Source organism: Ceratotherium simum, chromosome 10 (genome assembly GCF_057802395.1).
Source record: "Ceratotherium simum simum isolate JZ-2026a chromosome 10, ASM5780239v1, whole genome shotgun sequence".
Lineage (NCBI taxonomy): Eukaryota > Metazoa > Chordata > Mammalia > Perissodactyla > Rhinocerotidae > Ceratotherium > Ceratotherium simum.
Genome location: NC_141909.1, coordinates 79,095,470 through 79,239,648, shown reverse-complemented (window position 1 = coordinate 79,239,648; position 144,179 = coordinate 79,095,470). Strand labels below are relative to the sequence as shown.

Here is a 144,179-nt window from a genome sequence, read left to right as displayed (position 1 = left end):
AAGAACTCACACAACTCAACAACAAAAGAACAAACAACCCGATCAAAAAATGGGCAGAGGATATGAAGAGACATTTTTCCAATGAAGATATACAGATGGCCAACAGGCACATGAAAAAGATGTTCAATATCACTAATTATTAGGGAAATGCAAATCAAAACCACAACCAGATATCGCCTTACACCTATCAGATGGCTATAATTAACAAGACAAAAAATAACAAATGTTGGAAAGGATGTGGAGAAAAGGGAACCCTCAGACACTGCTAGTGGGAATGCAAACTGGTGCAGCCACTATGGAAAACAGTATGGAGATTTCTCAAAAAATTAAAAATAGAAGTATCATATGATCCAGCTATCCCACTGCTGGGTATTTATCCAAAGAACATGAAATCAACAATACAAAGAGATCTATGCACCCCTATGGTCATTGCAGCATTATTCACAACAGCCAAGACACGGAAGCAACACAAGTGCCCATCAACTGATGAATGGATAAAGATATGGTATATATATGTATATATATATGGTATATATATATACAGTGGAATACTACTAAGCCATAAAAAAAAGACAAAATTTTCCCATTTGCAAAAATATGGATGGACCCTGAGGGTATGATGTTAAGTGAAATAAGCCAGAGAAAGACAAACACTGTAGGATTTCACTCATATGTAGAAGATAAACAAACACATGGACAGAGAGAAAAGATTAGTGGTTACCAGATGGGAAGGGAGTTTTGAGGTGGGCGAAAGGTGTAAAGGGGCACATATGTATGCTCACGGATAAAAACTAGACTATTGGTGGTGAGCACGATGCAGTCTACACAGAAACTGAAGTATAATAACGTACACCTGAAATTACACAATGTTATAAACTAATACGACCTCAATAAAATAATTTTTTTAATAAAGGAAAAATGACCTCTACAATATCATTATGTTGTTGATAGTATGAAATAGAGTTAATATAGCCCATAATAGTAAGTAAAGCACTTTCCTACAGTTTAACTCACTCAAGCCAAGAGCTGAAATAACAAAGACAGGTGTTACTATTACGCTTACCTCAGATATGGATACTGAAGTTCAGAGAAGTCTACACTTACTGTCAGTCATTATTCTTCTGACTTTTTAAAGACCATTCTTTCCCCATTGTAGAATGACTCCTATTACACAGGACTGGGGGCAGGTTAAGTCTCTGCCCACTTAAGCAGTAACTGTAAAGCTAAATGAATTGCGCTAGGATCCTAGGTATAATAGAACCTTTTAAAATGTTCATAGCATTCAGTATATCTGGGTACCAAAAATGCTACAGTATTGCTCTGCCACGTGCAGACCTGAAAACACCAGTTCTGGGGACAGAGTTGATGAAACCATTGCAGTTTTCCCAGGCTACAGCACCTGAGTTCTCTGCAAATCATCCACCCCAGCATCCAGCACAGCTCCTGGCAAGAGTGGGTGTGCAGTCATCTCTACCGAACGCTTGTTGAAACACGTCATTTATCTCTTGCTAAACACTGATGAACGTTTGATTCATTTAAAATGTCAAACAATAGACATACAAGACTAAGCATACAAATATGTTTCTCCTATGACTAAACAAAATGTCCACAAATTTAGTAGATTTTCCCTCTTTTTAGTGATTTGCATTCCTCTGCTGAACAGAAATCCTCTCTAGGAAGCCGTGTGCATTCTTTTCAAGCTCTGGTGTGTCCCTGAAATCTTTCATCACTGTCTTTTTTTCTCTGTTTGCCTCAGTTCAATGACTCCATAATATTGCTGGTTTGATTCTTTATAAAGCTGCTTCTTGAAAGGTAAACTGCCCCTATTTACTCACAGGGCAACAAAAACTAGCAACTGGAGTTACTGGGTTGGTGTAAACTGTGAACTGCCCATGGCTTCAATGACCGTGTCTTGAGCTCCTGCCGGAGCGTGCTCATACAGACCTCATCACACCGCCGCTCTTCTCAGTGGTACCAACAACAACAGTCTCTCTTCTCTAATTCACTATTTCCCTTTTCAAACAGTTTTGAACCATTATTTTATAACCACTCTCTTATAAACTGGATCAAATACATTATTTCATGAGCCTCATCTGACATATGAGGAGTTTAGAGTGCAGGATCTCAAACAATCCTTCCTGCTCTGAAGATCAGGACCAGCAAGTAGGTGGAGGTACCTCTTAAGATCTGAAGTTGTTTCATCCAGAGAAAAAAAAAGTCAGAGGGATTACTTAATAATTATTTCCAAGGTCTGTAAGGCATGGCCTCACCCTTCATGGCAATGACACAAGATAGAAGAGGCTGAATGGGTCTAAATCAGTGGTTCTCAAAACTGAGGGTGCTTTTGCCCACCAGGGAACATTTGCAATGTCTGGAGATATTTTTCATGGTCTCGGTTGGGACTTGGGAGCAGCTACTAACCCCACGGAGGGGCGAGAGGCCAGGGGCGCTGCTGGACACCCCGAGATGCAGGGGACAGCACCCCCCACAACAAAGCATGTCAGCAGTGTGAGACTGACAAGCCCTGGTCTAGACTGTACCTAAAGGGACTGAAATTAGGTTGAAGGAATAGTTTCCTGACCACCACTTCCCAGACTCTGAACCACAGGATTAGGGGAGTTTTCTCAATCTTCTGAAGCAGAGAAAACAGACAGGGATATGCTGATGACTGTTCCCGTTCTTCTGTCACCAGGAGCTGGTGCTGTGAAATCAGATGTCTTTACTTCCTTACTGCACCCGAATGAATCCCTTCACAGGCTGCCCTTCCCTTTGACAGGATTTTGGGGAAAGCAGGCTTATGAAGAGTTTTCTGAAGACTCATCTAACTTTAGACATTTTGATCTGCATATTTTTTTCTCTTCATTTTCTGAGCTGACTTGTGTGGATTAACATTATCTTTACTCCAACTTTAAGGACTTAAAAATGACTACAGCCATTTAGAGCATATCATATGTCATTTAGGTTAATGACCACAATCACAATAAGATCTGAGGTGTGTTCTGTGTGCCCACTATGCCTTAAATTTTAAACTCCATAATAACGAAATTTAACTTGGAATTGTTTTTTATTGAGTTATAATACACGTTTTGACCTGCTCAGCCCAGCAGGAAGCCAGAAAAGAAAACCATAAATAGATTTTAAAAGCTTTCAATTCAGTGCAAACAGTAATCCATATTCAGTGTTAAACCTTGAAATCCCAGAAAGATTTGAAGGTTTTATAAGGTTTACCCACCCATTATGTTAATTTCTACCTTTTTTAGTATCTAACTTAATTGCTTTGAAAAACAATTATCACAATGACCAATTGGTTTTTTTATCAAGATTTTGCCAATATATGTAGCTTATTTCACTAATTCTCAAATATTTGCTGCCTTTTGGGGCTAACATCTTTAAAAGTATATTAATAATAAGTCTACCAGGAGGCTGTCTTAGGAGGATAAGATTTCTCTCGTGGAACTAATACATAAGACACTATGTGGTGTAGCCTTTAAAATCTAGACATCAGAGTCAGGCTGCCTGGGTTCAAATCCAGCCTGACCACTTCATTTGGGGTGGGGGGGGGTAGGGGGGCATAGCCAAGTTACTCAATCTCTCTATGTTTCAGTGTCCTTGTGTGTAAAATGGGGATAATAATAGTATCTTCTTCATAGGTATTTGTCCGAATTAAATTGGTTAAACCAGTGATTCTCAAAGTGTAGTTCCCAAACCAGCAGCAACAGCATCACCTGGGATCTTACTAGAAATGCAAGTTTCCTGGCCCCACCCAGACCCACTAAATCAGAAGCCCTCCAGGTAGTTCTGATGCATGCAAAAGTGTGAGAACCGCAGAGTTAAACCATGGAAAACAAGTAAAAGAATGCCTGAGACAACGAGCATTCAATAAATGTTAGCTGTTATTATCATCAAATCTCTGCAGACTTCTCTTTTCTAAAGTATGTTATATTCCCGTCTACTCATTTATTTTAAAACATTATTTCTGAAGCACATTTGGCATTGGTATGCTCCTGGCTTTTCGCTAAGCACAGAGTGACTCACCCAGAATCATGCTCCTCCCCGTCGCTCTTCCTTCCCGGCTCTCAGGACGACCCCATGACCCTGTGCCTCATCCTTCCTCCGTCAATCCTGTACAGACCTTGTTGCTGTGGGAGGCACTCTCTTGGCTCTTCCCAGTACCTTGATTATGGGAGAAAGGGAATGCCCCCTGATCCCAGAGAGCGCATGTGCATTTTACTGGTTTCGTTTAGGAAACATCTCTACCTTCGACGTTTGTCTCCCTGCACAACTCTGGGGCGCCATTCATACTATATTCTGTATAACCTTGCCCAGAGTGTCATCCTAAAGGGAATTTTTAGGACAAACAAGGCGAAAAGATGATGACCTAATGGCCTCGAGAACAGGATTTTTGGTGCAGTGGGGCCTCTCGGCACTTCTCCTCAAAGTCCCGGCCTTGCTCTCACGGTAGAGCTGGAAAGGCTTATTTGGGACTTGGGCACCACGTGAAAAGCACAGAAGCAATGTCATACTATAAGGACTCCTGACCAAGAAGGCCCGCTGTGAGGGGCTCCGATACCAATGGGATTCCTATCCTCACAGGTTCACAGATCAATTTAACTGGCAGAAAAAAGAACAGCAAACTTCTGTCCAAAGGGTAGAGTACAGAAAAGGGGGAGGGGAGAGAATAACTTTGCAATGGAGAAACCTGACACACACTTCCTCAGCCAGGTGACCTAGGTCAACATCAACAGTCACGAATCATGTTGATAGCACATACCCTTAATATGATATGATGAAAATGGCGCTTTATCTCTCCCAAAACCCAGAGTCTCAGTCTAATCATAGGAAAAACATCAGACATCCCAACAGAGGGACATTCTACAAAATGCCGGGTCAGTACTCCTCAAACTGTTCAGGTCATCAAAGTAAGGACAGCCTGAGAAACTGTCGCAGACCAGAGGAGACTAAAGAGCCGTGGTGACCAAATGCAAGTTGGTGTCCTGAACAGAAAAAGGGGATTAGGGAAAAAGGAAGGAAATCTGTATAAAGTATGGAATTTAATTAGTAACAATGTATCGATATTGATTCATTAATTGTGACAAATGTACCATACTTATGTAAAATGTTACTAATAGGGGAAACTGGGTGAGAGGTACATGGGAATTCTTTTTAATATCTTCACAATTTCTCTGTAATTCTCCAATGTTTCTAAGAGTTAAAGCATGTTAAAAACACAACAGCAAGCCTTGAGGAAAAGAGGGTGACAGTAGGCATACATAGCCTTCGTGTTGTGGGTCCAGCCTTATAGCCTCTATTTAAACCTTATCTGTCAGCCAATATGACTACAATTTCCTTAAGATCAGGATTTTACTATGTTTACTCCCCAGAGAGTCTTGCATACAGGATGTACTTTGTTCTTCGAGAAATTGACAGAAGGGAGAAGAGAAGAAGAAAGCAAGAGGTGTAACTTTTAAGGAAATAAATGAATTTTCCAAATTTTTTAGAAGATCCAATTGATAAAGTTGAGGTCATAAAGTACAAATTAAGGAAAATTTCTACCTGAAAAAACTGACAACACAGAAATTGTGGGGAGGAAAAGGACTGGTGTTTAATTTACTAAAAAGGGATATAGCAAAGCAATCAGGCACATTGGTTTTTAGAGGCTCTACTTCAAGATATGCATATGTGTTAAGGCCCAATAATATTGATAGACCAGTAGGTGTAAAGCCTACTAGAGCCTATCAATTCAACTAAAGCTCTGTTTGTGGTTACCTGCAGAACGCTTTCTTATCATATCCTTGGTTTATCTCACATGAGACTCTTTAAGCAAACAGTTTAATAGTCTCAATTGTCATTGCAGATGTTGCTACCTTCCTAGCCAATATTCATTCCCTCACTTTACTTGCAAAGAACCGTGATTTGTTCAGGTATCTCACAAAATGCTCAGGAAAGTGGCTCCTCCTCAGGCCCAGGGAGTTAACTGTGATTGTTCTAAGACATCATGGTAATCCCGCTCACCTTTGCCAGTGACGGCTTAAGGGTAGGGATGCTCAATTCTGGCCAACGACATGAGAGAAGTCCCTTGGGGGATTTATGGGAACAGGTCTGTTTGCTCACTATGAAGGGATGCATGGGAGGAAAGGCCCCTCCTCGGTTGGACGTTGTCCAGTCTGTATGTGCTACATGGAACCAGGCTGTTCTCCTGTGACTATGAGGGGCCAAGCCAACGTATCAAGCCACAGAGGAAAGGGGGAGAGAGTTGGGATGCTTGATAATACCACCGAGCTGCTAAGTTAACCTTTGAACTGCCCTATTTCTGTATTTCTTGTTCTGTGACAGAATACATTTTCCCCATTGGTCAAGACATTACTGGCTGGGTATTATCTTATTTGCAATCAGAATTGTCTTAACTGACAGATACTCATTCAACTGTCAATCACCCCTTCAACCCCACCGGCACCATTGTTTCATCTCTACCAAGTGGAGAATTTATTTCAGCAGGGAAAATAATTACCATATCTTTCTAGTTATGACTATTTTTTCATTGTTTAATATTTCCAAAATTGTGATACATCTTACCATCAATGCATGCATTTAATAGGAAAAGTTTTCTTTTTTCTGAAATACGTTATTGAGTTGATGGTGCAGATTACAACAGTTGTGTTTTAGACACTAAGAAATGTGGTAATAGGCTCAGCTTTATCCCAAAGAAGAGGGACAATAGAGAAAATGTCCAAAGGTTGGTAGCAATATGTTCAAATTGAGGTCAAGGGTTTTAATCTAAGTTTAGGAGCCGGAGGGTCCTCAGCAATTCTGTAATCCAATCCCTTTATATACACACACATACACACTCATGTATGTCTATTCACATGGAGACCCATATAAGAAATAGAATAGAGTCAGGCACTATAATTCCAGGATTGCAGAGCTGGAAGAGGCAAACAAGAGCAAATATAAGGCCCTCTGTTTACAGTGCAGAAGGAACAGAAATGTGAAATGAATTGATCAGAATTACACAGATCAGTGTTCTACCAAGACAACCAATCTATTTGCTTTCATTTTCTGTAAAAAGATCTTTTCTAGTGATTTTTATAAAACAGAATATCCTATCATTTCTAAGTTAAATAATCAGTAAGATGTATTTTTATTAATATATTGCAGAGAAATCATGTCATTTCAGGGCACTTATAATTATGCCCTTTTGTGTAAGATTCCAGATAGCTGTGCTGTAGTGCCCTATATTTGGAACTTAACTACTAAAGCACATAGAATAAAGTCCTAAAATAGCAAGATATTATGAACATCTATATTTCATTAACTTTGAAAATAAACACAAAACATAAGCCATTCTAGAAAATGATTATGATTGACTCAAAAATTTTATAAATCTCAGAAGAAAAAATCCTATAGTCATTAAAAAGTTCAAGTCAGTGGAGAAGAAACAAAAAAATAACCACCCTAACCAAAGCACCAGGCCGCCCTCAGATGGGTTTACAAGAAGTTGGCTAAACTTCTCAGAAACAGATAACCCCTTTAATGAACTAACTGTATTTGAAACAGGGAAAAGTAGAGAGCACTTCCATTCATTTTGTGAAGCTACTCTAACCCTTAAAAAGAATCAGATAATAACAATGTCAGAAATAAAAATTGTAAGTCAATATCCTTAGTTAACACGGATGTAAAAATTCTAAACATTAGCAAACTGAATCCAACAATGCGATATTATATTTCTCCATTGCTTAAAACCATTGTTTTTCTTTTTAGATCAACTTTATGGAAGTATAAGTTACATACAATAAAATTTATATATGTAAAATTTATATATATAAATATATATACATACTGAATATTTTCTCCCAGTCTGTGGTTACCTTTTCATTTTTTACAATCTTTTGAAGAACAAATGTTTTTAATATTGTTGTCAATATTTTATTTTATGCTTAGTGTTTTGGTGTCCTAACAAACTTTTGCTATCCCAAAGTCACAAAAACTATCTTCTATGTTTTCTTCTAGAAGTTTTATAGTTTTAAATTTATGTTTAGGTCTATGATCTATTTTGAGTTCATTTTTTGAGGTAGGGGTTGAGGTTCACTTTTTTCATTCAGAAATGGAATCCGGTTGTTCCAGTATGATTTGTTGAAAAGACAATCTTTTCCCCATTGAATTATCTTGGCACCTTTGTTGAAAACCAATTGACCATATATGTGTAGTTATATTTCTGGACTCTGTATTTGTGATAGTTAATTTTATGTGTCAACTTGACCAAGCTAAGGGATGCCCACACAGCTGGTAAAATATTTCTGGATGTGTCTGTGAGGGTGTTTCCAGAAGAGACTAAGTAAAGAAGATCACCCTCACCAATGTGGGTGGGCCTTATCCAATCTGTTGAGGGCTTGGATAGAACAAAAATGGGAAGGAAGGGAGAATTTGCTCTCTTTGTTTGAACTAGGACACCCATGTCTCCTGCCCTCCAACATCTGTGCTCCTGGTTCTCAGAATTTCAGACTCTGACCAGGACTTATGCCATTGAGCTTCGCCACCCTCCTTCTCTGACCTTTGGACTCTGGCTGGGACTTACACTATCAGCTACTCTGGTTCTCAGGACTTTGGACTCAGACTGAGTTACATCACCAGGCTTCCTGGTTCTCCAGCTTGCGGATGGCAGATCGTGGAACTTCTCGGCCTCCATAATCATGTGAGCCAATCCCTAAAATAAATCTCTTCTTATATGTATCTGTATATATCCTATTGGTCCTGTTTCTCTGAAGAACTCTGACTAATACAATATTCTACTCCATTGATTTATATCTGTTTTTATTTCAATTCCACACTGTCTTGATTCTGTTTAGTAAGTCTTGAAATCAGGTAGAATAAGTTCTCCAACTTTATCTTTCTTTTTCAAAATCGTTCTGACTATTCCAGGTTTTTTTGCATTTCAATATAATTTTAGAATCAACTTTTCAATTTCTATCAAAAACGCATTATGGAATTTTGATTGAGCTTACATTAAATCTATAGATCAATTTCAGGAGAATGATCTTTAAAAAATATTGAATCTTCTAGGAAGTTCTGACACATGCTATAACATAGATGAACCTTGAGGACATTATGCTAAATGAAATAAGATAAGCTAGTCACAAAAAGACAAATACTGTATGATCCTACTTACATGAGGTATCTAAAGGAGTCAAATTCATAAAGACAGAAAGTAGAATGGCAGTTACCAGAGGGTGGGGTGAAGAAGCATATGAGGAATTATTGTTTAATTGGTATAGAGTTTAGTTTTGCAAGATGAAAAATGTTCTGGAGATTGGTTGCACAACAATGTGAATATACTTACTACTACATAACTGCACACTTAAAAATGGTTAAGATGGTAAATTTTATGTTATGTGTTTTTTGCCACAATTAAAATTTTTAAAATACGTATTGAGTCTTCCAATCTATAAACACATTATATCTCTCTATTTGATTAGATATTCTTTCATTTCTCTCAGCAATATTTTATAGTTTTCAGTGACCAGATATTACAGCATTTTGTTAAATTTATCGTTAGATACTTTGTGGTTTTGATGCCTTTATAAATGGTATTATTTAAAGACAGTTTTACTACTTCCTTTTCAATTTATATTTCTCCCTTCCTTCCTTTCTTCCATCCTTTGTTCATTTCTTCCTTCTTTTCTTTCTTTCTTTTTTTTGGCAATGTTGAACTCAAGTAGAGAGAGCAAACATCCTTGCCTTGTTCCCAGTCTCAGAGAGAAAATATTTAGTCTTTGCCCATTAAGTGTGTTGTTAGCTCTAGGTTATTCACAGATGATCTTTACTAGATTAAGGAAGTTCCCTCCTATTCCTGGCTCACTTAGAGTATTATTATTCGTGGGTGTTGGATTTTGTCAAACACTTTTCCTTCCATGTATTGATATTATCTGGTGGTTATGTCTGGTGGTTAATATGGTGAAGTAATTTGATGATTTTTAAATGTTAAGCCATCCTTAGATTCCCAGGATAAAACCCACTTGAAATGATGCATTATCCTCTTTATATATTGATGGGTCTGATTGGCTAAAATTTTGATAAGGATTCTTTGGCTCTATGTTCGCAATATATATTTGCAAATAGTTTTCTTATAACGTCTTTTTCTGAATTTGGTATCTGGGTAATACTCACATCATAAAATTAAGACATGTTCACTTGTCCTCTATTTTCTCAATGGTTGATAGAAAGACTGTGTAGAATTCACCAGTCCAAAACTGAGTCTGGAATTTCCTTTATCAAGAGACATTCAGGGCCGGCCCTGTGGCTTGGTGGTTAAGTGCGCGCGCTGCAATGCTGGTGGCCCGGGTTTGGATCCCAGGTGCACATCGAGGCACCACTTCTCCGTCCATCCTGAGGCCGAGTCCCACATACAGCAACTAGAAGGATGTGCAGCTATGACATACAACTATCTACTGGGGCTTTGGGGGGAAAAAATAAAATAAATAAAATCTTTAAAAAAAAAAAAAAAGAGACATTCAATCACAATTTAAAATATTTAATAAATATAAGCATATTCATATTTTCTATTTCCTCTTGAATCATATTGATAATTTGTGTCTTTCAAATAATTTGTGCACTTAATCCAAGTTTTTTAATTTATTGACATAAAGTTGTTCATAATATCCCCTTATTATTCTTTTAACATCTGTATGATCTGTAGTGATGACCCATTCTCATTCCTAATATCGGTAATTTGTGTCTTTTTTTTTACCCATTCTAGCTAGAGATTTGTAAATTATATTGATATTTACAGAAAACAGCTTTTGCTTGCACTGATTTTCTCTATTGTTTGCTTGATCTCTCATGTATTAATATCTGTTCTAGTCTTTATTCTCTCCTTCTACTTACTCTGGATTTCATTTGTTCTTCTTTTTCTAGCTTTTATAAGTGTATGCTTAGATCATTAATTCTAGATCTTTCTTATTTTCTAATATAAGAATTTAAAGCTATATATTTACCTCTAAATACTACTTAAGCTGCACCCTACAAATTTTTATATATTTTATGTATTTTTATATATTGTTTTCATTGTCAATAAATTCAAAATATTTTCCAATTTCCATTGTGATTTCTTCTTTGTACCATGAGTTATTTAGTGATGTATTGTTTATTTCCAAATATTTAGTGATTTTTCAATAATCTTTTTGCTATTGATTTGTGATTTAGTTGCACTTTGGTCAGAGAAAATATTGTATAGTTTTTCTATCCTTTTAAGTTTATTGAGACTTCTTTTATGGCCCAGAACATGGTCTATTTTTGTGAATGCTCCTACATGGAATATTGAAAAGAATAGATATGTTGCAGGTGTTCAGTGTAGTGTTTTATAATTTTCAGTTAGGTAGAGTTGGTTGATAGTGTGTTCAATATCACTGATATTCTGTGTATTTGTTTTATCAATTACTGAAAGAAGAGTGTTGAATTCTCCAGATAACATTGCTGATTTTTTAATTTCTCCTATGTCCATCAGTTTTTACTTCATGTGTTTTAAAACTGTATAACTAGGTGCATACATAATTATAATTGTTAGGTCTTCTTGATGAATTGACCATTTAATCATTATGAAATATATTTTTTATCTCAGGTGACAGTTTTAGTCCTAAACACTACTTTGTCTGATATTAATATAGCCACTTTGGCTTTCTGTTTTCTGGCTAGTGTTTTTTCATGTTTTTTTTCCACCTTTTACATTTTAATATATCTGTGTTTTTGTACTTACAGAGAATTTCCTGTAGACAGCATATGGTTGGATCTAGCATTTTCATTCAGCTTGGCAATCTCTAACTCTTAATTCAATTATTTATTAAAACTGTGCTCAGGATTTAAAGGAAGACATGTACATAATCAGATGGGAAATGTAAGCTAAATATATCATTTATATTTACAAATCCTCACATTTGGGTTTAAGTCTAGCATCTCACAATCTACTTTCTAGTTAACTCCTTTGTTCTTTGCTTCTTTATTCCTCTATTCCTGCCTCCTTTTAGATTAATTTAATATTTTACACATTCTATTTTATCTCCATTATTGGCTTATTAGCTAATTATCTTTTATTAGTATTAGAATTTATTAGCAGCTCTATATTTTACAATAAGTATCTTTAACTTATCATATCTTATATTCAAATAATATTATATCTAACATGTAATGTAAGAGCCTATAACAGTATATTCCTTTCACTCCATCTCATTCTTTGTGCTACTCTTGTCATTCATTTTACTTCTATATTTTTTACAAACTCCACAATAAATTGTTATTAATTCTTCTTTAAATTCTTTTACATTTACTTATACATTTACCATTTCGGTGTTTTTCTTTCCTTTTGAAGATCCAAGTTACTGGTTCAACCTAGGGAATTTCTTTTAACATTTCTTTGATCAGCCCTGAGCTAACATCCATGCCAATCCTCCTCTTTTTTTGCTGAGGAAGACTGGCCCTGGGCTAACATCCATGTCCATTTTCCTCCACCTTCTATGGGACGCAGCCACAGCATGGCCTGACAAGTGGTGTGTCAGTGCAGGCCCGGGATCCAAACCCTGGCTGCCAGCAGTGGAACGCGTGCACTTAACCACTGCGCCTCGGGGCTGGCCCCCTAACATTTCTTATAGTACAAGCCTACTGGGGAAAAATCTTTCCAGACTTTGTTTGTCTGAAAATTACTAGTTGCCTTCATTTCTGAAAAATATTTTCACTGGCTATCTACTTCTACGTTCCCACTTTTCTTTCAACAATTTAAAGATGTCTTTTCATTGTTTTCTGGCCTTCACTGGTTCTGATGAGAAGTGTGGGACATTCTTAACTTTCTTCTTGTGTACATAATGTCTTTTTTCCCTCTGGCTGCATTTAAGATTTTCCCTTCATCATTGGTTTTCAGCAAGTTGAATATGATGTGCCTTGGTGTGTTTTTCTTCATGTTTCTTTTGCTTGGAATTTACTGAGCTTCTTGGATCTTTAGGTTTATAGTTTTCATCAAATTATGAAAATTTTTGACTATTATTTCTTCAAAAATTTTTCTGCTCTCTCCCCATTCAAACGATATGTTAAATCGTTTGATATTTTTTCATGTCACTAAAGCACTGTTCATTTTTTTTCAGTCTTTTTTTCTCTCTGTGCTTCATTTTGGATAATTTATATTGCTATGTCTTCAATTTCACTGATTTTTTTCTTCTGCAGTGTTTAATCTGCTGTTAATCCCACTCAGTGAATTTTTCTTTTTTTTTTTTTTCTTGACATTAAAAGGACAACTACTTATCCTTTCACCTTATTTGCAAGTTTTAGAGTTTAACAAACTTGAATGTCTCATAGTTGCTCATTTAATCACTTAACAAATATATTTTTTTAATTTTATTTATTTATTTTTTCCCCCAAAGCCCTAGTAGATAGTTGTATGTCATAGCTGCACATCCTTCTAGTTGCTGTATGTGGGACGCGGCCTCAGCATGGCCGGAGAAGCGGTGCATCGGTGCGCGCCCGGGATCCGAACCCGGGCCACCAGCAGCGGAGCGCGTGCACTTAACCGCTAAGCCACGGGGCCAGCCCCATGAATTTTTCTTTTCAGGTATTATATTTCTCAACTCTAGAAGTCCTTTATATATATATATATATATAGCTTACATTTCCCTTCTGATTATGTACATGTCTTTCTTTAAATCCTGAACACAGTTTTAAGCTCTTCCAGGTCTAAAGTTCTTCCAGGTCTAAAGCCAGGGTGATAGTAGGTCTCAAATCATTTATTTCCCTCCCCTCAGGAATCACAGTCCTGTGTTCCCTGGGGTCCAACATTTTCAAGCAGTTGTTTCATATATTTTGTCTACTTTTCTAGTTGTCGATGGCAGGAGGGCAAGTCCAGTGACTACAACATGATGGGAGTAGAAGTTCTTTATAAGTTTTTAACATACTATCTAGCTATATAACTTTCCTCCCCTCCCTCCTCTTTTTTCAGTTTCTCCTGTAGAATGTAAGTTCTATAAGGTTAGGGACTTTTGTCTGTTTCCTTCCTGCTGCACCTCCATTACATAAAATATTCCATAAATATTTGTTAAATTATTGAATCAATTATTTATTTTGTCTGTAATTTACAGTACTTTAGCCAAGAGAGAGTGATACTATGTTTGTTTCAGCAAATTCAAGTTTTGACATGACAGTCAATTTCCATAATCATGAGTTCACGTTTAGGGGTGTTTACCTAGTATTACATCAGTCAGCACACGAGGCACTACTAATCAGCATACTGTATGTGAAAAATGGGTTCTCATTGGTGAAATTAAAGGTATTCAGAGTATGGGGATAGGCTAACATGTTTCAGAGATATTCCTTACCCTTATAGGTCATAAGAATTCAATGAGCCACAGTCTGAACCCTTAACGATGCTATGAGGCTTAATCTTTAAACAGTCTTGACTCTAGCCATTGGTCTGGGCAAATACCTGCCTGACACCAACTATGGAATGTCGTCATGCATTTTATGCAGCATGCTAGTCAGAGCACCCAAATGGACACAGAGCTAGAATTTCATCTAGATTAGAGAACCACGTGTATGAACAGTTTTATGTCTACTTTTTAATAAATATTTGTTTAGTAAATGTTTAGTAAACTTCATACTCACTAACTGGCCAAAGTGTAAACCAAGCACTGCTTGGGGGCTGTGGAGGAAGGAGAACGCAGGGAGCACCGAGAATCAGAACAACCACTTTGGAAAGCAATTTGACAAGAGCTAGCAAATCCCTAAATTCTGCGTTTAGGGACCTCTTGAGACTCTCATATGTGTGCAGTTAGAATCATGTATAAAGATGTTCAATGGATGTCTATTGCAGGTTTTGCAATAGTGAAAAGCAAGAAGCGACCTAAACACCCATCATCAGGACAATGAGCAAACATTAAACATTATGATCTGTGAGGCAGAGATGTCTGCCCTTTTGTCCTTTCCTGATTCTCAGCACCAAGAACAATGCCTAGCTGTTAGTAGATGCTCAATAATTACTTTTCCTGTATATGAATAAGCGAATTCTAGTACGTTTACACCATGTTATATCACAAAGCAGATAAAGCAGTCTCCATGCATCAATATCAATGAATCTCAAAGAAAAATGACCTGCAGAAGAATTTGTGGAGTATAAATCCATATATGTAAACTTGCAAAGTGCACAAAACAACATTCATGTTGATGCAGATGTAGGTACTGTACACATCAAAATACACCTGGAATTCGACCACTCCTGCCCACGTCCATGCTAACCTGGCCGCCACCAGCTCTGCCTTGGGTTATGGAGGTGCCCTCCTAACTGGTCTCCCTGCTTCTGCCCGAGCCCCGCCTGGAATCTGTTCTCCACACAGTAGCCGAATGGTCCTGTTAAACATAAGTCAGGTCATGTCTCTCCTCTGCTCAAAGCCCTCCGATGGTTCCCATCTGGAAAACTCCTTACGATGGACCACAAGGGGCCGCCCCACCCCACTCCTTGCCTCTCGACTTTGTTCCTCCTGAGCCACCCCAACCTCTCCTTGCTCCTTGAACCTATGCTCCCTTGGCCTGAATGAGTCCGCTGACGTCTGTGTGCTTTGCTCCTTCTTCAGGTCTTCCTAAAATGTTATCCTGTCCCTCAGTTGTTCTCTGGTGACCTTATCCAAAATCGAACTGGCCTCTCCCAACACAACCTCCCGGTTCCAGTTTCCTGCTTTATTTCCCTCCAAAGCACATCTTCTCATCTAATGTACCATATATTTTACTTAGTATACATTGTCTGTCCCTGCACCCTTTCAAATGTCAGCTCCAGGAGACCAGGAACGTTTGTTTTATTCACTGCTGAATCCCTAGGAACTAGAAAATTGCCTGGCGCACAGTGGGCTCAGAATGAAAGATAAAGGCACAGGGGTCAGGATGAAGACCTCTTTCAGGACAGTGATTGCCTCCGGGGACAGAGAAATGTGGGTAAGATGTGGGGATGGCTCCAAATATATTTCATATTGTTTTATATTTTAATTGACAAAAAAAAATGAAGCAAATATTGCAAGCGTTAGCATTACACAAATATAAATATGATATATTTTTGTCTGTCATATTATTTTTCATACTCTTTAAATTGATGAATAATATCTATATAATAAAGTACACTAATCTTAAGTGTACAGCTGGATGACTTTTTATGTATGTAGACACCCATGTGACCACCAACTAAATTAATATTCAGAACATGTTCAGCACCCTGTAAATTTTGTGATGCTCCTTCCCAGGTTATACCACTCCTACCTCAGATAATCATTATTCTGTCTTCAATTATCAGTTAAATTTTCCTATTCTTGAAATTCATATAAATGGATTCATACAGCATATACTCTTAAATGGCTGGCTTCTTTTACTCAACATAGCATTATTGAAATTCATCCATGTTGTTGTATGTACCAGTAGTTCACTTTTTAAAAGATGTTGCAAAGTATTGCATGTAACCTTCCATGGTGGGCATTGGATTCTCTCCCCCAGTTTTTGGCCATTATGCATAAAGCATCCATAAATTTCTTGGATGTATTTATTAGTGAGTATTTGCCCTCATTTCTCTTGGGTATATCCTAAGACTGGAATTTCTGAATCTTAGGTTAGGTATATGCTTAGATTTCGTAAAAACTGCCTAATAGTTTTCTAAAGTGGTTGCACCATTAACACTAGCACCAGCAATGACTAAGTTTCAGTTGCTTCAATCTTCATGAACACTTGTGATTGTCAGTCTTTTTAAATTTTAGCCATTCTGGTGTGTGTGGTGGTATCTAATATAAGGTTTTAATTTGCATTTTTTTCCTGTGAGTAATAATGTTGAGCACCTTAATTTACTTGTTGGCCCTTTGGATATCCTCTGTGTGAAGTGCCCAATTTAAGAATTAGGCTGTTTGCCTTTGCCTTTCCTTGGTGAGAATTCTTCATCTGTTCTGGAGAGGTTTTTTTCAGGCACACACATGGCTTGATATTCATCTTCTTAACGATTTTTTTTGGTGAATAGAAATTTAAAATCTTGATGAGGTCCACCTGAATGCTTTTGGATACTTTAAACATTTTGTAATTAAAATTTTTTAATTGAAAAAAAACAAGAAAGAAAGGAGGGCCTTTCCTTTTCCCTCCTAGTTGGACAGAATGTACCGTTGAAAGGATCCTCTTTCTTTCCTTCCTTCCTTCCTTCCTTCCTTTCTCCCTTCTCTTTCCTTTTTCCCCTTTCTCCCTTCCTTCCTTCCTTCCTTCCATTTTTCTCTTCCTTTCTTTGCTGTATCTCATATTAACTTGTATCTAACGTCAGGATCAACACAGACGGTAATTTTTTACGAGGCGGGATCAGCTCCCCTAGCCGTCCCGCTCTCCCTGGCTCTCCTCCTTCACCTCTGCTCTCTCCTGTACAAGCCTCCCCGTCAGCGCCGCCCCTGCCGGCAGACGCGGGTCTCCCCTCGCGGCGACCGGAGACGGGCAGGCGTGAGGAGAGTTGGGGCGAAGGGCCCGGCCCGCAGCCCCCGCAGCCGTGTGCGCCCCTGAGGGCGGGGGAGCCGCCGCCAGCGCAGGCGGACGGCAGGAGCTGCACAGGGCTGGCGCAGGGGTCCTGAGGCTCCTGCTCCACGGAGTTTCTGAAAAGTCCGCCTGGGCGATGTGTGATAAAATGTGCTGCAGATGCGGGGCGGGCCCAGACACAGCCACATTCTGGGATTAATACTTCAGATTCTACTTGGGACTAGTTAAGAATACGCTTTGCTTCATCAGTTTCAGGCAGAGTGGTGGGAGGAAACAGAACCTCGCGTGTTTGATCGGTGGGCTGAGAAGCCTGTCGCTAGCACAGAAGGAATAGGGAGGAAATGAGCGTTATGGAGGATGAACTTAATGGGCTTCACATTTAGCCAGATTTACAATCCAAATTATTGCCCGGACAACAGAAAGAGGAGACAGAGATTAAATCGTATTTCATGAATACAGGGAAAATGTCTCCTAAGACGAAAATAATGTCTACAACCACCTATAATACCCACCACACCAGAAGACTGCAAAGCTTGGCGTTTCAATTTTGAATCTGGACCCTAACTTGTTCCCTACTGAGCCTTCATCTACATGCTTTCCGCCAACTCCCTGTTTACTCAGATTATCCAGGTAGCGTCTGTCCTGTCACCAGCTGTCAGCTTCTTTAACGTCAGGGCTATGTTTATGTCCTCTGTGTCTAACACTGTATTTTGCTTATATTAAAAAATATTAAGAATATTTCTTAAATATTCTTAAGTAACTGAACTTCTGGTCACCTAGGAAACAAAGACAAAAGTATTTTCCTAAACATTTTCATGCGAAGAAAGATTCTTAACCACTTTAAGAGCAAGGACCAATTCCTGTTGGAAAATGTTCCCTTTCCCAGGTGCAGCATATGACAATGCAGAATAAATACGCTAGGAGAGAGAAATAGATCTCTCACTCGAAAACTCTTTGAAGTATGAGTCTTTTACAACTCCTACTGTAGATGCCATCACACCAGTCTGTCCCTTTGTAGTTTCCAGTAGGAAAGTTCCTTTGGGAGTTTCTCTGTCTCTCACTCACAGACTTCAACAACTGCCTTAAGTAGCAACGTCTGCTTTGGAAAGTTGGTCGTGAGGAACTCTGGATTCTCTGGCCTCTAACAGAAGGTTTCTATTTTACTTTTTAAGATAACTCAAAGGGGCTGGTTTTAATCTACAAAGCTCTATTGGCTAGCTAAAAATTCCTTAGAGAGCTCTGCTTTCCCTTGCACACTTTTCATGGTAATTAAGTTGCTGGGCTGCGTTACTGCTAACGATGCAAAGATCTGAATTTCAGGGAATGTGAAACTTGGTCTCAAAGAAGATAGTATTCTTTTAATAATTCTCGTATTAATTTGCGTTAGCTTAGTCAAGCACAATTCTGAGTAACATCCAATCTATCCTTTTTGGATGATGAAAAATAGGACTAGGCCAGTGAAACTTTCATATGAAATTGAGAAACATCATAAAAAATAGATTTGGAGAATAATGCTAAAGAATTTATAGAGGAAAAAATAGAGATAACATATTACAAAATAAGGCATAGCTTAGAAAAGAGAATACACACTAATCTACCCGTTGAAAGAGTAGCAGAATCAAGGGGATCAAATTTGAGAAAAAGATAATTCCCAACAGAAATTACTCATTTATTTTTCAACCACTCTTTATTGGCTATCTGCTTTGCCACACCCCATGTGAGATGCTAAGAATAGCTGCCAACATGTATAAGGCATTGATCTAGTCTCTAAAGGAGCCTTAAGGGCAGGGCTGGCCCTGAGCCAAGTTATGAAATACACACTACAACATTTATCTTCAGTTTTCTTACTCCTCTTTATCCAACTTTCTCCCAGCCCCTTTCCCCTCTCTGTGTTTCATTTTCTAATTTCTAGGCACTGGAATTAAAAACTTATTCTAGGAAATATATAATGGTTAGTGTAGTTAACATCTTATTGGGAATTTAGGTCAATGTATCTTCTCCCAAGAGTATTCATATTTTAAAGCCTATCTGTTTCAATTGAAATGCTTGATTGATCCCAGCAAAGCAAATCAGCAGAAGGTAGAGACAAAGATGACGATAAAGAGCCCTTTCTGTCACTCCACGAGTAAAGCTGTCCCGCATTTTATTATTATTCTTAGGAACTTGAAAGTCTTGCTTATTTAACTGTAAGCTTGAAATAACTTTAGTTATAGTCAACAAGAAAGTCTTGAGTTGGGTCAAATACTCCAGGGATTTACATCATGGAACAGTAAAGGAATACTCTGTCTGCAATCTGCTTCTCCAGAGACTACCGTTGGACTGCTCAGAGCAATATTTGTTAACAGAAGTAAGCTGATAGAGTTGAGAAGGTCCAGAGCAAGGCACCAAAATGATCAAAGGAGTGACTTGTGCATTAAGATCAAAAGGCCTGGCAGTGTGTGGATTGGCCAAGTAATGGTGGAGAAGGGTACCCAGGTACTCGATAAGAGTCTACAAATATTTAAAAGGTGTTAACACCAAAGAAGGCAAGTCCTTGTGTTCCTTTCTTGGAGGTGACATAATGTGAAACAGTAAAGGTAAAACTAAAATAAGACCAACATACCCAGAATATCAGGAAATATTTCCAACAAATTGAGGTTTTTCGCAAAATTAGACAATGTGAAGCATTAGATCCACTATGCCCCTAGCAGAAACTAACCCTGAATAACTTCCCTTGTTTGTGAATCACTGTATCTTACCTCTATTACCCATCATTTAATACTTGCTAACCCACCTTATTCTACACGTTATCCAAATTCTCCCTTATTCTTATAGGTCCCATCAATGACATTGTACCTACTTTTTGGCAGAATATGATTTTGTAGCAAAGTCATATAGACATATACAAATAGGAAAGCATCTGAATAGCTGCCATTGCTGGATGTGTTCCATATGTAGTGTGGGGGATCAGAGTTTGCCACCCCAAAATGTGTCTATTTGGCTTGATTATTTTTGAGACCAAAAGACTCTGAAAGAAACTTTGGCCTTCCCCCTAACTGCCTAAAAGAATTTAAGATAGAAGGCCTGTCCCAAGAAGGAGCTAATACCATAAGATAAGTATAGTATAATGTAGACTAGGTGTGGTAGACAGGGAGGAACCTAACAAGGGCCTTTTAATCAAAGTCCTCTCCATCTCTCATTGTCTCTGCAAGGCATGGTCAACATTTGTTTATCAAACATTTGCTTTTCCATCTCCTTCCTCCCCTTTGAAGTCCTAAACCACTACCCCCAACATCCTCCTTTGTCCTTAGCTAAAGATGGTATTTAAAGTCGTGGCTTCTGCCATTTTGGTGAGTTACTCAGTCTTCCTGGGTTTCTGCAATGTATACATGTTATTAAACTTTGATTTTCTCCTGTTAATCTGTCTCATGTCAATTTAATTCTTAGACCAGCCAGAAGAACCCAGAGGGCAGTAAGAATAGTTCTTCCTCCCCTACAGTAGCATCTTTGTTAATCAAGGAATGCATAGTTTAGAATCACAGAATTTTAAGAACAAGAAGCAAGCTTGAGGTAACCACTCTCATAAGAGAGAGGGGTGACTTCTCCAAAATGCATAAGCCTGATGACTGAATGAAGACTAAAAGCAGACTTTTACCACGGTGGGGCCTGATGCTCATCAAATGGCAATACTTTCTTCTTTCAAAACATACGGGCCAGCCCCATGGCTTAGCAGTTAAGTGTGCGAGCTCTGCTACTGGCGGCCCGGGTTCAGATCCCGGGCGCACACTGACGCACCGCTTCTCCGGCCATGGTGAGGCCGTGTCCCACATACAGCAACTAGAAGCATGTGCAACTATGACATACAACTATCTACTGGGGCTTTGGGGAAAAGAAAGGAGAAGGATTGGCAATAGATGTTAGCTCAGAGCCGGTCTTCCTCAGCAAAAAGAGGAGGATTAGCATGGATGTTAGCTCAGGGCTGATCTCCCTCACAAAAAATAAATAAGTAAATAAATAAATAAATAAATAAATAAAAACAAAAAAATGCAATGCTCTCTGACTCTGTGTGACAATCTCAATTTAGTTTTTCTGAAAGCTATGATTAGCAAATTTCAGGAATTTTTTTCTTTGCCAGATTTCCAGATTCACACACTTTTATTATCGCTCAGAAGAGATTTATTTAAAATTGCAAATTAGTTTCGTTAACAGTACAGATCTTATCCTAACGTGAAAATGACCTTGGAGCAAGGCCTCACTGAAGATCGGCCCATCCGTTGTCTTCCGCACAGTGAGATGCCTGAGCTGAGAGGGAAGGGCTTCTCCTTACACACAAGTGAACAGCTCTGCTCAGTACAACTTCTCTGCCTAGATGGAGCTTCACATGGGGCACACCTCAGTCTGAAATAGGAAGCCCTCAAGCTGCCAAGAACCAGTTTTGCATTCTCTCCATAGTCTGGGACAATCTTAGAAAATGAAGTATTTTACTGAAAGTTGGGACTATGATTATTTCTTTTTACCTAAAAAATTCAATGGTGACAAGATGACCGTGGTGTGTGAGCTGCATCATACAGTAATAAGTGGTATGTTTCACCCCCTCAACTCACAACTCTTCGTTGACTATCTATTTGGTTCTCGGCTCTAAGCTACACTTGAGGACGACAAGGATGAGTAAGTACAACATGGTTCCTGCCTTCAAAGAGCTCAGGGCCTAATGTGCAAAGTGGAAACAGAAACCAATCTATAAGACTATGTTAGATGCTGTGATAGAGACAGTAAGTGCTGTGATGGGGTATTCAGGAGGGAGAGAAAGAGGCCCCAAACCCCAGTGAGGTTAAGGAAAGCTTCCTAAAAGAGCAACCTTTTTCAGTTGTTAAGCATCCTTCCTTTTCTATTTCTCTCTATATGTACCCAAATCTTCATATGGAGAGTTTTTAATGTGTTTATACCATACAGATTGTTATGTAACTTGCTTTAAAAAAAAAACAAAACTTGAGGCAGCCCTGATGGCTTAGCAGTTAAAGTTCAGCATGCTCCACTTCGGCAGCCCGAGTTCAGTTCCCAGGCATGGAACCACACCACTCATCTGTCAGTCGCCATGCTGTGGTGGTGACTCACACAGAAGAACCAGAAGAACTTACAACTATACACAACTATGTACTGGGGCTTTGAGTGCAAAAAAGGAGGAAGATTGGCAACAGATGTTAGCTTAGGGTGAATCCTCCCCTGCAAAAAAAAAAAAAAAAAAAAAAACTAAAAAAATATCATAGACATCCTAGACTTCCTTCCATACATATCTACTTCACTTTTTCAAATAGCTAGAAAGTATGTATTTCCATCATTTATTTAACTGTTGCTCCGTTTTTGGACAATTGGGTTGTTTCTAATTTTTACTAATTACTACTATAATCTGGATGACAACTTTTCCCTCATTTTGGTCCCATGGGAGGTGTCTGTCTGTTCTCTGGGGGTGGGGGGTGGATCAGGAGATCATCCTTACAGCTGCTGGAGTTGGCGTCCTCTGCTGGCTGGCACTGCTCTCCACGGGTGGTCCACAGCAGGAAGGCTGGTGCTTCTCAGAAAACCGTGGCGGAGAGGCCACACTCTTCCCAAAAAACGATATAATCTCACTATCTTTTTCAGATCAAATACACATTGCCCTCCAAAGGCCCTGTAAATAACACTTCACTTGAAAGACTAAGTGTCTAAGTATCCTGAAGTGTTTCAGATTCGGGGGGAGGAAGATGAGGGAGGCGGTGGTCAAGAATTGCTCATCTGCTCACCTAATCCCCTCTGTTGTTCCACAGAAGATAGGCACCGTGTCTCTGTTGAGTCCTTTGGAGGACATTCCAGGTGGATATTCCCTAAGCCTCCCCTCATCTCCCAATCCTCCTGAGCTCTGACATTAAGTCCTCCCATCCGCTGCACCCACCCCTCTCTGGGGAAAGTCAGCCCCACGTGGGCCTCAGCTGAGCTTCGGTGGAGCCTCCCTCTCTGTTACGCTCTCATCTCTAGAAAGATAGTCTAGCCCTTGTTCCATGGAAGGAGGAGGGACAGAAATGGGCATCTCTTGGTGTCTCTCCACCAGTGAAGCTGAGGCTGATTAATCTCTTAAAGAACCTGAGAAACATAATTTACCACTATCTATATGAGGCATTTATGATCAAGACTATTTCTCCTCTTATCTTACAAAATAATGACCTTGGCTGAACTATGTCAAAGGTGTAGCAACCTCTGTCCTGGCCTGATTTCTATTACCAATGTCTCCACATTAACCGAGAAGGCCTCTGCATGAGCCATCATGGCAAACAGCACCACGGGCAATCATATTTTCTCTGATCTCCAAGTTTCTCCACAGAGACCAGAGGTGAAGCTATCGTTTTACCTGCAACACAAATAATATTGAGATAGACATCCTTGTCAATCCTCCTTGCACACACATAGGGCAAGCACAGCCCTGTACAAATTTATAATCCCACCATCAGTGTATGACAAATACTGCTCTCCCCATGCATCACCAGCTCTTTCTATGTGAAGGAGAAATTTTAAGGATGAGACAGAATTAGGCAAGAGGAGAGCAAGGATAGGAGGAGAAGAGGTGATGTTAGATGAAACAGCACTGAGAAGACAGAGGAGAGTAGAAGGACAGCACATATGGAAACTGAATCCATTCATTCATGCACTCATTCACTTATTCATTCAACAAATGTTCTTTAAGTGCCTACCAAACACCAGCATTGGGTGTTCTTTGTGGTGGGCACTACTCTAGGCATTGGTATGCACTGCTAAGCAAAAATAGGGGTTCTGCTGCTGGAAGACAAAGTTCAGAGTTGCAAAGAAATCAAGTCAGAAGCTTAGTGGAGGCTGGGTGACATATAGTCTTGTAAGGAAGCTTGGTGTCCATCCTACAGATAAAGGGGAATGACGTTATGCTATGGACTGAATGTTTATGTCCCCCCAAATTCATATGTTGGAACCCTAATCTCTAATGTGATGGTATTTGGAGACGGTCTTTTGGGAGGCAATTAGTTCATGAGAGTAGAGCCCTCATAATGGGATTAGTGCCTTATAAGAAGAGAGAGAAGAAAGCTTGCTTTCTCACTCTCTCTGCCTCTCCTCCCCCAACCCCTCGACCATATGAGGACACAGAGAGAAGGTAGACAGCTAGTGGTAGCCTGATCTCAGACTTCCAGCCTCCTGAACTGTAAGAAATAAATGTGTGTTGCTAAAGCATCCAGCCTATGGTAATTTGTTACAGCAGCCTGAGCTGACTAAGACACGTAATCCAACGGGAGGTTCTAGATGATCCATATTGATGACTCTGAGGAAAATGGATTCCAGGGGCCAAGACCTAGAGGTGTGGTGAGGGAAAAATGCTCGTCTTTTCTCTCTTGGGAAGGTGATGAGCTAGTACACTTCTGAAGCAAAATCAGAGAATTTAGGGGCCGGCCTCCGTGGGGTAGCAGTTAAGTGCTCATGCTCCGCTGTGGGGGCCCAGGCTTTGCCACTTAGGATCCCAGGCGCGCACCGACACACCACTTGTCGGGCCATGCTGTGGCGGCATCCTGTATAAAGTAGAGGAAGAGGGACATGGATGTTAGCCCAGGGCCAGTCTTCCTTAGCAAAAAGAGGAGGATTGGCATGGATGTTAGCTCAAGGCTGATTTTCCTCACCAAAAAAAAAAAAAAAAAAAAAATCGCAGAATTTATCTGAATGTGAAAACTTATGCTGCACTGTCACATGTAAAGAAATTATTTAGAACTTAAAAATAGTTATCCTAAAAATATTAACATTATAAGGCATGCAAACACTGGAAACCCTTTAGTACATAAGCTAAGTGCTCTGAAGGTGACTTAATAGCTTGATATTGTTGTTAAAAACGAGGATACCCTAGTTCAGAGAAGTTAGGCGTCTCTAATCATAACACAAAATCCAGAAATCAGAGGGAAAAGAAAATGTCAAATGTTTTCATTGTGCATTGAGACACAATGGTAGATACTGGCGGAAGGGGATAGAAAATGAAATTAGAAATGAGGCTAGAAGGGAAAACATGTAAAATAAAATGAAGTAAAATACAACACAATAAAACAAAATAGAATAAAATAAAATAATAAATTAAAAGAATCTATATGCAGACAATAGTACGCCATGAGCTAAGAATAATCAATTTGATTGATTTTGTTATATGCATATGCAAACACAGACAAGTTTAAAATGCAAATAGCGATTTGTAGACAATACTGGCAACATATATAATAGATAAATTATTATTTATAATATAGAAATCATTGTTTCAAATCAAACAGAACATATTAAATAATAGAAAAAGATAGGAAATCACAATAGTGGAACTACAAACAGATAATAAATATGCAAAAACCTGCCTAACTTCACTTGTAATCTAACAATGAATGCAAATTAAAATGAAATGACATTTTTCATCTATCTAATTGACAAAAAAAAAGAATGAAAATACTGATAAAATTCAATGTAAAGCAAAAGTGAAGGCTAGAGAAAACAGTTCATTTTCATATACTGCTGGCAAGAATATTAATTGGAACAATATCTTTGAGAGTAATGTGGCATTAATATAAAACTTTAAATGCATATTATTTGACCTAGAAATCTTCTAGTAATCTTTCCTAAAGAAATATTAGCACATAATGACAAAGATATTAACTATTGGTATCATTTACAATAGCAAAATAATTGGAAACAATCTAACATCTACTAATAATAAGGAATATCACACTAGCATTCTGATATATTTAGTGTACAAAAGCAAGTGGTAAAACAATACAGCAGAGTATAGCATAGCCAGGTTTTTGTTTAATAAAATAAAATGTGTGTGTGTGTTTGTGGGTGGTGTGTGTGCACGGTGTGATGTGTGAGGTTTGGTGGTGGGTGGATGGTGTGTGTGGTGCATGCATGGTGTGTATGGCATATGTGCATGGTGTGGTGTGTGTGTGTGACGTGTGTGTACAGACACACATTTGGAAGGTCTCCCACACAGGGTTGGCAGAGTTGGCCCTGAAGGGGGAGGAGGAGTGTCCTCTACCCCCTGTGGGTCCTTCCTGGCTGGGCTACAAATTAAATTGTCATGAGACCAAATAGCAGGAGAAAATCAAACAAAATTTAATAACTTGTATACATGGGAGAAACCAGGGAAACTGAGTTTCTCAACAAATGGCAGAGGTTTTCACCTTAAATAGATTTAGAGAAAGACAAAGGAGGATGTTGGGGGTGGGAGAGGAGACAGCTATGGGGGATTACCAGAAAGCACAGCAATCAAAGGAATGAAGATTTAATTCCTCTCCTTCTGTGCTGTTAAGAGTTTTGGGAGATGAGGTCAACCCCCCTCTTCCCAGTACAGAGAGGGAGATACCTTTACAAATGGAGATTTCCCTTACAAATGTAAATTATCCACACCCAGGGTTAAATTCATTTAGGCAGTTAGTGGGGGAGGTTAAACGTCCATCAGAGAAAATAATCAAGGTAAAGAGATATATTTTAGGGTGGCCAGTTTTGATCTCCCACAGCCCTATGTCATGGGATTGGGATGGAAATGAGAAAAAAAGGAGCTCATTTTCACTGTACACACTTCAGTGTCCTTCCAGTTCTTATTACGGACTCCTGTACTGATGTTCTGATTTGTGAGTCATATTTCTCTTTTCACGCTAGAGCTTTAGAGAGGAGATGGTGCAATTTCTATTGAAATTCCAACACAAGAGACCTTTTTCTTAGGAACCTCATTTGAGGACAGTGTCTTATTTTGCAATCTCTCCCCCACTGTCAAAGACATTCCAAATAAAGAGAGGGATTGTCAGAGACATTTATTTCATACAGCTTTGCACATAGATACAATTGTGAGGTAAAGCAGCAGCGACGCATTTCCTGTATTAAGTATCACATTGAAGTAGCACTTAAGATATCAAACAGAAGGTTAAATAAATAGGAGAGGAAGAACACCCTTGGCAGAAATCAGTGTGTTAGCTATCATCTCTACTCAGTATTTGCCAGTAGTGAAAAAGGCAGTCACAAGAGAGGCAGCAATGGGAGTGGCTGAGCTACTCTCACATTCTCGAATCAAAAGAATATCTGTCTAGAAGTATGTTCCAGGAGCTGTTGACGGAGGTGACCTCTCAGAGCAGGACAAGGCTTTTGCTTCTTGCTTTAATTATTTAAATCTGTGTAATTTTTTAAAAAGAAGAATAAATTAGAATTATGGATCATTTTTTTACTTTGTTTTTCTGTAATTATCCAATTTTCTATAATAAATATATGCTGTTTTCATAATCAGAAAAAAAAAAACCTTAGTACTTGAAACTTAGCATTTTAAAAAGCAGGACTCATAAGCCTCCAGGGGGATTACTGTGGTTTAGGTTAATTTACAGAGGCTATTAATACTTAAATTGGCCAGGCTCCGTACTTGTGAAAACTAAAACAACATTTTAGAAAGATATTTAATTAGAAAACAATAGTGAAATAGTGTGAACTTCTAAAAGAACACAGCTTTAGAGCCATACATTCCTGAGGTTGATTTTTTTCTCCTGGCCTGTGAACTGGGGAAGTTGATGTGAATCTATTAAAGTACCAGGTTAAAGGGAGGTAGTTAACCAGGAACTATTGTTAATGTCTCTGCAGAATGCATATGACAACTGAGAGTTCCACTGTGTTGCCAACCTCTCTGAGACCCCAATGAGCTCTCAGATCATCAAGGCATTCGAGGGAGGGCTGGACACTTTCCTGCCTCTGATTTTAGAGCCTCTCCTGCGAGCGTCCCATGAGCACTCTGCCCCGGGGTACTTCACTTCTGATCACTCTCCTGACTTTTTCCCAGTCGGACTTCCTCCATCTTTTACTGACTGAAGTCTTTGGGAGTCACCCATGTCGTGTGCAGCCCTTTAAGATCATACCCTTAGTCTTAACACAAAAACTCCTGTTCCTTCCCAGCACCTCAAGGTTTATGCCCTTTCTCTAGGAAGCCCACACCATGCCAGGATAGCAGAAGCCAAAATGCTGCCCCCTCGCTGACCCCCACGTACACAGACAACCTCTATTGTGTTCCCAGTTATTTCTCCCTGTTTCCATGGAGACTCCTGCTCTCCACCATACCCTTAGCTTGTGCACTTGTGAAGAACCAAACATCCTTCTCTGTTTGGGGTCGTTCTGCCCCTCTGATAGCGGAGGACTCGCTCACAGTCTAGCTGTACCTGCATATGAAAGTACCTGTTTATGAAAGCTGTATATTGACATTTATACACACAATACATACTTCCTTTCTTATTTTGAAAGAATCTTATTTATAATCTTATACATTCATCTCAAGACTGGTGCATCTTTAACCCTGAATTCTAACATGAACCTGAACAAAGTATCCCCTCTGAAAACTCTTGTGATATACTTTGGACTTTTCGATTGTGTAGAACTGAACTATCCCATTAGCAATTTTTAAAAATCAAAGCTGTCCACTTTCAAGTGCTATAAAACATGTTGCTTGCCAAAATGCAAAATATCTTTTGGCTTCAACACAAGAAATGCTTAGAAAAAGCAGAATACAGCGTGCCTTTCTCTGCAAAAGAGAAACAATATTTTCTCACCTGTTTATAGTCAGAAGTGACGTTTTTTAAAGCAATATTTTAAATAGTTGAGAAATACTTTTAAATAGCATGTGTTCCATACTTTCTGCATGCCAGTACCAGTCTCATTTTGATAAGAACCCTCGGGAATAGGTACTCTTGTTATCCCCACTTTAGAGAGAAAGAGTCTGAAGTTTAAAGTAACTTATTCACGTTCAGGAATTCATGGGGAAGCACTGGAACTCAAGTCTAGGCAGCCTGATGCAGAGGCGACAAAACAGGATAGATAGCCTGGCAACAGATCCGCACAAAGTACTGTCAACTGGCTTTTTTCCACAAAGTTATAAAGGTAATTCAATAGAGAAAAGACAGCCTTTCAATAAATTGTGCTGAAGTAACTGGATGGTCACAGGCAGGAAAATGAACCTCAGTCTATACCTCACGCCTTACACAATCTTCAACTCCAAACAGATCAGAGATTTAAATGTGAAGTGTAGAGGAAAACATAGGAGAAAACCTGTGTGAACTTGGGTTTGTCAAACGGTTTTAAAATAGGACATCAAAAGCAGGATCCATTTTTAAAATCATTGCACTGGACTTTATTAGCATTAAAAATGTTTCCTCTGTGAAAGACACTGATAAGATAATGAAAAGACAAGCCACAGACCTGGAAGAAAGATTTTCAAATCACATTCTGAAAACTCAACAAGAAGAAAACAAAACACCAGTTCAAAAATAGGCAAAAGATCTGAACAGACCACCAAAAAAAGTATACAAATAGCAAACAAGCATGTGAAAAGATGCTCAACATTATTAATCATTAGGGACTTGCAAATTAAAACCGTAATGAGCTACCACTACGCACCTATCAGAATAGCTACAATTTTTAAATGGCAATACCAAGTGATAGGGATAGTGTGGAGCAGCTAGAACTCTCAAACATTGCTGGAACGAATGCAAAATGGTACAGTTACCTTGGAAAACAGTTTGGAAATTTCTTATAAAACTAAACATATCTATCATATGACTCAGAAATCCCACACAGATATCTCTCCAAGAGAAATGAAAATTTTTGTTTAAACAAGAGCTCGTACATGTGTATATTTAGCAGCTTTATTCATAGTTGCCAAAATTTGAAACAACCTAGATGGCCTTCAACTTGTGAATGGGTAAACAAACTGTGGTACATTCATTCAATGGAATACTACTCAACAATAAAAAGGAACAATTATGATATACACAACATGGATAAATCTTAAATGCATTTTGCTAAGTGAGACAAACCAGATTCAAAAGATAGCATATTGTATAATTCCATTTATGATACTGTGCAAAGGCAAAAAGACAGATCAGTGGTTTCCACGGGTTGGGGAGTGCAGGGGAGGGGTTAAGTATAAAGGGACAGTCCAACACCATTTTGGGAGCCATAAAACTGTTCTGTATGTGTTAGATACATGACTATGCGTTTGTCAGAACCTGTAGACTGTACACTATAGAGTAAATTCTCTGAATAAATTCTGTAGTTTAGTTGATAGTATTGTACCAAGATTAACATTTAATTTTGATAATTGTTCCATGGTTATGTGAGATGTTCATATATGTAGAAGCTGGGTATAGGATATATGCGAACTCTGTACTACTTTTGCAATTCCTCTGTAAATCCAAAATTGTCTCAAAAATTTCAAAGGTGGGGCCGGCCCGGTGGCGCAAGTGGTTAAGTGCGCGCGCTCCGCTGCGCCGGCCCGGGGTTCGCTGGTTCAGATCCCGGGCGCGCACCGACGCACTGCTTGGCGAGCCATGCTGTGGCGGCGTCCCATATAAAGTGGAGGAAGATGGGCACAGATGTTAGCCCAGGGCCGTCTTCCTCAGCAAAAAAAAGAGGAGGATTGGCGGATGTTAGCACAGGGCTGATCTCCTCACAAAAAAAAAAAAAAAATTTCAAAGGTAATTTTATAATAAACTGAATACATTGTGCTGAATAACATTTCTCATACAATTAAGTTCTCTTTTATTTTCTAATGGACATATTAGAGGGAAAAACTAATCTGGCATTAGAAATTTTGTTTAAAAAATGTACTACAAACTGTATTTCTAAACGTTCTCTTAACCTTTTCTCACAGTCTGAAAGTGAATGATTCTCCACCTACTCCACCACTTTACTTTGCAATTCAGTTCCATTTAGCAGGATTACTCTGTTACATATTTCTTTCCCAAAATAAATTTTGTCTTTTCCTGATTTTAGTCAGGAATTATAACTATTTTGTGTGTTTTATGACCCCAATTATGTGCTAGACGCTCTTACAATTTCATAAATGGTTGCACCATTAAATATCTTGCCTATAGATCAGTATTTCTTAAAGCAGACTTTTAAAGGCAGGGCTGTCTCTAACATTGTACTTCCCGCTGAAGCCAAAATCTCGCTCTCTCTCTTTTTCTTTTTTTTTTTTTTTTTGGTGGTGCTATTCAGAAGATTTTCCTTGGTGTCTCTTTCTGTATTTTTTCACCATTCCATTAACAGTTTTGTTAGTATTGTTAAACTCTACTAGAACCAAGATTAATAATTAGTCTGGTGTATTAATCAGCATAAGTTCTGAACAGGCAGAAAAGGAAATGGAAAACATTTAATTAATTATAAAATATAAGTTGGATGGCTTATCTGAAGGCCAACCTGGGCTCAGAAAAGTATTGGAGGACGGTGTGGCAGATAAGAATGATTTTGGAATCTCTTAAAGTTGGAGAACAAAAGGAATCATGGCTGCAGCTGGATGGTTTGAGGCAACTTCATTGTGAATAAAGCACACTTCTGATCCCTGATTGTGGATGTGTATGTATGTATCCACTGAATTAATTTGCTGTTTTATCAGAATCAGAACCACAGCATTGCAGATAGTTTTACCAGACTCACTATTGATGGGTCACTACTTTGGAGCCTCTTGAATTTGACAGATTATTTAGATCACTAGCTGCTCTATTGTCTTGTAATTATGAAAGAATATTTCTCATTTCCAGTTTTACATGAGGGACATTTAAGAATTGAAGCTAACAGTGCTACAGCACCCAATGTAAAATAAATATAAGGCTTTAAAAGTTAACTACTAGTATCAGTAAAAATTAACTTTATTGCTCTGAGAATAGAGAACACACAATCTTTAAATTAGACCCATATATGGTTAAGGTCACAAAGAAAATCACAATAAATTTTAAAAAATTGAAATAATGTAATTCACAGTATCTGATCATACATTTTTAATACAAAGAGAATCAAAATGAGTATTAATTACTTGTAAATGATAAAATTCTTTTTTAAACCATACATGGTTCAAAGAAAAAATCAAAACCAAAATTATTGAATATTTAGATAATGGTGATTATTAAAACACTATAGACTTAAAGGACTTCTGGTTTTACCTCCTACATGTAAAGAGCTTGAAGTTACCACTCCCATTCTGACAACAACAAAAAAAAAACTGAAAAAGCTGAAAATCAATGACTTTTCAAGATTCATCAGAGAAGTAAGGTCACGGGGCAAACTGCCACCCCAAATCTGGAGAGAGAGGCAAATATAGAGAATCAAAACAGATCTGCTGACTTGAAGCAGAAGCCACAGGAGCCAGTAATGGGCAGGAACACTCAAATGATAATTTTGATTAATTCCTGGAAGCTGAGTGTAGACTCGTGTGAAACTCCTGGGGGCTCAGTCTTAGGGAACCAGCACACTGTCTTAGAGTTTACCCCCAAGAACTCTACCAGGTTCTCACAGTGATGATCAGAGAAAAGCCCCTTGTGCTTTAAGCAGAGGGAAGGGAAAAGTAACAATTTTTAAACATGGTCAGAATGTCCTCCACAGCAAAAGCCTGCCTGCCAGGCAAACTACTTCACCAGAGACTTCTCTGACCTGAGAGAAGAGCAACAAGTCTGCTCCAGCCCCTCTAGCATTCCCGTCTCGCATAAAAGGATTCTTTGATGTTCACAACCCAAGGACTCAATTCCACTAAAAAAACTGAGATTTAATCATAAGATCATAGAAAGCTTTCCCCGCCAAAACCTTACCACCACATCCAAAGGGCTTCAGTAAAATAACACTAGATTACGTAGAGAGAACTACAAGACACAGAGTCTATTTAAGAAGAAGTCCTTAGGGAAACTCCAAGACAACAGGGGAGAAAAACAAAACAAGGACATTAGAGAAAACTGAAACCTCAGACCTACAGCTACAGCAAACACTAAACACAGCCTAGATCCTAGCCAGTTAACATAACACTAACCTAATGTCACATAAGAGATTAACCTCACACTAAAAATCTAATTACTTCATACATCATGTCCTGCTTTCGACAAAAAATTACAAGGCATACTAAAAGGCCTGACAAACACGGTCAGAAGAGACACAACAAGCATCAGAACCAGACTCAGCTATGATGAAGATTTTAGAATCATCACATAGGAAATTTAAAATCACTATGATTCATATATTAAGAGCTCTGACAGAAAAAGTAGACAACAAGCAAAAACAGACGGGTAATGTAAGCAGAGAGATGCAAACTCCAAGAAAGAATCAACAAGAAATGCTAGAAATCAAAAACACTGTAAAAAAGATGAAGAATGCCTTTGATGGGCTCATCAATAGACTGGACACAGTGAAGGAAAGAATCAGTGAACTTGGAGAAATATCAATAGAAACTTCCCAAATTAAAATTCAAAGAGACAAAAAGGATGAAAAAATATCTGTGGAACAATTACAAAAAGTCATGTACAAGTAATGGAAATACTAGTAGGAGAAGAAAGGCAGAAAGGAGCAGAAATGTCAGAGAACAACCAGGATAAACACCAAAAAATCTACATCTGGACATATCATATTTAAACTGCCGAAAACCAAAGACAGAGAAAATCTTGAAAGAAGTTTGAAGAAAAAAAAAGAAACACTACCTATTGAGAAACAAGGATAAAAATTACATCAGACTTCTCAGAAGACACCATGGTACAATTAAAGTGGGAAAGTAAATAAAGCCAATAAACAACAGTAGGAGGGAGCTGTCACAGAAGCTGGAACCAGGAAAATTGTGTAACCTGAGGGCTAAGGAAGGAGAGACTTCTACGAGGTAAAGGATGGCCAATCTGAAGAGTTCTAAACAGGGATAAAATATAATCAATTTTGCTTTTAGAAACTGAACTATATGGAAGAAAAGCTTGAGGTAGAAAAGTCAGCTGGAAGCTATCATAATACTCTAAGAGAAAGGGAAATGACCTCAACCAAGCAATAGAAGTGGAGATGTGAAGATTAAAAAAAGAGACTTTTAAGGAGTCACTTGGGCAAGAACTGATGGAGGCTGGATATGAAGAGTGGAGAAGGCAAGGGTCAAGGCTGATTTTGAGGTTTCTATCTTGATGAATAGTGGTGCTGTTAACTGAGAGGAGGAATGGCAGAGAAGCTGGTTTGAAATTTGGGGGAAGGTAATGAGTTTTGTTTGACACTCAGGTGGAGATGTCCTGAATGATTCTAGAACTCAGAAGGGAGATTTGAGCTGGAGTTATAACTGAGAGTGGGAAGAACACAGGTTATAGGTTAAACCATGAGAGAGACTGAGATTGCCTTAGGAAGAGCACATGAGTATGTGAGAAAAGTGTCTAGGACAGAAAACTGACTGTGTGACAAAAGTGAAGCCAATAGGTAGTCCTAAATAAAAATTTTACTAACTACCTTCATAGAAGGTAACCAGCAAAGTTACAGTGAAGCAGTTAAGTTCAGATTAAGCATTTGGCTTAGGATGTGTGAAATTTATTAATAATATATAAACTGAGGTGGGAGGAGAAGAAAGAACGTGGACTTAAGAGTGTTCCAGAGTTGGATTCAAATCCTGGTCCTCCAGTTACACGTTGTGGGACTTTGCACAGAGTAGGTGCTTAGTAATGCTAACTCTCCCCATCTCTCACTCTCTCATCCTTCTCTTGCTGTCTTCCCTCTCTCCCTTCCTTCCCTATTGTGAGTTTGATTATTTGCACTGAAGTTTCCTTTGGCTTTATAAAATACCCAATTGAAATACAAGGATTTGTTTATTCTGTTGATAAAGAATGATATATCAGAGGTTGTAACCATAATTTAATATAACCGTCCTGATATCCAGGTAAGCAGTACTCATTTGAGAACATGAGTTGAACAGGTTCTGTTCCTAACATGGGTCACCTACACACAACGGAATAACTCGAAAGGCAGGGTGGGGCGTGTGTGTGTGTGTGTGTGTGTGTGTGTGTATGGAGAGGGATGAAGAGAGAGAGAAGAAAAACGAAATCATGAAAGCAAAAAGACAGTAGAGTAAAATATTTAAAGTGTTGAAATAAAAGAAATCCATTACCCTAGAATTCTGTATCTGGCAAAAATTATGCTTCAAAAGTAAAGAAATGAAGACTTTCTCAGACAAAAACTGAAAGAATTTGTTGCCAGTAGAGCTACCTTGCAAGAAATATTCAAAGAAGTTCTTCAGAGAAAAGAAAAATGATATAGATCAAAACCTTAGATCTACACAAAGGAAAAGTGAGTCAATGAAGGTAAAATAAAATTTTTAATTTTTCTTATTCTTAATTGATCTAATAGGTAACTGTTAGCTCAAGTAATAATAGCAGCAGTGTGTTGGGTGATTATAGCATATGGATAAGTGAGATAAATAACAACAGTGTTACAAGAGGCAGGAGAGAGGAATTGGGAATGTTCAGTTGTAAGATACCTGTACTACTGTACTATCCCTGAAGCAGTGTAGTGTTGTACTATAACTATGAAAGGGGATTTAGATTAGTTTTTAGTGGTTGCCTTAGAGTTTGCAGTATACGTATATAACTAATGAACAGATTGGGAAGGAAGAAATTAAATTTTCTTTGTTCACAGATGACATGATTGTCTACATAGAAAATCCCAAAGAATTGACCAAAAAACTCCTGGAATTAATAACTGATAACAGCAAAGATGCAGAATATAAGGTTAATATACAAAAGTCAGTTGCTTTCCTATATACGAGCATTGAACAATTGAATTTGAAATTATAAACACAATATAATTTTTATTAATACCCCCCAAAAAACCCTAAAATACTTAGTTATAAATCTTTAAACAAATATACAAGATATATACGAGGAAAACTACCAAACTGATGAAAAAAATCAAAAAAGATCTAAATAAATGGAGAGATATTCCATGTCCTTGGATAGAAGACTCACTATTGCTAAGATGTCAGTTTTTCCCAATGTGATCTATAGGGTCAATGCAATCTCAATCAAAATTCCAGCAAGTTATTTGTCGGCAAACTGATTCTAAAGTTTATATGGAGAGGCAAAAGACCCAGAACAGCCAACACAATACTGAAGAACAACCAGAAAGTCAAGAGGACTGATAATCTGACTTCAAGATTTACTATAAAGCTACAGTAATCAGACAATGTGATATTAGTAAAAGACTAGAAAAATAGATCAATGGAACAGACTAAAGAGCCCAGAAATAGACCCACACAAATATAGTTAACTGATCTTTGATAAAGGAACAAAGACAATTCAATGGATAAAGGATAGTCTTTTCAACAAATGGTGCTGGGACAACTGGACATCCACATGCAAAAATAAATAAATAAGTCCAGACACAGAACTTACACCTTTCACAAAAATTCACTCAAAATAGATCATAGAGCTAAATATAAAACACAAAACTACAAAACTCCAGAAGACAACATAGGAGAGAACCTAGCTGACCTTGGGTTTGGCAATGAGTTTTATAATTTTATTTATTTATTTATTTTCCCCCCAAAGCCCCACTAGATAGTTGTATGTCATAGCTGCACATTCTTCTAGTTGCTGTATGTGGGACGCGGCCTCAGCATGGCTAGAGAAGCAGCCCATCGATGCACACCCAGGATCCGAACCTGGGCCGCCAGCATTGGAGCGCAAGCACCTAACCGCTAGGCTACAGGGCCGGCCCTGGCAATGAGTTTTAGATACAACACCAAAAATACAATCCATGAAAGAAAAAATTGATGTTGGACTTTATTAAAATTAAAAACGTCTGCTCTGCAAAGACACCGTTAAGAGAATGAAAAGATAAGCCACAAAATGGGAGAAAGTATTTGCGAAACAGATAACTGATATAGGACTTGTATCCAAAAGATACAAAGAACTCTTAAAACTCAATAAGGAAACATACTACTCAATTAAAAATGTGCAAAAGATCTGAACAGGTGCCTCACCGGAGAAGACATACAGATGGCAAATAAGCATATGAAAAGATGTTCAACATCATATGTCATTAGGGAATTGCAAATTACAATAAGATACAACTACACATCTATTAGAATGGCTAAAATCCAAAAAAACTGACAATACCAAATGCTGACAAAGATGTGGAGCAATAGGAACTCTCACTCATTGCTAGTGGGAATGCAAAATAATACAGTCACTTTGGAAGGCAGTTTGGCAATTTCTTAAAAAGCTAACCATAGTCTTACTACACAATCTAGCCATCATGCTCCTAGGTATCTGTTTGCTCAATTGAATTTAAAACTTATGTTCACACAAAAATCTGCACAAGGATGTTTATAGCAGCTTTATTCATAATTGCCAAAACTTGGAAGACACCAAGGTGTCCTTCTATAGGTAAATAGAAGACAAACTATAGTACATCCAAACAATGGAATACTATTCAGTGCTAAAAAGAAGTGAGCTATCAAGCCATGAAAAGACATAGGGGAAACTTAAATGCATATTACTAAGTGAAAGAAGGAAATCTGAAGACTACATACTGTATGATTCCCACTATATGACATGCTGAAAAAGGCAAAACTATGGAGACAGCAAAAGGATTACAAGTATTACAAATATACTACACCAATGCAAGATGCTAGTAATAGGGGAAACAGTGTACAGGGCACAGGGGGTATACAGGAAATCTCTGTACTAACTACTCAATTTTTCTGTCAATCTAAAACTGTTCTAAAAATGAAGTCTATATGTATAAAAAAATTAAGCACTAGCATCAGCAAAATGCAAATTAAAACCATCACGACATACCACTAGATTTCATTTGAATGGCCAAAGTTATAAAGACTGACAATACCAAGTGCTGTCAGGATGTAGAACAAATGGAAATCTCATACATTGCTGACAGGAACATAAAATGGTACAACCACTTTGGAAAACAATTTGGCAGTTTCTTATAAACTTCTGTACCTCGTATAACCCAGAAATTCTACTTCTAGCTACTTACCTAAGAGAAATGAAAATATATACCCAACTCAAACACTTATACACAAGTGTTCACAGAAGCTTTATTTATAATAGCCAAAAAGTGTGCTTTAATCTCTCTCTTTAATTACTTTCATTAATACTCTGCTTCACTCAACAGTACCCCTGAACTGCTGCTTCAGGAGAAGGAAGGAATGTCGTGTCCACAGTGAGGAAGCAGTCCTGCCAGAGCAGGGGGTGTCCGCAGGAGCTGAGAGGGATTTTAGAAGGTAGATTGGAGGGTATACTGTTGAGGAGAATGTAAGCCTTCTGCAGTGTTGGAGAGGGGCTCTGTAGTAGTTTGCTAGGGCTGCCATAACAAAGTACTACAGACTGGATGGTTGAAACAACAGAAATTGATTGTTTCACGGTTCTGGAGGCTGGAAGTCTGAAATCAGGGAGTTGGCAGGGTTGGTCCCTTCTGAGGGCTGTGAGGGGAGGATCTGTTCCGGGCCTCTCTCCTTGGTTTGTAGATGGCTGTCTTCTCACTGTGTCTCTTCACAACCTCTGTATGTTTCTGTGTCCAAATTTTCCCTTTTTATAAGGATACCAGTCATATTGGATTAGGGCCCACCCTAATGATTTCATTTTAGTTTGATTACCTCAGCAAAGACCTATCTCCAAATAAAGTCACATTCTGAGGTACTGGGGGTCAGGACTTCAACATATGAGTTTTGGGGGATAAAATTCAACCCATAACAGGCTTGAAGCATTTTCTTTTTATGGTCATGTAAAGGGTGGTCCCAGATATTGTAAAAGTGATCCCAGGACTCTGGTGAACTTGAGGACATGTGGGTTAGAGGACTTGGGGACTTGAGGACATCTTGGCTTCAGATTAACCAGACCTCAGAGCTGTGTGAGAGCCTGCCTTGCCCCTTTGGAATATTGAACCCAACTCAAATTTGAGTTTGATCTCTCAAATAAATATTGATGTTTCACTATTGCTGTTTAAGTCTCAGAGAAAGGAAAGGGAACTTAGGTTTTCTGATGAGGGTTTATTCTGCTTGATGCTCTTTTTTTTCCAATTTTTTTTATTGCAGTAAAATACACACAACATAAAATTAACATCTTAACCATTTTTAACTGTACAGTTTAGTGGTGTTAAGCACATTCATATTGTTGCACAGCCATCACTACCATCCATCTCCAGATCTCTTTTCATCTTGCAAGACTGAAAACATGTACCCATTAAACAATGACTCCTCGTGGCTTCCTCTCCCAAGCCCCTGGCGATCACCATTTTACTTTCTTTCTTTTTTTCATCTCCCCTTTTCCCCCACCAACCTCGGTAACCACCATTCTACTCCATTACTATGAATTCAGTGTGTTTTGTTTTTGTTTTTTTCAGATTCCACATATAGGTGAGATCATGCAATATCTATCTTTCTGTGTCTGGCTCATTTTGCTTAGCATTACGTCCTCTAGGTTCATGCATGTTGTCACAAATGTCAGAATTTCTTTTTTTTTAAAGGCTGAATAATATACATATATACATATATACCGTATTTTCTTTATCCATTTATCTGTCAATGGACATTTAGGTTGTTTCCATATCTTGGCTATTGTGAATAACGCTGCAGTGAACACGGGAGTGCCCGTATCTCTTCAAGATAGTGAGTTCATTTCCTTTGGAGAAATACCCAAGAGTGGGATTGCTTGATGCTCTCTATGTAAGTTGGTTGTCTGAACAACACTAACAATGTAAATGTTGTCCCTTCTTACAGTTTAGGAAGATGAAGCTCAGCGAGATTAAGCAGCTTGCCCAGACTGTGCAACCTGTTACTGAGTTTCAGATAATGTGACAGAGATTGGAACCCAGGCCTCTCTGACTCCAGTGTCCATGCTCCTTCCAAAACATTGAACTACTTCACACACAAACAAAAGTGTGTAAATGAGACAAATTCTAAAATTATTCCTCCCAATTTATGTATATAAAGCTGTGTTTATCTGATATAATCCAGGATGTATATTCTGAACAGCCAGTTTAGTAAAGATGGCATTAGAAAAGAGTTCTAGGTAACTCCAAGAACTTTGAAACTCAATGGAAAAAAAATAATGTGTATTACCTGAACCTATATCTCACAGTTGTAGGCACTTATGTGATTTACCTGTCAAGAGAAAGAAACAAAGGAAACATATTTCACGTGCTGGAAAAAAAACAGCACTCAGGGGCTACTGGGGCGTACACGAGACACCCTCTCCTCAAGAACCTCAGGACCCCCCTCACTCTTTGATATGAACAATGGAAGTTTCCTCAGTCTTCAGTGCAATGAAATGCAGCATGGAGCTCCCTACTATGGATCAGATTGCTGTGCCAGCCTCTTTACCCAGCCAGGTGGCTGAAATGCAACTTGGTGGAGAGAGCGAAATAAGCCATTTATGCCGTGACATGGCACTAGGAATCATGGATAGAACACTGTAACTTGGTGTTATTAAAAGAGATAATTATGTAGACTGTAGTGACATATTTCTTATCAACATAGCATCAGATTTAATTTCACTAATCTAAGCTTCTTGGAGGGGCAAGAGAATAGCTTTGCAGTAGCTCCCCTTCATGGTGCTGTTCAGAAATAACAATGGTCCAGGCCCCATCTCCACGATGAAGGGAGCTCCGTGGACAGGAGCACAGCACTAACGAGCCCGGGGTCAAGAGGTCATTCCTCATTCGAGGGGCCTTTAGCCTCCCTCTGCTCCTGGGGACAGATGGGGCCCTAGCCTCAGTCCCCTTTCATCTCACATGTTGGGGTTCTTGGCCACAAGAGGACCAATTGAAAATAATTTTCAGTGACTTGGTGAATAAACTCTTTCACTGAAGATGATTTTGCATTGCTAGATGTATTTTGAACTGCAAATCTTCCTTGATGAGATTTGCGTAAATTAAGGATCATTTGACAGATTTTCATTTGCGTCCCTGCTTTCAAAGGCCTCCTATACGCTTCCAGTGGAATGACAGAATCCTGATTCAGTCCATCACTTATTTCTATTGTTGTTGAACTCTATAAAGACATTAGGATTTACTTGCTTATCCGAAGAACCTTGCAGAACATCTAGTTGTTATGATTTAATATGTCAGTGTATCAGGAAACTTTATTCCTGAGTGCACTTTGATGGAACGTGGATTTCATGTTGACTGTAGGGTTGTACTACCTCTGAGAAGATATGGGCACATGCCCACTCGGAAATAGTTTGTCCTTTTAAATATTTTCTTTGTATTCAAAGGAGCCCAGGAAAGGTTACGTGAAGTCCAAGCATCACGGGAGTTTTCCTGGTCTACTTTCGAGGAGTCACGGAGAATCCCACCCGCACTTTAGATGCCATCTGAGCTCTGCACATCTTTGAGAAATGATGCATGAGGTAGAAAAATTATTTTTAAAATGTTTAAAAATAAACATGACTATTCAAATGTTTAACTGTTCAAACCAAATATTTTGCTATTCAAATTTATTCAAGAATCATGGAAGTCTGGAAATATATCATAAATTACATTTTCAAATTTCACATCAGGAAAAATTAGACGAAACCAATTAGGGAGGGAAGTTACACAAAGAAAGATTAAATTCTACTGTCTTCTAAGATTTGCAAAAATATTTTTAACTGACCTTCTAAAATTTAGCAAGTTTCCATTATAAAATAGAAAATTTTCCTTCATTCCACAAAACAATGGTCTGGGATTCAGAAATGAACTGTATCCTGGCTTGTAATGAAGATGAAATTGCTCATTATCTGCTATTTTAATAAATACTAAAAATAAAATAAACTTATTTTATTGAATCTGCCATTATCAAGGAAAAATAGTAAGAAAGTTCTAAATAATGTGCAGTAGATTTAATTTTAAACTATGGAGAATTAGAGTTATAGGGTGATTTTTAGTGAGTAAGAGCCCAAATTCTGGCTTTGGAGGAACAGCCCTGCAGGCAAGGTGCACAGCCCCAGGGGGGATGCACAGGGCCAGGGCTTTCCTCTGCATCATTCTGTTCTTTTGTGAATTTTGAAATGCTCAACAGGCGTTAATGAATTATTCTTACCTAAGAACTACACATTGTTTTAAAATCTAATTTTCAGAATCCCAAACGAAGACCAAGACTAAAGATTAAGACTCTGCCCAAGGGCTTAAGCGAGAGGTGGCAGATCAGTCACTGATTAAGTGATTAAAACCACTGTTTAATTGGCAGTCAAATTCTAATAATTTAAGTGTCAAGGAAAAGGCACTTTACTTAAAATCCTTACAGACTTGTCACATCTAAAACAAAACCAAATTTTTAAATGTTATCCTCTCCATCTGGCTGGGTTTCTGGGTGTTTTTTGAAATGGTCTTATACTGATATTTAACTATTCTGAATATTTGACACCCAGGCTTTGTAAAAAATTGTGATTTTTATCAAAGAAGAGGCAATTAAGCGCTGTCATCTGGACTCCCGGATGGATCAGCGGCCTTATCACACAAGAATCATCCCGCGGCAACTGCCGGCCTTTCCAGCCGGGAAACAGATAACAGAAACCGTCCTGCGTGAGGCACAACAGTTTAACGTGATTAGAAATCAGGCCAACTCGGGCTTCTCTTGAGCTGTACTCCCCCACAGGCTGAATTATAGCTTTCCTACCAGGCCCACGGCGCTGAATGATGTCATGGGATCTGCAGTTCAGCGAGATGAAAGGGATAAAGCAGAACCCGCTGGCACTAGGCAAGGCTTCCAACACACAATCCACAACACAGCTTGAGAACCGACAAAGCTACGGATCCAGCCACTCAGCCCAAGCTTGGGAGAACCACCGGTATTGCCTCGTTGGAAAAAAAAAAAGGAGGAAAACAGCGTGATCGTGTTAAACAAAAGAATTTGTGGACGAGAAGGCGGGAGGGTGACTACCTGCTGAAAGGGAACTTTCTTGATATCCGTGCATATATATAAACTTAGCCCTGCCTTTGATGTTTGCAACTGATCACCGATCAGATTACCGCATTTCGTCTCCCTGCTCGTCTGTCTTTGATCTGCATGGTTAATTTTATTTTCTTGGATTTGAAGTTTCGCCTGGGCTTGTGCTGACATACATTTTTGGGAAGGTAGAAGCATTTGGCATAGAAGTGCTGCCAAGGAGAAACTAAGTTGCCGAAAGGGTGAGTACTGGAAAGAGCTCAGCACGTTGCAGGTACAGCATTTTGTGTTTTGTTGTAGCCTTCACTTCACTTTTCCTGTATGTTCTAAGAAAAAGATGGTTTTAATCAATTAAAAACAAGCATTTCTATACTTGAATACTAGTTTATGCTACATGTATGTATCAGAGTAAATATGATACTCGATGCCATTTTAGTAGTTTGTACAAAAGAGTTTGCAATGTCATGCAAATTTTACTTGGAAATGTGTTGTTCAAACAGGACAAAACAGAAGAGCGCTAACTTGAGCTTCTTAGCTTCAGAGCCTGGGATCCTGTAAGCTATGATTGCTCTAAGTGTTTGCAGGTTACTTTATTTAGTAAACAGGTGGTGGCACTTTATGCCAATGCTTTCCTTGTTTTCTTATATAAAAGAGTATAGTGCATCTCTGGCAATATTGTTTCTTTAGTTTATTTATTCTCTCACCTCCAAGATGTAAACCTATCAAATACATTTCCTTAGGCAGTTTGTATCCTCAAGAGGATTCACTGAAAAGGCATTCGAGTATGATTAAAGACTTTTATGTGTAAAACTGAAGAATTTTAAAACAGTGAGGGTAAAGTTGCACTAAGTTTGGTTAAAAATCCCCTAGTGATTTTCTGTAACCTTTGGAAATAGCATGAGCCTTCTTTACAGCAACATTCACAAGGTTAATATTCCTAAATTAACATTTACTTTAAATTTATAGTGACAGCTGTCGTAAATTAAAATCTGCCAACTGTTTATGAAAACTATCTGAGTGATCAACAGCTATTATGTTACATAAAGTTTTTAGTCACATTTTCACTTCAGTTTTTGCTCAACATGGCAAAACCAAATTACACTGCTGTGCTGAATTTGAAAGTTAACTGTTGTTAATTCCATGATCACACACACACGCACACACACACACGCACACACACAGTAAAATCCTGATGCAAGAACTTAATACAGTGAAAAGAGCTCCATGTTCACGTTAGTTCATTTTAATGTTTTAGTCCTAAGTTTATTTGGGTAAAATATTTAACTATCATCACAATAGTCTATTTTATGCTAGATGAACCACCAAGAAACTCTAAGTGATAAGACCAGTTATCCTCCAGTCTGAAATTCTGATGAAACAGGAAAAGTCTAATGAGTCTCATTTCATATGTAATTAATTTTTCAGAGCCAATTAATTAAATTACTTTCACAACTTTCCTCCTGGTATTAGAAAGAGGGTAATTAGCATTGTTTGCTTAATTTTAAAACTTTGATAGCTGTTAAGTGGAGATTATTGAAAACCATACTAAATATTTTTTAAATGGGTCAGTAAGAATTTAATCTAAAAGACTTAACTGTTCTTTTTAGTCATGCCAAGAGAGGCATTTAAATTTTTGTTCTACTGACAATGTAAAAAAGCATGTTTACAATATTGCAGAGAATCAGTTTAGGTTGATTTTTTTCATTCATTTGTTTAAAAAGTCCTCTTTAAATCATAAAAGCAGTATTAATGTTCGCATTCAGATAAAGAAAATTAAGCTTTTAAAGTAATGACTGGAGAAGATGCCTCAAGAAATAGTGTGCTTAGAAACTCGATCACTTAGTTTAGATTTGGGAGTTTAAAAATTTTTAAATGACTGTGTATTCTGCTACTAGGTTCATTTCATCAAATACAGACTCTTCTCAGCACAAAACAAAAGGGAGAATTAGCAATTATCTGATTAATTTAGGCTTTGTAGAAAACTAGCTTGGGCAAGTCAAGTCCTTGAAAATCCACTTCAGTGTCTGAATTAATTCACTTAATTATTTCCTTCTTGTGTCTTCGTTGAAAAATGAAACAGATTGTATTTGATTTTAAAAGAAAGATGGCTATTGCTGAGTGTACAGGTACAATCTCAAAGAGCATTTCTGAATTAACTGCCACACGATGATCTTGATTGTGATGTGAGTCGATGTACTCCATAATGCTCCTACTGAACGAAACTCGAGTACGTTTTTCAAAGCACTTTCCTGTCTATTGCTTCAATGGCCGCTTTGTTCCTGCAAAAAGTCCAAGTCTTCAAAGGCTTTTATTTCTAGTCCGGGTTCTGTCACTGATTAGCTATGTGACCTTAAGAGAGTCACTGCACTCCTCAGTTTTCTCATGCGTGAATGAGGGAGGGATCAGATTATCTTTGAGAAATAAGCAGGGTGGAATTTTTATAGCCATTTTACAGATGTGGAAACTGAGACTAGAGAAAAGTAACTTGATTCTTTTAACTAAGGTCACATGGCTAGTTTTCCAAGTCCTGGTCTAATGTTCTTTCTGGGTCACCGTGCACAGTCTGTTTTCCAACAACTGTTGAAACAAGTGCACTGGGTGGCTGATCAGAGAACAGTGTTAGTTTGAAAGATAAAGATAGCCACTTCCTATGGCAGTACATTTTTTTCTTTCCATGATAGATATGTCAGTCAACTGGATTAGTCTGGTTATTTCCCAACTATTCCTTTGCTTCTGTATTTCTAAGCAGTCTAAACACATGACTGCTCACAGAATTTACCCTAACATTTAAAATAATTTTCACAAAAAATTTAATATATCACTGCAATGTAGAATTATATATATTTGTGTGTGTGTGTATATAAGTTTGTCATTATATAAGCACATCTTTGTGTGTTTCCAAGGAATTGACTTTTTTTAGAAGATATTAATGATGTCCATGAAAAGTTTAATAGTTAGAGGTTATTATTCCTCAAAGGAGATTATCAGTGGGATTTTGTGAGATTTCAGTTTGCAAGTTCAATATGGGTTTGTACATGATTTGTGTTCCATACTACATTTGATTATTTTAAGAATCCTTGGACATGTTTTAATTAACTCTGGGTTTTTTTTCTTGGAAAAAATAATATATTTCTTGTGAATAAATTTAATTTATTTATTGACTGTAAATTGTTCACATATACACTGCTCTCAAGGCCAAATAGCTGTCCCTTGTATTTTATCAACCTCATAAAGGTTTCATATGAAACTTTACAGATTATTACTTAGTAACATTTACTAATATTTATTAATTCACTAATTATTAATTAATTCACTAATATTTATTGAGTACTTGTGTGCCAGGCACTCTAACAATATTTATTTAAATACTATCTCATTTAAATTTACAACATTTAAGTTTGTCATGCCCATTATACAGATGAGGACTGTGAGTCTCAGGGGGTTAAATAACATGTGTAAGATCACAGAGTAATTAAGCGGCAGCACTAGAGTCTATCTGATTTCAAATCTTGGGTTCTTTTGTTCTAGGGCTAGGAGTTAATTCTATTATAAGAATTATATAGAGCTGAACTTGACTGTTAGCCAAAATTTTGGCTAAAAAATTGACTCTTTTTTTTTTCTTTCTTTCTTTCATTGATATATTTTGTGAGAGCTATTAGAAATTTTTGATGGAGTTTTCCATCAGTTGGCCTAGAATCTTCAGCGAAAAAGGACCTTAAGACATAATCCATTCTTCCTCTGCTTCAAGACTAGACTGAACTCAAGCATCCACCATTGCTTTGTGGTCAGGCTCCCAGTCCAAGGCACCCTGGAAAAGTTAATAATTTGGTGCCCCTCTAAAAAGTGACTCTTCAAAATTTTGTCAGCCCAGTTTAGAGGAACAGGCTATGAAAAGGAGGACAGAGGAGGCTCCCTGGTGGCTGTGCTGAATTTCTCCTCTACTGTCACAGCCGTTCAGCTTTGGCTCCAAAGTTGTCCCTCAAATCCACCCACTTGCTGAAGTCACCCCTCAGAAGTTACCAAGTCTCACGTCCTTAGGGTGAGAGGTAGTTTAACACTATCCATTGTGACTTAAATTTGCTCTTTGGTAAAAAGGGAGAGGGAGAGGGTGATGTGGTGGGGGTTTCGAGCGACTTGATCTAACCATTCCTTCCAACATAAGCCACACTGTCACTGAGAGGAGTTCTGGTAAGTACAGCGTTCTCCATCCTGCTAAATGTCTCCGATACTTTGGCAGCCCTATAGCCTAGCATCATGGGCCCAGTGAGCTGTATGCAGAGGAGTCCACCATATTCATCAGGAAAGAGAGGAGGAGAGTCAATGGCCTGTTTCTTCTCCCATTAAACTCATGAAAAGTCTGCCCAACAGGGATGTCATAAACTCACAAAGATCAGTGCAAGTACTACAACTTATAACAACTGTGCTCTATAAATGTCATGAGTCTGACATTATATAAACCAAATAAATAACCTCCTTGGCCTTTTCATGTATATTGGTTTATGCACTACTGGTATGGCAAAGATTATTAGGATTCAAGGAGCCTGGATTTTGATTCCAGCTTTATCATTAACTTGGTGTGTGACCTTGAGCAAGTCACTCATGTCTGGCCCTAACCCTACACTGATAGTATATAATTGGCAGCAATGGGTGTTGGGAATTACTTAAATACCTGGGTCTTCATTATTTTTTCCCTTATTTTCTTAACTATATTTGGCAAACTTTATTAATTTTTGAGATGCTCACTCCCATTTATTAATTCATTCGACAAATTTTTAATGAGTACCTACTATGTGCCAGGCCCCGTGAACTAACAGACAAAATTCAGTATTCTCATGTAGCTTGCATTCTACTTAATTTTCCCAAGGAAAAGTGATTTACACTAGAAATTACTAGAAAGTCAAACAATTTTCCATTAACTTTTCTTCCAGTGAGCTAGCTTATCGCTGAAACTATTTTTAAAAGAAGTTTGTTACTTCATTAGTTCAACTTTTTTGGGAAAATGTTCTAAACAAATACACTTTGTATCAGCTTAGATATTGCTAAACTAGCTTCAGGAAACTGACCCTTAACATAATCCTAAAAACAACACATCTACCAAGATCCTCATAATAATTTGGCTTTTCCAATAAAAATTTCAACCCATTAATGATACTCAGTGTTTTCAAGGGAGAAAAATGCTTGTAGCCCTAATTCTAACCACCAATTTCCTTCTGAATGAACTTAGGAATCATATAATTACTTTTGTAACACTACTGGTGCTCAATTGTGGATCTGGGTTCTCATTCAGATACTGTCTCCAGACCATATAAACACTCAAAGTGAGGGGAAGTGGGGAGTATTTATTGAACTTAACCAGCCTCTTCTTTAGAGTAAGATGCAAGAAATAGCTAGGGTGCAGAGGTTCAGTGCTCTTTGTCCCCACTGTCACATGTCATTTCAATGATCATGTATTTACTGATGCTAGGCATTGTATGCCCTACAGAAGATGAACTGCTCCTAATCACAGCTGCCATTTTGTGAGCAGTTGCCATGTGCCAGGCCGTGAGCTAAGTGCCTTCAATACCTTATCTTATTTAACAACCGCCAATAAAACAACGCATTTTACAGGCGAAGAAACAGAAATTTAGGGAGGTTAAGTAACTTTTCCAAGGGCATGCAACTAGTGAATGGCAATTGGCATCCAAGACCAGATCCTCTGATGCCAAAGCCCGTGTGTGTTAACAATAGGGTCTCTCACGGGGGTGAGCTAACAGGCTGACTGGGAAGATCAACCAAATACACATGAAATGATACTAGAACTAATGAACTAATGATGTGTTACTGACTCTAAGTACAAAAGGAGGCCAGAGGAAAAAAGAGCATTTGGCTGAAGTTAAAGAGGGAGTTCCTGAGCTGGCAGATGAAATTCCACTCGGAAAACATTTACTGAACATTTGTGTGAATGTTGGATACTATCAGAGATACAAGTTCCAACAACATATGCCCTTTCTATGAAAGCAGTTGAACTCTTTGAGGAAGAAAGCTGAGTCACGGGTACTTATGACAGGGAGAATGTGGCAAATGCTGTCACTGTAGTAAGAAGGCCACAAACTTCAGAGAGACTCATGAGAGTAGTGGCTTTTGAGTTGGTCGTGAAATAGGAGTAAAGTAAGTAAGTAAGGAGTCAGAGAGGTAAGGGAAATAGGTGAGTACAGAGAGGAAGCTTAGGGCAAAGGGAAGGGCAAGTTCAGGGCACATTTGAGGCAAGGCATGCAGACCAGTTTGGCCAGAATATAAAGTGTGCGGTCTAGAGAGAAAGATAAGGCTGAAAATGTGGGTGGAGCCCAACATGGAAGTCTCTGAATGCTAATCCAAGGGGTATAGAAGCCATTCTTTACAATGAGGAACTCTTGTAAATATTTTAATTGGATAGCGACAGTGATGAAAGGCAGGAGGGAGCAGGACCGGCTGGACAGAGCAGCAGGGAGGGAGGTTTGAGGCGGTGGCAAATATTCAGGGGAAAGGTGGGGAGGGCCTGTAGTGCGGTAGAGGTGGCGGAAAGAAGAGGTAGAAAGGGTGAATGCGTGAGCGCTTACAAAGGAAGAAGCAATAATTCAGCTTAACAGAGATGTTCTGAGCATCCTACATGTTAGGCTCTGGGATATTAAGAAATTAAGATGTGCCCTCAGGAGACTAAAGTCTAGTTGGGGAAAGGAACCTAGACAAACAGATAACTTCAAGATAATCATGAGCACGTTAGTGAAGTTCGTGGAGTCTGTAATAGTCCTAGGCAACAGCTGACAGGCTAGGGGAATGTACACTTGCCTCGAGGTTCAAATAAGATAGTGTCTATCATTTGTAAATCATTTACAAATAAGTCATTACGGTGATTTATATTCTGGCCCTGTTAGATTTAAAGTAGACAACGTTGAGGTGTGACACTTGGGAATGATAATATTTTAATGTATTTTTCACAAGTACCTAGTACAGCACTATGGTGTTCTCAGTGTGGAATCACCAGATGTGATTATCAGTAATTAACGATAACAACTTATTCATTCATTCAACAAATATTCATTGAGGGGCTACTTTGGGCCTTGGAGTATAGAAAAGAAACAGGATTTGGTTCCATCCAAAGAGTTGGTTCTGGGAAAACAGAACCAACACATGAGAAACGGTGGCTGCCTCTGTGTACCAGTCATGCACGGTATCCTGCATGTGAAGGAACTTGCCCATTTAGTCACTCACTGGACAAATGAAACAATAATTGCTGACATTTCTATAGCATTCTACTGCTGAAAAAGCTTTTTTTTTTTTTAACGTACATGATTCTTTTACTTCTTCCAACAAATCTGCAAAATGGGCACTATTAGCTCCACTTCATAAATGCACAAACGAAAGGTTGGAAGTTTCAACACTTTACCCAAAGTACAAGTAACGACGCGGAGCCCAGGCTCTGTCCTCTCCGCACATCGCCAGCGACGTCCAGTTTGTGGAGTGACCCTGGGAGTTGGACTGGGCTGGTTCTAGCGTGGAGGAGGTGGGCACAGGCGTTAACTACGACACACCCCTGACCTCCAGAGGTTTCTGCCCAGTGAGCGAGCCTTGGGTGAATATCTGCTGGGAAAATGCATCCATGAATGAATGAGGCGGCTAGGTCACCAGAGCTAGGTCATCGTGATCTTGATTCACCGGAGCAAATGTGTCACCTCGTTTTCCGGAGGCCTTTCCTCATATGCAGAAGCGGCGTCTAGGTAGAATATGACCCGGCAAAGGGAAAGGCGCGAAGGTCCCGGGAAAATACGTCCAGGGTAGGAACGCAGGCTCCGTCCCTTCTGCGAAGGCAGTTCCCTCACACGAGCTCTCGGCGGTCCTGGTGTCCTCCCTCCCCCACCGCCCCAGGTCTGCCGCGGGGATGCTGTCACAGCTCCAGCAGCCGCGGGGGCCGGGCCAGCAGCGCCTCCCACGGTGGCTGGGAGAGCCGGGCGAGCGGAGCCGAGGCTGCGAGGGGGCGCCGCCGAGAGCCCAGGGGCGGGGGGCGGGCGGGGCTCCGGCGGTGGGCGGGCCCGGGCGGCGGCGGCCGTTGCCGGGCTACCGGAGAGCGCGGAGCGGGCGGCGCGGGGAAGCGCGCGGCTTGTGCGCCGCGGGGGGGGACCCGGACCTGCCCCGCGCCCGGTACCGCGCGCCGCTGGGCCTCCGACTCCGGCCCGGAGCTGCAGGGCAGGCCGGGGGGCGCGGCCTGCGGAGCCTCCCAGCTGACAGGGCAGGTGGGTGCCCGCTCCACCCGGGGCCCTGCGGCGCCGCGCGCGGTCCCTCGCCCCCGGTGATCCCCGCGGGATGCAAGCGCAGAGAGGAGGCGGCTGCATGTCGGAGGGAGGGGGCGCCTGCAAGGGCTGCTCGCGTGCAGAGGAGGGGGGCGGGCGGGCGGACTGAGTCGTGCGAGGCGAGCCCAGGGAAGGGGTGACAGCCAGGGGCGGCCGGGGAGGAGGCACCGGAGATGCTGGAGTTGTGGCTGCAGCAGCTGGAGGGACGAGAGGGTGTGAACGCCTCCCAGTCTCCGCTGACGATGGGAACGGCGGGACTTTGTCTTTCTGTCCAGGGATCTGGTAAATAGAGAATCTGCTTGTAAGGCAGACGTATGTAAGTATATACATAAATCTGCGTGGGGCTCGACGCCGGCCTTAAACGATTGTGCTCCCTTTCCTGCCCGGGGCACGTCCAACCCGCGCCGCGCGGGGAAACGCAGCCCCTGAGGGGCTCGCGCCCGGGGAGCGCTTCTCAGGAGGCAGCTGTCTGCAGGCCGGGGCTACCCATTTGTAGCTGAGCGGGTGAGAAGAGGACATTTACAAGATTTATAAGTAGTCCGTAAACATACTCAATCTGTGGAAAAAGCAAGTTTCGCAAATGTCAGCAGTATTTATTAGTACAGTGATGGGCGAAGCGTGTAATAGGTTAGAAAGGTCAGCTCACAGCCCCTGACAAGGTTCTGATGCCATTTCAGGGAATAGAAGTTTAGCTAATGTACTTTTGAAGATGAAGTTTGGAAGGACCAAAATTCAGTGATCTGTTTTGGTGGTAACGAACTATGCATCAAGCCTACCTTTACCATTGTAAGAAATCCGTGTCATTTTTTTTTTCATTTTAATAAAAAGATTCAATTTGCAAACAAACAAAACCATAAGCGTTGTGCTGGATATTTCTTCAGTTGAAACAATTTAACTCAAAATATTTATAAAGTCTAGTTTATACTCCAATGACAATTTCCTTTACTAGAAGATGATTTCTTTATATAAACAGGAAACAGTTGTTAAACCTGACTTATGCAAACAGAATTTATTTTAATGTTATTTCATGATCAGACACATATGCAAAAGGGAGGATAATATTGCATTAGTTCAGGATTTACTCAGTAGGTTTTCTGTTGTGCAGTTTCACCTTAAGGCATTTTTGCCAATGCTGCTTTCATGTAGTTTAAAAAGGTATTTTATTTCAAGCTCTGATTATTATCAAATTTAAAGATATAACTAGAGGGGGTGGGAATTGAGTGCTTCTGTGGAAGACAGTTTTTGACGTTATTATTCACAGAGATGTGGGTATTTAAAAAGAATATTTCTTTGCAGAATATTTATCAAGTTGTTCTGAAAATAATACAAAACATAGAAATGCAATTTCCTTTTCAGAGTGTTGCCTTTACATCAATACATAGTGCATTATCATGAGCTCTGTAAGTTCTTTACTTTTTAATCTATGAAAATGTCTTATGACATTTATTTTATTACCTAGGCCACATGGCTTTATTGACTTTAGAATTTTTTTTTCCATAGTTTCCATTGCTAACTCTGGGATGTTGTGTTAGCATTTATGGGACATTCATGGACGTTATTTGTTTCTTTGACGGGAGTGTCTTTTGACTCTGAGTCTAGGCTGGATCTTGAATTTGAAGTTAAGGACATATGAAGACTCTTTTTATGCACTTGAAATTGCAGTGTAAAGTGCCTTTTCTATCCAGAAGACTTTAATAAGGAGCATTACTAGTATTTAAGTAGCTATAAGAAGCTTTTAAAAAAACAGAAAATTAATTTTTTTTACTTCAGATGATCATGAGCTTTAATTTATACATACACGCATACACACACACATATATGAATGGAAAATGAATTGAGACGTAATAGTCACATGCTGTCCTTAATATATTAATTTAAGTATAACTATAGTGGTAATAGGTCTAATATATGAATCTAGGGCATGTTGAGGACTTGGGAAACACAAGTGAGGAGTTCTGCTAACACTCATGAGAAGAATTTGATTTTCCTTTTTCACCGATTTAAATCTCTGAACCCAAGCTTGACCCAATCCCCTGTGACCAGTTCCACTATTCAGAAATGAACACAACACAAACTAAAAACCGCAGGCATCTTTGATACGTGAAAGAAACCAAGTCCTTTCAAATCTGATGAATCAATATTTAAAGTCAAGCATTTAAAATTCTGGAAAAGGCCAACATGCTCTATCTGTGTTGACTACAGGTTGAATAAGAATACCCACCTTGAATAAATGTACACCCCCAAATAAATAGACAGCTGCTTGTGTGATAAGAGAGCCAAGAACAGTTAAATACATTTGTCTCATGGCAGCTGATTATTAACTGTTCATAGCCTCTTTAAGGTAACCTTCTAGCTGAAGAAAAAGAACAGTAAAGCAGTGTGAACACATTTCTTTTCATGATTTACTGGTTGAGCAGGGAGTTCATTCATCGTATTTTATCTGTCTAAAATGTTTACATTTAAAAGTAAGTTGTTTAAACAGTATTGGGTTATCTTCTAGTCCACACATCACAGTATATGTACCTTTAAAACTGAAGTTTTAAAACCTGGGTTTTAAAAAGAGAATAACCACCCATCAGCAATTATATAAGACAAAGGAACTTGTATATCTGAAGGTTAAATGTGATTTAGCCCCTCTTACGTCGGCTTAGATGGGTCTAATATGAGGAAATTCTAAAAGGATGGAGGCTACTTACACTGGAGAAGAAGACTACAAATGTTACAAAGAGTGGTTTTGGAATCTATCCAGACTTACTTCTACAAAACAAATGTAAACAGCTGTGTTTTAGACATGGTGATACGCTGTTCTCTTAAGATAGACTGTGTGGATCTTTGAGATCTTTTTAGTCCTTGACGTTGCAATTGCTCTTTTTGTGTTTTAGGATAGAGAAACATTTATAAATTGGGGGAAAAGTACCTCGGTTACAATATGCTTGTTGATTGAACATTTTGAGAACACTGACAGTGATTTTCCTAAGGCAAAGATGATAGGTCTACAACTCAGAGAAATAAAAAGAATTAGACTCAAAAAACCATATGCTAAGTTAAGTTCTGTTAAAAAAAAAAGATTATAGCTTGACAGTGAGTGGCCCCTAATGTTTTTGTACTTTGGGGGAATTGAAGATATTGTATTTGGCAACAGAACATTTTAAAGCTTGTAGAGCTTTTAGTTGAAAATATTTCATGATTTGAAAAAGGGAAATCATTCTCATTTCCCAGCCAACAACAACATGTATGTTTTTATTACAGCATACCTTTGTGAACTTCTTAGGCTACACAAAGGGCTGCCAACTCCACAATGTAGGAAGAATGATTTTCAGAATATAGTGGAATTGAAGGCTATGATACAGAATAGCTAGAGGCTAGGGGTTATTGTCCTGTTTGAAAATAGCAGTACCCTAAATTTCTAATTAATTTTTTATTTTCTTAGCATACGAAGTTGACATTATTTCTAAGCCATATATGATTACGTTCCACCGATAAAATGTAAAAGGCTGTATGTATAGCGTTGGTGTTACTTCCATGCTGATTTTATAAGTTGAAAGCGTGCCAGTTTACTTTAATGTTGATTTTAAAAAAATATTTCAGCCTCTTGCATATTGGAAAAATGTATGACTTGAATGTAGCTTCATTACATAATGTTAATACAGTTTTACTAGACAAAAACTGTTACCTACTGCATGCACTGCATGTTGGATAATAAATCAAATGGCTTTTAAGGGATGGAAAAGTAAAGAAAATGAAATAATTTATTCTGAAAAAAATTATCCAGATTATTTGAATTATTCTAAGATTCATACGTTTTGGTCATCTACAAGATCAAAAATAAAGATCATTCTCAGAAAGGTCACTGAATTGTTAAAAAGAAAGATGCAGACAAGATCTTCCTCCTTAGTGATCTCTGTCAGTGTTATAGCGCTATATTCAAGGAATGGGGTCCTGACCTGAACTGTGTTCTAACAGAGTAACTTTTATTTCAATCTTAAGTTATTATTGTACATATTTTTCACATATGTTGTTTTAGCTCTTGCAAAAATCCTGAGTAAAATGTTATCCCTAGTTAATGAATTTCTTCATTCATTCAGTATGTATTGAGCACATGTTTTGGGTGAGTTACAGTTCTAGATCGAAATCATAGTTCTTGTCATTAAGTTCTCAAACGCTAATTGGTGGTAAACTCAAATGGCTTGATTGGTGATAAAATGAAGAAAGGTGACAATAAAGGGAGTGGTGGCAACTGGAGCACTAGGAAGTGTATGTTCTTCTATGAGAGACAAGCGATGCTCAACTGAGCTCATGTTGCCTCGATGTGGGACTCATGGTTGCCAGATTTTCTAATTTTTCAAGAAAATTCTTCGTTTTTAATTTTAAAAACTTATTTTAAAAATTAAGTACTGTGGTGATGAAGAAAATAATGCTGCAGGCAAGATGCAACACAATGGCTACAAAGAACAGTAACCAGATAATTATGCCATGAGATAGAGGGGAGTCCAGGGTGCTATGGAAGCACGAAGGAGAGGTGCCGTGCTAGACTTAGGGAGACCCCAGAGGAACTTGGACAGATTGGGGCAGGCATGGTAGATGAAGGCATAGTACACAGGAAGGCCCCAAGGCAGAAGAGGGGTGCAGTTGAGGGAATTGTGAGTTGAAACACCCACTGTGGTTTGGAACCCAGTGTTCTGCCCAGCCAGTAAGAGATGAAGCCTGGGGCTGTTCCTCCCCAATGGGGCTCCTATCGACTGCCACTTCATTGCCTGTTGACATCCCAGCGCAGGGCTTCATGATGTGGACAAGGAAGTGGAAAGGGTATGCATTTCAGCACTGTTGGATTTATCCCCTTTAGAGGCTGGCCAAGAGGACACATCCTGTTAGTTACCATTTATTCAGATGGGCAGGCTGAGCAGCTCAATTGGATAAGCAGCGGCTTTCTGCGCAGCTGAACGATGTTTGCCAGCTCTGCGCTTTAGGCTCCTGTCTCTCCTGTTGTGCTTGCCTGGTTCTCCTGACACTCCCCCCTGCTCGATATTGTTGAAGAGCAGATGTGAGGCAGAAGTTCCTACTCCTAAAACACAGTAAACCAGGCATTATTAGTCTTCTCCTCATTGCTTAGCTGGGGCCAGTTTCTCTGCGCAGGTTTTGTAAAAATGGATGCTATGTTGTTGGTAGACGTTGTCTAGTCTGGATATTTTGACAAGCTATGAAAACCCTAGTGGACCCATCGTACATAATCTCAATAATTTGTCTATTTTGTGCTTGATAAGTCATCCTCAAGTAAATAGAACAGTGAATATATAAAAGCATTTTTCTATCTGGGCCAGACTCTGAATGTCCAGAAGTTAAAAACATTTTCAGTAAATACCTTGTTATTGCCTTATTTTTGTTTCAAATAGTATTACTTAAACACTTGTTGTTTCATTAAATTTTCCTCTTTTTTTTTGAATGCCACAGCATTTCATAAAGTATTTCATTTTATTCTGGGAAATTCAAGGTCACGATTATAACGTTCCACCAGCTAAATTGTTTATTTCTGAATACCCCTTAGCCAGGCTGTAATAAAAGACATTTAGGAGATCCCACCCTCCCTGCTGAACGGGGCCCTCCACATACACCCATGTAGTGTCCTCCCCCAGCCTGGCACTGCCTCCTTCAGGTACCTATACCTGTTTAATCAAAGTTTGTTGAATAAGTGGATAAATCATTAGATGTATCATTTTGTTATATAGTGTTGGTTTTGGTGATGTAGACCTCTCTGCCAAATGGAAGGGCTCTTGGATGCTGCCCTGGGGTAGGATACAGCCCTACGTCACCCTGGCAGAATGGCTGAGACCCGTGTTTTGGAGTCACCAGGCATGAATTTGATTTGGTTTCCACCCTTTCTGGTACATGTTTCCTTTGCCCCTCAGCTTTCTCTCCCATCGTATGGGGATAAATATCTACTTCAGAGTGTGGTAGTAAGGAAAAAAGTTATACTTCTCATAAAGCCTTAACACAGCGCTTGATGTTATAAATGCTTCATTCAAACTTTGGGTTGATTCTTAGTCTTTGAATGCTTTCTGCGGGCCTGTGCGTCTAAAGGTCTAAAACATGACCTGCCACTCGATTGTGACCATCTGAATAATGTCTCATGTTTGTCTAATAGGCTGTAGTCTTCAAGGACTGTCACATACATTGGATCATTTGATCCTCGATAATATCGTTAACAGTGACAGCAATCCTTGCTGACACGTACATAGCACTTATTGTGGGCCAGAAACAGTTTATATCAGTAAACTTTCCTGTGAGTGCTTTACAGTTGTTAAACTCACTTACGCCTCACAGCGATTTCAGCAGGCAGGTACCATCACTATGCCCAATTTAGAGGTGATGAGCCTGAGACTCGGGTTAAGTACCTTGTCCAAGTTCACACAGCTGATAAGTGGTGTTCTCAAGAACAACAGCAACAATAGCAACATCAGCAACCATCCCTCGTTGATGAAGCTTTTCTTCTGTTCCAGGCACTGGCTAGGCACTTTATGCGCATTATCTCAGTTAATCCTCGCCACACCCCTGTGAGATAGGTTCTGTTTTTGTCTCTACAGATGTGTGTCTCAAAGTGACGTTGCTAAGAAATGGAGCTGAAAACCCAGGGGTTCTGGCTGCCATTTTCCTCTGACAGTTCTCGATAAAACCTAGGCTTTTTTTTTACCCATATTGAATTTACATGCAGAAAACTATTCGAACTTGACTTTAGATCATCCCAACTGCTGTCAGGACAATCTACCCAGTCTGAGTTATTTCTCCGTCTCTTGGTATAAAAAGCCAAGCTAAAAGAGAAGTCACAGAAAAGAGAAGTGACATATTTTAGTGGCACATTTTGATCTCCAGCTCCCCATGTAAGAAATCTTCTGCAGAGAACTGCCTCCTTTTTTTAAAGTGAATTGGGATTTTTAAAAACACATCACTGTATTATTTAATCCTGTCTTGTCTGATGCACTTAATGCCTTGGAGGTGTACTAAGATAGTTTGTACATATGTATGTCTGAAATAGAGTATGTCTGAAATAGAGTGTTTATTCTATTCACCACAGAAGAATTAAGTCTATGTGCAGCCAAACCTCACTTGTGTTCCACAATATCGTCTTCACTGTTTTCAGCTTCTTCATTCACTTAATTGATTCAGCGGACGTTCACTGAGTGGCTTTATGTGCCAGGCACCATGCTAGACACAGGAGTGCAAGAGGAGTAAGGTGGGGTCCCATTTTAATGGAGCGTACAGTCCGGTGAGTAAAGATGGCATACAGATAAGCATAACTGCTCTGCAGTATGATAAATACTGCACGTGAATGTAGACAGGGCTTTAGGGCCATAGGGAGCAAGTCTTCACTGTGCTTGGTCGTGGACACCTCTCAGCAGGGTGACAGTTGAGCTGGTTCTTGGAGGGATTCAGTAGGAGAAAGGCTCTCCAGACCAACGTTACAGTCTGTGCAAGAGGGCAAGGTCACGAGTGTTCAGCGGAAACGAGCGTGTCTGAGTGTGGCTGAGCTGGATGGGCAGTGAGGGCAGTGACCGGTGATGAGACAGGCAGGCCAGCGGGTGAGACTATAAAGGGCACAGGTGCCAAGCTAAGGAGTTTAGAAAATAATTTGCGGGGACAAACTCATTCAAGCTAGTCAGTTTAACATGTGTGTTGGGGGAATAATACAAGTCAGCAATAGGGTATAGTTCCATTAATGTCTTTCTACTCTATCATCTAAAAAAAAAATCTCTTTGTGATGCAAAAATTATAGTACTTTAGTTAATTTTCTCCTTTCTGTGGTAGTGTTTATGTGGTTTTTATCTCATCATCTCTTTTAATTTATAAGCTTTTAAAGAAGGACCATATCACTTAACCTTTTTGCCCCAAGAACATTATATGTAAATTTTTTTCATTACTGAAATATTTACATTATAAAGAATTTTTAGGAAAAAGGGGAAAAATTTCACCCAGAATGCCACAGTATGAACATAAAGATTGGTAATATTTTGGCATATTTATTTTTGTACATAAAATAGGTGTATCTTACGAAGTCAGCATCATATTGCCATGACTTGGAACTTGGTGTGCATGTCAGTGACTGCCTGTGTACGAAGATGCTGCAGGATTTGTCCGCTTCCACGGGAATTAGTACAGAATCCTAGTAGAGTATTCAGTCCCAACTTGTTGCTCAATTAGTGTGCGCACTGACTGACTTTATCAATGTCTTTTTTCTCATATTTTGTGTAAATGTTTTGGTATTTATATCCTCTTTTCCATATTAGTTTAATTCCACATAGACCTTATGTTTTTTACTTTTAAGAATTAGCACATTTTTAAAAATTTAGGACCATGTTGAGAAAGATAACCTGAAGCATACCTTTCACAGAATGTGATTTTCTCTGCCGACCCCAGTCCTGTGTCTACACAATCAGCAAGCTGCGTGCTTGGGTAATTGCTGGATGATTTTGACATATGCAAGGGGAAAAAAAAGCTATGACCAAGAAGCTGGAAAAGCAGAAGGAGTTGTTTGAATTCATTCAAAATGGGTCCTTCATTCAACAATGTAAAAATGGTCTTTCATTGCTCTGAATCTTGGCCCTGCTCAGGCAGCTGAAATGACCATCGGGCTGTACAGCTCCAGCCTGTGTTCAGGCGCACCCTGGTTGGCTGCCTGGCCCACAGTTGAGAGAGCAGCCTGCCAGCTCTACTTCCTCTGCTGTTATTGTTATTGTTTTTCTAGAGCTATTTGGCTCACGGTTCCGGTTCTCTGCTCTGGTTTCTTTCTAAATAGGCAGATTATCCACTCTAGGTCTCTGTTAGTTTTGGAAGATTCTACTCTTAAGGGGAAATTGAACCGTTGTTTCTTTGCCTGATAGATAGAGCCACTGGATGAGTCTTCTCTCTCTTTTTTTTTAAATAAATCTCTTCTCTTGACATTGTGTGGATCTGTAAAAAAACAACCAGATTTGTGTCTACATTTTAGATCATTTCTGGTGAAGATCAAGAGGCTTGGATTATCTTTTATTGAAATGTCAGATTAGTGCCTCCAGTTTCATCACTTGTAAATGATTTTTAGATGTTTTTAAATGAATGCTTATTTTTCTGCTAATATAATTGCACTGTGCTGGTTTGGGGAAGAATTCACAAATTGCCAAATGTTAGCTATGTCTGCTTTTTATTGGAGCTGAAGGCCCAAGATCCAGGCATACCATTTTTATTCAACAGAGCAGATGGTTTTGCAGAGTATATGTGACACTGGGGCCAATCCACTTGGGTTTGCATCCAGCTCTGCCTCCTACCAGCAATGTGACCTTGGGCAACTGACTCAGCCCTCTCTGAGCCTCAGTTTTCCCATCTCCAAAATGGGGATAACGATAGTATCTACTTTCTCAAGTAGTTGTGGAGGTTAAATCAGTTAACATGCTGAAAATAGTACCTGGCACCTAGTGCTCAGCACGTGTGGTTGTTTTATCACTATTGTTATCCTCTTGGCACAGACTAAACCCATATAAATGGAAGGTTTGTGTAGTCACTGTTCGAATGTAATTCTCTACTGGGTGAAGTAGATTGGACACTATAGACAGCTGGCTAGAAAATAAAGGCATGTATAGCCTGGGAATTCAGAGCCAGTAGGAGTTTTGCATGTAGTATGTAAGTAGACAAAGCTTCAATTCTCATAACCTAAATTTTTAAAGAATTACATATTATTTCCCTATTGTATCTTTTTTAAAGGTGATTCCTTTTAAAACAGAATGATATTACCTAGAATATCTAGCAAATGGTAAACAGAGTAAATAGAGAGACCACTAATGTTATTAATGTTAACTGTATCTTCTTATCTTATAGAACTCTGCAACAGTAAATATATTTAATAAGAGCAATGGCTTTAAAAGTGCTACCAGAACAAGAGAAAACATTTTTCACCATTGTAGTTTTACTAGCCTGTTTGGTAAGTCAACTCTTTATTTTCATAAGAATGTGGTGAAAGAATTTATATAAGTAGTGCCAAAACTATTTCCTATGTCTAATCCCATATTTAAAAACTTTTTCAAATTGCATGTTATCATTGTTACATTTAATTAATAAGTCAAAGATTGCTGCTGGGTCTGGACATTTGTAACAATTGTTGAAATTATTTTATTTAAATTTAGATGAAGTCATAAAATGGCAGTGTTCCTTGTAGCCCCATGGCAATGCTACCTTGGGTTTACAGGCATATGTCTCTCGCAACACTTCCTAAACCCTAACAAGACCATCAATTCTAATTCGGAGCCCATGACTTACACAGTTTGTGAAGAATTTAGAATCAACTCTTTTTTGTGAGGAGGATTGAGCCTGAGCTAACATCAGTTGCCAGTCCTCATCTTTTTTCCTGAGGAAGAGTGGCCCTGGGCTAACATCCGTGCCCATCTTCCTCTACTTTATGTGGGACACTGCCACAGCACGGCTTGACAAGCGATGCGTCAGTCTGTGCCCAGGATCCAAACCTGCGAGCCCCCCGGGCTGCTGAAGTGGAGTATGCACACTTAACCACTACATCACTGGGCCGGCCCCCTAGAATAGATTTTTAAAAGAGCTATTATTATTATTATTTTGTGTGTGTGTGTGTGTGTGTGTGAGGAAGATCAGCCCTGAGCTAACATCCGTGCTAATCCTCCTCTTCTTGCTGAGGAAGACCGGCTCTGAGCTAACATCTATTGCCACTCCTCCTCCTTCCCACCCCCCCCGCCCCCAAAGCCCCAGTAGATAGTTGTATGTCATAGTTGCACATCCCTCTAGTTGCTGTATGTGGGATGTGGCCTCAGCATGGCCGGAGAAACGGTGAGGTCGGTGCGCGCCCAGGATCCGAATCCGGGCTGCCAGTAGCGGAGCACGTGCACTTAACCGCTAAGCCACAGGGACGGCCCCAAGAGCTGTTATTTTTATATAGTTATTTATATCCTTCTTGCTTCCAAAAAGCATTCATTACAGACGGGTGGAGAATTTTAATGTTTGAAAGCTTGAGACAAAGGATCTATGAAGGTGTTCAGAAGAATTGAAACTTATTTAATCTGGAGATATAATCATGATTTACAAATATCAAAAGAATTATTTACACTGAAGGCAGTCCATAAAGTCTTTTTGGAAGACAAAGTAAGAGGAAATGGGGTCAAATTGGAATCTGAGATTCAGGTAGATATAAGGAAAGCTTCCTTTCTCTCAGTTAAGATTGTTAAACATTGGAATAAATGGTCTAGGAGGGAGGTTGTGGAATTTCTTTCTCAAAGCGATTACAGTCTCTCTGCCGTAGAAGGGAGTCTCCTGCCTCTCTTAAATAAAATCAGGCTCCTCTCAGATTGCTAGTCAAGGGGGGTTAAGAGAGGTGGGAGGAGATTATAAGACCTTTAGCCCCAAATCACGTTCTAATCCTAAATCCTGCCTTGAACTCTCCCTCCTGCCTGCTGTAGAGGTCAAGGCTTTGGTTTTATTTAAGGAGACTGGCAGACATCATTACAAATACTCCTGCTTAAAGGCGGAGGTAGTTTGTGCTAAATAATTGCTCATTATTATAACCATCAAAAACAATTTTTGTGGGGGGCTGGCCCCGTGGCTTAGCGGTTAAGTGCGTGCACTCTGCTACTGGCGGCCCAGGTTCGGATCCCGGGCGCGCACTGACGCACCGCTTCTCCGGCCATGCTGAGGTGGCATCCCACGTACAGCAACTAGAAGGATGTGCAACTACAACATACAACTATCTACTGGGGCTTTGGGGAGAAAAAAGGGAAAAAAAGGAGGAGGATTGGCAATAGATGTTAGCTCAGGGCTGGTCTTCCTCAGCAAAAAAGGAGGAGACTTGGCATGGATGTTAGCTCAGGGCTGATCTTCCTCACAAAAAAAAAAAAAAACAATTTTTGTGTGCCTTTGTGTGATAGACATTATACATAGCAACAGTCTCTTTACCCGCAATGCTTCCTCAGGTTTTCAGCTTTCATTAGTCAGGAGTGTTGCTGAGGGCACGCCTGCTTACCATAACAGGTGGAACTGAATGTCGTCACCAATCGGAGATTCTATTAATACCAACATTTTTTATGAAATACTATCTGTTAAGAAGCAGATAAACACACTTTTGTAGGATGATAATGTATAAGTGAAGTTACTGTTTTCAGATAAAATAAGATAAAAAGGCCATTATTTTGGAAAATAATTTACAGCCTCTGTTTTTGCCAAAGTAGATAATCTTTCCATTTAAGTCCTATGCTGTGAACCAAAGTGTATAGTTAGGTCCCATTTAAATGGTCATCAGTAAGAATGTAAGTTCATATTTATGTGGCGCTTTTCCTTTGAAGAGTTCAGAGAATATGGCCGCTATTGTCATCTTCATTATCGTCAAGAATTTTATTGATCTCATGATGTTCAGATAATATTTTTTGAAAGACGAACTCTAAGTAAATGCACTTCAACTGAAAAAGATCGAAACTTCTACATCAAAACTATGTGGCCGATATGTCTAAAGGATAATAGCAAAGTTCTTGTAGCTATCCTAATTGATTCCATTTATTTATTTATCTAATTCATTACCCTGAAGTATGTTTATATTTCTTGAAGATCAAAAAACATTGTTTTAAATCCAGAATTTTGTAGGTTGCAAAAGGGTCTTGCATGACTGTTCTTTTACACGTCCTCTGCTAGAACAGAGAGCAGCTCTAAGTCATGTCTTACTTTGGATACTCAGAAGAGTACCAGAGGAAGATGGTGATTAATCCCAAGAAAAAGGGAGACCTCATTCAGGGGCCACAGAGAAGAATCAGGCTTATTGATCTGTTTGTTCCACTGACTTATTCAGAAAGCGTTTTTTCTTCCTAAAGTGAAAATTCAGTTGGGCTCACTGTGAATTAATGTTTACATTCAGTGATTGTGTGAATAATACTGATGATATTGTTCCTTTCTTGCAAAAAATTTAATTAACTTACTTTACAATAATGTTTTGTGAAACATTTTTTTCAGGCATGTGAAGTGATTTGTGAAACAGGAGACTGTAGACAACAGGAATTCAGGGATCGGTCTGGAAATTGCATGCTCTGCAAGCAGTGTGGGCCAGGCATGGAGTTGTCTAAGGTAGATATTGGATGCATGGTAAAGTTGTTGGTCTGTGTTTTTAAAATGCCTTCTTTTTTAGCTAAGTTCTCTTAGATAATTACTAGTGAAGATATGGACACCATGACAGAAATCTTGGTTCATTATGTCACGTTAGCCAAATATTACACAATTCCCTTTGCAATACTTTTTTTTTTCTTCTTTTTTTTGGTGAGGAAGATCAGCCCTGAGCTAACATCTGATGCCAATCCTCCTCTTTTTGCTGAGGAAGATTGGCCCTGGGCCAACATCCGTGCCCATCTTCCTCTACTTTTTTTTTTTTTTCATATGGGACGCTGCCACAGCATGGCTTGACAAGCGGTGCGTCTGTGTGCACCTGGGATCCGAACTTGCAAACCGAGGGCCACTGAAGTGGAATGCGCGCACTTAACCAGTGCACCTCCGGGCCGGCCCCCCCTTTTCAATACTTTTGATTCATGTATCTTACTGAGATAAAAGAATAGATTCTAATAACCAGAATTCAATAGATGTCACTGTTTTATATAATTTAGTGTTTATCATATTTCACTGAAGGAATATAACTTTTAAGGTTTATTTGCATTAATTAAAAGAATCAATATTCTACTAAGGATTTAAAAACAAAGCATTGATAACAGAAAATGGTAATACTACCGTTTACTGGGCCTTCTTTTTCTTAAAATGAATGTGACCATTGTCAGGAAGTAGAGCCCAGCGATGTCTTAAGTAACCATCCTCCAAGGAAGCAGTTCTTTTCCAAACCAGGGTTTTGAACATTCCTTTGACGATGCAATTATTATTAATCTCCCCATGTTGAGTGTATATTACTCTCAGAAGCATTTGAAGTATATTCATTTTAACCAGTATTTGTTGAGAAGCAGTGTGTTCTAGGGCCCATTTCAGAGTCTTGGATGTTCTTGAGGCCTTTCTTTCTTGTGAGCGTGTTCAGAGCTATACATCCATTTGCTTTGTTTTCTGACCTTTTGAAGATGTTACTAGATGGGGAGAATTGATGTATCCTTTTGTTCTAAATAAAGCATCAAAGTCTTCCTGTTAGAAAAGGAACAAAAGATTTTTCTTTTTATTTAAAGTGACTTTTAAATGAGAAGTCCTTTTTCCCTACAGACTGCCATTATTTAAAGTTGAGTCTTGTCATTCATAGATTTTGATCAATGATCTGCAAACAGCAGGAAACAAAGAATTATGCATTCCAGGAGTAATTCCTGGAGAATGGCCTCTCTCTGCTTGTTGTGTTAAATAAGTAGTGGCTTTCAGGATCTTGGTTGACTGTAGCATCTCAGCTGATATTTTTCAGTCCCTGTCGATTGTAAAGTAATGTGCATTTTCAGACATAAGTTCTCCTATGTTAGGTGTAAAAAGATCCTTTATAGCTGCTCTGCATACCTCGGATCAGTGAACAAAGCAGTTAAAAATGCAATAGTGCCCAAGAGGAAAATAGATGATGATGTTTCTACCCCTCAAAGAAGAAGAAAAGTCCTTCTTTTCCCAAATCTCTATGGAAATCTGAATGAAACTTCACAGAATCTAAGGGATGAGTAAATTATTTCTGAGAAATGGCTCCCAAATTTTCATCCTTTGACTCTAGGAAATGTAACCTCAAAATATTTTCTGGAGAATCAGACAAGGAGATGAAAGTCCTATCTGCTCTAATATTTTTTTATGTAAAAAATCTTCTGAGATTATCTCTAATAACAATTTCTGTATTTCATAACTTCCCATGGATATCCAGAAGAGATATTTTTTCTCTTAGGTAGCAGTTTTCCCCAAATATTGAAACAACCGTCCAACCCTGTTACATTGAAAGCAATCAAAGGGAAACAATCTGAATAATTCTGCCTTTGTATACTTATTTTATTTATTAATATTTCCATTTCAATATTTACTATCATTTTCTTCATTAAAAAAAAAGGCCGGGACAAATCAAGTGAGAAAGAATAAAAGTAAAGGTAATGATGTCACTGAAAAGTTAGATTCATAAGACCCACTGAGATGCACAGATGTTACGAGTGCGTACCGTGTTCCTGGGTGGCTTGAGGTGTCCACCTGGAGGACAGACGGTCAGCTCCTTCAGCTTTTCATCCTTAGTACCCAAACAGCGTGCCTGGCTCCCGACAGACACATAGTCTGTCTGTGCCGAAGGAGTAAACAAATCAGTCCACCTCAGATAGTTTTTGGAAAAAAAAGTGACCCTTAAATCTAGTAATGAATTTGTGTGTGTGTATTATAAATAATATTTTTCCTAACTCTTTTATCTTGGTTTTAGCTCATAGTAACTAAAATTAGCAACTGAGCCTTGCTTATGCTCTAAGATGCAAAACAGAAGAGAGGCAAAGGTGGAAATCCAAGCCACAATGAGATGTCACCTTACAGCTGTTAGAATGGCCATCGTCAAAAGGGTGGAAAATAACAAGTGTTGGCGAGGATGTGGAGAAAAGGGAACCCTTGTGCACTTTGGTGGGAATGTAAATTGGTACAGCCGCTATGGAAAACAGTATGGAGGTTCCTCAAAAAATTTAAAATAGAACTACCATATGATCCAGCTATTCCACTGCTGGCTATTTAGTGAAAGAAAATGAAAACACTAACTGGAAAAGATATCTGCACCCCATTGTTCATTGCAGCATTATTTACAATAGCCAAGATATGGAAACAGCCTAAGTGTTCATCGATGGATGAATGGATCAAAGAAATGTGGTGTGTGTGTGTGTGTGTGTGTGTGTGTGTGTATAGTGGAATATTATTCAGCAATAAAAAGAATGAAATCTTGCCATTTGCGACAACATGGATGGACCTTGAGGGCATTATGCTAGGTGAAATAGTCAGAGAAAGACAAATGCAGTAAGATCTCACGTACATGTGGAATCTAAAATAAACAAAAAAACCAAGCTCATAGATACAGAGAACAGATTGGTGGTTGCCAGAGGTTGGGGGCAGGGTGCAAAATGGCTTACGGGGGGTTAAAAAGTACAAACTTCCAGCTATAAAATGAATAAGTCATGAAATGAATGTACAGCATGGTGACTATAGTTAATAATACCATATTGTGTATTTGAAAGCTGCTAAAGAAGTAAATCTTAAAATTTCATCACAAGGAAAAAAAATTGTAACTATGTGTAGTGATGGATGTGAACTAGACTTATTGTGGTGATCATTTTGCAATATATAAGTATGTCAAGTCATTATGTTGTAAATCTGAAAGTAATATGTGATATATAAATTATATTTAAATTTAAAAAAAGAGAGAGAGGCAAAGGATTCAAACACACCAATGGAAATATAAATATTATTTTTATTTCCCAGTTAGCTAATCAAGGCAAAGAGCTTGAGGTTTTTATAAGCAATTACTTTGGGGCTAGAGATTTCTATACTGTCCATTCATGAATTTGCAGTTTTTTTTTTCCAGGCTGCCTTTATTAAGTCTATAGCGATAGCATACCTTTCCGAGGAAAGGAAAGTAAGTTCTGAGTGTATTAAAATCAGATAAATCACTGAACAAGGATATTCAACTGGTTAATTATGACTTCCAGGCTTTACAAATCCAGGGGAAATTTATTCTTTTGACTAAGACTAAGCTTTTTTTAAAATTTTCAGACAACTCCATTTATAAATAATCTAGTTGCTTTTTACTTGAAATACTAAATATGTAGTCAGAGGGGGTACCTGTTAATTTGTAATGAAACGAATCAGTCTGAGAGCACTCACCTTTTTAACTGAGGCTGACTGTTTTTGTTACCTGTGGCGTTTGAAATTTTGAAAGCATAATAAATAGTAAATTTTTTGTGTGTGTGTGAGGAAGATCAGCCCTGAGCTAACATCCATGCCCATCCTCCTCTTTTTTTGCTGAGGAAGGTTGGCCCTGAGCTAACATCCATGCCCATCTTCCTCCACTTTATACGGGATGCCGCCACAGCATGGCTTGACAAGTGGTGCGTTGGTGCGCACCTGGGATACCTGTGAACCCCCGGCCACTGAAGCGGAGCGTGCACACTTAACTGCTTGTGCCACCAAAAGTAAATATTTTAAGGTTAGTTATCAACAAGTAGAAAGCTGGATCAAATTATTGATATCCACAACTAAAGTTTTCTTTAAAACTTTTTAAAAAAGTGTATTTTCACCAGATGTAAAAGCTTTCAAATCACCTTTATTCTAACATTATTATTTTACTTGTCTTACTGTACTAAACGTAGCTGAAAACCTCTGTCCATTTTCTAATATCGTGTCCCTCTATCTAAAATAACAAACGCTGGGTCATGAGAGTCTTTGAATTACATGTGCCTGCGTCTTAAAACTGAAGCTTGGAAATAACTTCGGGTAAGCAGAGACAGTTAAAATTTCCATCTGTGGTTTTATTACTCCTAATTATTATTTTGGGGGGAAGACATTCAGTTCTATTTTTTCTCAAGGTGTGTGTGCTTGCTTTCCCATTGTTAGGGCTCTACCATATAAAACATGTAGTTGGGGCTGGTGGGAGCTGCTGGAACAGCCTTCCTGGAGGTGGTGTGCCCTTTGGCAGACCTGTGGTATGTGGTCAGTGGTTCCCCCAACCTCTTTTCATTTTCTTTCAATTATTAGATTGTAAGAAGTCCGCACAGAAGCTCCAAGTTCAGTAATAGCATTGTTGCTTATTTAAATTGATACCCCTTCATTCTTTTGCCACTTTTTAAATGATTACTTATTTTAACCTTTCACTCTGCATACTTTGGGTTATATTTGTCTAAAGGATGTCCCGTAACATAACAAATATGTATTAGCTCTCAAATATGTCTTTAATTATTATTCTGTAATACATATCACGCAACCAAAATAGCTAAACAAATTAGCTGATGTTTATTATAGTGAGCCAGGTTCCATGTGATCCTTATATGTTAAATAATGGAATCCTTACAACTTGTGTCTTAAATAGGGAGTAAAACTACCTTGTTTCATAGATGGGAAGACTGAGGGACAGATTAGTTGATCTGTCCAGTGTCACCCTGAGTAAATGGCTGCCAGTGAGTGCTGGGGGAAGGTGGTGGAGCCACTTGGGGGTCATGATCTGTTTCTCATTGTGAGAATGCTCTGGTGCAGCACTGTCCAGTAGGACTTGCTGTGATGGTGGAAATGGTCCGTATCTGTGCCATCCAGTATGGGAACTACTAGCCTCTGTAGTTATCAAGCACTTGAAATGTGGCTAGTGTCACCAAGGAATTGGATTTTTAATTTTATTTCATTTTAATTAATTAAATTTCACCATATGAGGTGATGGCTATTGTATTGGACAGTGCAGCTCTAGAATGATGAACTTTCCTCCAGAAATTGTGGCTTAGGACCAGCTTCTGAAAGAAGAGGTGTCCAAATCGTGTGGATCTAATGCCTGTGTAGGGCAGAGCTGCCTCCCGGCCAGCCTTCTCCCTCTCCCTTCTCTGAGCCGCCCTCCGCCTGGCCGCTGGCTTCCACACAGCCACCTGTTTCTGTTCCTCCACGGCCCTGTTTGGCCTTGCCAAGTGGAGCCATCGTTGTGTCACCCTCTGTGTCGCCTCTCGTGCCATCCTGAGCAGTCTCATCTCATCAGCTCTTCACGTTTCCAGTTCCCTCCCTGAAAGCCCCAAACATCATCTCCTCTCATTTAGGTTCTTTTCAGTAATTCAGCTTAATTAGTAGTTTTCCTCCATCTTCAGCAAAATGTATGACAGGTCACTGAGCCATTTGGAATCTGTTTTGAGAATTTTATCCTATTGAGCCCTATTTACTCTCTCTCTGCCACTGCAGGGTTTAGCTTTTTGCAAGTTTATGAGAAAGATAATTGATATTGTCTTTTTCCTATTTCTGAGGCAAAAATACAAACTATTGTTTACATTACTCCACGAGTAGTACATACTGGGCATTTTGAGCCATGCATGTGCGTAGCAGTGTTACAGGGCCATCCTTTCGGCTCATGGAAACAAACAGCGTTGCAATATGTGGGAGAAGATGATTGTTGTTTTCCTAAAGTGACCGCATTAGACTTTTAATTCTTACTGTCTAGAATTTGCCCAGCCACGGTCCTCCTCCTCACCGAGTTTTAATGCCAACAATGTGCTTTTAACATGATCGCCTCCCAGCAGTAAATCAGGAAACTAGTTTTTGCATGAACCACTTGAAACAGACTTCAAGTCTCTGGCACAGTTTTCAAAGTAAGCTTTTCTAACCAATTATTGGGATGACTTTAGTTAATGTGAAAAAATTAATTCTTGTAAACAACAGCATACTTCCCTCCACATGGGTGCATGTCGGCTTTATATTTTTAAAGACATCTACTTTTTTTAAAACTGTTTTCATTCCCTATGGAGAAAGTCAAATAAGAAAAAATTAATGTAATTTGCAAGCATAAAGAGATTCATTTCTGCCATTTGATTACAGTTGCTCACTTTATTTATGTTTAATTATACCTAATCGAGCCCAGTGGTGTTTAGAAGATATTAATAAGCTCTAACTTGTAATTTTTCTTTTAAAAACTCAACTACAGATTTTCACAAACTGAAAGTTGGGGGGGTGGGGCATATGTCTTTGGTGATGTTTTATTAAAGGAAAGTAAAAAGCTGATTTCTAAACACCAGCCACATAAATCTAATTTGTCATTTCCATTTGTGTGCCCTAGATTTTCTCCGCAAATAACTTCTTCTCTGTCCAAATTTGAACTTTTAAAGTTCAAAGAACCAAAGTTAATAACTTATTGGCTGTACAAATAAATAGTGCTTTAGACCTGAGGCTCATGAATTTGTTTCCTGGACAGTTGATGGTCTGTGAGGATCTCCCCTGGGGTCTGGAGCCTGGTCGGTTGATGGTCTGTGAGGATCTCCCCTGGGGTCTGGAGCCTGGACGGTTGATGGTCTATGAGGATCTCCCCTGGGGTCTGGAGCCTGGACGGTTGATGGTCTGTGAGGATCTCCCCTGGGGTCTGGAGCCTGGACGGTTGATGGTCTGTGAGGATCTCCCCTGGGGTCTGGAGCCTGGTCGGTTGATGGTCTGTGAGGATCTCCCCTGGGGTCTGGAGCCTGGTCGGTTGATGGTCTGTGAGGATCTCCCCTGGGGTCTGGAGCCTGGACGGTTGATGGTCTGTGAGGATCTCCCCTGGGGTCTGGAGCCTGGACGGTTGATGGTCTGTGAGGATCTCCCCTGGGGTCTGGGGAGCTGCTCCTCCAACACGCAGGTGGCACCCGCCTGTGTTTTTAGGTGCTGGATTTGCAGAGGGAGAAAAGAGAGAAGGGGATTTGAGGACTGTTTACTTTGAGTCATTTTGCTACTGGAAAGCCACCAAATGTGGCTTAAAAATATTGGGCCCAGTGACAGAGCCACTGCTGCGCCAGCTTGGATGGAAGCAGCCCAGCTGGATCCAGCCCTCTCCTGCCTTGGAACCAAGAGAAGGAAGCCTGCTCACACCTCCATCCCCACCCCACCCCACCCCCCAGCCTCGTCCCCCCACCCCCCAGCCCACCTCCACCAGCCCAGGAGAGTTATTTGCCCTCACCAAGTGGGAGGCTGCTGTGGCCTTTACAGGCTTTTGCTCCCTGGAAGAAAATAGTCACAGTAATAATAATAATAATAAACTTTAGGAAATACTGCCTTAAACAATATTTGTTCATCTATTTGTTTACTCAGCAAGCATTTATTTTTTACTCACTGGCCTGTTAGGTGCTGTTAAAAAAAAAAATTCAATGACACCTGTTAAAGATGGCAAGGCAGGCTTTATTCAGAACCTTTGTGGCAGGTATAGGGACCACTGCCATGGGATTTTACAGTGGGGGAGAGAGATTGGGCTTGACTCTGAATGCAACCTGGGCAGGTGAGAATTTATAGCCAGGGAGCAGGGCCAGGGTCAGTGGATGGAAAATTACTAAGAGGGCAAGATCAAGGGTGAGGGTATTCTGGCTAGACTGACCCAGAAGGACTCTTTTCTGAAGACAGGCCTGACGATCTGACATCACTGGGGGATGGTGTAGGATGAAGAACCCAGGCGGATGTTGAGGGTGGGGGTTCTGGTTAAACTGATTTGGCAGAGTTCTTACTAAAACTGGATTTTACAAGGATGTGCACAGATGGACCTAGTAGAAGGTTCAGGAGCCTGGCAGAGTTTGGTCAAGCAAAGAATCAGTCGCAGGCACTGTGCTAGGCTGCAGGGAAGAGTGGTGGAGGAAGATGGCAGATGCCAAGGATTGTTCACTTCTTGTGTGATTTCTGCAATGCTTTTAAAAAAATGCATTTTTTTAATCCAGGTATATATTCTCCCACCCCAAAGTTTATTAATAAAAAGATCTTATGAGAGATTCAGGGAAGTCCTAGGTATTTCCTACAAGCTTTTAAGGTACCAGGTCATAATTTCAAAAATAAAGACTATAGGATTATTTCAAATCCTAAATGCATTTCTACCATTGATATTAATGGCAGACCATGCTCCATAAAAATAAAACATATATCTAATTCTGAAGCCCAGGCCAATGACTGACTGACCCTTCCCACCCTTCTTTCCCCTCCCACTTAGCCTCCCTCACCACACACACACACACACACACACACACACACACACACACACACACACAGTCCTTCCAATGAAGTGATGAGAGGCAGAACTTTAGTGCAACCTGGAAAGTGACATAGAAAACTGGAGCAGGACAGAGTAAAGCAATAAAAACAGATTTTATTCAGGAACTATTGCAATACGGGCAAAGAGACCTCAGTATAGAACTGGGCTCAATTCCAAATACAACACGGGCAAGTGGGATTTATAGCCAGAGAGCAGGGTAGGGGTCAGTGGATGGAAAATTACTAGGAGCAAATATCGGGGCAAAGGGAACTCTGGCAAAGCCGACGGACAGGATTCTTGCTGAAGGCAGGCCGGGGGGATCAGATACCTCGGGGGGCGCGGTGGAGGATGAGGAGATTTGATTAGACATCGAAGGTAAGCCGATACTGAGGGCGAGCGATTCTGGCTACACCGACCTGACAGGGTTCTTGGACAGACGGGCTCTTGAGGACAAGGCCCAAGGACGGGGCCTGATGGAAAAAGTGGCTCAGAGGAGCCTGTAGAGTCTGGTCAAGGAGAGAGTCTGTCAGAAGGCTACTCATGACCAGTCAGCATGGCTCGCTCGCTCTCTCCTCTCAGTGCTCCGTGGTCTGTCTCACCAGAACCCATGCATACAATTGCTTCTATTCCCAAGTGTAGCATACTAACCTGCCGCAGAGAATGATATACCTAGGGAAGTTCTCCCCAAAAGTAATGGGAGAAAACACCAAACGGTTTGATACCATTTTCGGTAGCTGCGCCGTGGGCCACGTGGTCGGTGCCGGTGCGGGTCAGCAGACGCGCACGGTCGCGGCTCCGGCCCGGCGCTGGGGCCCGAGGGCGAGGAGGCAGAGCTCTGGAGCGAGGCGGCCCCTCTCCACGTGCTGCTGTGCACCCGCGGGGAGAGGTGTCGAGTAGGGACGACGGAAAAGCTAGCTGCAGAACAGTGTGTTAAACACACACACACGCGGAGGATATTTCTGGCAGGTTACCCCAAAACCTGGTAGTGGAGGGAGTAGGAAGTTAGAGACCAGGGATGGGAAGGAAGGTGTACTGTTTAATTTTTAAAAACCTTGTGTGTGGCAGTTGTTTTTCAATATGAGAAATGATAAAAAGAAAAGAGAAGAGAAATGGTCTCTCGCCGGGCCGTGGCACGGGTTTGTGAAGGGCCGCAATGCGACTGTGGGCGGGAGGCTGGGGGCTCGCCCTCGGAGGGGCTGGCGCCTCCTTTTCTCTTGGTGGTTCTTTATTGAACTTCACGGGGAGGATTTCAAGGCATTTTAACCACCTAGTTTTACTGAATGAAATAAAAACATCAAAGTAGACATTTATATTGGGAGTAATTTAATATTTATGTGCTGTTTACTCTGTAGCCTGGATTTCAAGTAATTGCAGCATCTCTATGTTGATGGTGCTTTAGAAATATGACAGTTAGCTCTAAAAGTGGTTGTTGCCGTGGACACTATACTGTAATTCCTTGGAAATAGCTTCTCTGAATTTCTAGTTAATTCAAGGTTTCTGGTTTATTTAATATGTACAATGATCACTTCATAAATTTCTTAGACTATCATGAAATGCAAGCTATTTTTTTTAAGTTTAAAAATATAATATTAGGCTGGTTTTCTAATATCTTTTTTAAAAAGGCAAATATTTTAGGGAAAATATATTTTAAATGTAATTTTATAATTAATATCATTTTAAATAAAATTCCCCCAAATAATCTCTGTAGAAGTTGCTGGGAGAAGACTGTATGATTCCTAGTACATGCTCCATAAATTTCGGTGTTATTTTGTGATAGTGATGGATACGAATCTTTATCTCAACCTCCACCTAAATCCACCCCGAAGAAAATAACTGTTGCTGCCACCAAAACATATAAACTTTAAGCAGAAATGGTAAGTTGATATCCAGGTAATGAAGGCAAAATATGATGCATTTGGAGCCCATCTTTCTCTTCTTTGTATACATGATTTGGTCCGGTGTAGAATGGATCAAAAAAACATTTTGTGTGTGAAATCCTCATTCTACAAAATATGATGACATGTAAGTGACACAGAATGATACATGGCAAAAACACAGTGGTCGAAAGGGTCGTTCTGTGCAATATAAACTCTAGAACAGTCAGGAATCAAACAATAAGCACAAAGATCTCCCTGAGGCCAAAGTATATGTTCTTTTTCAAACGGGATGAGGCCGACAAAACGTCTATTTATGTTTCACCTTCACTTCTAGTTGGAGCATTTATCTAGTTTCCCAGGAGTGGAGAGAGAAGGTGAGTTGTTGGAGACAGTGAGGCTCTACAGGAGCAAGGAATGGTGGTTGACTGCCTGGCAGGGGCGTTAAGACAGCCACACGGCCTGCGTGGACATGGGCTCCCTTGGTTTTCGTGTTACAGCCCCATGAAGGAGCTGATTCAACCAGGCAAGGTTAAATTATGTTTTATGTACCTGTTTTAAAAGGCAGCTAATTGCAATTCATTTTAGAAAGATTTTTATTCCATAAAAGTATTTAGATGGAAAGTGATATTTCAAGTAGCCTCGAAACAATTGGGACTGAATAGCCCCTTGTTCATCAAGGAGGCTTTATTATACTTGAATCAGAAAAGTTGGTTTATAAAGAATCCAAAATAATAATAGCCATAGGTGTCGTTTTTTTGACAGACGCCGCCTCTGCTTGATTTTTAGTTTAGAGGCTTTATGTGTTTTCCTGTTTCTTCTTCAAAACAGCCGTGTAGGGCAGGTGTTATTATCCCCATCTCACAGATGAAGAGACTGAGGATCAGAGAGTTCCCAAAATAATTTAGCTGACAAGTGGCAGAGTTGGCGTTCAAACTCACATGTCTTTGGATCCAATGTAGGAAAATACACACTTTTGCCCTTCTATCAACCTGGCTTGAAAATCAGCAAAATTTCAGATGTTTCCTCCTGGTTAGTGTACCTTTCTCTCTCTCCTTTCTCTTCCCCTTTGTTATCCCTTCTACTCTTTTCCTTTTCCCTCTCCTTCCTTGTTATGTGTTAACTTGTATATGAGAATCTTCCAGTCCAGGCTGCCTGGATCACAGTGTGGTTTTGAAGCATTGCTCTTGCATGAACCTTTGATGTGGAGGTGCTGAGGCAGTGAACAACGAGGTCCCCGCCCCCCGAATGTCAATGCACCACGCTTTGATCCTGGGAGACAGTGGGAGGCTCCCTTCTGTGCTTAAAGAAAGCCTTTGGATGCATGCGGCTGTCTCAGCAACAGAAGGACTCAGCAAAAACACACCTCTGTCCCAGCGCAGAATCACATCACCCATGTACAAAGTAGCAAAAAAAATAGCAGTGACCTCCTCACAAAGACCTAGTACATGTCCCGAGAAATTCTTTTGAATATCTATCCTTACTGTTTTCCTGATTACCAGAGTAATAGATGCTTTTTGCAAGAAAATCAAATTATTACAGAATTATAAAACTTGAAAACATCTCATAATTCCACTACTCCTTCCCCAGAAGATAATCCCTGTTAACAATTTTAAAGAAATTCTAATTTGTGAATGAGTTCTTAAAATGTTTTTTTCCCCTTGTCCTATCTGTGCCTTTGGTTTAGAACACTGGCTGGAGCACGCAGGATTAAGAAGGTTGTTGACCTTCCTCCCCTACTCTTTGTTGTGTTTGTTCAAGATATGCCTTTGAAAGACGGGCAGGGTAGCTGGAAAGAGGAAGGAAGCTATTGCTCTTCCAAAATGTGAATGAGTTCATTAGTAAAACTTCTAGATTGAAGTGTTATTACTGATACCCTTTTTGAGTACGCCCAACACTATCCTTTGTGTCAGTTTTGATTTAATTTTTGGCCAGTAAGTACTGCTTAGTTGACTTTGTATATAAATATGGATGAAGAAGTTAAAATATATAAATTTTATAGAAAAATGGAAATTTTGAACCCACTGGGATTTGCCTTCTGGCCACTGTGGTTTACAGATGAGGAAACTGGGGCTCTAAGAGGTTCCCAGAGCCCTTCCTCCCTCTGCCGCCTCTCGCCGCGTCTGTGGGCTGCTCTCTCCCCGCATAGATGCTCTGCTTGCAGCTCTTAAGCTGCTGGCTGCTTTTTTTTTTCTGTCTTCATGACCAGTGGTCTACGGAAGCCATCATGAAGTACAGATAACCAGTGTTAACATTTGATGTGTCATCTTTCAGGCATCTCCCTCTGTATATGTCAGATAGACTACCTGAAAGTCCCTATAGTGTGGTGGTCTGAAGTCTGACTCTGAAATTAAACTGTGGAGGTTCAAATCCTGGTTCTAACATCAGCTGTGTCACTTTGGTTAGGGTACATACCTTCTGGGAAGCTCTGTATTCCCATCCATGAAATGGGAATGATGATAGTGCTTCCCTCACTGGGAAGGAGTATGAATTAATGAGCTAATGTGTTTAAAGTTCCTGCGTAACTTTAAACACCCAATAAATGTTAGTACTTATTTTTTTATAATAATTATTATTATTTATTTTATTATTTTTTATTATTATTTATTTTATTATTATTATTATTTTTGTAAGAAATGGGATCATACTTCCAATTCTGTATTGTGAAATTTTTAAACTATCATGAACACATAGCTACATCGTTCTTATGGTTGCATTATGATTACATTTTTGTGTATGCTGTGATTTACTTAGTGCTTGAACTTGTGGAAATGATCATCTGTGGGTCAAAGAGCCATCTGTTTCTCCCATCCTTGGAAAACAGTACTGTGTTCTGCTGTCCAAATCTTGAGAAGCTTGAAACCTGTGGTACCACACAGTTTTATCCAAACAAGAATTTAGTGTTCTTTTAAGAACTATGTAAGAATCTTCCTACTATCAGACAATAATAAACAGCTAAACATTTCAAGGTGCTCTCTACTGGGTAGATTTCTAGGCTTGGAAGCTTATGAAATTTCTTATGTAGTTATCCTCATTTTCTAAAATCTCACCATTGATATCAAAGTACTTATTTTCTGCCTTGATAAGTGAGTAAGTGTCTGACTGTTTTCCTGATGTTCGTTTCTGAGCATTCACATGACTGGCTTTATTAGAAAAGAAGACAGTGCCATAATTCCGCCATAAGCTGGCAGTAATGCAGCCGTGGGGGTCCTGGAGAACCTTTATTATTCAAATGATGGTGGCTTCTTGAATAAAGTGGATGACTAAGTATACTTACCGTGGTAAGAGAGATTATTAGCAGTGGGAGACACGTTTGACCTTGCTGAAAGAGCTGCCTTGGTTTCTAGGAAGGCCAGCACCGGGTCACTATGAAACCAGCTCTTCGCTTTGTTCTAGCCGCCTTCCCTTTTTCATGCTCGCAATGTCTGAATGGCTTTCTATTGCCTGTTAATCCCCGCAGGAATGTGGCTTTGGCTACGGGGAGGATGCCCAGTGTGTGACGTGCAGGCCGCACAGGTTCAAGGAGGACTGGGGCTTTCAGAAATGCAAGCCGTGCCTGGACTGCGCGGTGGTGAACCGCTTCCAGAAGGCAAACTGTTCTGTCACCAGCGATGCCGTCTGTGGGGACTGCTTGCCAGGGTATGTTGGACGATCTCTTTCCCTCGTAATTATTTAATTATTTTTAAACAGGCGTTTCTCTTGTTCCTTTCCAAACGCGAACGCACACTGATATTAACCTGAACACGTTTGTCGACTCTTCATGACTTTTGTCTCAATGTTCACTACTAGATTCTCTGTGCCAACTATGTGCCATGCCCTGTGACAGGTGCTGATTGTAAATGAAATGAAGAAGCATACTAACAAAGGATTAGTGTCGCAAAAATCTAAAGAGTTCCTTCACATCAGTAAAAAAGAAAACATGGACAAATGGACAAAAGAATAAACAGGCAGTTCACAAAAGAGAGCACAGAAATGGCCTGTGATCATATGAAGCTGTTCATCCTCATTAGCGATCAGAGAAATACAAATCACAACCGTTCAGTCATTTCAGCAGATATTTGTTGAGCAACTATAAGGCATCTCTTAGGGGAAAAGGCAAAGATCCTACCCATGTGGCGCCTATATCCGAATAAGATTTTTAGAAACATCTACACAGTAAATAATAAAGAAGTAAATTATGCAGAGAAGTAGAAGGTGATGATTGCTATGGAAAGAAGACCATCTAGCAGCTAAGGGGGATTGGGCGTGCCCCCAGGATCAGTAGGTGAGTTGCAGTGTTAAAGTGGGTAATCACGGTCGGCATTCTTAGACAGAGGAGATCTGAGCGAAGCCTTGAAGGATCTGAGACAGTCAGCCAAGTAAGTATGTGGGAAAAGAGCACTGTAGACACAAGGAACCGCTAGAAACAGGCCCTAAGGTGGGCATGCACCTGGTATTTTTAAGAAACTGCAGCGAGGCTAGAGTAGCTGCAGGAGAAGGGGAGACTAGAGAGAGAGAGAGGTGGTGAGAGGGGTGGAAACAGGGCAGGTGTGCGTGGTGAAAACCTGAAATGTGCACGCTGAAAATTAACCCCGGCCATGGAAAGAAAGGGGAGCACACCTGGGCCAGGCAGAGAGACCAAGCCCAGGAGGAGGAATTTTAAAGTTTTCAGTGCTTCTAGGTAACCGTTGGACAGATTCGCCAGATGAAGCAGGCAGTTAAGGGGCTGTATGAAGAGTGGACTCAGGGAGGCCAGTGTGGTGATCTGTTTGGGAGTGCAGAGGCATTATGACAGGAGGTAAGAGGAAGAGACAGAGCAGATGTCAGGACAATTTAATGAGTACAGAGTGGAGACAGTGTTACCAACCAGAGTCAGAAGACAGAACCCGGGATTCCTAGAGCTAGGAAACCAGGCTTTATTGCAGAAGTACAACAACCAGAAACAACAGCATTACAGGAGCAGCCAACATTTATTATTTATAATGTGCCAGGCACTTGGCTGAGCACTTTCCATGAATTATTTTCTGCATTGTGCACAGTGCTTTAAAAATGAAGAAAGTGAACCTTATTAAGGCTTAAAGTTCTTCAGGCAAGATCACTTAGCTAGTCTGAGATGAAGCTTGGAGCCACGTCTAGGAGTCTAACGCCAGAATCCATGCTCTAAGACACTGCAAGAAGGACTCTAACTGGACGCGCCAGAACATGCCCACAAGATCAGGGTGGTTTTGACCAAATGGCACAGTGCTAGTTCTGGGGCTTTTATTGAGGCCAGAGGGGGAGATAAAGCTCTGGGCCTGGAGGGCAGAAACAGGGTAGGAAATAGCCTTATGGATCAAGTATGTCCTTATGCAACAACTCAGCACCTAAAGAGGTATAAAAAGTAGTGGTCTAACACCACAAGCAACCAAAGAAAAAATAGTTATATTGGACTTCATCAAAATTAAAATCTTCTGTGCTTCAAAGGATGCCATCAAGAAAATGAAATGACAACTCACAGAATTAGAGAAACTATTTGTAAATCATATATGTGATAAGGGACTATCTTATCTAGAGTATATAAAGAACTCTTACAACTCAGCAATAAAAAGACAACCCAATTAAAATGTGGGCAAAGGATTTGAGTAGACGTTTCTCCAAAGAAGATATACAAACTGCCAAGATGCGCATGAAAAGGTGGTCGTCATTAGCCACCAAGGAAGTGAAAATTAGAACCACATACTTCACGCCTACTAGGATGGCTATAACCAAAAAGACAGACAATAACAAGTGTTGGTGAGGATGTAGAGAAATTGGAACCCTCGTGCACTGTTGGTGGGAATGTAAAACGGTGTAGCCACTTTGGAAAACGGTTACTCAAAAAGTTAAACATAGAGTTACCATGCGACCCAGCAATTCTGCTCTTAGGTATATAACCAAGGGAATTGAAAACACGTTCACACAAAAACTTGTACATAAATGTTCATAGCAGCATTATTCATAATAGTCAAAAAGCAGAAACAACCCAAATGTCCATCAACTGGTGAATGGGTAAACAAAATGAAGTATATGCAAACAATGGAATATTATTTAGCAATGAAAAAGAATGAATTACTAAGACATGCTACAAAATGGATGAACCTAGAAAACATGCTAAGTGAAAAAAGCCAATTATAAAAGACCACATATTGTATGATTCCATTTGTATGAAATGTCCAAAATAGGCAAATCTATACAGAAAGTAAATTAGTGGCTGTCTAGGGCTGGTGGTTGGGGAGGGTTGGGAAGAAAGGGGGTGACTGCCGAAGGGTACGGTGTTTCTTTTTTGCTGTGATGAAAATGTTCCAAAATTGATTGTGCTGATGGTTACACAACTCTGTGAATATACTAAAGATCATTTAATTGTATACTTTAAATGGGTAGATCGTATGGTATGTTAATTATATCTCAATAAATCTGTTATTTAAAAAAAAAATGGACTATAATCTCAGACCGATGCTGGTACCTGTGAATATCATTACTCAGAGTTTTGACCTTGTGCAAATCTGTTCGAGGAACTGAACTGAATGTCTGACACATCTCTATTATTGTTCCTGTTCTGCAATTCTGATAAAAGTATGTCTGCTCTCTTCATCTGGGGGCCAGGGAGAAGACGAGGTACACAGGAGATGCAGGGGCTGAGATGCTGTCCAGAGAGAGTGGGGAAAAGTGCAGGACCCAGGAACTTGGTTTTTATACAGAGGGAACCTGGGGGCTGTGCTACTGGAGTGTGAAAGAGGGTACGGTCTTCCCAGGAGCTCCACCAAACGTGCTTCCTCATGCTTACCCCTCATTTGTTGTCATCTGAGCCCACTGATTTAGTTTCTACCATGTTTGCTCCTTCTTTAAATAAATGCCTAGATGCAGGAAGGTTAGAAATGAATAGATGTTTGAATGATGTTTCATAGTTTATTTATATGATTAGTTTAAAATTACATCCTTTCTAAACCAGCATGCACATAAGAGGCAGGCAGTAATTGTATAGTGACTTTTACCCAGGTCTTCCAGAATGTTTTAAAGGTGCTCCTCCAGCTTGACCATATTTGTGTGAAGAAGGCAAATAGTTGAAACTCATTTTACAGACAGGAAAATTGAGGCAGAAAGAAAATAGGCAAATTGTGTATTGCTTCCAGAAAAATGATGCCAAAATCAGACATAAGATGGGCGTTTGTATTTGGTGCCACTCCTGCCTTCTATAGCCTCAACGTCACTTGAGTAAGGATCTTCTGCTGCCCGTGTACTCAGCCCCGCAGAACACCAGCTGCCTTTTTTTCCCAGTGGCGGGTACAGTGTGGAGATAGTCTGTCCTCTGCGCCCACAATTTGAGTGATTAGAGGGAGCCACTCACTGCCCTTGTTCCCAATATGTTCAGTGACCTTAGTCCAATAACTTAATTTCTGTGACACCCATTCTTCTCACCTATAAAAATATCATCTAATAATAGATGCAACCTGCAGAATCCAACCTGCAGAACTGCTGGAAGGATTAAGAATATATTGCATGTAGAGTGTCTAGCAGAGTGCCCAGTCCACAGTAAGCACTAAATAAATATGTGCCACTGTTGCCAATTCATGTTACTGGGGGCCAGTGAAAGCTTTGCTTTTCAGAGTGTGGCCAAGGGGCCTCCAGCCTCCTCTTCCGGCTCCCATGACCGTGTCCTGTCTGCTCAGGGGCCCTGGGCCCAGCCCTGAAAGAACAGTCTGGCCCCTGCCGGGTCTTTGCTGCTTCAAGTCCCTGTGAGAGCTGACAGTTACTGAGCACTGGCCGTGTGCTGAGCTCTCTGTGCAGACTAGTTGATTTGATCATCAGAACCACTCTATAAAGTTGGGATTAATGTCATCCCCTCTTTATAAGGAGGAAATTGATCCTTGGAGTGGATAAATGACTTGCCCAAGGTCACCCAGCTGGTAGGTCTGCTGCTGAGCCCCCATACTTAACTACACAGCTAATTTCACAGGGAGGCCTCACCGGGAGCTTCGTGATTGATTATAAGAACCACCTCTGCCCATTCTTTGCCCCACTCCACCCTCCCACCGTGTCAGCCCCCTTGCATATGAAAGGTGCTTGAATTGCCTTGGTCTCTTTTCTCGTCTTTGAGCTCAGTTCCCCTTGCCTAGTCCAAGAGTGCACTCTCGTAACCACCACAACGTTTATGAGATCTGGACTCATACTCTAAGGATTCATCTTCTCATTAGCATTTGTTCAGTTTCAGTAAGGGGCTGTTGCTGTGGACTGATAAGAAACGTGAACGGTGGGCTGACCAAGCAACATGAATCAGGGTGCGAACAAGAGTAGAGGAGAGAACGGAGTTGTCGATGGTCTCCAGAATATGCACTGCAGAAAATTTGACCACAACTTGATTGCCATACACAGGACATAGTAACTGCACTCAAACCTGTATTAAGTGAGATCATTATAAAACCAGAGCTGGACTATAGTATGTCATCTCCTCACAGAAATGGGTTCATTGATTGAAGAGTTAATGGTCTACAACCACATTTTCTTAAAATAGCAGTTTTCAAACACGGTGTTCATTAGGCTAACTAGTGTTATTTGGATTCAGTTCAATTAAAAATTCCTCTTCAAATTTAGTGTTGGGAAAAATTTGGGGTCTATAAGATGTGTTTATATGCCGCTTCTCATCAAACAGTGATTAAGTAAAATTCAGTGCATTTTTCTTTTGTCTTCTTGACAAAAGCCCGGAGTAAAATTTAAAGTTCAACTATGGAAACCAGTTTAACCAGATACCTTTTATATGTCTCTTTTATTTAATTTTTAAAATTTGTGTCCTGTCTCACTTGGTCAGGAAGCACAGTTGCAAATGTTCCTGTGTCCCAAAAACCATGGCAATCTCAACAAAACGAAGAGAAAGAATAATTTTTAAAGATTTATAGATTTCTTTATCCACTTAAAGTTACATCATAAAACTCTAATTTCTGCGTCTTCATTTTCACATTGGATGATAATTTTGAGGGTACTTTTCTAAAAATTAAAAATAAAAAAATAATGTCTTTGATCATTGGTACATAATGGGTAATTTGGTAATTATTCTGTGCTTTAGGATTCTGACCTTAAATCTCGCTTGGTACTAAGTGCAAAAAGTGAGAGTCAGTTGATGGTTTTGAAAGTTTTGTAGCAGTTAAAAAAATCTCAGATTCTGCCATCAAACCTTTGCAATAAGGCAGCTAGCAGACCAGGTTCCGAATGCTTTTGTGTCATCTGTGCGGTGGCTAATGGCTGCTCTCAGAGTCAGACCCCGCGTCCCCTCCTCTCCTTGTGAGCAGTGGTTCATGGAGCCCCCTGACCTGACGCCCCCACCCAGCCTCCTTTCTAGTTACTATTTCCAGTTATTTCTGGTTGGATTTAATGGTCGTTCAGAACAGGTGTGATTGGCTCACCTTCTAGCTTCATTTGTGTGATGGCCCTGAGACTCGTATTTTAATAAATATATTTTTAACAAACGTATTTTGCTCAGTTGTCAGGGAAAGCTCAGACCTCAATACTATTTTGTCACAAGTAGAATTCCATATTTTAAAAATGTTAAATAGTTCCTGCTTTGATTCCCAACACCTTGCATTTCCTTAATTCTTTACAAGTTTTAAGGTGTGCATTTCTATATCAATGTTTGCTGTTGACAATGTTAGATATTACATTTTTTGTTTCACTTTTTGTTTTGCCTATTTACATAAAATAAATTTTTATGTATAAAAACTACTTTAGACTGTATCAATATTTAATTTAATCAACTTATAATTTGGCAAGTTTACTAGCTGAGAGGATGGAGTATTAGTCTGCATATATTACAATGTTTAGCAAGAAGTACATCTTAAATAAGAAAGCTCCCTTATAGTGTCCTATGATTTTTACCTTATTTTTAAAATTTTTTGTGCATCTTTAAATTGTGGTAAAAAGTATATAACAAAATTTACCATCTTAACCATTTTTAAGTGTACAGTTCAGTAATGTTAAGTATATTCACGTTGTTGTGAATAGATCTCCAGAACTTTTCCATCTTCCCAAACTGAAACTCTGTATCCATGAAACAATAACTCGCCTTTTCCCCCTCCCCTCAGCCCCTAATAACCACCATTCTACTTGCTGTCTCTATGAATTTGACTACTCTAGGTACCTCATATGAGTGGAATCACACAGTATTTGTCCTTTTGTGACTGGCTTGTTTCACTTAATGTCCTCAAGATTTATCCATGTTGTAGCATGTGACAGGAGTTCCTTACTTTTTAAGGCTTAATAATATTCCATTGTATGGATATATCACATTTTGTTTATCCTTTCTTTCCTCAATGGACATTTGGGTTGCTTCCAACTCTGGGCTATTGTGAATAGGGCTGCTGTGAACATGGGTGTACAAATATCTCTGAGATACTGCTTTCAATTCTTTTGGCTACAACCCAGAAGTGGAATTTCAGGATCATATGGATGTTCTATTTTTAATTTTTTGAGGAACCTCTATACTGTTTTCCATAGCAATTGCACCATTTTACATTCCCAGCGAGAGTGCACAGCAATTCCAGTTTCTCCACATCCTCACCAACACTTGTTATTTTCTGGTTTTGTTTCTTTGTTCCGTTTTTTGTAGTAGCCATCCTAGTGGATGTGAGGTGGTACTTGGTTGTGGTTTTGATCTTCATTTCCCTGATGATTAGTGACGCTGACTACCTTTTTCTGTGTTCGTTGACCATCTGTATATCATCTTTGGAAAAATTTCTATTCAAGTCCTTTCCATTTTTTAATCAGGTTTTTTGATTTTTGTTGTTGTTCAGTTGTAAGAGTTCTTTATATATTCTGGATATTAACCCCTTATCAGATATATGATTTGCAGATATTTTCTCCCATACTGTAGGTTGCCTTTTCATTCTGTTGATTATATCCTTTTCTTTCGTCTCAGAAGGAACTATTATTATAATAGTTTAAAACTTTTTTTTTGGCGTGACTTACTTTTTTTTTAAATTAATTCTGTATTTTTATTGTTATATTTGACAAGTTACTGGAGACAGATAACTATGCAATAGTCTACAGAGATTTTAATGGCTTCAGGTCATTAATATACTATCCATTCTTTGCTTCCTAAATGTATGTAAGGAAAAAGAGTTGCCCATATATAAACCTAGTTAGGGTGATTAAATCTGAGAAAAAAGTTAATCTCTTTTTTTTTAATTGTCAAGTAAAAATTTTGACCTCTTGTTTGTTTGTTTCACTAGCAGACTGGGTGAAAGATTATACAGGAACTAATTTATTTTGCTTCATTGCTTTTGTCATTCCCTACTGTTATGTGGATTTAACAGCAAGAGTCTCTGACTCTAGGTATATCTCAGTTTACATAAGATTTTTTTATGTAAAATTTGTATGCAAGTCAGAATATTAGAAATGAAATCATTTAAAATGTATTAAATTTGCTTGTTAATGATAGAAATGCTATAGTGAATCCTTTTGTTGAGCAAAGCACCTGAAATTAATATTACAGATAATTTTCACTTAAAAAAAATTTTTTTTTCAATTTTTTTGTGACTTACCTTTTTTAAACCACTTTATTGAAATATGATTGACAAAGCTGTACATATTTAATATATACAACTTGATGAGTTTGGGATAAGTATACATTGATTGTAACCTTTGATGCACAAAAGTTTTAAGTTTAATATAGTCCACCTTGTCTATTTTTGCTTTTTTTGCCTGTTTCATATATGCCTTTCGGTTACCTTTTGGTGTCATATCTAAGAAATCATTGCCAGATTCAATGTCATGAAGCTTTTCTCTTGTGTTTTCTTCTAGGAGTTTTATAGTTTGAGGTCTTATGTTTAGGTCTTACTTTATAAATTCCAAAATAAATATTTTTTATTAAAATCAGGTGGGAAGTCACCATATTAATATCATTTAGACAGATTTTCACAGTCAAAAATAGAAGGTGGAGCAAATAATGTATCTGGGCATTTGATATAACTTATTTGATTTCAAATGCAAATTTTGCTTCAGGGATAAATCATACAGATTTGCTACCACTTTATCCAGAAAATAATTGCATCTACCTGTCCTCTAAGACTTGATCTGTAATTTATTCTCCATATCACTATTTTTGTCATAGAAAAGTTGGAAGTTTTATATATATATGTATGTGTGTATATATATGCATGTAAAGAAAATCACTTAAATTCCCACCGTCTAGAAATAATCACCATTAAAATTTGGTATATAATATCCTTCCAAACTCTTTTCAATGTAAATATATACATATAAATGTTTTTAGCTGCATTGGTAAATAATCTGAAAGAATGTATACCGAAGTGTGTGTTTGTACAAAATGGAATTATATTATTCACACTTCTTTTTTTTTCATCTAATGATATTTCATGAATTAAAAAAAATATGGGTGGTAGATCTGCATCATCATTTCTAAAGGCCACCTTGTGTTTCATCGCCTTGGGTCTACCGGGGTTGGTCATATCTGCTGTTGGGTAGTGGGATTATGCCTGATCGGCGTTTTTTCTTTTATAAACAGTGCTGTGATTGCATTCTTTACATACAGCTTCACCCACTTGATTATTTCTTTAGGATAAATTTCAAAAAATGAAATTACTGGGTAAAGGATGTAGACTACTATATTGAGTTCTGATGGCGTATTTAAATTGCCCTCCTACAAGTGGCAGTTTATATCCCCACTGGCGATGTATACATGTGCTTATTTGCCTGCTCACACACCAACACTGTCCCAATTTTCTAAGTAAAAATGGTATATTTTTATTGCAACTTGCATTTCCTTGATTAACTTGAGGTTAAACATTTTAATATTAAATCTTTTAAAAAACTTTAATTGCAGTATGCTTTTTAGTTTTAATTACAGGCATACCTCAGAGATATTGAAGGTTCAGTTCCAGACCACTGAGATAAAGTGAATATCGCAATTAAGCAAGTCCCACGAATTTTTTGGTTTCCCAGTGCATATAAAAGTTGTGTTTACACTATACTGTAGTCTATTAAGTGTACAATAGCATTATGTCAAAAAAATAATTTACATAACTTAATTAAAAAATACTTTATTGCTAAAAAATGCTAACCATCATCTGAGCCTTCAGCAAGTCATAATCTTTTTTTTTTTTATAAGATTTTATTTATTTTATTTTTCCCCCCAAAGCCCCAGCAGATAGTTGTATGTCATAGCTGCACATCCTTCTAGTTGCTGTATGTGGGACTCGGCCTCAGGATGGACGGAGAAGTGGTGCCTCGATGCGCACCCGGGATCCGAACCCGGGCCACCAGCATCGCAGCGCACACACTTAACCACCAAGCCACAGGGCCGGCCCAGCAAGTCATAATCTTATTGCTAGTGGAGGGTCTTGCCTCAATGTTGATGGCTGCTGATCGATCAGGATGGTGGTTGCTGAAGGTTGGGGTGGCCGTGGCAATTTTAAAAAATAAGACAGCAATGAAGTTTGCCACACCAATTGACTCTTCCTTTCACGAATGATTTCTCTGTAACATGCGATGCTGTTTGATAGCACTTTACCCACAGAACTTCTTTCAAAATTGGATTCAGTCCTCTCAAACTCTGCCACTGCTTTGTCAACTGAGTTTGTGTAATATTCTAAATCTTTTATTGTCATTTCAACAATCTTCACAGCATCTTCACTAGGAGTAGATTCCATCTCAAGAAACCACTTTGCTCATCCATAGGAAGCAACTCCTCATCCGTTAAAGTTTTATCATGAGATTGCAGCAATTCAGTCACATCTTCAGGCTCCACTTCTAATTCTAGTTCTCGTACTATTTCCACCGCGTCTGCAGTTACCTCCTCCACTGAAGCCTTGAAACCCTCAAAGTCATCCATGAGAGTTGGAATCAACTTCTTCCGGACTCCTGTTAATGTTGATATTTTGACCTTTTCCCATGAATCACGAATGTTCTTAATGGCATCTAGAATGGTGAATCCTTTCCAGAAGGTTTCCAGTTTACTTTGCCGAGATCCCTCAGAGGAATCACAATCTATGGCAGCTATAGCCTTATGAAACATATTAAATAATAAGACTTGAAAGTTGAAATTACTCCTTAATCTATGAGCTACAGAATGGATGTTGTGTTAGCAGGCATGAGAACAACGTTAATCTCGTACATCTCTATCAGAGCTCTTGGGTGACCAGGTGCATTGTCAACAGTCAGTAATATTTTGAAAGGAATCTTTTTTTCTGAACGGTAAGTCTCAACAGTAGCCTTAAAATATTCAGTAAACCATGTTGGAAACAGATGTGCTGTCATCCAGGCTTTGTTGTTCCATCTATAGAGCACAGGCAGAGTAGATTTAGCATAATTCTTAAGGGCTCCAGGATTTTAGGAATGGTAAACGAGCATTGGCTTCATCTTCAAGTCACCAGCTGCATTAGCCCCTAAGAGGAGACTCAGCCTGTCCTTTGAAGCCAGACAGTGACTTCTGCTTTCCAGCTATAAAAGTCCTAGATGGCATCTTCTTCCAATAGAAGGCTGTTTCATATACATTGAAAAGCTGTTGTTTAGTGTACCACCTTCATTAATTATCTTACCTAGATCTTCTGGATAACTTGCTGCAGCTTCTACATCAGCACTTGCTGCTTCATGCACTTTTATGTTATGGAGATGCTTCTTTCCTTAAACCTCACAAACCAAGCTCTGCTGGCTTCAAACTTTTCTTCTGCAGCTTCCTCACCCCTCTCAGCTTTCATAGAATTGAAAAGAGTTAGGGCCTTGCTCTGGATTAGGCTTTGTCTTAAGGGAATGTCGTGACTGGTTTGATCTATCCAGACCACTGAAACTTTCTCCACATCAGCAATAAGGCTCTTTTGCTTTCTTATCATTCGTGTGTTCACTGGATAGCACTTTTAATTTCCTTCAAGCACTTTCCCTTTGCATTCGCAGCCTGGCTAACTGGCACAAAAGGCTTATCTCATCTTTCAACATGCGTTCGTCACTAAGCTTAATCATTTCTAGCTTTTGGTTTAAAATGAAAGACATGTGACTCTTCCTTTCACTTGAACACTTAGAGACCATTGCAGGGTTATTAATTGGCCTAATTTCAATATTGTTATGTCTCGGGGAATAGGGAGGCCTGAGAAGAGAGAGAGAGATGGGAATGGCCAGTGGGTGGAAGAGTCAGAACACACACAACATTTATTGATTGAGTTCAGCATCTTATATGGACGTGATTCGTGGTGCCCCAAAACAATTACAATAGTAACATGAAAGTACACTGATCACAGATCATCGTAACCAATATAACAATAATGAAAAAGTTTGAGTATTGCGAGATTTACCAAGATGTCACACAGAGACACAAAGTGAGCAAATGCTGTTGGAAAAACGGCACCGATAGACTTGCTCAATGCAGGGTTGCCACAAACCTTCAAATTTGTGAAAACACAGTATCTGTGAAGTACAATAAAGTGAAGTGCAATAAAACGAGGTACACCTGTATGAAATTTTAAAATTATGAAATGTCCTTTTGGGAATTAATGTTCTTTGTCTGTTTTTCAATTGCAATGTTCACTTAAACCATAATGATTTTCTGATTTTATGTCATAGTCTTAAGTTATAGACAATACTATGACTAGAACCATTTTTCAGTTTTCTTTTGCCCATTAACTGTGTTGATGATGCTTTATTTAGTTTTACTCCTCAGATGTCTTTAATATTTGTGTCTGTGTGTGTGTTCAAAGCTGTTAATCTCTTCTATTCTGGCTCCTGGGTTTCTTGTCATGCCTAGAAAGATGTCCCCAAATCAAGATTGTATAAGTATCTCCCCACATTTTTCCATTGCTCTGTGGTTTGCTTGGCTTTTTTTTTTTTTTTTTTTTTGATCTCTGAATTTCAAATGTTAAAAACTAGCACTTTATTTATAAGGCGTTTTGTAGTTTAAATTACAATAGAAATGCCAAAGACCACTGATACTCCCTTACCAACGCCCCCACCTTAATTAGAAAAAGTGGGGCTGAATAGAAGCTACAAAGTTATGTTTAGTGGAATTGATACTTCTTAAGTGTTCACTGCATGCTCAGAGGGCTTTCTGAAAACGCGTCTAAGATACTGTTATATTTAAGGCTTTGAGATTTTTTTTTTAACAATAGAACTGGCAATGGAGACTGCCAGTAATTTATGACATAAATCTGTTTGCTGCGATTCTGAGCTTAGATGAAAGAGCTAATAAGGATTATTTTCCTTTCTCTTCTAGATTTTATAGGAAGACAAAACTTGTTGGTTTTCAAGACATGGAGTGTGTGCCTTGTGGAGACCCCCCTCCTCCTTACGAACCGCACTGTGAGTGAACTCCGCACAGCCTCGGCAGAAGGGCTCTTGGTCTTTTCTTAAACCTTTCTTCAGTTGGCAAATGGAGCAAAGTCTCTCTCTGCTCTGGGGCTTATAGTGTGCACTCTTTTATCAAGCTTCCAGCAGGACATAAAGCCCTTTTGTTGTGTGCCTCAGTCAGCAAACTGTGTCCATTGATTTGAATCTCAAAGTGAAATACAGACATTTTGCTGCTTCTGTGCTCCATTCAAACTCTTATCTTTCTTTCTTGATATATAACTCAGGCAGCTCCAATTAACTAGGTGGTTTGAATCCTCATGCATAATGTCTTTGTGCCACGGCCCCATGAATTACTGTGTTTTCCCTTCTTAGTCACCAGACCCTGTCACGCAGTGGCTTCTCTGCCTTTCCAGAGATGTTCCTCTCCACTAATCACCTGCCCTAATTAATGTATGATTAGATGGAATCTTAGTTCATTTCATTCACTCCTTCATTTTTCTCATTTAATAAATAAGAGAAAACCCAGTGAGTGCTGGAAATACAACTGTAAATGAGAAAATTGTGCCTTTTCTTCTTTGTATTAATATTAGTTAATCTTTTTGACCGTATTTTTCCTTAGATATAAAAGGTATTTGTTACAAGTTATCAACTTGCATTGATTTTAAGTAGGAAGAAGAGTGGCTCCTCACTTTTCTTAATCCTAAATGTAGATCTGGCCAATGAAAACCCACAGGTAATGGCCAGGAAAGGAATCAGCAGGTGCCTCCCACCCCCTGCCCCGTGTGCTCAGGGCATGCTGGTCTCTGCTGACCAGGCCTTCAGTGAGTTCTGCTTCCCCGTACACAAGACACAGCGGAGTCGGGGAGGGAGGATGCAGGGGGGCGCTCTGTCCGTGCCTTTCTGGGGAGCATTGGTAATATAAATGTTTATCTTTAGGGGTTGTTTTGATATAATTTTCAGTGCATGGGATCTGTCTTCTTCCTTCTTTCTGTGGCAAAGGCCCCTCTGAAATAATTGAAAGTTATTGCAGTATCTGATAAGGTTACGTAGTACTTCCATTTCCAAGAATCTCATGGAATTCTGTAGTCCATTTTATTATGTCCTTTACCAAAATGCGTCACTTTCTATTCTTTATTTGAAGTGACAGAAAGTCAAAAAAAATTGAAGACTCTTTCTAACTTTTATAAAAATGTATTTCTTTTTTTTTTTTTCTAATTTTATTTATTTATTTTTTTACCCCCAAAGCCCCAGTAGATAGTTGTATGTCATAGCTACACATCCTTCTAGTTGCTGTATGTGGGACGCGGCCTCAGCATGGCTGGAGAAGCGGTGCGTCGGTGCGTGCCTGGGATCCGAACCCAGGCCGCCCGTAGCGGAGCGCACGCACTTAACCGCTAAGCCACGGGGCTGGCCCTAAAAATGTATTTCGACCCTCCTCTTCATAATATGCAAACATTCGCCAAATAAATCATTGCAGTTAACAAATACAATATTGAATGCCTGTTATGTGTTAGTCACAATATGGAAATTATTTGTTTTACTTAATTTTTTCAGTCTTCCATCATCAGCCTGCATTTGTCAGTGAGGACAGCAGGTCCAGAGAGGTGAATAACTTTCCATTGTTGGCTGCTAGTTGGCAGAGACAGTAATCAATCTCCAGTCTGTCTAATTCCGAATATCGTCCTCTTTCCACCACACTCTACTGTCTTATAAGAAAAACCAAACTATCTGATCCGCCCTTTCTTGGCTGATACAATTTACTATATGTTGACCTTTTCTTGTATTGTTTGCTTTAATGTTCGTCATTTAATGAAAACTCTAAAAAATCTAATGTAGAGGAGACACTGAAAGAGCCTCTTTATGCTACACGGCCCATAAAAGGACACGTCCTCTTGCCAGTTAAAACAGAGCGGCAGCCTCGTCCTGCCCGTGGGCCAGCTCAGCCATCATATTGTCCAGAAGGCAAAGACTATGCACTTCATGCCAAACTACCGTAAAAAGATTTAGTAAAGAAATTGGTATTGCCCAGTTTAGAGTCATAAGTCTGAGGCACTGGAATTTTTTGCCTTTAGGGACCTGACTAAGCTTGGACATCATAAATTAGCCTTTAAACATAGATTTCACATTTAAATTTTAATGTCTTGTAAAGCTCTAAGTAAGTAATAATTTGAAAAGAAAATTAACTAGTTTAATTTATATGTATAGATATATTTCTACCTATGTGAAACTTCTTAGAAAGCAAAAAAAATGTTATTTTTCAAAGTCAGAAGTGCAGTGTGCACAGCTAATAGCCTTTCGAATCATGAAACAACAGTCTGGGGGTCTTTAGTGAGCCTTACTCTTTATCTCTGTAAAGGAAAGTTTGCTGCCTTTGGCACAGTTCTTGGGAATAATTCCAGAACACAACTAATCTCCTCAAAAGAGATCTTGAAGTCTTGGGGGGAAATTATGTAAGACGCCTCATGTTTTCATTTCTTCTATTTTGGGCTTTTCACCTCATCCACAAAGAACTGCTTCTTCAGGGATTTCTCCCCCTCAGGAGTTCCTGTATTATTTAGACTCTTAGTGGTAAGAAAGCAAGAGCACTCAAGCTACCTTAAGTAATGGGGTTTGTTTTGAGGATACACATGGTAGTGAGAGTCTAAACTTCCCAGGAGGAGCCTTTTCTGGGGACCCCCGGCAGCCCTGGAGTCCGGGCCCTGTCGCCCACCTGCAGCAGGAGGCTCTGAGCCCTCCCTGGGACTCCGTGTCAGCCCCACACAGCCTCCAGCCTGCATGACTCGGTTTACATCTCCTGGTTTTCGCTCATGCTTTCAATGGCTGCTTTGGTCTGTATTTCCCTGTGCAGGCTCCTGAGGGAGAGAATCTGATTGGTCTAGTTAAATACCATGGTCCTGTGAGGCAGAGCCTTTTTTGTTTACCTGTTGAACAAATATTTGAGTGCCTACTGGGTACCAGGCACACAATGGAGAACAGATAGACCCCAGCCCTCTTCTTCATGGAGTTTATGGTATAGTGGGGGCGTTGTCAAATAACTACTCCGAATTAAAGAGTATTCAAATTCTACACACATGGATGCAACATTATGACTGATCAGCCCCGTGCCTGCAAGGATCCATGGAGCTCTAAGAATGTATAATGGGTAATGACGTAGGAGCTTTAGAGAAGGCTTTCCCAAGCTTGGCCTTTGAGCTGTGATCTAAAGGATCAGCTGGAGGAGGACGAGCCTGACAAGGAGACTAACAGAGGGGCCTGGGAAGTGGGAGGAAGCCAGGAGAGTGGGGCGTCCCGCAGCGTTGGATGCTGTGTGCAAGTCGAGTCACTTGACACTGAAATGGCCTTTGGACTCAGCACCCTGGAGGTCTTTGAGGATATTGACAAGAACCATTTTAGTGAGTAATGGAAATGGAAGCCAGGTTATAATGAAACGAGAAGTTCATGTAAGGGGAGGAGTGCAGACGATTGTAGACAGCTCTGTCCAGAGGTTTGCCTGTGAAGGACTAATAGGGTGACACATGGAGTGTGCAAGCAAGGGAAGCGTTTGTTTTATTTCGTTTTTAGGTGAGAGACAGTCTGCTTGTTCGAAGGTTGCAGGGAAGGATCCACCTGAGAGAGGTTGACTGTTTTGTATGAGAGAATGATCAGTCAGGTAAGCTTTGCTGGGGAAGGATCCCAAAGCACAGGTGTGGGGCTTACCATCTCTGGCAGGAGGGAGAGCTCCCTGCTGTAACCAGGGAAGGAGGGAGCGGGGCAGATGAAGGTGGGCTTGCGCATGCAGTGGCAGTGGGCAAGAGGTTCCTCTACATGGCTTCAGTGTGTGTCAAGTAGGAGGCACCGTGTTCTGCCAAGAGAGTCAGGAGCCAAAGAACTCAGAGGCTGAAAGAGCACAGGTGTCTGACGTTCTCGTTATAGAGAGGACAGCTGATTAGAGAAAATAGTGGGTTTCCCAGTAGCACCAGGGTCCTGCTGGAGTTTGTAGTCATGGCGAGGCATTGCCTACTTCTCATGTGATGTCTCTAGGGGCTTCTGCTGCGAGGATGACTCAGGCCACCTCTGAAGCTGCCCCAAGACGTATGTAAGTTGTACCCTAAATGTGCGGCTTATAGCAGGCTATGCAGACAAGTCTTTAAAAAGGATGACTAAGTGTTAATAACACAGGAATAATTTTAAATGGATGTAAATACATTTTCTTATATTTATATAATACGTGAAGCAAACCAAAGTAACAAGAAAACACAAGATTGAAAACTTCCCGTATTTCTGTCAACTCTCCTAGAGGCCACCCCACATCCATACTTGTCTATAGCTGGTATAACTTTGGCAAGTGACTTAAATCCCCTATTTCTCGGTTTGGTCCCTGTAAAATGGGGTGACACCTCCCTGCTAAGTTGTTGTAAGTACTAAATAGTCACCAAGTCGCCTAGCACAGTGTCTGGCAGGCAGGGTCTCCAATCCACTGGCTCCCTTCCTTGCTCCTTCTACCACACAGTGCTTCTTGGATGCTTAGATGGTATCTCCTAGCATCTAGGGGGAGTTGCTGTCTTGAGAAAGGGCCAAGTGACTGCCCAGGGGTGCGGTATTTAGCAGGGGCAGTGGTTCAGAGAACAGCAGGGAGCTAGCACTCAACAGGAAATGGCATAATGGGAGACTGAGGAAACTTTGGCCATCAGATAACAAATAGGTTCTCTGCAGCTCAAATTTGTAATAAAGAATGTCTAAATAGAAGTTTCTGTCTCTGTAAGGCATACATGTATTCTTTGTACAGTGATCTTAAAAATGAGAAAGAAGCTTCTATCTCTCATGACTCTTTACTCCCTGTTGGCCGAGTCTTCAGAAGTCCTTAAAAATGGGCCATCTGTCAGAGGCTGTGGAGCAGAGTAGAACACAGAGTGGGACCTGCTGCCGGAAGTTTTGGGTTCATACCTAGGCTGTGGCTTTGTGATGGTACTGATGTAGTGGATTTTTGTGAGCTTGGGCAAATGTGTCACCACTTCGAACCTCCATTTACTCTTTGGAAAATGGGGATAATCATGCCCATGTTGGCAGATTCTGGATAGAACTAAATGAAATAGTATCCAGAAACATGCCTGTCACAGAGTGAGCTCAGTAACGACTGTCTCCCTGCTGGCCTGCCTTCTTCAGAATGATGGCTGCACCTGCCGCATATCCCCTGGGCCCGCCCCACCCAGGTGTGCTCTTTGGAGGATGCGGAGGTTGGGAATTGTCACATAGGGGGAGGATCTCATGATGTGGCTGGCTTTGAGGTTTGTCCTGCTGGCCCTTCACCCCCACTGGTGAGTGAGCAGTGAGGGAGACCCAGAAAGGTGCTGCAGTGGATTTTTGTGTTTGGTTACTGAATGGCTAGAACACCAGGCTGAAGAGACCCTACTCAGGCTGATCTCTTTCCTCTCTATCCCATTGCCCAATGCCTCACACCCTGTGCCCAACCAGCATGAGCTTTAAGCTTCCCTTCCCTCAAAATAATGATGAATGTTTGAATATAACCAACTAGTCCACCCATATCCTTCGTCAGGTCACCAATAGCATTAATTTGTGAGAATGACTGGTTGGGCATGGAGCATGGGGTTGGTTAGTGACATCACTGTAAATGGCAGGTAAATAAAAGGCACCCTTTACCTAGAAATCCCTGCTTCAGGCTTTGCTCATCGTCTCTTCACGTCCTAATAATGTGCACCCATTTAGAACATTAAGGAGAAAGAGAACACATAAGAAATTTTAGAACTATATCCTGCCCAGAGTCTGATAAGAAATGCAGATTTTGTATGATTTCTTTTAGCAATGTTTACTTAATTTGGAACAAATACTGTGGTTGGAACAAATGGTTTTGAAAAAAGTCAAAGCGGTTTTCGCCCAGTACAGCTTTAAGTGTGTTTAACCTAGCTGTTTGCTTTGTTCTTGGGGGCTTTGTAAAACAAGCCACGTGATTCTAAAGAGATAAGCTATCAGATAAGTGCCTGTGTGGGGGAGAAAGAAAAGCAGGAGCTATGTTGACCTGCAGCTATTTAGGAATTTTACGTGGTTTAATACACTAAGAAAATAGCAGGTCTCTGTACCAATAAGTAATGAATCACATTATTGAAAAATGATTATTCTCCAAAGGAAACTTAAAATATCCTCTAGATAATGAATAAAGTAATTTCAAAATAAACTTTTAAAAGAAATATTTGCTCATTAAAGATAATTTTTAAAGTTGAGTAGCACAAAGGAAGGGAGAACACTGTAAACGAAACATTTCCAGCATTTGAGCATCCAAAACAAAATACAGCATTTTGATGGTTTTCTTTCATTTTTTTTCTATCTATACCTCTGATTTTTAAAAAGTAGATGTAATTATGCTGAACATACTATTTTTTATCCTTTTTCCACTTGAATTTTCCGCTTTAAATTTTTTCATGTACTATATTCTAAGCATTACTTTAATGATATTATTGAGTAAAAAGTACCATTAGGTATTTGGGTTTTGGGCTGCTGCTGTTCACATCTCCGTGCAGCACCTTTCCATATTTACGCACTAATGGATGATGCCCACAGGGTATTTATGTGTCCGAAGGTACTAATATTTTTGTCTCTTGACAGGCAGTGCTAAATTATGTTAAAGTAAGGGTGCCGGGTAAACACCTCTTTTAAAGAAAACAAAAACAAATTTCAAAGGAAATAAATTGGAAGTGTTTGAAATCAATACTAATGTGGGTTTTCAGGTTTTCTTCAAAGGAAGAGGGAGAGGAGGAGGAGGGGTGTGGAAGGAGGAGGAGCTGTCACTCATGGCAAATAACAGTTTTACCTGAATGTTTTAGCCCCTAGACTCCTGAGGTTGGGAACCCAGTTCCTGATCCTCTCCCAGCACCCTGTGCTCTGCGTCCTGGGTAAAACATTTACTGTGTCTGATCAGAATAAATGACTATATAATGGGTCGCGGAAGAGATGCAGATAATCCAAAAAGTATTTTACATTTCCTTTAGAAACATCATGTGATTTTTATTGTTTCTGTGTGTGTTTTTTGTTTCTGCAGCAGTGTTTTTCTGAAGAGTTTGCTGATACTTAGTGGCCTGACTTTCGAAAGTACTTATTGGATCCTCTGTAGGATGTGTCCACAAAGCCACTGTGTCCTAATTAAGGGTTTACTCGGGGTTTCAAGTAGTCTGTGGTCCTCAGGCCAAGACTGTTAAGTGCTGGCCAGGGGGTTGCTGCCATGGGTTGTGTTGACGGAGCCTAGCTTCAGGGACTGTTTCAGGAATAGATGAGTGCCGTTGTGCCTCCTCAGCAGATCCATAATGCAGTAGAGAGAGGAGCTTCTTAAAGAGGAGTCTTAAAAATTTAGCTCTTTCCTGTTAAACAGGATTTAGGGAATAGGAGGGCAATGAGATCAAAGAGAACTCAGCACAGACAAAACAGCCTCTGGCTTGTGGCAGACAGATTGCAAAGCCAGCCCTCCCCTCTGACATTTGAAGCAGAGATTTCCTCTGCTCTTCACTGATTTATTTGTTGGTTTAAGAGCCATTGCTCTTCTCTTCCTTCCACTCTCCACAGTTCCCTGCTTCCCTTTAGTATCTCCCTTTCTTTTTATCAGTGTTACATGATTTCATTATTTTATTGAGAAATAATTGAAAATGGTAGTAGTCAAGGTTGCTTATGTGGAAACCAAAGAAACAGAAACCAGCCAGGTCTCCCTGCAGAACCCAGCACTAGAGCTCTCTACGGAGAGCAACGCCTTTTAAGCCCTCCCATGGAATCCATTTATTTTTTGTTGTAAGCATTGGCATTTGGAGGGGAGAAGAGAGGAAAGAAGCTAACAGGCAGAGACGGATGCTGCAGGAAGTGAAAGGGCAGCCTGCGGTCCAGCGGGGAGGAGTCAGAAACACCGCAAAAAAGAGCCCCAAGAACTCCAAACACTGTCATTTTGTGCCATTTAGCATAGAGCAAACGGCCTGTCCATCCTGGTGAGTGACCTCTGAGGTCTTCTCCCTAATACCGCTCAGTACCGTAATTATAGTTCTCATTATTATTCTGGACCCAAAAATGGGGTGGGAGGGACGATCAAGTTACATTTGTTGAAGTCTTTTTAAGAAAGCAGAAAACTGTTGTAGTTTAGTTCAGAATGATTTCCATTGAAAATAATCCTTTGTTAAGCTTATTTGGTTATCAAGGTAAACAACTGTTGTCTGAAAATAGGTTGAAAATTTGTTCTAGCAAATTTCTCATTTTCTGAGGATGGCAGTTTAAATGTCTTGGCCTCTTTTTAGAGAAAAAGTGCACTATAAATGCAACTGCTCTGTATGATTATTTAGCTGTTTCAAATATTTATCTTCACTTAGCCCTAGTTTCATTCAAGTTCTACAATCAAAAATCCTTAAAAGAAAACAGTATCTTAAACTCATGTGCTCTACATTCATTCTTTTCTCCCAATGTAAAATTGATAAATATTTGTAAGCCATTAACTTTGTTCCAAGTAAAAAAAACGAAAAGTTTAAACGCCTTGACTGAGTCAGCTGACAGTGTCCCCTGAATCTGGGATGCTGTGGACTGTTCTTGGGACTGTCTGAGCGGCCGGAGCATCCTGAGCTAAAGGCACAGAGGGAGCCCAGAGGCTTTGATCAGCCCTGCGAGCCTGGTGGCAGTTGATGATTACCTAGTCAGCTATAAATGTACTTCTCTGCCTTTATCTTCAGTCTCTTTTAGACATTTAAAGTCAATGAGCTGGTTTAAATATTTACTCATGAAGAAACAGGTTGTGGTTTGTTAAAGGCCATCACTAAATTAAATGAATGTTAGATTAACTACAGTTTATTTAAAAAATATATAATCCAGCAGGCCCGTTTCTTTAAGTTGTGGACTTTTACAAATGGCACAGTGATTTGTGTGTGTACCCATTAAATGCTTAAAATAAATAAATGTGGAGAAAAGCAATCTAACAGTTTGTGCCAAACCTGTAGTGGAAATACTGAAAGTGTGAGCGCAGAGATCACTCCCCTTCTCACAGCAGAGCAGCCGTTCTCGTGAGCTCGTGTGTTAGGGCTCACACTGCGCCCGGGGACCAGCTCCTGGTCTCTTCTCAAGGGGACTGGACTCTGTATCTTTCACCGATGGATTGGGGGTCCTCTTGTCTTTAAACATGGGTGAGTGCCTGGCCGCTTCCAACATCAACTACTGAAGCAAGGGGATTTAATTTGAGGAACATCGTTTTGAGGAGGGAAAAGGAAAGCACCAGAAGAGTTAAGATAGCAAACATTTCTTACATTCTGAAAGGCACAGACACTTCAGCTGCATTTCTCAGCCGCCCTGGCAGTAATTCTCTGCAGTGTGCATGTCTGATGCCCTCACTCTAGGCCAGGAAGCAGTCATAGGGATGGGGAGACGGGGTTCACACCCAAGTGGGCCTGACAGCACGGACGTGCCGCGCTCAAGACTGCCTCTCCATGTGAACTCAGAAGGACCAGGAAAGAGAGTTTAAAAATAATTCTGAAATTAAGGGAAAAAAATGAAACTTTAAATAAAATGTAATTGAGTCATCCTACTTGAAAAAATAGTGTAAAATAACATAAAGGTTGGAAAAGGTAGTAGAAAGTAAAAATAGGAAGCTTGAAGTCACATATCAAACAGAACTTAATTTTTTAAAAATAATGTCTCACTTCAGGTGTTTAAAACAGTATTTTAATTATTTCATTTATTATTTTGACCATCTCGGAGAAATTAAGTATTCATGAGAGTTTTGTCTGCATTATGAATCATGTAGCCATTTTTTAAATTAAATGTTGAAGAAACATCTTTTCTTGATACTTACACAATTTTAATTAAAGGGGAATAGTGCTTTTTTTTAACTGTTGCAAAATAAATTTTTAAATTTTATTGAAATGTAATTGATATACAAGAAGATGCACCCATTTTAGGTATACAATTCAGTGGGTTTTGACAGATGTGTACACCTGTTTTCATCTCCCCAGTGAAGATGTAAGTCATTTCTGTCATCTCCCCCAAAAGGGAGATCATTTTAAGCAGTGACTTTGGAGTGGCCTCAGAAGGGTTCTCTATCTTATTTACCAACAGTCTTGAAGATACGGTTTGGACATTTTTTGTTCTCTTTGCATTTTAGTAATGTATACATTAGTGTTTTCTGTCTCTGTTTCATTTTCTATCAAGAAACCAAAGGTGGGGGGCGGCCCAGTGGTGCACTGGTTAAGTGCGCGCTCTCCGTTTCAGTGGCCCGGGGTTCGCAGGTTTGGATCCTGGGTGTGCACCGGTGCACCGCTTGTCAAGCCATGCTGTGGCGGTGTCCTGTATAAAGTAGAGGAAGATGGGCACGGATGTTAGCCCAGGGCCAGTCTTCCTCAGCAAAAAGAGGAGGATTGGCAACAGATGTTAGCTCAGGGCTGATCTTCCTCACACACAAAAAAATAAATAAAAATAAATAAAATAAAATAAAATAAATAGAAATGCCCTTTAAAAAAAAAAAAAAAAGAAACCAAAGGGTTATGGTATGCAATGTTGATTTTTGTCTTTAGATGATTTTCTGCAAAATCTTTAGTATCAAACTTAAAAAATGTCATTGAAAGATCAATCATTCCTGGAAAGCTTTCCAGTGGGCATGGGAGGCATGCTTTCCTTTAGAATGAGAAGCATGACATTTTAAAGTTCTTGGTATTCGGCTGTTTAACTCAGGACCCCTGTCAGCGGTGGGGTTGGGTGAAATACTTTTGAGAGCCTAATGGTGGCCTAGATGTCGGCGAGGAGCATCGTGAAGACGTCTCTCCAATCATGAATCCCCTGCAGACCAGTTTGTCCTTGTTCACTGACGAGTATGGTGAATGCCTGCTCTGAGCACTGATGGGGACGCTGGGGCCCCTGCAGTGAAAAGCAGACTAAATCCCCAGTCCTCGAGGACTTGACATTCTAACGCTCCAGAGCAGGGGTATTCTTTAAAATAAGGTGGTCAGGACCCTAAGGTAGGGCCCTCAAGGAGGGAAGGAGGGAGCAAGCCGTGGGCAGAGTGTTGGGCAGAGTGAGCAACACACTTAGCAGAGGCTGGAGCCCGGTGAGTGGCGTGGATGGACTCAGGATGTAGACCAACTAGGGCTAGTAGGCCGTTGTGAAGATGCAGGTCTTTACTCTGAGGGAGGTGGGAAATGTGATCTGACTTCAGTTTTAAAAAGATCCTTCTGGCTACTGCTGAGAACAGACTTCAGGGGAGCAAAGGAAAAAGCAGCAAGACTAGTGAAACACAACGTTTTTATCTGATACAATAAATGTATGCAGTTTGAAGAACTGACTTTCCACCCTTTTCTCAAGAGATAATTATTAGTTTAGTTTATTTAATTTAAATACATTTAATTTATTTAATTATTAGTTATATTAATAGTATAATAATTGTTTTGTTTTGTTTTACTTGGAGGTGTCACTGTCTCCATTTTTTTTTTTTTTTTGTGAGGAAGATCAGCCCTGAGCTAACATCCGTGCTAATCCTCCTCTTTTTGCTGAGGAAGACCGGCTCTGAGCTAACATCTATTGCCAATCCTCCTCCTTTTTTATTTTTTCCCCAAAGCCCCAGTAGATAGTTATATGTCATAGTTGCACATCCTTCTAGTTGCTGTGTGTGGGACGTGGCCTCAGCATGGCCGGAGAAGCAGTGCGTCGGTGCGCGCCTGGGATCCGAACCCGGGCCACGAGTAGCGGAGCGCGCGCACTTAACCGCTAAGCCACGGGGCTGGCCCAGTAGTATAATAATTGTCGTATTTTGCTTGCTCTGTGTGATGTGAAAGAAAATTACAGAACATGGTTGATTTTTTCCTAAACTTGGGCAAAACACCCATTTGAAAGAGGTTAACTTAGGATTTTACATCATACTGTAAGATTTTACTTCATCATAGGTGTTTTCTATTATTTTAGACCCTGAGGACACAGATAAAGATCTGAAAAACAAAATCAGGGAGTTTCTAACTTCTAATACTAATTAGCACCAAAAGGCACGTTCGCATAACTACCTCATTTGATCATCCAAAGACTAATGCAAACCAATATTTCCTTGATGTTTTCTGTGGATTAGCTCATTTAATCTTGACTCTGAAGAGGGCTTGATTTTGAGTCTGGTCCTAACACCTAACTTTCAGACAACTTTTCTGTCCCAGTTTTTTCATGTACCAAATGAAGATTCTAATAATTTTAAAAGAGGAAATAAAGCCTTGGTGAAATTCCTGAATCTGCTTCATTTTCCAAGCTTCAGGAAAATTGTGCTCTTTCTGACTCAACCCAGGGTTTTGTTCTTTACCATAAGTTCTGTCATTTGTAAAATTATAAATAAATTAATAACTAACAATTCTCTTGGAACAGAAGATAGCAAGAAATACAGTCCAAATCTAGATTTGGAAACTGTGCATAGACATACACACATTTCTTTCTTAGTTGGAAGTTAATGGGCGGAAATAATTTGAGTTTCATCATCTTAGAATAATTTCACAGAAGATTACTTCTTTAAATACTGCAGTGAGGTAAATAAGAATTATCCGCTTTACTAATAACAGGGAACCTGGGAATTACAGGATGCAGAGTCCTTAGATGAAAGCGTGTGTATCTCGACATTGCCTTCTTCAAAGATGAGGGGAAATGAACAAGGTCGTGCTTTCAGAGGACGTGGGGTCTGGGCCGTACAGGGCGCCAACACTCAAAGGGTTAAGCAGAGTCCGCTCTGGAACAGGGAGGGCAGTGGCCCAAGTTTCATGTCTTTGTTCCAATTCCCAGATGGCAACCCTGTCTGTCAATCCCAATTGAAGCAAAACTATTTTTGAGCTTGCATATCCTTCAGCACAGATGTTCAAGGCCATAATAATGTGTTCCTTTTATGTTGTCTTTTCTGTTACTTGGTGTAGAAGTTTAAAAGCTTCGTTGTTTCATCAGTCAAATAAACACAGCAAGACCTCATAGGACTGGGGGGGTAATAAAAAGAAAAATATCCTTGAAAGCAGAAAAAAAATTCTTTTACATTATCGTGTTTGCAGAAAAATACTATAGACAATCTGCTACCATTTTGTGGCTTATCATTTTTTCAGTGTTAATTATGGTATTTATCATAATTAAAGTACCAAACAGTTATAATCCACCAAGTGCCAAAGAGAATCTAAAGTAGTGAGCTCGCTCTTGGCATAACAGACTTTCTCTGAACAGTGCATGGTGGTAAAAGGCAACCCCAGAGTCCAAATTGTGGGCAGTGATGGCCTGTTGTTCACCTCCCTGCCTCGCTAGCCACTCTCCTGTGGTAATTGCTTTCTCTGTCTTTCCTTCTGTCTGTCTTTTTCTCTTAGAGACGTGCATGATAATATTCGGCCTACATGATTGTGGTGGGAAGCAGATCTCTAGGCCAAGTGATCCTTAAGCAAGAGTAAGGGCAGCAGAAACTAAGTTTAGTTAAGCGATTTACCAAGTCTCAGCTGCTATGACCTTCAGCCTCCCAGTTTCAGGGTCCCTACCCAGGATTTTCTCCCTTCTGGGGGTGCTTCTACATGTCAAGGTTAAACTTCGGGATCCCCTCTGACCTCCCACCCTTCAGATCACTCTCTCACCACCTCCCATGCCTTCATGGATGCCTTTCTATCTGTTGCCAGCCTGAATCCCTTCTCCATCACCCCAGCACCTCTCAACAATACTGCTGACCCCTCATCCTCCCATCGTGCTTGCTCCAGTCCTATGGCTGGGCCGCTGAGTGCCCTTGCATCCTGTTTCCCTTCAGTTTTATTATCGCATTGCTGATAGCACATTCAATGACATACACATCTTAAAGAGTAGGAAACTCTTTATCTTGTCCATCTATAATTTTCTTTTGTCCTGTTGAGAAGAAATACAGCTGTTCAGTTCAATGCATTATAAGTACAGTTAATTTTCTTTTTACAGATAGAAACATTCACGCTTTATACTAATAAATAAAATCCGAAGCCCAATTTAAAGAAATTTGTAAAAAAGCTTTACCACTCACTGTTGGTAACAGTCAGCAGTGACTGAGTACATACACGGTTATTGGTGCTCTTGGGGGATGACAGGCCTAGCCAGGACCCCGGCTCACTCCACAGCTCCTTCTCTTCCCCTCATGCCAGGAGCCGCACCCTGCTCAGCCTAGCCACACCTGGGGTAGATTCATCTCCCCTTACCCCTGGTGTCTCCCTGCCAGTGTTCGGGAGCAAACCGTGAAAGATTATGGCTCTCAGAGTCCACAGTTGGTCTTTATTTCATAGGCAGCTCCCCAGCCAATACTTTGTGGTCCAAACAAAACAGGCTCCTGTGGCCGATTTGGGCAGCAGGGCAGTGGTCTGCATGCTCTGGCCTGGCAGGATGATGGCTAATTAGGAGGCCATGTAGTTGAGGAGGAGATGATAAACGAGAACTAAGGTAGTGACTATAGGGAAGGAGAAGAGGACAGAGATCCAAGTATTTGGAAAGAGGATTTTCAAAGCAGTATACACTACTGGATGTGAAAGGATATGCTGAAATCATTCTTTATTTTTCTAGCAATTGAAATACAAAGTACTTACCATTGCAGTCAGAAGAAATGATGATACAGTGGTTTTTCAGCTTAGGAACAAAACAAAACTATATTTGCACAATAGCAATGCTTTGTACTTAAGTTATTAAGTACCGTCAACTTGCTTTATAGCTTAGATGGCGTTTACACTAGTCTAATACAGTGGGGTGGTGACGAATGGGGCAATGGAGAGAGTTCTGGGTGGTGCTGTATCAAAGGACAAAGGAGCTTGGCTGCCCAAAAGACTCTGTTAAAACATGCTGTGTGAAGCCATTTATTTAGTTGGAGAAGGTTTGCAATGGAAAATAATGGTCTCAGTTGGACAGGGAACCAAGCCCGTGTCTACACACACCAATTAGAGACTTGGTGACTTCTGCCTTATTTTTTAAAATCAGTTTTTATAACCACACAGGTTAGTAATCCAAGTCAGAAAATGTAGCTAGCTGTGTTGATGAGCATTGGAAACTGCCAAATTTCTACTCCACTTCATACTGTCAGCTTATTGCCAAATAAACGCTATCACAGACTTCCTGGGCTACCAGGATGTACCCAGCTTTGAGTGAGAGTTTGATTCTCTCCAGGTAAAAATAAAAAGATAAAGTCAAGGAGAGAGAAGAGACACAGGAGAAAATATAACCAACACTGGATATAATTTTCCATTGGTCAGTATATCTTTTCAGTTATAAATGCTGTGCTGGGCCTGATGGCCTTCCAGTCTCCTTTCTCCTCACTGTCTCTCCTCTTTACTTCTCTTCCTTGCAAATAGGAGTATGTCTCTTCCCATGTTGGAAATCCAGAATGTCGAAGATGTTCATATGAGTGGCACCAATCCACCCTCATGAATGAATTAAGTCAAATTAACTTGCCCATGAAGACAGTTATCATATGTCCATGTAACTGGTCTTTTTTTCTGCCATAATTTTGCAGTAAGGGAAGACAATTAAATACTGGCAGTAAAACCAGACAAATACATAAAGGAGAAAATATAGATTTCTTTTCTGTGTCTTCCTTTCGGAGTGTCATTTCTATTAATTCCTTTTCCTTCAATACCCCATTTTTGCATATAATTTAAATATGTAATATTTTTGCTTAATGCTTGTTTATGTTTCTGTTTATTTGTGACTATGTAGTTAGTTAATAAGTCCAAATCATGGTTTTAGTGTTCAAGAAGCTAGGGAAGAAAGAATCATATTGTTTTAGTTCATTTTCTCCAAAATACCTACACCAACCACACTTAGTAAAAGCCTTGGAAAAAGATGTGGGAATCTTGTGCAGAAATCATGGTCAGTTGTGGAACTGTCAGCTTTGCATCTCGTCCCTGCAGGATTCCCTGTAAATGGATCTAAGGAAGGTAAGTGCAGGTCTGGAGCCTGTCTTCCCTGTCCCCTGAGTGGGAACATGAACCACAGCGGTTTCTTTCAAGTGTCCCCCGGCATGCCTCAGCTCTGTATTCTCAGGGCTATCTCTGTACTGGACAAACAATTAAAATTGTTCTTATTTTCCTATCAAAGTTTTTTTTCCTAAAGGATTTTCTTAGTAATGATTTTAACGTTTCATTCACGAGAATCTTTGAGGTTTAGTTATTTGGCTAATTGTTGCTTATTGTTACATAACATTGCTTAATGTTACCAGTTAGAAGATCATAGGAGACCCTCTGAGATACTTTGATAAAAGAGTAGTAGCTATGTCTTTTATAAGAAATGAGTCTAAACTTCTGGAGAGAACTAGTTTGGTTTGTTTTCTTTGTTAATTTTCCTTCTGAACTTTCCAGTGCTGTGGGGATGTGTTAGGAGGACACGTGTGTGAACAGTCAGTTACAGGCAGCTCATTCCATCAAATTACTCAACGGCCTCTCTACTGTATAGGTGCTTTCAACTCAGAAGACAATCCAGATTCCGACATAATAATTATAATATAGTGTCTAATTCCGAATCATCTTAGGAGGAAGTGTGGCTCACACTTAGAGAAGATTTACTGTGTGAGGGGTACACGCTAACCCTTTATGTGCATTACTTCATTCAGTTCCCACAAAAATCCTCTGAGGTAGATATTGTTATATCCTGATTTTACCAATAAGGAAATTGACTCCAGAAATAGTCATTTCCTGGTGGTAACGCAGTTAGTAAATGGCAAAGCCGGGATTTGAACCCGGACTGGTGACTCCCAAGCTCTTAACCATTAGAATGTGCAGCATTTTACCATAAGTTTTAAAGCTGGGAAAAGAGGGAAGGAGAAAAGAATGAAGGCCTGCTGATGTACATGTATCACACATGGACCAGTGGAGGGAGGCTTCTCTCTTATCCGTTTTTAAGATTTAATCTATGATCCTTCGGAATCAAAGTGCTTAAATTGATCAACAAGCAATGCCTCCAGTACCAGCAGTATCTGCCTGCAGCAGAGCCCCAGCAAAAAGAGCAGGTCAGGAGGCTTTTGGAGTGTGTGTGTTTTGCTATTTTAATTCTCATTTAGTGAAATCAGGTTCATGTAAACATAACTTGAATATGCTCCACATATGCGAGCTGTTTACCACTAGAATCTGCTTAATTCAGTTTGTTACTATCTATATTAATTTATCTGGACAGTCATTGATACTATTTTCTGCTTCATCAGTGGGTCTACTTAAAAGCAACTATTATATATAATTAAAATATTGATATTGCATTCGTATCTTTAACCCTTTGATTTGTATTAGTGTTTTGTCAGTACCAAACTATTAACAATTGATTACCTTAGTTCTCTCTCTGAGAAATGATTTAAACCACTCACTTTAGTTAAGATTTTCTAAGAGCAGAGATAAAGTTGCAGATAAGAACTGATAAGACTAAAGAACTGATAGACCTGTTATTTAAAGAAGTTTCCACTTTTCTAATTACAAATCTCTTCTGTTATAAGAAATTTAGCAGAATGTTTTGATGAAAGCTTTCCAGAATGCAATAAAGAGCTTTGATTCATGTAATTAGTGTTTTAATTGCAAGAGTTGGACCTTTCTTTCTATAACTCAAAAGATAATGAAATAATTGGAGCCATTTTAGAATATTGGCTATAATCATGTCTTTTTAAATGTGTTGTAATAGAAGGTAATGTTTATTAATAATTTAAAGGACATTATTATTTAAATGACTCTTCATATAAGAATGTGAGAATAGACATAAGTGTGAAGGACACTGTTAAGTGCTTTAAATTTAAGACTGAACATAACTATATTCCCCTCCCTACCCCCCAGTTTCAAGAAGGGCATTTCACCTTTTCCTCGTGGTTTCCTCCCAACAAACATGATAACAGGCTGACAATGGCAATAAAACAGTGATGGGCAGGCAGCTCAGAGGAAAACAGAAATTGATCAAGTCAGAATTGTTGGATGGAGAGAGGGCTCAAAGACCCTCCACGGGGTGGGGGGGCGGGGGAACTCAGGGTCTCCTGTACTGCTCTAAATAACCCGAATAACCTCCATCCCGTAATGCCGCAGTCAGAGAGCCTGTCAGTGACGTGGCAGTGTACTGTGGATTCCTTTGGTTCCAGGGATATCTTTTCAGCTTTCACATTTCACTTTATTTACACTCCGGGGCCTTGGATACAACCTGACCAAGTGGGAAATAAAGATATAAAAGTTTACTTCTTAGGGGTGGGTTGTGTTTATAATAAAACTATACTTGTGAATCATCTGTATTAGTATTAAAAGAGAGCAAGCTTGGGGCCGCCTGGGGCCTCTGCCTTGATTCCCTTGCATGTAAATCATGAAAGGATTGGTAATTAGAGCAGTGCCCAGAAGGGAACTTAAAAGAGGGAAACAAGCTTAGAAGTTCTGTATTTATAAACAAATGTTACAGTGTTGCTCAACAGAGAAGAACACTTGCATAGCTGTACTGTTTTTGATGTGCTCTCAGTTCAAAAAAGAAAATCAATAAAACAGTTTAGGGCACTAACTTGGAAACTCAGCCCTCAGAGCATGTTTGAAAACTGGTCTGGCATGATGAACTTTTGGTTCTAGATGTGCACAGCTGGCTGTCCTAGATACAGATGTTAGAGGATAGTCTGGCAATGGTTACTAGTCTCAGATGCTGTTACCGAACCAAGTGGGCTCGCCTCCTGATGAGTTAAATAAGACTCTACACCAGTGGAAGTTGTCTCACAAAGCAAGTGTATTTGCAGCAAACAGGAGGCCATGAGGAATCATTTCCAAAGTCATGGCGCCCCCAAACAGAGGGAAGCAGGAACTTTTATTTGGTCAGGGAATGAATATTCAAAAGGGAGAGACAGGTATTCGCTTGCACAGGCTCAGTTGGAGAACAGGCTTCCACGTAATGAGGCCTAAGCTCCTTCTGGAGAGATCTCTGTACTAAAAACAAGGCAAAGGTCATGGGCATAGCTCTTGTGGTGAGGCTTGGTCAGTTTCAGGATGGCTGGTCGTTACATCTCCTTATCACACAAAAGGAAAAGAAACAACTTGGAAAAACAGTTAATTGCATCCAAACCCACCCTTGGGTTTCTTGAGGCACCTGGTCGGTGACAATGCTGGTAAACTGAGAGGTCAAGCCAAAAATATATATATTTAAATGGGTAGGCTTCAAAAGTAAGATCAGAATGATTCCTTAGGAAAAAGATGCAAAGCCTAGTCTAATCTTTCTGTCAGTCATTGTAAAATGGTGCTTTCTTAGTTTACATGATCTCCTGTACATGGTGGACTCCTGCTTAATCGTGTTTCTTGTGAACTTCCGCTGAACTTTACCCTCTGACTTTACTTTGTGCCGTCACCTTTCGGAGTCACATTTTGGTTTCATTTTAATTCCAAGATTCATTCAACAGTAAATTTGTAGGCAGCTACAGTGAGCAAGGCCACTAATTTTTTTAAAAATCACAAATCTAGGGGGCTCGCCCGGGGGCATAAGCAGTTAAGTGCGTGCACTCCACTGCGGCAGCCCGGGGTTCGCCGGTTCGGATCCCGGGCACACACCGTCACACTGCTTGGCAAGCCATGCTGTGGCGGTGTCGCATATAAAGTGGAGGAAGATGGGCATGGATGTTAGCCCAGGGCCAGTCTTCCTCAGCAAAAAGAGGAGGATTGGCAGATGTTAGGTCAGGGCTGATCTCCTCACCAAAAAAAAAAAAAAAATCGCAAATCTATTTAACTTTCCTCCAGATGTTGAAATTTGCTTTCTGTAACTAGTCTCCAAAGTAAAATATCCTGATGTAGCCGAGTTATTTAAGAATCAGAAGTCGTCATCTCATTAAGCTTTGGTTTACTACTTCTTTCTTGAAATCCATTCTTTTCTAGGCTTCCTTGACACCGTTCCTGCTTGTTTTCTTATCTCACAGGCTGGCTCCTCCTCTCCCCCACCCCCCAAGCCCCAGTAGATAGTTGCATGTCACAGCTGCATATCCTTCTAGTTGCTGTATGTGGGACGTGGCCTCAGCATGGCCGGAGTAGTGGCGCCTCGGTGTGCGCCCAGGATCCGAACCCGGGCCACCAGCAGCGGAGGGCGCGCACCTAACCGCTAAGCCACGGGGCCGGCCCCAGGCTCCTCCTCTTCTATCAGGTTTCCTAATCACAAAGTGTACCTGGGTTCTGTCCTAGGTCCTAGTCTTTATCTATATAGGGGATTTTAACAGTCCCTTGGCTTTGGGTATATCTACGCACTCATGATTTTCAAATTTGTATCTCCAGTGGCAGTCTTTTGCCTTGTTCTTATAGTAGTCCCTCCTTGTCCACAAGGGATACGTTCCAAGACCCCCCATGGATGCCTGAAATCGAGGATAGTACATATACAGCATGGATACGCTGGTCAGAGGGGTGATTCATGTCCCAGGCAGGCGGGAGCCGGCCAGCACGATATTTCATCACGCTACTCAGGACGGGCCACAATTTAAAACTTAAGAATTGTTTATTTCTGGAATTTTCCATCTAATATTTTTGGACTGAGATTGACCTTGGGTAACTGAAACCTTAGTGAAACCGTGGATAAGGGGGGACTGCTGTACATCCAGCTGCCAACTCAACAGCTCCACATGGATAGATAGCAGGTATCTCAAACTTAACATTTCAAAACAGAATTTTTTGTTCCTTACCTTCTTGCCCCTCACCAAGTCCACTGTCCCTCAAGTTTTCACTCTCCTCAAAAATTAGTAAATGGCAGGGGCCAGCCTGGTGGTGCAGGCGGTTAAGTGTGCGCGCTCTGCTGCGGTGGCCGGGGGTTCGCCGGTTCGGATCCCGGGCAGGCACCAACACACTGCTTGTCAAGCCATGCTGTAGCGGCATCCCATATAAAGTGGAGGAAGATGGGCATGGATGTTAGCCCAGGGCCAGTCTTCCTCAGCAGAAAAAGAGGAGGATTGGCAGATGTTAGCTCAGAGCCAATCTTCCTCACAAAAAAAAAAAAAAATAGCAAATGGCACCATAATTTGCCCAGTGGTTTACCCCAAAACCTAGGCATCATTGTTGATTAACTCACAATCAGTCTATCCAGTTGCTCTTACAACAGATATTTATCAGTATAACCAGCTGACATCTCCATGGCCGTAATCTCGAGCCCTCATTGTTGTCATCTGGACCACTGCAGCACCCTCCCAACTGGTGTCATCTCTTTCCCTCTGCACCCAGCGGGTGGTCATCTTTCTAAAGTACAAGTCAGAGCATGTCACCCTCCACACTTGAAACCCTCCAATTAGTTCCTGTTATTCTTTTTTTTTTTATTGTGATAAAATACATTTAACATAAAATTTGCCATTTTTAAATGTACGATTCAGTGGCATTAATTACATTCACAATGTTGTGCAACCATCACCACTATCTACTTCCATAACCCTTTCATCACTCTAAACAGAAACTCTGTGACAATTAAGCAATAACATCCTGTCCTCCTCTCATCCCCACTCCTAGTAACTTCTAACCTACTTTCTGTCTCTATGAACTTGCATGTTCTAGATATTTCATACAAGTGGAATTATATCAATATTTGTCCTTTTGTCTGGCTTATTTCACTTAGCATAATGTTTTCAAAATTCATCCACGTTGTAGCATGTGTCAAATATTCATTCCTTTTTAAGGCTAAGGTTCCATTCTATGTATATACCACATTTTTGCTATCCAATCATATGTTGATGGATAATTGGGTTGTTTCAATCTTTTGGCTGTTGTGCATGATGGTGCTATTAACATTGGTGTACAAGTGTCTGTTTGAGTCCCTGTTGTCTGTTCTTTTGGGTGTGTACCTAGGAGTGAAATTTCTGGATCATAAGGTAATTCTGTGTAACTGTTGGAGGAACGGCCGCACTGTATCTTGCAGCAGCTGCCCCACTCTGTGTTCCCACCAGCATGTAGGACGGCTCCAGTTTCTTCACATCTTCACCAACATTTATTTTCTGTTTTTTTAATTATTATTATTATAGTCATCCTAGTAGATGTGACGGTGGTATCTCATTGTGGTTTTTATTTGCATTTCCCTAATGACTGATGATGCTGAGTATCTTTTCCTGTGCTTCCTGGCCATGTGTATATCTTCTTGGGAGAAATGTCTATTTGAGTGCTTTGCCCATTTTATAATTGGAGTGTTTGCCTTTTTGTTGTTGGATTGTAGGAGTTCTTTATATATTCTGGATATTAAACCCTTACCAGATATCTGATTTGCAAATATTTTCTCCCATTCTGTGGGTTGTCATTTCACATCCTTGATGGTCCTTTGAAGCACAAAAGTTTTTAATTTTGATAAAGCCCAATTTATCTATTTTTTCTTTTATTGCCTGTGTTTTTGGTATATATTTAAGGAACTATTGCAAAGTCCAATAAAGATTTTCCTGTATGTTTTTATTCTAAGAATTTTATAGCTTTCACTCTTAAATTTAGGGCTTTGATCAATTTTTTAGTTAATTTTTTAAATATGGTATGTGATAGTATCCAACTTCATTCTTTTGCATGTGGATATCCAGTTTTCTCAACACTATTTGTTGGAGTGACTGTTCTTTCCCCATTGAATGGTCTTGGCACCCTTGTCAAAAATCAGTTGACCACAGATGTGTGAGCTTATTTCTGGATTCTCAGTGCTATTCCATTGGTCTATATGTCTATCCTTATTCTAATACCATACTTTTCTGATTATTGTAGCATGTATAGTTTTAAAATTGGGAAGTTGAGTCCTCTAACTTTGTTCTTTTTCAAGACTGTTTTGGATTTTCAGGGTTCCTTGAAATTCCATATTAATTTTAGGACATATTTTTTTGTTTCTAAAAAAAAAAGAAAGTGATATTTTGATAGAGATTGCATCAAACTGTGCATATCACTTTAGGTAGTATTGTCATCTTAACAATATTAAATCTTCCAATCTATGAACACGGGATGTCTTTCCATTTATTTATTTATTTATTTATTTTTTTTTTAATTTTTCCCCCAAAGCCCCAGTAGATAGTTGTATGTCATAGTTGCACATCCTTCTAGTTGCTGTATGTGGGACACGGCCTCAGCATGGCCAGAGAAGCGGTGCCTCGGTCCGTGCCCGGGATCCGAACCCGGGCTGCCAGCAGCGGAGCGCGCGCACTTAACCACTAAGCCACGGGGCCAGCCCGTCCATTTATTTTGATCTTTAATTTCTTTCAACAGTGTTTTGCAGTTTTCAGTGTACAAGTTTTGCACCTCCTTAGTTAAATTTATTCGTTAAGTATTTTAGTCTTTTTGATGATATTGTAAATTGAATTCTTTTCTTAATTACGTTTTTGGATTGTTCATTACTAGTGTATAGAAATACAACTGATTTTTGCATGCTGATTTTGTATTCTAAAACTTTACTGAATTTGTTTTTTTGTGGAATCTTTAGTAGGAGTTTCTACATATAAGATCAAGTCATCTTGAACAGAGATAATTTTGCTTCTTCCTTTCCAATTTGGGCGCCTTTTATTTCTTTTTCCTGCCTACCTGCTCTGATGATGACTTCTAGTGCTGTGTTGAATAGAAGTGGTAAAAGCAGACGTCCTTGTCTTCTTCCTGATGTTAGGGGAAAAGTGTTCAGTCTTTTACCATTGAATATGATAGTAGCTGTAGGTTTTTCATATATGACCTTTATCGTGTTGAGGAAGTTCCCTTTTCTTCCTAATTTATTGAGTGTTTTTATTATGAAAGGGTGTTGGATTTTGTCAAGCGCTGTTTCAGCATAATTGAAATAATCATGTGGTTTTCCCTTTCATTTTATTGTGTATTATGTTGATTGATTTTTGTATGATTAATCATCATTGCCTTCCTGGAATAAATCCCTTGGTCATGGTGTATAATCCTTTAATATGCTGCAGAATTTGATTTGCTACTATTTTGCTGAAGATTTTTACATCTATATTTGTAAGGGATCTTGATCTGTAGTTTTCTTTCCTTGTAGTGTCTTTATCTGGCTTTGGTATCAGGTAATGCTGGCCTCGTAGAATGAATTAGTGTTTTCTCCTCTTCATTTTTTTGGAAGAGTTTGAGAAGGACTGGTGTGAATTCTTTAAATATTTGGTAGAATTCACCAGTGAAGCTATCTGGTCTTGGGCTTTTCTTTGTCAGGAGGTTTTTGATTACTGATTCCATCTCCCTACTTATAATGGGTCTATTTTGATTTTCTATTTCTCTTTGGGTCAGTTTTGTTAGTTTGTGTATTTCTAAGAATTTGTACGTTTCATCTAGTTTATCCAGTTTGTTGGTGTACAGTTGTTCGTAGTATTCTCTTATAATCCTTTTGATTTCTGTGAAGTCAGTAGCAATATCTTTTCATTTCTGATTTTAATAATTTGAATCATCCCTTTTTTTTAGTCAATCTGAAGTTTTTTGTCAGTTTTGTTGATCTTTTCAAAGAACCAACTTTTGGTTTTATTGATTCTCTCTATTGTTTTTCTGTTCTCTATTTCATTTATCTCTGCCCTAACCCTTATTATTTCCTTCCATCTGCTAGCTTTTGGTTTAGTTTGCTCTTCTTTTTCTGATGTCTTCAAGTTGAAGGTTAGGTTATTGACATTAAATCTTCTTTTTCAATGAGACATTTACTGCTATAAAATTTCCTCTAAGCACTGTTTTTGCTGTATCCCGTAAGTTTTGATATGTTGTGTTTTTATTTTCATTCATCTCGAAGGATTTTCTAATTTCTTTTGAGATTTATTCTTTGACACATTGGTTACTTAAGAGTATATTGTTTAATTTCTGCGTATTTGTGAATTTTCCAGTTTTCCTTCCATTATTGATTTCTAGTTTCAGTCCGTTGTAATTGCAAAAGATACTTTGTTTGATTTCAGTCTTTTTAAATTTATTGAAACTTTTTTTGACCTAACATGTGGTCTATCCTGGAGAATATTCCGTGTGCACTTGAGAAGAACGTGTGTTCCGCTGTTGGTGAGTACATCCTGTGATGATCAGAATACGATCCAGACTCCTGGCGACAGTTTATGGATCCCCACGTGAGCTGACCTTGCCCAGCTTCTCTGGCATCCTCTCCCTCCACTCTGTCCTTAGTTCTTGCTATTTCCCGACTTACTAATTTAATGCTTTACTGTAATAACAAGAATGTATCTTTTGATAGCATGTGTAACAATTGCTGTGTATCGTTGTGAACAGTTTAAAAATATATGGAAAAAGCTTGTATGTGAATGTTTGTAGCAGCATCGTTCACAATAGCCAAAAGGTGAAGACAACCCAGGTGTTCATCATCTGATGAATGGATAAACAAAATTTAATATATCCACAGGATGGAATGTTATTCAGCCGCAAAAAGAATGAAGTTCTGATACATGCTATAGCATGATTGAACCATGAAAATATTATGCTAAGTGACAGAAGCCAGACACTAAAGGCTACGTAATATTATATGATTCCATTTATATGAAATATCCAGAATAGGCAAATCTATAGAGACAGAAAGCAGATTAGTGCTTGCCAGGAAGTGAGGGGAAGGGGGAATGGGGAGTGACTGCTTAATGGGTATGGAGTTTCCTTTTGGGGTGATGAAAATGTACTGGAATTAGTAATGATGGTTGTACGACATTGTAAATACACTCAATGTCATCAGTGGTAAATTTTATGTATATTTTACCACAATAAAAAAAATTAGTCCAGGGGCCGGCCCAGTGGCATAGTGGTTAAGTTCGTGCGCTCTGCTTCAGCAGCCCAGGGTTCGCAGGTTCGGATCCCAAGCGTGGACCTACGCACTGCTTATCAAGCTGTGCTGTGGCGGCGTCCCATATAAAGCAGAGGAGGACGGGCACGGATGTTAGCCCAGGGCCAGTCTTCCTCAGCAAAAAGAGGAGGACTGGCAACAGATGTTAGCACAGGGCTAATCTTCCCCACACACACACAAAAATCAGTCCAGTTTAAAATACACACACACACACACACACACACACACATATATGTAAGTACAAACAGAAAATTCTCATTTTGGATTTCTATATATTTCTGTATCTCTCTCAATATTTCTATCAGTTGTTGAAAAACAAACCACACAGTTCTAAGACCAAAGTCTAAAGTGAAAAACAAGTAAATGTTGAAGGCTCACTCTTTAACGTTTATCCAGTGTCAGAGTGCTTGGTATAAAGTGGATAAAAAAATCCAACTGTTTTGTTTATTGGCAGACACTTTTGTGGTACGTCTGGAATTCATATGTTGAGTATTACCATAGATATTTTTGATTACCCAGTTTATATTAACAAGATAAAGCTTACACTCCAGAAATATATTTTTACCTCATTTAAGGTTGCAAAGAGCTCCTTGTTTTTTTGTTTGTTTGTTTGTTTGTTTTTTGTGAGGAAGATCAGCCCTGCGCTAACATCCATGCCAATCCTCCTCTTTTTGCTGAGGAAGACCGGCTCTGAGCTAACATCTATTACCAATCCTCCTCCTTTTTTTTTCCCCCCCAAAGCCCCAGTAGATAGTTGTATGTCATAGTTGCACATCCTTCTAGTTGCTGCATGTGGGACACGGCCTCAGCATGGCTGGAGAAGCGGTGCGTCGGTGTGCACCCAGGATCCGAACTCCGCCAGTAGCGGAGCGCGCGCACTTAACCGCTAAGCCACAGGGCCAGCCCCAACAAAGAGCTCTTTGTTAATATTTTCTTCTTTCTAGGAATATGGCTAGAAATAGATTCATCAGGTTTTAATTTTGCTGAACCTTTATTTGACGTGGGTCTTTGGCTGTTGGTGGTGGTGGAGGAAGAGCACAGAAAGCAATGGAGTGAATTATAGTTTACTTGAAACAAGTGTGAAAGTCAAAGATAAAATATTTTGGTGAAAATTATTAGAAAGTGTCTAAACTTTATGCTAATATTCCAGAAGTAATTGTTAATTGAATTTCATGTACCAAAACATGGTCATCAACAAGTAACAATGCTTGCATTTCCAATTATGTTAGAGTTTCCATAGTGACATGTCATACAGCAGGAAACCTGATATTTTATTTTCATGTGCTAAACTCTCTGATGAAAACACAAGCCTTTGGTGACATCTCGAAAACGGAAGCCCAGACAGAAAGCATAGTTCGTTTACAACTTGTTCTCCCCGACTACGTTTATTTGATGCTCATATAATTATACCGTATAGACCTTAATAATAACATTTAAAAGATAAATTTAAAAAGTCATGTTATTTTTCACTGCAATAAAATGCAATAGCCTCTTTAATCTTGGGGGTAAGACAGGTTGAATTTGTGAAGCTACATTTGTGTATTGTATTAGGTCAAGTTGTATTGTATATGTTAGTTCATTAACTAGAATTTACTGGTCTGTACAAAATTTGAATCAATAATCCTTCACACTATAGTATATTTTTTGCTCTAAATGGTTGGAAAGAGCATAGCATAATTTACGGGAAAAAAAAAGCACAAGTTTTAGAGTCAGACAAACCAGGCTTAAATCTAGTTCCAACCACCTGATGGTTGTTTGAAATGAAAAAAATATTTACAGATATGTATAGACTTCTTCATCTATAAAACCCTTACTGTAAAGGATTATTATAAATATCTGAAGTGAGTAAGTAAGGAGCTGGCTCACTGTAGGCGTTTGGTATATGGTGGCTATGATGACGTTGATAATTTTGATAAGTTTCTACAAAAAATAATTATGGGCTCCTGTTGTTAACGATTCTCTAGAATTTCATGTCATTTTCTCCCTACTTCTGAATAGTTTTAGGGGGAGAAGGTAAGTAAAAATATAATTTAATAAAATCATAGGAATGCTTAATTGTTCCCATTATTCAATTAGCCTTATAATTAGTTTCTGAAATTGACACCAAAGCAGCTTTTGTTGGAAGATGTGATTGACCTCCCAAAGGTCCTCTCCTTTTCAGGCTTCTTTGGTAATTCATTATAAATCAGTCCTCAATGCATATGTATTGTTAACTAAGATTATATTTGGCATGTAATAACTAAAATGAGATCTCTTTGTGATGAGTCCATGGAGTGCTAATTAAAATTGACTAGAGAAGGCTAAATTTTTGTTTCATATTCATTTTGAGGTTATATTCAGTAATCTTCAAGGTTTGTGTATTGAGAAATCTGAGCAACTGTTGCTCTTTGACCCATAGTCAAATCACATTGCATAAAGTAAGTGCCACCTGCTTTCTTCTGCACTGTCACCAGCTACACATCCAGAGATGGAAGGGTATGAGACAAACATATTGTTGGCATAATCTCATCTCTTTGACTGGACAATTCCCCGTTAAATAAACTTTTTGGAATACTTGATGTTTTCCAGTTTCTTTCACAAACATTCATTCATACCATCACTTATCAAATATTTATCAAGCATCAACTGTGTGCCAGGAACTCTTGTAGGTATTATAAATACAGTAGTGAACAATACTGACAAAAATCCCTGCCCTTATGGACTCTATGTTTTAGTGAGGGATGTAATTGGTTAGGGTAAAGGCTAAATTGCTGCAACAAGGAGACCCCAAAATATTGTAGCCTAAGTAAGATAGAAGTTTCTCTCTCCATTCTGTAAGGCCAGCCAGTTCAGCCTGCGGGAAGATGTCCAGCCTGCACGATGTCATTCAGAGGCCCAGCTTCTTGCCCCTGTTGCCTTGCCAGCCTTTAGATATCTTCCTCATCTGTAGGATCGAGGCTCGGCTGCTGCTACATCCAGCTTCCAGCCCCCAGTGGAGGGGAAATCTAGGACAAGCAATTTGTCCCTGAATTGGAGATGACCCAGATGCTACACACATCACTTCTGCTCATCCCCCCATTCCCCACTGACTCTAATGTGGTCATGTTATCACACCTCGCTGCAAAGGAGGCTGGAAAATGTGGCCTCTTACTGGACCCAGTTTAAACATAAGCCAGATGGGTGTGTTTGGGAAAGCAGGATGGGTTCTATTACTCTCACCATAAGGGAGAATGACAGTGAGGCAAAGAAGTTAAATATATAAAATGTCAGATGGCAGTAAGTGCTAGGGAGGAGAAGAAAGACGGGGGAAAGATTGCATTTTTAAAGAGTTTGGTGGGGAAGCCTCACTGAGTAGGTGACATCTGAGGAAGGACCGACAAGAGCGATCCGTGCAGCGGCTCAGGGAAGAGCCTTGTAGACAAAGGCAATGACAGGTAGGAAAGATTTCTGGGAGGAGCTGGGGGGCTTTGTAGGGGGGAAGAGAGTGGGTCATGGTTGTAATGGAAAGCTCATTTTTTGGACACGTTGAGTTTAAGATACATACATCTTCATCCAAGTGGAGATGTTCAGGAGGCTGTTGGCTATGTGAACCTAGAGTTCAGGAAAGCAGCTCAGACTGGAAGTATCAATTTCAGAGGAGTGAAATACAGCATCCTACTTAATCTTATTCTTTAATGTAAAGGCCACACTGATTTCTGTAGAGAGAAACCAGCCAGGCCACAGAGAGATCATGAGACTTCTTAACAGCAGACCTGTCCGAGTGTGCATGGAAGCTAGTTCCACGTGAGCTCATCTGCCCTGAGAGAAATTTTCCGTGGCCCCTCATGGTGGATCTTGGTGCCTGCATAAGGAGCTACTGTTTAATCTTCCTTGTGAGGAAACTGAGATTCAGAGAGGTGAAAAGTCTTGTTCATGGCCAGGGTGGAAGGTGGTGAGAGCCAGATTTGGGAGACCAGTTCCCTTCCTGCCAAGCCCACCCTCCCTGAACATGGCCCTTTGTTAAGAGTTGACTCTGGGAAGAAGGATCTTTTGTTTAGCAGGTTTTTAAACATAGCCTGCTGGGAAGTTGGAGTGGTTAAACAAGTAGGGAGATCAATGGAAAGCAGAGCTCTGTTACACAGAGGAGGTGGACTGGAAACCAGGCAGTGCTCCGCTTGAGCCTGACACTGCCAGCAGCTGTCTCTGCACCCCGCGCCATCTCTCTCTAATCCGGCCCTCTCCAGGTTCAGTCACCTCCATCAAGTCTTCTCCCCTCCCCGCCTCAGGGACCCTCGGTCGTTGCTGCTGGCATGCCTGCTCATCGAGGCTCATGTGACACCAAGGTGCACATTGACAGGCCAGTGACGTTTCCTCTCGGGGCAGATGCTCCCGTGTGGAGCTAGCTTCCATGCACACTTGGACAGATCTGCTGTTGAGAAAGTCCTGTGACCTCTCTGTGGACTGGCTGGTTTCTCCCTACAGAAATGAGTGTGCCTTCACGTCAACAGACAGGAGCTGCGTTTTGCTCATCGTTACCTGGCGGAATCTTTTCCTCTCTCAGAAGCTACTTGCGTCGGTGGAACACTATGGTCCACTGGAGAGGGTCAGAAGGCCTGACTCCAGGTCTCAGGCTGTCACCACTTCGCTGTGTAACCTTGAGCAAGTTGCTTCAAGTCTTGGTTTTCTCATCTATAAAGTGATGGTCGTCAGTGAACTTGTGCTACCTTGCGTCATCGTGAGAAAGGTGAGACACTGAAGGAGGTTAGCAATGTCCACGTGTGTGACAGCACACGGAAGTCCACAGAAGCAAGTGCTCACATCCCAGTCAGCTCTGTAGCCTGCAGATGAGTTCCTTCTAAGACTTTTTCATGACTGCTCAAAGAGTCCAGGAACACAAGTCTCCCCAGCAGAGGCATCTCTCTAGCTACATTGCAAAGCTCCTTAGACAGGTGACGTGTGAGGAGGGTGTCTCTGCAGTTGGGACTTGGGCGCCTCGGTCACGCTTCATGGAGGGTGAGGGCACACTTTGTAAAACACTTGCCAGACTTTGCTGGTGACCTCTGTTTTCATCTGTTCAGATTCTCATTCAGCTTATTTAATGCCTTGTAGGATGTCTTATTCATAATAGATACTCAGTACATAATTGTCCAGTTGAGCTGAATGTCTAAGGAAATGTGTAATATAAATTGAACCTATGTAATGTAATGTAAACTTTAAGCTAAGAAAACAGTTCTCACTCTGAAGTAATTGCCAAAGGGGAGTGCTAAGATTATAGTGGAATTTAATAACTTAACTGATTAAGGTAAGAGATGCCTTTGTTTTCCAGAAAAATTACAACTTTCCAAAGAATGTGGATATTCTTGTTCCCAGTTCTTCAGAAGTACTGTCAGAATCCTGATAAGGTATAGGTAAAATTCCCTGCAGGCACTCAATATGCTTGGTGAACTATGGAGAGGGAGTTTAGTCAAGGCATGTGAGTGGAAAGAATCTTTAATCTCAATATCATTGCTGCAGCCACAGGTCAGCAAAACAATACTTGTTAGTCTGTAGTAGATAAATCCTTTTCTGAGGAATTCTCAGCAACATCTCAATTAACTAGAACATAATAGGGTAGAAGCAACTTTCTATGGCTAGTACCCCTCACCCCTTTTTTTTTTTTTACTGCTCAAATCAAAGGAATTATAAGAAAATAGGCTTTTCTCAGGAACTTATGTGAATGAGTTTCTGAGGTTGTTCTAAAATCCAATAATAGTCAGCCCAGTCCCCCATAGCTTTTATATTTATATCTAGATCCCTGTTTATGACAATTAAACCTAAGAATGATGATCCCATTTGTTATAAAAGATGATGTTTGCTGTTAGTATTGTCATTAACATGTACATATAAGCAAGAATCAAGAATGTGGTTTCCAGAGCCCTACTTCCCATGGGGACTCTCTGAGGGGGTGTTTGAGTTAACAAGATACCTTTTCTTATATAGGTTTCAAAAATTGAGAGGTAGCGGCCAGCCCAGTGCCATAATGGTTAAGTTTGCCTGCTCTGCTTCAGCGGCCCAGGGTTAGCAGGTTCGAAACCTGGGCGTGGACCTACACACCACTCATTAAGCCATGCTGTGGCGGAGTCCTACATACAAAATAGAGGAAGATGGGCACAGATGTTAGCTCAGGGGCAGTCTTCCTCAAGCAAAAAGAGGAAGATCAGCAACAGATGTTAGCTCAAGGCCAATCTTCCTCACCAAAAAAAACAAAAAATTGAGACGTAAAACTTTTGTATTTTTCTTGTTCATCTTAAGATGCTACTGCCTGGAAAATGTATAGAGAATGGGCTTTTTGGCTGTACTTTCCTTTAAAATTGATGTTATTATGGCAACTCAATATCATTGAAATTACAGTATTGGTACCCTACCTTGGAAAGACACGTATTAACAAGAGTTTCGTGATTGGCTTAGGGAAAATAAATCCTGAGTCACAAACCACCAAATTAGAAATATAATCCCTGTTTGGGGGCATTCTGGCTCATTTATAAGTTAGAAACAGTTTCTTTTATATGAAGGCAAGTAAGTTGACTAATACATTTTACAAAGATTTTAAACAATGAGAACTTAAATGACTGAAATCTTGATCCTGCTTTAACGTGAAATCCCTGTTCTTAGTAGGCTTTTTCTGAATACCCAATACTATGTTAATTGATGAGTTTAACTTAATAGTTACAGCATAGTTAGGAGCTTTGAGATCTTCAACTCAAATCTTGTGTTATGTCTCATTTTGATGACAATTTTGCTAAAGCCCTATATTGAACAGAGCTGGGTTATTTGATGGAAAGTTGAAGCTAAGGGACCCGATCTCACTCTGAAGTAAACCACCTTTCTCACAAACGTACATAAAATGGTGGTTTTCCACAACTTCACCGTTTGGTCCAAATAGATAATGCTTACATTTCCCAGGTCATCAATGTAGCCTACTGTTTTACTTGCATGGGATATAAATTCCTCCTCAGTTATTTATTTGTGAGTGTTTGTACAGCTGTGCCTATGTTCATACCTCCTGTGAATTTGTCCACTGATACAGGTCAGGGATGTAGTTTGTTTAATTGCTGTATGATGGACATTTAATATGTGCTGTTTGATGATTACAGTATATCTGTATAGCTATAAGTGATAACATACTTTTTATGAATATTAAACATGTTTAAAAACAAATATCCTTTCAAATGTATGAGTGAATTATGATCCCTGTTCATCCAAGCCCCAGGCATATGGCTTGTGTGCCTCTCCAGGTGGCAATATGAAACCTTTAGCAGTGTAGCCCAGAATCACTGGGCCTAAAAATACCAAGACTCAGTGTTCCCAAATGATCGTTCCTGGTATCCTAGTTTTATGATTCAATAATATTAACCCAAAGATTTCTCTCTGGTTCTAGCCTCAAGTGTCATAGAGTGGAAACCAATCTTATGGGGGCGGAGTTGGGGGGCGGGATATGCAGCCAGGGATGAGGAGAAAGGTCCCAGATGAGGTACTTGCATTTAGGCGCCATGCTGCACAAATATCGATACAAACATTTCATCTCTAGAGTCTCAGTGTCCATTACAATAGCCATCAGCCACATGTGGCTAATGGGCACTTGAAATGTGGTTAGTCCAAATTGAGATGTGCTGTCAATGTGAAATCACACCAGACTTTGAAATTTTTATACGAAATAAAGAATGCAGAATAAGTCAATAATTTTTATATTGAATACATGTTGAAACAATAATATTTTAAGATATATTGGGTTAAGAAAAGTAGATTAATTTTACGTGTTTCTTTTTCCTTTTTTAATGTGGCTTTTACACACTTAAAATTACATGAGAGGCGCACGCTCTGCGTCTATCAGGCAGCAGTGGTCCGGAGGAACCCTCAGCGGAGGGGGTGCTCCCACCAACCAGTCACGCGGAGGAGCAGAGAGCAACTGAAAGGAGCAGAATGAGGGCCCCCGCAGCTCACGGGGAGTTACTCAGGAAAAGAAGGCATACCTGCCCTCTATTTAGGTTTCAATCTCCCTCAAACTCTTTTGAGGTTAAATAGGATGTGATGTGACTCCACTGAAGACAGATTTCTGATCTAAATTAGTTTGTTCATCCCAGTACCCTAAAGATAATTAAAGTGCTAATTATGATCATCATCATTACAATAGCTAACGATTTAGTAGCAGTGGGTGCAGGGCCTGTATGATAACTCATTTCATCCTCTCAAGGGCAGGGTGAGACAGGTACTGTTATTATCTCCATTGGAGCAGATGTGGGCGTGAGACTCAGAGAGATGAAGTCATTGACTCAAGGTCACACCTCTAGAGGTTGACCCTGGCAGTGGGATTCCAGAATGTCTGCTCTTTACCATGACGCAATACCACCCTCTAAAATGGGATCTTTTTCTTGACACTTTCTTAACACATTACTATGCCTGCCTCTCCATAGTATAACAACAGAATTAGTTTTTTCTCCAAAACTTAGATGTTCTTCAGCAATTTAACAGCTAAGGCATTAAAAAATGTTTACCGTATCGGAAATTGGGGGCCTACTGTAAGGTTGTGAATGATCCAACTCCTTGTTTTTCCCTAAAGTTGCCCAAAAAAGCATACCGTAGTTCAGTCTGCTTAAAAATGTGGATAGTCTTGTTACCACACCAGGTCCGTTTTTGCCTGCCGCCCGGAAAGCCAAACACCGAGACGACAAGATCACAGAGAGAGAAAGGGTTTATTAATCACAAGGCAGCCAAGTGTGGAAACGGAAGAGTGAATCTCAAATCCACTCTCCTGAAAATAGAGACTCAGGGATATTTATGGGGCAGGGAGCAAAGTGGTCTGAAATGATTGGGGGTGAGGAGAGATGAGGTGATTGGTGATCTGCGCAAACGTAGTCAGGCTTCATGCCTCTTCACAGGACGCATGTTCACAGAATGGCGGCGTCAGCATGCCCTGAGGGTGGAGTTCCAATCTCTTGCCATCAAAAGGTCACTTATCGGACACATGTCTGCATGGGCCCAGTTGATGGGTTGGTGGTCTCAACCGGCCTGAAGTGGGCAAGGGGTTTCCAATTCCTGAAAAAAATAGCTCAAACACCCATTACCATGGTGACCCCGGCTCCAGGGGGATGTTACCTATAGGAACCTAGTGGCAGTCAGACAGCATATTACCTAAACAGCACAGTTAACAATGGATAAGTTTATCATGCAGATTTAAGCCCTCGCCTTCAGTTCTGATAAGTTTCTAGGTAAGGCCATCCCCCTCTTCTTCCTGGTACATGGAAGAAGATAACTTTACAAATGGAGATTTCCTTTACAAATGTAAATGTCTCTTACAAAGGGTAACCAGAACTAAGAATGGGCTTAACAAGAACCCTCCCAGATACCCAGAGATGTCTATGGTGATGGCTTGGTCTGGGGGCAGGCCTCCCATCCCAAACCTTTTTGGTCAGTTAGTGGGGGTGGGGGTCAAAGTGTCTTTCAGGCAGAGACATATTTTGAGGTGGCCAATTCCGATCCCCCATTGTTACTAGCTGCTTAATCATCAATGGCTAACTGTTTGCGGGTTTAAGTCTAATTCCAATTAATTGACAAATATCAGGTACCTACTATGTGGCAAACACTGTGCTGAGTACTGGGGGACAGAGATAAAGATGACAAATTCCAGCTTACAAACAGTTCTGGTTGAGTGGACCTAAAAGCACATTCCTACAACACAGTATATTGAGGGTTGTGTGTCCATGGTGTTGTGGGAACGGAGGAGGGGCCCAGCCACACATTTTGGGGTGCAGGGTGGAGGTGTAGTATTCAAGAAATCTAAGAGGAGGAAGTCGTGAGCCATCTTAAAGTGCCTCCCACTGGTTTTCTCGGGGTTTATTTATATTGCACGCAGGCCATTGCTAAAGCCAGCTTCTGTGTGAGCACTTCTGTCTGCTGGGTTGCTGGGAGCATGCTGATTCCATCCATGTGGTTTTCAGGTACCAGCAAGGTCAACCTCGTGAAGATTCCGTCCACAGCCTCCAGCCCAAGGGACACAGCCCTGGCTGCCGTCATCTGCAGCGCCTTGGCCACCGTCCTGCTGGCCCTGCTCATTCTCTGCATCATCTATTGTAAGAGGCAGTTTATGGAGAAAAAGCCGAGCTGTAAGTTTTGAGCTCTTTCTGTGTCTTAGCATTTTGGTGAAGTGCATTGTTCATCATTGTCATTCGCGTGTTCGACAAGAGACTTGACTAAGAAGAAAATCAGGGAGCTGTTGAAGGGACAAAGAGCACATGAAAACAGACCTCACAGTCGGCTAGTCTCAGAGAGGCACTGAGGGAGCCGACTGAGGGGTCGCACCGCTTTATAGGGACATTGAAAAGGCAGGGATGTTGCCTGGCTACTAGGCAAAAATAAAAATTGTTCTAAGTTCTGGCAACATAAGTACTCTACTTTTTGCGCTTTCTTGACATATTATTTCATATTTATGCCTCTGTGTAAGAAGAAGTGTTCTAAAATTGAATGATAGCCTTCTTTTTCTTTAAAAATACAAAAGCTCCAGCGATGCTGGTCCGCCTTGTGATGTTAATGAACTCCTTTATAGAGGAAATTGTCTTCGCTGACAGAATTCTTGCCCCCTCCTTTAGGGTCTCTGAGAGCACAGGACATTCAGTACAACGGTTCTGAACTGTCATGTTTTGACAGACCTCAGCTCAACGACTCTGCTCCCAGAGCCTGTTGTCAGTGCCGCCGGGACCCGGCCCAGCGCTGCGGTAAGTCCCGCCGCTGCGAGTCCGTGAGGGAACAGGAATACAGCCTCTGAAGCTGCTAAGAATTGTTCCTATTTGTCCCGCAGCTAGTGTGCTCTGCTTGGTTTTCTAGTTCAAGCTAATCTTGTTAAATTTTTCTCTGCTGTCCCCTAATGGGTTGGGCGTTTTAAGTCTCTTAAATATTCAAAAGAAAATAAGCATCTCATAAAAATCCTAGAATTTTTTGGCAACTTTTTAAGTGTATTCGCCTTGATTGCTTTGGGTCAATGGATTTAAAATAATATCAACCTTTTGTAGAGTAGGAGTTGGTATCCTTTCTCGTCTGGTAGATTCAAACTGAGCGTTAACGTGTCTGTCTTTATGTCTTTTTGGATTTCTTAAAGAAGAGGGAGGAGGGAACTCTGTAACAGGGTTTTCCACAAACCGTAATTGCCTCTGGGATTATTGACAGAAAGGAAAGTTTAGGGAAGTCATTCAAATGGGCGTTGGTCTCTAGCTTGGGCAAAAACGGGCAAAAGGTATACCAGCTTTCTTTGCCCCTTGTGTATATTCATCAACACAAGTTTCTAGACTTAATGTTCCCACTCCTGTCCCCACTGTAGTGACCTCACCTCCTCTGCAAAGTCAAATCCCACATGGCCGGGTGCCCTTCCTAGAAATCTGCCCTCGCTGCCTCCCCCTTCTCACTCTACAGATCTCTTAGCACCTTTGAAGCAATACTCGTAGCACTGTTTTGTCTCTTATAACCATTCTTTGTTTTAAGTGGTTTAAGTTAAATGTTTCCCAGTTAGCTTGACTTATCCTCTTGGAACCATCCAGCCTTTCTTTTCAAGAAATTTCAGGATTCACTTTTTAAATCTATTATTTCATATGTGAAATAAGAAGTTTTCAACATAATTATTTTTCTATTGATCATTACTACCTTCTATTTTAGGAATGGGGGAACAATAAAATATTGGACTTGGGGTGGTATGTGTGGATCTATTTTTTTGCCTTTGCCTACGTAGATCATAGATTCTTAGAGAGCTGCCTACAGTGACTTCGTGATCCTCAGAACGTCCCCAGCACGTTGTTTCCCAGATCCTATAACGTGACGCTGCACTAGAATCAGTTAGCAGGAGTAATTTCTTGAAAGATGAACTCAAATTTTAAATGTAATAAAATACAGCTTTGTGCAAACTCTGCCTCATCTTAACTTCCATCCAAAAAGAAAGATTAAATATATAGATGGCCTTGTTGCACACCCTTTTAACAGAACTGGAGAGAATCCCCCCATGCTGATTCCCGGGGTTCAATACAGCTTTTGGTTTAAATCACTTCCTCCTTAATGGCAGCACCTTTTTTTTTTTCAACTTTTTATTATAACATAATTTCAGACTTACAAAAATGTTTAAAAAATAGGACAAAGAATTTCTACATACCCTTTAATCAGATTCTCCAAATATTAACATTTTATCTCCTTTCCATGTTTGCTTTATCATTTCTCTCTCCAAGTATGGTGGAGAGATGTATATGTATATATATATTTTTTTCACTTGCCATTTAAAAGTCAGTTGCAGATATGATGTCCCTTTACCCTTAGTACTTCAGTGTTTGTTTCCTAAGTATAAGAACATTCTCTTACATAACAGCATGATTATTAAAATCAGGAAATTAACATTAAGTCAATGCTATTACCTAATTTACAGAGCATATTCAGATTTTCTTAATCGTCCCGATAATGTCCTTTATAGCGAAAGAAAATCCCAGATAACACTGTTGCATTTAGTTGTCAAATCTCTTTACTCTTTTAATCTGGAATAGTTCCTCTATCTTTCGTTGTTTCATGACATTAATATTTTTTACAAGCACAGGCCAGTAATTTTGTAGAATGACCCTCAGTTTGGGTTTGTCTGATGTTTCGTTATGATTAGATTCAGAAATACGCAGAGGTGATGTTGTGTGCTCCTGATATGGGGCACAGCCTGCCCATCTGTCCCATTCCTGGTCAGGTTAACTGGGTCACTTTGTTAAGGTGGTGTCTACCAGGTTTCTCTGCTGTAAAATTATTGTTGTTCTCTTTGTAATTAATAAATAGCTTGTGAGAGATTCTTTGAGACTATGTAAATATCCTGTTACTCTCCAAACTTTCACCCAGTAGTTTAGCATCCTCTGATGATTCTTACCTGAATCAGTCATTATGATGATGGCTAACAATTTCTGGTTTTCTGATTCCATCATTCTTTCTACATTTGTTAGTTGGCTTCTTGTGGTAAGAAAGAACTTCCCCTTCTTCCCCATTGATTTATTTACTTTAATTAGTGTGGAGTTACAGACCCCATCAGTGGGTTACGATCCTTTGCTATCATTATTTATTTTGATGCTCCAGTTTTCCTAGTTTTGGCCAGTGGAAGTCCCTTCAAGCTGACTCATGTGTCATTTTGACATGTCTCCATTATTCTTTTAGCACTTTCTTACTTTCTGCTGCAAAAAGAAGTTCCAGGCTCATCTTGTACGTTCCCTCCTTGAGCCCTAGAACCAGCCATTTCTACAAGGAGTGGCAGTGCCTTTTGCTTTTAAATAATTTTGAAAAATTCTGCAGTGAGCATGACACATGTTTGTTGAGTTAATTGGCAGTGGATCCAGGTGAGTCCCCATGTTCATAGTAATAGATACTCAGGACAAGATGGGGGCCTGCTTTGAGAGAGATTTGGATAAAGGTGTGCTGGGTGTCCATCCTACTTAACCCTGGTTTGCAATTGCATCTCAATATTTAACATTCATTTTTAAAAAGGGAAATATTAGTTTCATAATATTTTTTCTTGTGTATAAAAGTAAAGGGATAATCCTCATGAAAGTCTGGATACACGCAAACATATATATGTATATGTAAATATATAATTTCTTCAAGTCTTTTTCTCCCTCTTTATATGTGGGTCTTTGTATTTGTCTGCTTTAGTATGTTTATGGTTTTCATAAAATCAGAGCTATATGTGTATGTATATATATATATAAAGAGAGAGAAGTCTGGAAGGCTGTTCACCAAATGTTGACAATGTTTCTTTCCAGTTTATAGGATTGGGGAAGATTTATTTTTAAATTTCTTATCTAATCTCTCTTTATTTTTAAAGTTTTTCTTCAATAAACTGTATTATCTTTGTAGTCAAAAATATATACTGCTTCAGTGAACAGAATGGTTTGTAAAGCTGTGTGCACATATCTAGTTATTCCTTAAGTTACATTCCTAGCAGTAAAAAAAAAAAAAAGAAAGTGCGTGTGTATTGAATTAAAGGGTTTGAACATTTTTATGTTCTTGTTCTATATTGCTGGACCACTCAGCAGAATGTTGTACTCTTTCTACTGTCATTATCAGTACATGAGTCTCATTTCACATGTCCTTTCACAGATCGTATTATTACCTTCAACATTATTTTTTTTGTGGTAAAATATACATAACATGAAATTTACCATTTTACCCTTTTTTTTTTTTTTTTTTTTTTTGGTGAGGAAGATTGACCTGAGCTAACATCTGTTGCCAATCCTCCTCTTTTTACTGAGGAAGATTGGCCCTGGGCTAACATCTGTTACCAATCTTCCTCTTTTTGCTTGAGTAAGATTCGCCTTGAGCTAACATCCGTGCCAGTCTTCCTCCACTTTGTATAAGGGATGCCGTCACAGCGTGACTTGATGAGCGGTGTGTAGGTCTGCACCTGAAATGCAAACCCACAAACCCCGGGCCGCCAAAGCAGAGCATGTGAACTAAACCACTATACCACTGGGCCAGCCCTTTAACCATTTTTAAGTGTGCAGTTCAGTGGTATTAAGTACCTTCAAATTGTTGTGCATCCATCACCACTATCCATCTCCAGAACCTTTTCATCATCCCAATCTGAAACTCTGTATTCATGCTCTCCTTCCCCCAGCCCCTGGCAACAACCATCCAACTTTCTGTCTCTGTGAATTTAACTCCACTAGGTACTTCGTATAAGTGGTTCATCATTTTTTTAAGATAACAAAAAAGAGAAAAAATTAAACTTCATACTGCTTTTCCTAAAAAGTCCCCAAAGGGGAATAGCTAAATTTTCAAGAGCAATGTTGAACTGGTATTAAAGAGAAAATTCCCAGGAAAAAGCATTGTGCTTCACACCTCTGCTGGCTTTCCTAGGGCCTGTCCACTTGATTCCATCCTTGTGCTGTGATGAGGCCTGCAGCATCAACCGGGCGACTCTTGGTTGTAGAGTGCATTCCAAGGCTACTCTTCAGGAGAGGTAACGGGGTATTTTTAATCAATATAATTTCATATTCCCTTGTGCAAATATGCATTCTACTAATTTACCAATTTTCATGTGAAACTATGGGAACATCACTTTTTAATATTATTAATGACATTCTGGACATTGGAGGAGAACAAATCTTTGGCAAGAATTAGGTAAGTCTCTCAGGGTTACTGACATCCAATGCAACATTTTTTATACTTTACGCTTTATTAGTTTTATTTTTGTCTTATTCATGATTTATGACACTTCTGTCATCTGTAAGTACTTTTTAACATGTTGTATATTCACAGAATTTTAGAACATCAGTCAGAGGAACTCAGTTAAGACCCAGGAAACTGCATGTTTTAGACTGGATTAAGTATAACTATATTGATTAGAAGTAGGTGTAAAAATTCAGTTTCAAAGTAAATGGAATAATTTAACTTATAGTTTTGAAGTTTATAACAAAGGAAGCACTAGAATTCTGATTTAATAAACTGCTATTTCATCTAGAAAACTTAAAAGTATAGCTGGGATGTTGCTTTGTAGTCTTGTTTTTCCTCCCCATGGAATACGTGAAGATCTTTTGAACATGTGTTCAGAAATGCAGGTCCTGTGGGAGAGACAATGCCGACTTTCTTCGGATCTATCTGTGGCGAGTTTTCAGATGCCTGGCCTCTGATGCAAAATCCCATTTGTGGTGACAACATCTCTTTTTGTGACTCTTATCCTGAACTCGCTGGAGAAGATATTCATTCTCTCACTCCAGAAAATGAAAGCTCGTCATCCTTGGATTCAAACAGTAGTCAGAATGTGGCTGGTGGAGCTGTTCCAGTTCAAGCTCATTATGAAAACTTTGCAGCAACTACTGATTTATCTAGACATAACAACTCACTGACAAAGCCAGTGCTAACCCAGGATACACTAACTTCTAGAAGCCAGCTAGATCAAGAGAGTGGCGACATCATTAACCTAACCACTCAGACGTCCCTCCAGGTAAGACAAAGACTGGTTTCAGAATGGACATAGCATGGACCTATGGAAGACCAGAGGAAATCGAACTCAGTCCCACCAAGAATGTGGGTGAAGCTGGGGCTGGCCCCGTGGTGTAGTGGTTAAGTTCAGCATGCTCCGGTTTGGCGGCCCAGGTTCACGGGTTCGGATCCTGGGTGCACACCTACACCACTCATCAGCCACGCTGTGGCAGTGACCCACATATAAAGTAGAGGAAGACTGGCACAGATGTTAGCTCAGGGCTAATCTTCCTCAGCAAAAAAAAAAAAAAAAAAAAATGTGGGGAGGCTGATGAGAAGGTTTTTCCATCTTTCATAACATCTTGTATGTTATAGGAGAATGTATTTTAAATTAAATTTCAGGAGTATTTTTTTTAGCTAACAGCTAATCTGTCAGGCCGTAAAGGGCAGCTGCATTCTTTTATTCTTCTTAGTAATCCAGCTATGGATTTAGCACACCCCTGGCTCTGTTCCTGACTGAGAGAGATGGGTCATCATGGGAGCCTGTTGTAAACAGTTCCTCACTGTCATTTTCCCGTGATAGTCTTATGCCCAATACTTAAACACGCTTAATTCCCTCTCAAGTTAACGAGAAGTTTGGGGTCCTGAAGCCACTCCTCTCCCTCCTCGCTCCTTCACTATTGTTTTCTAGATCGCTCGGCTTGGACTTGTTGATCATTTTGGTTGGAAATTGATTGTCAGTTGTGATCTGGGACCAAATGCAGCATAAGAACCTTCTAGATAGAAGGGTTTAAAACCAGGTTTGGAGGAGGTGGTGATGCCGGGGGAGGGGGCTTTCTGGCATGCTGCCAGGCGGGAGGCGGAGACGCACCAGGGATGCCTGGGTGCTGGCCCTGCACTCTCCTCCAGGCAAGGATGTGGTCTTTGCTGAATTTGACTTAATATTTATACCTGTTTTCTTAATGTAGGCACATATATTGTTGGTATACATTCTTCTGGAAGAATGATGCCAGCCTTGAGTATAAAAGGGCAGAGTCACAGCAACAGCGAGGTTCCCAGCCCCACAGGCGCCTGCCCTGCGCAGACAGCGTTTTGCTCTCACAGCTTGTCCCTCCCTGCCCCAAATCAGGGACCTGGGTCCTAGGGAAGCACTCCGAGACATGCTGCATGTGCTCCTGAGTGGACCTGCATTTCCATGAGTGTTGTATCCTTGTCTAATTATATCAGAAATAGTCTGAAGTCAAAGTTTGGATGGAGCTGTGTTCTTTTTAAGAACAGTGCATAAGTTATATATTGATCTATATTGGCAGTGCTTTGTTTTCCTTTTTTTTTTTTGTGAGGAAGATCAGCCCTAAGCTAACATCCATGCCAGTCCTCCTCTTTTTGCTGAGGAAGATTGTCCCTGGGCTAACATCCGTGCCCATCTTGCTCTGCTTTATATGGGACGCCCCCACAGCATGGCCTGACAAGCAGTAAGTTGGCGCGCGCCTGGGATCCGAACCCGGGCCACCAGCAGCGGAGCGCACGCACTTAACCGCTACGCCACAGGGCCGGCCCCGGCAGTGCATTTTTTTTAACTACAAGAAAATTCTATAGAGAATTTACGGGGAATTCTATACAGAAAACATTTCTTGGCTTTGGAAGAAAAAAAAATGTCGGTTTCCTCAAAATAAAGGAAATGAAGAAGAGATAAGTGAAGGGAGGAAAAACAAAGAAATTAGACATAGAATCCATCCCTCGGAAGCTGGGAAAGACTGCTCCCTGACCTTGTTCTTTTGAGTCATCCCATAATTGTTATAACTTTCATGATAATTATAAGACTTAAGAGTTAGCCTAGTTGAATGTAGGTCTTAGGATTGGACCGTGTGGTCCACAGAGCTTCGGGCCTGAGAACGAAGCTGGTAACAGGCCCTGAGGACAGGTGAGAGGACGGGGGGACCCCAGCCCCTTCAGCAACTAATCCCATCGTCCCCATTGGGTCCTTGCCAGGCACTCTAAGATCAAAGTCGTAGGACTCTGAAAATTAGATCCGAATCACATTTTCATTCCAAGATGCTGAAGTCAATGGTTTTGATGATAAACTTGCTTGTGTTGCCTTCATAAATGCCTACTATATCTTTCTGTACATCTGCTGTTAGGGGAAAGTCGAGCAACTAGAATGATTGTGCTACCACTGGCTGACTGTGGTTTTTCAGAGTGTTGTCAGAAGATGGAGTTACCACTCATTTTAATTTTGTAGCTTGTCCCCATTTTTGTGATGTAAATTCTGAGACTGGGGAATGAAACATCTTGATACCAAATCATATCAGAACGAACTCATTCTCTACCTTTTTCTGCTTATGTTGTTGGTGAGGTGGAGGTGGGGTTACAGCTATATGAATGTGAAATTTTAGAATGTAAAATAGTTTAGTATATAAGATTGGTGTATAATGACATTAATTCCTTTTCAAAGACAGTTGTCAAGGTAATTATGAGCTAATAAATATACTTCCAACTGAAATTATTATGGAAAGTTATAATACATATAAAATGAATGAGAAAATGTTATATTCAGGTTGCACAATGTAATTTATTAATGAAAGGTTTTTGTTAGCTTGCCAAGATGTTATCTCATAATTATTAGATAATTTTGGTAAATCTAAATAAAACATTCTGAATTCAGGAAAGGAATTGTTAAAATGTAAATCATTTTGATCTTCTCCCTATAATTAAAAGCAGCAAATAATATTTTGAGCCCATTTTAAGAGATAATCTTTTCCAGATTCTGAAAAGCACTTTCTCTTCAGTTGCATTCACTAAATGTGTGAAATTGAGTGAATGCACTTTAATCTTCAAAAGAACATAGGAGGTGGCCACGGCTGCACATCCTTGGGAGATGACCCTCTTCTTGATTTCAAGGGTCGGCCATGTATCTAACTGGAATGGTGGTGTTTTTTCAGTCCATTAGATTCCAAAAAGTATTTCAGACTTCTCCCTAACAGGCGAATGCTCCAAGGTAGAGAACATACTGACTTCTCATAAAGAATTTGATTTCAGCAGCTTACTATTCTGAACCAAAGTCAAGGACTTCTGTTCCTCAAGTTCGAATGTAGTTAGCTTGGCTCCCTGGCCTGGGCTCATTCAGACCTCTGGAAAGCATTGTATTTCAGTTTGGGAGATGTATAAGGGCAGCAATAGCCGTAATAGCCCTCCTTTGTTTTAAGTGATTTATATCTATTTTATTTTCAATGAAGCTTTAATTTCGTACCCAGGCATTCACTTGTATTTTCAGTTTTTTAACCTCTATTCCCTTTTTTTTCCAGTTTTATTGAGATATAATTGACGTATAACGTTGTGTAAGTTAAAGGTGTACAATGTGATGATTTGACACACGTATACATTGTGAAATGCTTAGTGCTATTTTTGTCTTACTTGGTGTGAGGCTCAGATTTCTAATGCATAATGCATTTGTTTCCAAAAACTGTATTTTTACTCAGTAGTTTTCTTGTGGCTGATTTAAGACCACCTAGGATCTGATAATGATAGTTATGGTTCAGGATAAAGCAAATAGGTGTGAGAACCTTCTTTAGTCTGTATGGCTCAATTTTAATCAAATTTTCCCTATACACACCTCCCCAGAAGGGAACAGAACTAAGATGTTTGGGGCATCATTTGTTAAGATATTTGGAAGAATGAAGCCAGCCTGTTTACTTACAGGAAAAGCTTTTTTTGGTGGTGTTTTTTAACCAACATTTTAAATGTCAACATGAAATAATGGAAGAGATGGTAGAAAAGATATGAGATGACCCGTGTTCTAGTTTCTCAGTGTATTAATAATCTCTATTTTTTCCTTATCGGCAAAATGAGTATAATTTGCCTCCCCCAGTAGGGTTGATGTGGTTATTATTATATCAGTTGATCAACATATTTGATAAAACTCTCTCATTGAGAGTACTTCAGAAGCTTCTATTTCCAGATAATCTCCTTAGACCTAGGGAAAAAAATTTTTCCCATAAACTTATCTGATATGTCACCAATGCCAAATTAGCAGTAAATAAGTTATTGGAAGTTCCTGCATGAGTGAGGGTTTTGCTCACTTACAATTGGTCAATGCCCTGTCCCCTCCTGAAGGAGGCTGCTGCCCGTCTGTGTAAAGGACACATCTACCGGCTGCACTTTGCTGAGGACATTGTCCTGTGAAGAGTAGGAGTATTCTGGGAGATCATTATAAGAGAAATCTCATTCCCAAACTATTTCTAAACTTTCTCCAGTAGTTTAACATAAGATTTAAATTCGAAGATTAAGAATGGCAGGTGCTGGGGGCCAGCCCAGTGGCATAGTGGTTAAGTTCGTGCACTCCGCTTCAGTGGCCCGGGGTTCGCAGGTTCAAATCCCAGGCGTGGACCAATGCACCGCTCATCAAGCCATGCTGTGGCAGCGTCCCACATACAAAAATGGAGGAAGATGGGCACAGATGTTAGCTCAGGGCCAATCTTCCTCAGCAAAAAGAGGAGGATTGGCAAGAGATGTTAGCTCAGGGCCAGATTTCCTCATCAAAAAAAAAGAATGGCAGGGGCTAGGAGCCGGCCTGGTGGCATAGCAGTTAAGTGTGCATGCTCCATTTCGGCGGCCCGGGGTTCGCAGGTTCGGATCCTGGGCACGCACCAACGCACAGCTTGTCAAGCCATGCTGTGGCGGCGTCCCATATAAAGTAGAGGAAGATGGGCACAGATGTTAGCTCAGGGCGAGTCTTCCTCAGCAAAAAGAGGAGGATTGGCAACAGATGTTAGCTCAGGGCTAATCTTCCTCACACACGCACACAAAAAAAGGAACGGTGGGTGCTATTCATTCGTTATCTCTGTTCTTTTAAAGAAGAGACTAAAAGATTCTAAGATCTTCACCTACAAATGTTTTCAAGGAGTGCAGCACAGAAACAAGCTTCAAATGTTTGGAGGAGGTTGAAAATCAGCAAAAGAAGCGTTTTGTAGTGCCTTTTGTTTGCTGTGGGTTACATTATCATCTTTTAAGTTCTATTTGCAAATATTGAGTGTCTAGGAGTTGTTATGAAACCTTTATTCTCAGAATGCGTGGGTACCTGGATATGTGAACACCATTAACGAGCTTCTTGTCCATATGCTGTTAAATTCACGTGTACTAGTAACAGTCAGGTGCCATAATTTTTTACAGTGACAGTTTAGCAGCTTTAATTTATGAGATACTGTGTTTGAAGCTTTCCTTTTGTTGCTGTTTTAGGAAGCTTAAAGGACTTGCTTCTTTCTGCAACAGAAGCGCGCGTATGGAAACCAAAGGGCACCCACTCCTCTGCTTGGGCCTATGGACTGAGCACAGTCTGGACCTTGCATGGCTTCTGGGAGAAAAAATAAATCTGAACTGAACTGATGGCATTTTAAGCCTTTCAACCAGTTGCTTCTGAGCCAGACCAGCTGTAAGCTGAAACCTCAAGAAATAACAAGACTCCAGGCACTCATGATACTTCGCGTCTTTCCTAAACAAGAAGCTTCTATGCTGCAAGCGTGACTTCAAAGAGTGATGGGTCAAGTTTGCAGTCTACGAGATTATGGGTATATAACGAGAAACAGAAATGCATTCTTTCTTCTTTTTATGGTGAATGTGGTTTTGCAAGACTGAAGACCCAGAGTATAAATTTTCATTTACATTTTATTTCCAGAAATAATTTCATATGGCCAATTATCCTACTGAAAGTCAATGTCAGATTACTTACCTTAGTTTTTATGTAAAATGGTTTCAAAAATGAATGTTTCTGTTTGGTGGTCACTTTTTCATCATCTTAACTAATTAGTTTAGGAGGTTAGAATTGACTTCACACTGCCTGCCTAAATCTTGGGTTTATTCGATGAAGTTACCTGACCTAACTAGGAATCAGAGGAGACAAGTGTTTTTCAGAACCGACACTTCTGACCTCAGCCCCTGTCTCATGGACACCTGTGGGAGCTGGTGCTGAGAGGCCTGGGTTGGGGAGTGTGGCTGGGAAAGGGCCGGCCATCACCCTGTGTTGAAAACCACTTAATGCACGTATCCTAGATCAGCATGTGAAAATCTGTTGATATGGAAGCATTTGTCACTTCTGTCCCTGTGACTGAGCTTAGAACATCCAGAATTTCTCTATTATAGAAAAGTGGTATTTATAATAATGATCTTTTATTTGCATCGTATCTTATATTAAAGGCTTTAGAAATTACAATGTATCAGGTTCCCTTACTACTGAAAAATAACACCAGGTAAGTAGTCTTATGAGACAACACCGCATACTAGAACCAGAAGGAAAAGCACGATTTGCAGGCGGCATTCAGGTGAATAGTCTGTAATTGCTGTAGTGCAGTTTGACCAGGATATTATAGTGTTCCCTCCCATCTCGTAAGCTTGGTTAGCATCATAATCTCCTATCTTAGCCGCATGATGCGGGGATTTAAGAGTGTGGTGCTTCTATGAAGATGCTCCATCCCTTTCCATCCTGGTGTTTACGCACCAGAGTTCTCTCTAGAGCTGACAAAAATGACCCCAGTTCAGTCACGAACCAGGTATTGGATAGCTCATTTGCTCTTAATCTTTATGTCCTGGAGAGGAATTGATTTTTTTCCTATTTGAACCTACATGATCAGATCTGGCCTTTGTCCTTTAACTGATTACCATTAGCTCTGTCACATTTGCACTTAAAAAAGAAACAGACCTCGGAACATCGTTGTGTTAGCGTACACTAAGGTATTTTGTTTTGGAATTGCCCTGCCCAAATCAGTGTTTTTTACGTAACACTTGACATAACTGCAATAGGAAATTAAAGTGTCTCATAGTAACCTACAGTCGTTTGTGTCTACCTAGTGCCCAGTCATAACTGATTGACTTTTTCTTTTCCTTTTTTTAGCATAAACCGTTGGTTCTTTTTTTTTTTTTTAAAGATTTTATTTATTTTATTTTTTCCCCCCAAAGCCACAGTAGATAGTTGTGTCATAGCTGCACATCCTTCTAGTTGCTGTATGTGGGACGCGGCCTCAGCATGGTCGGAGAAGCGGTGCGTCGGTGCCTGCCCGGGATCCGAACCCGGGCCGCTAGCAGTGGAGCGCACGCACTTAACCGCTAAGCCACGGGGCCGGCCCTAAACCGTTGGTTCTTAAACTTGGGTACTCACCAACTCTTATGAGACTTGCCTTTAGGAAACTCATGTAAAATATTTAGGATATGACCACAAAATGTCTATGAAAATGCACATTTCCTTAAGTGGCTTCACTGTGCTTCACATGTGTGTGCCATTGTTTGCAGCCTGATCATTTTTGTTATGACAGAAGATGATCAAAGTAGGCCAGTGGTGTGCTCCTCTTTGTAACCTGGATACATTTTCCATATGTAGAGCCCTCATTCACTTCAAAGACAAATACTTGCTGGAGAAAAGTAGATCAATGGGAATGAGACTTTGGCCAAAAATCCTGAATGATCACTTTTGATCAGTAGAGAAATACTTAGTGTTGAAAGTCAATCTCATTTGATACTGCATTTGAAAAATCCTGGGTTATATTTATCAAGATGAAGACGTTTTACCACCACCTACTATAGAAACATACAGGGATGTTTTTTGTAAAGTTTTTACACTTTTTGTAAACACTTAAGAAAAAAATCCAATTTGCATTTCACATTGTTGGAATGTCCGACAGCACTCAAATGAACTCAGCTGCTAGAGTGCCAATGCCAGGAAATCACCACCAGGTAATAACAGGCTGGTGACCGCTGCAGAAGCTCGTCGACAAGCACGAGACAAGGATTGGGAGAGCAACCACATAAAGCCAAGGGTTTTCTAGTTTTCTGTATATGGAATATATTTTTCAAATATAGGTCTTTCTACTTTAGATGAAGTGTTAATGTTGCTATTACCTAGGTTAAGCACTATTGTCTGTGCTAGTAAAAAAAAAAAACAAATGAAAAGGAAAAAAATCCATCATTGCTTTAAGGTAGTCAGCTTGAATCACTTTAGAGTTCAACATTACTATTTTGCATACTGGAATTTATAAATTTGTAAATTTTCGTTTTCTTATACAAATAGTTTTATAATACCTTTTTTTATTTGTGAATAAAATTGTTACCTGGTATTCTTATTTACATGTCTAGTGAGAAAATGATTGCTGGTGTGAGTGTGGATACGTTTTCCCCTCCTGCTCTCCCTGTGCGGGTATCACTAAGTTCTGATCCTTCTGGGAGAACCCTCTGTGGCCCCTCAGCTTTATGAGGGAGACTTGAAATCCTTGCTAGTGACCTGGTTCTATCTCTCAGGCATATCAAGCTATTGAAAAATGCTCTGAGATATTTGAGAAGCCTTGGTATCAAGATTTTATTATGATCTCTTTTTTTTTTTTTTGCTTCATTTTATGGCACAAAGAGGGAAAGAACTAAAGAAGTTTTATATTCATTCTTTTCGGAGGTCAGTAAGGTGTTCTCCTGCAGAGGAGTGGACTAAAGAAAGGAAGAAACTTCCACACAGCAGCACCGGTCACTGCAAGAGTTTCTTTTTCCTTCCCAGCTTCTTTGTTTCTCAATCCCTTGCTTCCTTCCCTTCTCTCCCCTCAGTAAAGCTCTTAAAGCTATTATTCAATTTTAAGAGAGGACTTGAAAATTCCTGGAAAAAAAAAAATGGGGTTAAAAGTGACACCGTATTCTCGCACTGGCTAGTCTGTGGTGTTAAATGACACTGGATTCCATGAGGGAAGGACATTCACTAGCCTCTTGCCCCCTCCCAACCCCCATCTACACGCCAGCCCCTTGGCTCATTAGACTTTTCTGGTGTCTGTGCAGACTGACTGAGCTTATGAGTACCAACAACTCTCTGAGAAAAGTAACTCGAAGCTTATGAGGTTCTAACAGGAGGTCTGAAGTATTCTGTAGTCACATAGAACAGGGGACAGTCAGTCCCCTGTTTGAAAGTACTGACATAGTTTCATTATTACCACTATTATTAAGGTCTCTTTGCAGTTGGCTACTGTCATTCTGAATTTATCTATTTGTCCCATTTTAACTTGAAAAAAATATTCTCTGATTTTTTAAAAATGTATTTGGCACCCAATAAAGTATGTAAATACAGCTTAAATTTATGGTTCAGTCATCTTGAAACTAAACAGCAGTCTGAGAATTTCCATCTTCCATAATATCTAAGAAATTTCAGTAAGACCTGGTATGTGGTTCTAGAGATGTAATTATACTGAATCAAGTCACCAGGTCACAGTAATGTTGGTTATGTCACATTTCAGCCAGAGGGAGGTCACGAGGTTTCTACTATAGAGATTAAGCAGGCCAGGGTCAGGTCCTTTCATAAACCACAAGTGGCATTTGAGGTAGTGTGATTTATGGCTGCGTTCAAATTAGCCTCTCCAAAAGACTCAAATTTTGAAAACTTAACCAGCAAAACCACTTTCTCTGAAACCATGGGTGGTCTTCTGAAGCAGGTTTCAATTATTAGTCTATAAAGACAGAGGATTCTTTCTTTTTATCTTAATTTCTAATGGCATTAACTATTCCTGCTTAAGACAGAAATAGTTGTGGGGTTGAATTTAGCCAGCAGAACTCTGCAGAGGGACTTTCCCCTCCTGGGTTGACTATTCACAGTCAATAGAAGATCTTCAGAACAGTCCGCTGGCAATCCTGTAATAGCAGGTTAGAGAGGCAGGCTGCCCCACTCGGGGCACACATCACCACCTCAATGTGTCAGGTACCGACTGTTTCCCTTGAAATTCTAAACACCAACCTAATTCCTCTCAGAAGACTCACTCTAAGAAGAGGCGGTTAGCTATGTCAGTGCTTCGCCATCGTTCACCTACATTTGTATAGTTGTACAGAGCATGTACTTGGTTGCAAATGCAATGCAAGGTTGAAGCAGACACTAGAAAACAGGAGGGAGACAAACCATTTAAGTATTATAAAATAAGTCTTTATTGTAAAGACGGAAGTGCACATTCTCCTGGGCCATGGGGAGCACTGAAGTTCTGGGGAAAGTCCGGAAGAGCACAGAGCTGGGTGATGCTCAAGGTAGGCCATGAAGATTGTGTAGAGTTCACCTTGTGGGGAGCGTGGAAGGAGCCAGCACAGCACGTGGAAAGGCCCAGCTTGTTCTGGGAGTGGTGAGAAGTGCAGTGTGGTGGGAGCTCGAGGAGCAGGGGTGAAGTTGCTGAGGCCTTAGGTCCTGCTTGACAAGTGAGTAGTGTGCTCTGCCCCAGGCTTTAAGCTTGACCCTGTAGGAATTTATTTGCCTTTAAACAAATGGGTGACATGACATAAAAACTCTAAAATCTCTAGTCTTTCAGAACCATAGAAGTTACAAAACTAGGCGAGTTGGACTTCTCCAGAGGCAGAATAACCCCAGTAGTTGAGAGGACATGGCCTCCTCTACAGGGGAGAGGGAGACAGTCAGTCTCTGGTTTGGAAATAGTCTGAGATTGTTCTCCTATCATCGAGGTCACCTTGGTCCTGTTCTGATTTCCAGGGGCCAGTGCTGAACATGAGATATATGTTTAGGACTTGGCTGAACCACCTGCCAACATCAAATCACATTCCTCTCGAGTCCCTGAGAAGACTGAAGTCAGGGGTGACAGTCCTGCTCGACCCTGAGTTCCAAGCACCTCTCACCACATGTGAGTTAGCCGTTAGGGTGACACGTGTTTGCCCACTCATTTCTAGGTCTTAGCCAGTCACCCTCACCTGAGAGCTAAAATCTTGCCTGATCATTTTTTCTCAGCCCCTTGCCCTTGTCTTAGAAACGCACTGCTTTTGCTGCTTGTTCCTCGCATGGCAAGCAGCCTTTCCACAGGGCATCTGGGGCAGGGAGGCCCGCCTCCGGCGTGGGGCGGCCACAGCGCTGGTGCAGCCCATCCCCTTGCCTTTTCTGCTTCCTCGCCCTCTGTCACCTCTGCTCATGAGGAGTCACCATCTCTGTGGCCGCAGCCCTACTGCCCGTCTGCTCCCAGCACTCCACACTCCTGCAGTGACAGAAAGCTGCTGGCCATCCTCGACATCTTTCTGGATATTTTAACCACAAATAAGCACACTGAGAGGTAAATAAACAGGCTAGCTAGAGCTGGAGCCCAAGCATGAAGCTGAGGGAGAAGTCACCAGAGAACCCCAGAATCCTCCCTGGAATCCTGTTTGCACACTTGCAGGAGTCGCCCCATGTACCGTCTAGGGGGCCTAGAGCTGATAAGCAGCAGCTGCTGCAATCATGGGACTAGAGGATTGCATCTCTCTATGGAATGAACGTGCTAACGCTAATGTCGCTAACGCCTAGCACTGGATCTTGAGAGAGAGTCGAATTTATGGGGGTTTTTCAAATGCAAGATTTAGCAAGTACAGGGTCA

At 40.0% G+C, this 144,179-nt stretch overlaps 1 protein-coding gene across 7 annotated transcripts; it reads left to right on the top strand.

Moving 5' to 3' along the window:
- Positions 1–42,830: 42,830 nt before the first annotated feature.
- TNFRSF19 (TNF receptor superfamily member 19) lies at positions 42,831–140,936 on the top strand. 7 transcript variants are annotated; one of them, XM_087436300.1, is made up of 11 exons: positions 42,832–43,428; positions 58,622–58,747; positions 61,330–61,432; positions 64,468–64,578; positions 78,470–78,648; positions 91,211–91,296; positions 126,855–127,019; positions 127,503–127,628; positions 131,770–131,872; positions 132,463–132,856; positions 138,067–138,207. In XM_087436300.1, the coding sequence occupies exons 3-11, from the start codon at positions 61,364–61,366 to the stop codon at positions 138,073–138,075; spliced, it is 1,242 nt and encodes a 413-aa protein (XP_087292426.1). In that variant the 5' UTR covers positions 42,832–43,428; positions 58,622–58,747; positions 61,330–61,363; the 3' UTR covers positions 138,076–138,207. The 7 variants fall into 7 exon arrangements, with proteins under 7 accessions (XP_087292431.1, XP_087292426.1, XP_087292430.1 ...); XM_087436301.1 differs by lacking the exon at positions 42,832–43,428 and adding an exon at positions 51,325–51,432; XM_087436302.1 differs by lacking the exon at positions 42,832–43,428 and adding an exon at positions 51,761–51,805.
- Positions 140,937–144,179: the final 3,243 nt, after the last annotated feature.

Bases quoted from the DNA above. Each gene is read 5' to 3' on its own strand.
- TNFRSF19 (XM_087436300.1), top strand. From the start codon at position 61,364: ATGGCTTTAAAAGTGCTACCAGAACAAGAGAAAACATTTTTCACCATT. The intron at 64,579-78,469 runs GTAGATATTGGA...TAATCCCCGCAG, and splicing joins CAGGCATGGAGTTGTCTAAG to GAATGTGGCTTTGGCTACGG. The intron at 127,020-127,502 runs GTAAGTTTTGAG...CCCCTCCTTTAG, and splicing joins TATGGAGAAAAAGCCGAGCT to GGTCTCTGAGAGCACAGGAC.